Below are 144179 nucleotides of genomic sequence, written 5' to 3'. Positions count from 1 at the left end.
TCTCCTCTCTGCCTGATTCATTGAATGAATTTGAACCCATTCTCCTGATTCCCTGGGAAGTGGCCAAATGTCAAAGCCACTGGGTGTTCTGAAAAAAATCTTTCTCAATCTGTCCCACTATAGCTGCTCTACATTGTATAAACATTTGTACATTTCTTGGAACACACACATGAATCTGGGTCTCTCATATGACCACTTCAACCAGCAGGTTAGTCTCACAGGCTCTCAGTTCCAGTGAAACAGAACAGCTTCAACAGGAGATACTTGCCCCAAAACACATTAAGGCCTCAGATGTTTGAAACATGTGTTCAGATGTGGCACCAAACCAGACCAAATACAAACATGGTCCAAACACCAGCTTGCTATTTTTCACCCAATAAAATAAAATAAACATAAAAATAAATAAAATAAATAAATATTATGTATCCTAACATGTGACATACTGACTTTCACAGTATCACAGTATAACTAAGGTTGGAAGAGACCTCGAGGATCATCGAGTCCAACCTATCAACACAGACCCCATGCCTAGACCATGGCACCAAGTGCCACGTCCAATCTCCTCTTGAACACCTCCAGGGACGGTGACTCCACCACCTCCCTGGGCAGCCCGTTCCAATGACAAACAACTCGCTCGGTGAACAACTTTCTCCTCACCTCGAGTCTAAACCTCCCCTGGCGCAGCTTGAGACTGTGTCCCCTAAAGAGATTCAAGAGATTCCATATTGCTTCATGAGAAATTACATACTGGAGTACAGAAAGCACATCAGCCCAGCACCATGCAACTGAAGTCCAACCAACCCAACCAGGTGTTGAGCCAGGGTAGTGACTTCTTGGTCTGAGCACCAAAAAAACCAGGGAGACAGAAAGGATGAAGTATTGGTTACACCCAGAGAGACCTAAGCATTGGCAGCTGGCTCCTCACAAAATGATCCAGAAAACAGTCTGCATGAAAACAATGTAACAGCCAGTTTGGAAGCCAGCTCAGGTATGGACAAATATTACCGGAGCACACCATTTAGTGACAAAGGGATACATTCTGTGCTCTTATCCTTACCGAAGATAAAGGAATGAACACAGTTCTTCACACCTTGGGCCAACACAGCTATGCTTGCAAGTGTCTAGAAAAGCATACAGGGCCTTATACTGCACATCCCAGGCAGCAAGAGCAAAAGATGCTTGCTCATGTTAGTGATGCTCACTCTAGTGTTCACCAGGCTGGGCATTGTTGGCAATGGTGTGTGCGTGTGTACCTGGTAATGAAAAATTAAATCATTCTCAAATGTCTATTCACTCCCTGCCAAGAGCATTATTATCCAGATGGAAATGACAGGCAATTACTCATCTGTTCTAAGGTATTTCTTGTGCAGAGCACCATTCTGTGACCACCCTCACATTAAATTTGGGCTTGTCTACACGTGGAGTTGCTCCTGATTAATTGTTCTTGATTAATGTCATGTGTGGTCAGAGCATCCACATGTGGCATTAATCAGAAATAGCGTTATTTACTTATTATATAACACAGTATAAGATATTCCTTAATCAAAAGCTCCAGCTACAACACATCCTCAGAATATACACCTAATCACAGGTAAAGCACACTCCCAAGTAGACTTCTTAAAGCCAGCGCTCTACAACTACCTGAAGGGAGGTTGTAGATAGGCAGATGTTGGTCTCTTCTCCCAGGCAGCCAGTACCAGAACAAGAGGACACAGTCTGAGGCTGCACCAGGGGAGGTTTAGGTTGGATGTTAGGAAGAAGTTCTATACAGAAAGAGTGATTGCCCATTGGAATGGGCTGCCTGGGGAGGTGGTGGAGTCGCCATCATTGGAGGTGTTCAGGAGGAGACTTGATGGGGTGCTTGGTGCCATGGGTTAGTTGTTTAGGTGGGTTGGATTGCTTGATGGGTTGGACACAATGATCTTGAAGGTCTCTTCCAACCTGGTTTATTCTATGTATTCTATGTATGTATAGTGCTCAACTTGGTGACAAGTGTGCAAATGTTCTTTACTAGTTGCTCTCTCTTCTGACAGACATCTTTGCCTTCATGGAACTCGAAAACTTAGAGGAGTCAGCCCCCAAACTTGTTCTGGCTTTGCTGATTTTGGTCAACCAGCAGAGAAATGGAGTTTGAGCTCACTCAGCTGACCCTGCCTGATGCAGCCTAGGGTGCACTTTCCTCACTACCACACCCCAAACTCCTTTCTTCCTTGGTAGCCACTGAATCTTGCAGACTCCTTCCTTTCTTGCCCTGGTTTTAAACTCTCATTCTCCTTTGAGTTCTTTTCTATATACATATTTCAGATGCAAGGAGACATCCTTCTTTCTCAGCAAGTCTGATTATTTTTCTTTTTTCTCCTGAGCTGGTTCAATTATACATTGCATTATAGAGAGCCAAACTGTTATTACTCCAAGTGTCACAACTGAAAAGTACTTTCTTGAACAATTATTTACTGTTTTGGTTTTGTTTGATCTGCTGGGCACCTACACTCGGTTCTGTCAGTGAACAGAATTTAAAGAATAACTCTCAGCAGAAGTTATTAAACCAATGTCATCTACACACTCCAATTTTCTTATTTATACACACAAAACTAAAGCAGCACTTAACTGTACCCATTTTGAAAGAGACCCTAACTGGTGAACTTTTACTTTCCAGGTTTTATCTTAAAATGTTTTTATTTTTATATTGGTTCCAAACCCGAAAATGTATTTTTATAGCCACTAATAATAATGTAAAGAGAAAAAAACCCCACTCTTGTAAATACAAACTGGTGTGCTATTATCTACATTTTCTTCATGTTTAAAAGACGTATTTGTAAAGTTTTGAGTTTTCAGCTTTTCTTGTTTCTAAGGAGGGTTGGGTGCAGATGGGGCTTTAACTGCCTCTTTATTTCATAGGGAAAATGATACGTCTGTGTGTTAGATGTGGCTTTGGAATTTTCTTTTAACAGTATATCACTTGTTTTAGACCAGGTGTTGACTGGTCAAATTACAGGAACATGAAGTATAATTTGTACTTGTCACGCAGGCAGCCCTTTCTTAAAGGCATTAAGTACTATCTTTTTCACCTGATTCAGTGAAAAGAGATCTAAATGTGTGGTGAGCAGTTGCACCCTCCCAATGTGCCTCCACCCGCATCACCCTGTGGATGGTGCTTTGTTATCCAAGCACTGGACCCAGCTGGAAAAAAAGGCGAAGAAAGTGATGTGGGAGGAACAGAGCTCTTAGAAACCATTTCTGGTTTTGTAAATAGGAAAAAGTAATTTTAATTCAAGATGATGTAGTTTCCAAGTGATTAAGCCAGGGAGAAAGATGACTTATGCTTACAGTGGAATTGGAAGAGGCATGCAGAGAGTCTCTAATGCACACAAAGGGTCCAAATTGCTAGGCAGAGGGCCCCAAAATTATATTCCTAAAATCTCAGGCTAAGTTTATCATTAGACAGTAATTTGGTGTTACAGGCACAGATGAGTCAGTCAAAGTTGTCGGTACTGAGGTCCCTATATCTGCAGTTTAAGCTGTCTGGGGAGCTTAGTTCAAACTAGGCTTATTCCAGTGCCCTGAACTGAGTGTGTGTTCCCCCAGCTGATCCAAAGCTGTTCAAGGGACACATTTACAGGCTTAGATCATCATCAGCTGTCAAAGTGCTTTTGATGTTCAAGCAAAGCAAAGCTTCTGGTTTAGTTTCTCTGAAAGCAAACAAAATTTAGTGAGCACATACCAAAAATATTTTGCAAACTAAACCAGAGCTCGGTAAGTGGAGACAATTGGGGAATTAACTTCAATACTGCATTTCTGCTCCAGCCTGGAACATCATGCACAGCCTCAGGCACCTGAAAAAAGAATCTTGATTTCCAAAGCAGCCAAGTGCCAACTGTTTATCTTTGGAAACAAAAACATAACATTAAGCTCCATAACAAAGGCAAGTTAATTAGAAAGAAAAAAATAAAAAAGAAAGAAAAACCAAACCAAAAGAAATACTGAAGCTTCATCTATTCTAACACCTCATATGACAAATTACTGATGTCCCAAGCAGTGCTTAGAACAGGAAACTGTTGGCCAAATGCTCAGGCCAAAAACTACAAAAGTCTAAGGCCCGGAGCAGCTGTGTGGATGGCCAGCTCACGCTGAAATCACTCAAGCCTAGTGAGGTGCCTCCTGTCTGCTTCTCCACCAAATAAACTAAGGGAAATAGTTCTAAAAGTTCTGGGGTTAGATAGAATTTTGCACTTCCAACGTAAAACCAGCTGAGAGACATTTAAACTGTAGATAAACTACTAATACACCCAACTTTGTTCCAGTGGTTTGTTATTCAGTGGATGCTACATAAGGTGAAATTGATTTTGCAGCTATTGTACTTGAGCAGCTCCTATTTGGGGCAATGGGCTCTTGCGTGGGAAGAACTGCTGTGGAAGCAGTCCCCATAATGCACTTATTGACAAGATTAATCCTCAGTTTTCCTTCAAAGTGATTACAAGCTGCATCACCATTCTAGTGTTCTTCGAGGGTTTCTGTACATTTCCCCATACGGTGTTAGCAAGAAGTTTTTAAAACCTGTATGGCAAAAGCATGATTAAAAAAAAATAAAAAACCCTGAACTGGGACATATGTAGGACATTCCTCTTGGTGATCTCTCTGTATCCTGGAACAGCCTCCCAATTTAAATAGAAGCCAACCCAATTTACAAAATTGGATTGGACAAAACACTAGAGAACATGTTACAGCGTGGGGAGTCATCATGCGTACGCGGTGCAGATGGACATTTGAATGACCTAACTTGTCCATTTGCATCTCTAATTTCTATGATATAATCTCCATTCCACACTGCAATTATTAAAGAAAGAAATTAATTTCTTGGTTTCAAGGAAACTGGAAGAAGACTAGAAGGATGAAAAGAGGAAAAGGTTATGAAAGAGAACTGAATGTTCAGCATGATGTTAAAGGAAAAAATTTACATTGATGGAATAATGGCAGCAAAGTCCCTCCTTGTTTCTAATATACTCAGAGTGTTTTGCTCTCTTTCACTACTCTTTCCCATTTGTTTTTATATTTACTGCTCCATACACCAATTAACAATTCTTAGCAGGTCTTCCAAGCAGTTGAAATTTAAATTAGATTACAAAAAGAACCTCAAAAGCAGAGTGAGATTTTAAATGGATCATTGAAGCCAACAGCAAAATTCGTTTATCAGAAGGGGGGAAGGGTAATGCTTTTTAAGAGTGACTTAAAATTAATCCAAAATTAATCATAGAATCAATAAGGTTGGAAAAGACCTCACAGACCATCAAGCCCAACCTGTAACCCAATACCTCATGACTAACCAAACCATGGCTTCAAGTGCCACGTCCAACTGCTTTTTGAACACCTCTAGGGATGGTGACTCCACCACCTTCCTCAGCAGCCCATTCCAATGGCAAATCACTCTTTCTGCGAAGAACTTTCTCCTCACTTAGAGCCTAAACTTCCCCTGGTGCAGCTTGAGACTGTGTCTTTTTGTTCTGGTGCTGGTTGCCTGGGAGAAGAGACCAATCCCCACCTGGCTACAACCTCCCTTCAAGTACTTGTAGACAGCAACAAGGTTTCCTCTGAGCTTCCTCTTCTCCAGGCTAAACAACCCCAGCTCCCTCAGCCTCTCCTCATAGGGTTTGTGCTCTAGACCTCTCACTAGCCTCATTGCCCTTCTCCGGACATGTTCAAGTGTCTCAATGTCCTTCTTAAATTGAGGGGCCCAGAACTGGACACAGTACTCAAGGTGTTCCCTAACCAGTGCTGAGCACAGGGGCAGAATGACCTCCCTGCTCCTGCTGGCCATACTATTTCTGATGCAGGCCAGGATGCCATTGGCCTTCTTGGCCACCTAGGCACACTGCTGGCTCATGTTCAGCCAAATGTGAACCAGTACCTCCCTGTCCCTTTCTGCCTGGCTGCTCTCCAGCCACTCTGACCCCAGCCTGTAGCACTGCATGGAGTTGTTGTGAACAAAGTGCATCACCCGGCACTTGGACTTGTTGAATGGCATCCTGTTGGACTCTGCCCATCTGTCCAGCCTGTCAAGGTCCCTCTGCAGAGCCTTTCTACTCTCTAACAGATCGACTCCTGCTCCCAACTTGGTGTCACCTGCAAACTTACTAATGGTGGACTCAATCCCCTCATCCAGATCATCAATAAAGATATTGAATAGGATTGGGCCCAACATTGATCCCTGGGGGACACCACTAGTGACTGGCCTCCAGCTGGATGTGGCACCATTCACCACCACTCTCTGGGCATGGCCCTCCATCCAGTTCCTAACCCAGAGCAGAGTGCTGCTGTCCAAGCCACGGGCTGACAGATTGGCCAAGAGTTTGCTGTGGTGGACAGTGTCAAAGGCCTTGCTGAAGTCAGGTAGACTACTTATTCTCAGCCTGTCAGATCTGGCAGGTCTACTCTGAGGTTAATGTGAAAGTGAATGTAAAAACATTTTAAGCTTTTCATTGGCCAAACTGGAATACTATGAATTGAAAGCTTTGGGAAAGCAAGGTGGTATTACCAGTACCAGCCACAGATTATGTATAGTGCCCTAAGGTATGTTCTGCAGAGGGGATAGAATCAGGGTACAAGTTGCTGTTTCTCCTCCTGATATTTGTAATGATGAAAAAGGTACCTAGCTCCACATTACTTCAGGTGATCTGCAGACCTTACATGCAATTGCTTCACACTGTATAAACCAGCATACAGTCCAACTTTTCCCCCATGCCCCCCCATCTTTGCCTGCTGCCCCACGCTGACACAGGGGCCATGTTTTGACCAGAATCACAGCTCATCTTGCACATTTAAACCTATTCACTTTTCTGCTAGCAAAAGCCATCAAGTAGAAAAGAGGGCAACCTTGAAAAACTGCAGTGTCTGCCTTTTGGGGCATAGTGGCCTTGTCCATACCCGAGTTTTTGTGGAGTCTCTGAGGACTGACAAGGCCACTCTAACCCCATCAGTATCAGCAACGTTTGGTGGATAGCTGCAGGTGAAGCTCCCTAGTCGTGCATATTTCAAACACTGCCATTGAGACCATGGCCTGACACTACAGTGCTAAATTTGCCTGGGACTGTTTTTACCTCCATCAGCATTCCCAAAGTTTTAACAGGACCTGTGCCCCCATCCATTACCAATGCTTAACAGCCTCGAAAGGGGGGGGGGGGGGGGGGGGGGGGGAAGGCCACAAAAGAAAAAAACACCTTCCTCAATATCCCCTTAGGTAAAAAAAACTTGTCCTTAGAGAAGTGCAGTGCCACTTTCCATACACTGATCACAAGCCTCCAGCACTTTGTGCTATTATATTTTGGCACCAGGTGGTCTGAACGCCTCTTTTTATTTTTTTTTTTTTTTCCTCAAAGTAATTTTCCATTCTTTATACCTATGAAGAGAAGATTGAAAAGGTGACCCAGACAATGCCAGACCGCAAGCCAGGTATTTCCACACGCACTTTTGGGTGGCTCCCCCGGTCCACAACGGTCCGAGTCGCTAGGTCCCTGTTTACAGGGACAGAATGAAATCGCTGTGAAGCGAAGCCTGCCCCGAATCTCCAAAGCCAGAAGACAGCCCATCCAACCCCTTCCCCACCCCGAAGCAGACACCTGCTGACCCCCGACGTGCCCTACGTGTCCGCCCCCCTACCCCTCGCTGCCGCTGCAGGCGGGAGCAGCTGCGGCACTTAAACAAGGGCCGAAGAACAGGGCGGCTCAGGCGGCACCGTATGAGGCGGGACGACATGGCCCCTTTCCTCTGCCCGGCCGCAGGGCCTCCTCCGGGGGAAGGGCCCGGGGCCTCTGAGGGTCGAAAGGCGGCAGCCTCGCAGGCACCTTGCCGCAGCGAGTGCTAACGGCCGAGGCGGTGACCAGGGAAGGAAGGATGCTTCCCTTGAAGACCAAGGAGGGGCGGGAGCTCCGATGTGACGCCTGAGAAGAGGCGCCAGGGATGAGCGACGCCGGGGCCAGGAGGGCTGTAGGGTGGTAGAGAGAAAGGAGCCCCCGAGGGGTAGGACAGCACTGACTCACTCGGCTGGCAGGCTGCTGCCTGAGATGTGCTTTTCCTGCGGGCAAATGCAAAAACGTGAGAAAACTCATGATGAAGAAGGTGATAAGCTGCTGACCAGCCCGTATCAAATTCGGTCACACAAGAACGGAACCCCAAATACGGGATGTGGGTACTTGGATGCGGCCCTGATGAGAAAGTGTGATTTCTCAGCTTTATTTTATTTTATTTTAATTTTTAAGCCCCCAAGTGGCTGAGAGAATTGCTTCTGAAGAGATTGCTGCTTGTCCAAAGGCCATCAACCCACTGGATGGATTTAGTTTATGATGTAGCTCCCAGTCACAGCAGCACTTCAGGAAAACAGGACTGAAACTCACCTGCCTGGACAGGACGCCGAAATAACAGCATCATAGCAACAAAACCTTCTAGGTCAACAAACAAAAGTTTGTGAAAAGAAAGAAGGCTTTGAAGTCAGATATTTGGGTTTTGAGCAATTTTGTGAAGCAATAGCAAAATGCAGGGTAATGGGGAACCAGAGGAAGTTATTTAAACAGTCAAAAGGCTTTGAATAAAGACAGTTCACAAAGAGCTACTAAGGAAAGGCACTTGCCAGGAGGAGAAGAGGTGGTAACATCCTGCTAGTGGTGGATGCAAATCCTGTTAGAGGAGACCACGCACGGGCAGAGCAGGAATAATTGCTCAGTTCTCTTCACAGCATTTAAGTAGTGGGGTGCCTCAAGGATCAATACAAACAGTGGCATTGTTTAATGTCCTTATTGAGAACCCACTGGAAAGGCTGGATACATAACAGTGACATAAGCCTAGTGGATCATGAGGCACCTCAGTAAGCCTTGACAACATTAAGTGACTGAGCAATACTTAGTCAGAGGGAATGCAGTGTAGATGAGTGGAGAGTAATGTGCTTTGGAAAGCATGATTTAAACTACTCCTGTAAACAAATAAGTTCTCAATTAATTGTAAGCTTTCAACACAAAGATTGAGGCATCAGGGTGGACAGCTTAATGAAGATGTCTGCTCAGCGTGCTCCAGTGGTCAAATGCAGAAAATAAACTGATATAAAAAAAAATAAAAGGATAACTGAAAATATTGTAATAAGATTATATAAAATACTGATAAAAAGATTTAGTTAGCCAACCTTAAAGGGATGTGGAAGAGAAATTTGCCTACAGAATAAGCCAAATGACCTTGTAGAGGTCAAGTCCCACCCAGTGCCGAGTTACATCCCCTGTTACTGACTACAGCACATCCTACAGCACCTTAATTGAGCAGAATAATGGCTTTTAAAGAACGAATGCAAGAGTTTGAGCAATGAAGGATAGACCAGGCATGGCATGTGGCATGTGCATGTGCCTTGTTCAATAAAAAAAGGAACATGTAAAAGGACAGAGAGTATCAATGCAGTGATCTGTAGAAAACTATTCATAAACTAACAGTGTGGTAAATAGATTAATTTACCATCAAAGTGAAGGAGACTTCTACATGCAGCTGAAAAAAATAAAAAAAGGGAAAGAAAGAAAAAGAAAAAGAAAAAAAAAAAAAGAAGAAGAAACCTTTCAGCTTATGTAAATCAAGTCAATCCATTAACTGCTGTAATCAGTAGAACTGATTATACAAGCCATGGAGATACCATTTCATCAGTTGTACAGAAAATAAAAATGACAAGAGCCTTCAACTTTCAGTGTTCAAGACTCAGCAGGGTTAAGATAGAAATCCCTCAGATTTATGTCTTCATCAGTGATGATACAACTGACACGATGCTTTATATTAGAGACTTGTCTTCTCACTTGTACAGCCATGAGGGAATCCTTCCCCAGGTATAGTGTCTCTGAATGCCTGATGCATTATGAGTGTTGGCAGTGCCAGTAGGCAGATACTGAACTTGGTGTACCAGCAGCTTTTTCTGTGCTATGAATACCTATCTTCAGGCAAAATACGTGTGACTGAATTTCAGATGTCCTTTTAGCTATTTGTTCTTTCTGAAATCAAGTTCCCTTGTGCTGTGCTAACAAAAACTGAGCCAAGGATGGCTAGCCATAATACATGAGTAGCAATGAACCTTATATTACAGTTAAAAATAGCATTAATCAGAGCTATACACTGAATTTAAGCCAGTATTAGTCACAGAGCTGTTTATTTCACAAGCAACATAAATATTCTTGAGCAATCAACTAGCCTTGAGAATTCATACACGACAGACAATGAATGAAATGTTCACAAAACATTGCAAACTGGCAGGAGTTTTATCCTTAAACATGAAGACTTTTAGAAATTAAAATACAGAGTAGCATATATTTCTCAGTCTCTTGGAGGAGTAAAAGCTATATGTAAATGTTTATTAGTAGCAATAATCTTCCTACCCTGGCATGGGACTGGTATGGGTGGATCGGAAGAGCAGGCAACATCAGGAGGTAGAAGGGTAGGCCAGCCTCACACTTGGAGGAAATATTTTACCAAAGATCTTGAAGACAACTTCAGATGCACATAAAAACCCTAACACACATTCTTGTGATTGCTGAGCACCTTCCATATGAGAGCAAACTATAGGGTTGTTTTTCCCTTTTACCGTGCATGGACATTATAGTGAGAAAAGTTGTTGGACTTAGCATTTTCTGCATGAGTGGAAATTGGGTTATTGGGGTGTCAGAGTCTGGAGGGAAGAAAGAGACTGTGCAGTTATGCAAAGAAGTTGTGTCAACGAACATAACTTCACTGTGATGGATAATATGTTGCTGGACTGCTGCCATTCACCATGTGAGAGATTTGGTGGAGAGGGTGTTGCATGTAGCTGCAGGAAATGGGCTATTTGGAAAGAAAATTGCAGTGATCTTCCTGGACAAGAGCTATGAGGATTGAAAGTTTGCAGGGATGATTCATCCTGGAGCAGAAAGGAAGCAAAAGCCCCCAAAGCATCTTGCAGAGGTAATTGGTAAGAGGCACTGGGAGTGGAATATTTAGGACACAGAGAAGGCAGGGAATAGAGGGGAGTATTTTGTCCTTTTGCCTGGGTGGGAATGAGTGATGCAAGGAACCACTGCCAAGAGGTTATTGGAAGGGTTACCTTTTGTATGAGACAAAAAGTTCCAGAGTGGACCTTGACAACACTGAAGTCAGTGATGATAATGACGATTTTTCCTAACATTAAGGTGGCCAGGTTCTCACTTATGACCTGAAATAAAAACAGAAAACCAGGATAGCTTTAAAATCCTTTGGACACCAAACATCTATAGCAGCTGTAGCTACACTTATGTGTCCACCCAAAAAGATCTCTGCTAGGCATTTTCTTAGAAGAAGGGTATGTCTTTTTTAAAATTATTTGATAGAAACTGACATCTGTGTTCGACTTTCACAGGGAGAAAGGAATGTGGGTGCTTAAGTCTGATTTTAATTACACTGCTGGAATTGGGAGAGGGGGAGAACAAATAGCCTGGCTCCTGGCTTGTTGATGATACCACTACATGGGCTGTTAAAGGACTTGTTTTCCTCTCCAGTTACATATCCCCATTTAAATCCATCAGCTTCTCCTTTAAAAGGAAAAGAGTGTATGCTCAATTCTAGAGTAATGAAGTAATGTTGGTATTGTGCTCTGAAGCTGTAAAGTGCTAATTTATGTAAAAGTAGTAGTATTATTAGTGCTTGAGTATGATATCATCAGGCTGACGCATAAGAACAGCAAAGTGTGAAATATCATATACATCTGTTGTGCATTCCTAAAAACAACATAAACCAAAATTAATCAACTGAAAAAAAGATCAGTGTATCATCATTTTGCAGCATGCACAAAGACATGACTGATAAGAAAACCTTTAGGTTTCCAAATAAGGGGTTACAAAACCTGAGTTTTAACTAAGTTTAGGAAATATGAACTATTTTTGCACTATTTAAATTTACTTCCTTTGAGTTTCATTATTTTTCAGGCATCCACAGAACAGCTACTTACACAAATGGGAACAACACTTGCTGGTGCCAACCAAAATGAAAGTCTGAGGGAAAACAGGAAGCAATCCACACAGAAAGTGTGTAACTAATCTTGAGAGGGATAGCAGGAAGCCTCCTCTGCAGCAAGCATTCAGGAAGGCAGAAGTGAAGACAGGCATCTGACCTGTCTGAGCGAGGTTAACCCTTGCCACAGAAAACAAAAATCATGTATCAGTGTTCCAGAGATAGACAATGAGAAATACTGGATTGAGATGACTCAATGTGAATTATAAAGCCTCAAAATAGGATTTGCAGTAAACATGGTTATAGATTCCCACCTAAAGAAATCTAGTGAAAAAAACACTGAAAACACAGGTCAGACTGGAATGATTCCCAGATCCTTCATACTTCAAAGTGTCTGCAAATTAAGTTGCCTAAAATGCTGGAAGAGATGAATTTTATTGCTTACATATTCACCTGTACCAACACCATATTCATAAAGGCCTGGAATGAATGCTGCTGTCATTGCCACACAATGCACACACCACAATTATTTAATTTAGGGGAAAAACATAATCAACTCAAAGGAAAGCTGTAACTGAAACTGCAACTGTCTGCTGACAATGTGTCACGTGTGACCAACACCACAGCTGCTTGTAACCCATCATGAGGAGGATTAAACTAACTGTTTATTTAAATAAAATTCAAACTGGCAAGGATGCTGGAGAAGCTTTAATGACCTCAGTGGTTATACTGCAGAACTACTTTTCTACACATTACAGCACTGTTTCACCACACACTTGTTCAAACCACTGTAGAGTCCCACGGAAGTCAGAATTTCTCATATGATTTAGATTCTGCTCCATACGATCCCACTAGGTCCAATATCAGGAACAGTGTGCATCAGGAACAGTGTGGCCAGCAGGAGCAGGGAGGTCATTCTGCCCCTGTATACTGCACTGGTTAGGCCACACCTCGAGTACTGTGTCCAGTTCTGGGCTCCTCAGTTTAGGAAGGATGTTGACTTGCTGGAACGAGTCCAGAGAAGAGCAACAAAGTTGGTGAGGGGTTTGGAACATAAGCCCTATGAGGAAAGACTGAGGGAGTTGGGGTTGCTCAGCCTGGAGAAGAGGAGACTCAAGGGTGACCTTATCACTCTCTACAACTACCTGAAGGGAGGTTGTAGACAGGCGGATGATGGTCTCTTCTCCCAGGCAGCCAGTACCAGAACAAGAGGACACAGTCTCAGGCTGCACCAGGGGAGGTTCAGGTTGGATGTTAGGAAGAAGTTCTATACAGAAAGAGTGACTGCCCATTGGAATGGGCTGCCCAGGGAGGTGGTGGAGAATCGCCGTCATTGGAGGTGTTCAGGAGGAGACTTGATGGGGTGCTTGGTGCCATGGGTTAGCTGTTTGGGTGGGTTGGATTGGTTGATGGGTTGGACGCGATGACCTTGAAGGTCTCTTCCAACCTGGTTCGGTTTATTCTAAAATAAAGGTTTTATTCTAAAATAGGTATGTCCAAAATCTGTGCTAACCCAAATCTAAATTGTTGTTCAGTACAGCAACAAAACATCTCTACTTAACAGTAACTATTATGCTAATTCTACTAACATTTTCTTCATGTTAGAATGGGGAAATGTGGACTTTAATCAATGAGATAATGTAATTACATTTTAGATTGGGCCTTATTACATGCCAGGACAGACACACAGATCAGTATCTCAAGTGGACTGTTGTGCTATAAAGGTGCAACCACCTGGAAATCCAGTCCCAAGTACAGACCATTGCTGCATTTAAGATGTGTCAATTAGATCAGTCCTCGGTGTGAGAAGGCGAGATCTTGTCAACCTTACTGATGCAGAGAAGAATCTGATTTACTATGCAGCCTCACTGGTTTAAAATAGAATATTTGTATGCAGACAGGAGAAAATAGGGTACTGTGTGAAATGATTTGCCTAAAAAATGTGACTGTTAGTTGTGTGTGTAAATGTATGCTGGTGTGGGGCCTATATTTGTAATCATAAATCTTTCCCTTTTTTGGAATGTTCCAGTTCATTCTAATAATAAGCTTCAATTATTCGTTGGACTTCAAATAAATTACTTGTCAACTACCAGTGCAATTAATTACAGAATGTATGCAATGAACACTAGGTGTAATCATCCAAGTTTAATACATACTTAGAAGTTTGTACTTTGCTTTCTAATAATTTTAAATGGAATAAAACATTTCATTCTACCTGAAAAAAAATTATAAAAAATACTTTGTTGACCCAAAAGATTGGTATTAATACTTGGCTTGGTCTCCAAAGGGAACAACATTTTGTTCATGCAGCCTAGCTGTTAACTAGTTTCCATGGATGTTCTTTGTTTGAACCTGGTACCATCTGACTTATTACTGAAGCCATTACCACTTTCTCAAAGGCACCAGAACGTTTTTCTTTTACTTCTGATTCCCACTGACACCCACAACTAAAAGAGTAGCAAAACATTCCATGCTGGGGTCATGTGTGACAGATGCAAATGCAGTAATACTCAATTAATTATTTTCTTACATGTGTGTTTATTTTGGATATTTAAAAAAAATATCCTCGTAAGCACCCTCAAGAAATAATGTTCTTAATAACTTTTCCCCATATTTACAGAGTTAACTTTTTCCACAGAAAATATTTTGCAGTGAAATTACACTTAAGGAAGAACCTGGATTGTATCACATGTGCCTGATGGACTGTGCTGAGAGGGCGTTAACAGTAAAACAATGGAGTTTGTCACCCATTCCAAGCCATTCTCACCCAAAGATGATGCAGATGAAGGGTGCAAAGCTACATTCATTACTACCACAATAAAATATACCAGCATGTTACTATCTTGTGCCATCTAAACAAACAGGAAAAGACGGGTGGGGAGAGTAGCACAATTTGCATAGTCTGTGTTCCTTATTTTAGAACAGCACTTTGATGTGTATGTACATCTTTGGTTCCTGGCACACCAGCAAGGAATGCAAGCACATGAAACCCTGTAACTTACTCCCAAATGCTTCAGGAAGTGCTTTTCATAAAAGATTTGTTGGTAACAAATACACTGATAACGCCATTCTCAGCAGAGTAACCACTTTCAATCAGCACAGAGATGGATTACCTTTTGAAACCTGGCAAAGTGAAAACGAGGCCCATGCTGGAGACAGCACATGCTATGTCTATGTCGACATTTCCACCAACTCTCACACACCAGCCAGCTGTGAGGAACCTTGTACAGATTTGCTTTAACATCACTGCAGTAACTCCTTGTAAGCACAAATGAAAGAAATCCCCAGTGGGTCATCTCTTCCACGCTTGAGCTGCCTATCTGTATATCAGATGCACTACTGACTGAACAGTGCGGCCTTCCCCAGCAAAGCAGTCAGTTGAAACAGAAGAGTAGATGCTCAGGTCTGGGAAATGCTTGGCAGGTGTCTGGACTGGCAGAGGCGATCTCTGATGGATTTAGGAAGCTTATTATGCTTGGTATCAAATTAAGTGAACCGTGTCAATTCTATGTTTTCTGACATGGGTGCTGTTCTTTGGTGCTGTTCAAACAGCCAAATATGCCAAGGTGAGAATCTCATGCCCATCAAGTGAATCTTGGATCCACTCTTCCTTCCCAATCATGTAAGAGTAACAGGGCTCTCAGTAAAGCATGTCAGAAAATAAAACTCCCTTCTAGTCAAAGCCCTTGTGTTTTCAACTTAAAAGCTGGGGGAAAAAAAAAAAAAAACAACAACAAAACAAACAAAAAACCACACAAAACAAACAATCAAATACAAAGAAACAACAAACCCCAAACCACTGTTCTTCTCACAAAGGGGACTCCATGGGTAAATCAAAAAATTTGAGACACCAGAACAAATTTCTTTGCTTTCTTGGTGCTCATCTGGAACAAACTTGCCTAGACTGGTTGCTGATGTCCCCTTCCTGGAAGTGTTCAAGGCTACATTAGATGGGACTTTAAGCAACCTGCTTTAATGGAAGATGTCCCTACCCATTGAAAGGGTTTTGCATCAAGATAATCTTTAAGGTTTCTTCCAACTCAGACCATTCTATGATTGATTCTATGAAACTTGTCTTTTTTGTTGTTTTCCCTTAGGGTGTGCAGTGAAACCAGCAGCAGCCATCCAACTTGGCGCTGGTAAAGCAAAGTCCTGGAGACCTCCTGGGCCACAGTTCCATCTCCCCTCCCAAGTACCCTAGGGAAGGGTGGGATTGAAGGAAGCTGAGGAGGTCAAAAGCAGCCAGAAAATCATGACTTGTCTTCTAAATAGCACAATTTAATCAGTTCTACAGAAAAGGTATTTCTTCCAGGATATAATTCTAATACAAAATTTCCTATCAGATAACCCTATCAGATGTCCTGAACTAGGTTTTCCTGACTGCTTTGTGTCAGCGTGGGAGGGAACACATAGAAACACCTCCACCATGATCTGGAAGAGATAAGTCACAGAGACTTAGGATTCTATTTTCAGAGTTGCAAAAAAGGACTTAGAGATCCAAGTTCCCCTGAAACTCATTGCCCTGTGTATCTTGTTCCAGCAATATATCCCTGGAACTACAAGTATTTAAGCCTCCAAGCTTGAACATGCCCAGTAGGTATCTGGAAAAACACCATCTGGGATTCTCCTTTTTGATTTTCTTTCCTTTCACCATACTCAGCAGATGTTCCAGTTTGAAAGGTGTGAGCAGAGCCACATCCACAACCTAGCCTCAGTGCCTTCCTGACCTTCCATTCCTTCAAAATGTTAACACCCAACTGAGGATCCATCTTTCCTTTTCCATTGCCATGTTTGATTTTCTTAGTGACTCTTCCTAGATGGGCACAGGAGTTGCATTCTGTTTTCAACTCTGCTTGGATTCTTCACTGAGGAGCAACTCTGTGAACCAAACTACTTTCATTCCTGCCCCTGGCCACTTCTAGCATTCTCCTGATATGCAGTGTCCTGCTTTCTTGCTATTTGACTGAAGAACTAAGTCAGGTATGCAGAGGACTTTGAAGAAGATGACTGAAATGATTTCTTTAAATAACTGTGCCTTAGGTCGGGAGAAGCAAACAACTGAGGGACAGGGCTTCCTGATAGCTCCATGGTGATGGGCTCATGCTTTGTCCTGCATTCCCCTAGATGCCTGTCACCAGTCTACCAGCCATTTCCTGGAAAGCAACTAACTCTGTTCCCACTTTGCCATGGCCATAAACAATGACAAACTTGGCTCCTGTGGCACTGCTCTGCTGAGCCTTATATGGATCCCATTGCAACCCCCTGTTCAGAAAGCTCTGTCCTGCCTAATTCTTTGTGTGAGCTGTAAATACCTGAAGATAGGTTTTGTATGAGCAAGGTGCTATGGAGGCTGTGACTTCCCTACTAATGCTTTAGGCAATCTCATGGCAATTCTCCATAACTCACTTTGGCAAGCTGGCAGCTTCCAACATCTCAAAGCTGAAAATAGGAAAGGGCATTTACAGGGCGGTGATACGATGTGTGCTTGGCTTTAAAAAGGATCGCAAACTTAAGGCAGTAGAGAGCAAAAAGGCATACCAGTATCACCATGGATATGTGACATTAAACAAACCACTTGTCATGATACACAGCTGATTACTTGCCAAATGGAACAGGATCTTCTTATTATCCATTGTTTTACCCTGAAAAACCTGCACAACCACAAGAAGGAAAAATTTCCACAAAGGTACTATCACTTTTCTGACCATTCCTGGCCATGCTAGAGGTCCTGGTTCAATGGCAACTCCCAGACATCCACCTACTTAGATGCATTTGAGGACCTAAAAGTGAAATCATGGTGGGCACCCTATTTAACTGATGCAGGAAAGGGAGCTGTAAGATGAGGTCACCTCCTCAAGGTAAAACTGACACTTGTAAGGCTTCCTGTCTTCCCAGGGCTTTGATTCCATTCCTGCTGGCCCTCACTTGCACATCAGCCAGGTCTGCCTCCACTGAGGTAAATGAGGTAGAGCTAACCCTCCTTTTGGTTTCACCTTCATAGTTCACTGTGGCCAGGTAGGGGCTCCCAAAAGGGGGCAAGAGGGCTGCCACACAAACAGCATCTTGAAGCATGCCATTTGCCCTTACCCATGTCTCACCAGGGAAGACCTCCTGAACCACTGTGTTCTTGTGGATTGTGTGAAGGAGCAGAAAAAACATCTCAGCCTACATGATGGTCGCTTTGACACAACACTATTTCTCATGTCTGGGGACAACGATCTCCCAATTCCTGCTCCCTCAGCAAGCCTGTGGGCAGAAAAAAGCACAGAAGGGGAGCAGAAAATCATGCAAAGGCACTGCTGAAAATAAGCCACTATCCAGTGTGTCCCTGAAGCAGGCCTCTCCCGGCCCCGCCACACTTCCCTGCTACTTCAGCACTGCTGCCCTTCAGTGAGAGCTGGTGGATCTGGAGCAGGATCCAGGAGCGGCTGTCTCGAGGGGGTTGCACACATGTGGCCCCGTCAGGGCAAGTTCTTCAAGGCAGGGCACCACCAGATACAGGGCAGCAACAGGGGATGTACTCAGCCAGGGCAAACATCTGTGTAAAGCATGTGCCCACTCATGCTGTGCATGTTGTGTTTTTATTTGCCATTCTAAGAAAAACAATCATACATAACATTTAAAAACCTAGAAATCCGGACAAGGGCAAGAGTGGGTGGGCACTCGCCTTGTGCACCCTGGGTGGCTGTGGGGCAAACATGAGGGGATGGAAGAAAGGGGATGGGAGTGTATCAGCACCCACATCACATAAACACACCTCCCACGTGCAGAGCCCGTGTCTGTGGAAAAAGGTGGACCTTGGATCTCGCCGCTGGGAGAGGGCTTGGTTCCGGGGACGCCCACGCGTGTCAGTGGGACTCAAGTCGGCAAGGCCAGGCACCTGCAGCCCGGCTGCCCGGGAACTGTGGACCTGGCCCTGCCTGGGCAGCGCTGCCGGAGCGCCCGGCCCCACGGGTGCCCAGGGCCGCCGCTCTGCAGCGACACAGGCGGCCGGGGCCGTGGGTGGCAGCGTAGCCGCCCCGGAGGCGGGGGAGCGGCGGTGGCGGGGTACGCGGAGCGCTGCTGGCTGTAGCCCCGCCGAGCCCTGCTTTGTTCCCGGGGGAGCTGCGCTGGGAGCCACGGACACGCGCGTGGAGCAGCCCGGGGCCGCGGGTGCCCAAATGCCCTCCAGGGCCGCCGCGCTCCTTCCCGCGTGTGTCCGGGCACGCGTGTGCCCTACGCGTGTGCGCGCCTGTCTGCGTGTGCGCGCTGGGTGTCGGGTTTGGGTTTTTTTCCCTCCCCCCCCCCCACCCCCTCCCGCTTGCTCCAGGTTTTACTTCTGGTTGCCTGTAAGGGTTTTGCTCCTCCCTTCTGAAATCCTATATTAGCTGTGGCCAAAGCCGGGTAAGAAACACAGCTCATTGTTGGCAAGTGCCGATGAGCCTCGCTGAGGAGTGAAAAACAGCTCCGGGGCTGCTGCGGCGATCACAGCACCGTCACGTAAGCGCCGAGGAGAGGGCCGGGAAAGCCCTCTCTATGCTGGGTGACTTTTACTGACTGATTTCGCCGCCACCTTTGAAGCAAAAGAAGAAAGAAGCCGGGAGGTGAGTGCGGCGGTTCTCGTAGCTGGTGCCGGGTGTCCCTTTTGTGTGCAACAGGAAAAATGGGACTGTTTAAACACGCGAGGAAAGGTATTTCTCAGCTGCCTGGCTTTACCTCCTTATCTGAGCATTACAGTTTTTTTTACCAAAATAATTGGGGCTTAATTCTAAAAGTTGCTGACAGCGGTTAGGTGGGACTTCCCAATTCTTCGCTTGTTCCCCACAAGTTAGCGAGAGCGCCGTGGAAATCCGCTGCTTTCCCTGGCGAAGCCGGGGGGCTCGGGCGCCTTTTGAACGTGCGAGGAGGAGGCGGCTGCTGCCGTATGCTACACTTTCTGCTGATAGGTATGCACAAGTTGGAGTGGGAAGGCGTGTTGCTCGCTGGATTAGCGGAGGGGACTGGGATTTTCGTACCGCAGGCTCCCCTTTTATTTTTCCCTTTGTACTCCACGGTAGAGCCGCGGTAGGAGATTTTTTTTTTCCCCTCATCTTTTTTTCTTCTCCCGAGAAGGAGAGAACAGCGGGACCAGCGGAGGCGGTTCTCACAGGGCCAGGCAGATGCAGCCAGTCCGGGAGAGGGCGGCTGGATGTCCGAGGGTGTATTTTCCTAATGTATTCACACGCTAACTTTCCAGGTGGGCAATGGCAGACCACATGATGGCCATGAACCACGGGCGCTTTCCCGACGGATCTGGCGGGCTTCACCACCACCCTGCGCATCGGATGGGCATGGGGCAGTTTCCCACCCCCCATCACCACCACCAGCAGCAGCCACCGCAGCAGCACGCCTTCAGCGCCCTGATGGGAGACCATATACATTACGGAGCTGGGAATATGAACGCGAGCAGCGGGGTGAGGCACGCCATGGGGCCGGGGAGCGTCAGCGGAGGGCACCCGGCCGGCACCATGCCGCCCCCCGCCCGCTTCAGCGGCTCCCAGTTCATGGCCCCCCCCGTCGCCAGCCCGGGAGGGCAGCTGAGCGCCAGCATGCAGCTCCAGAAGCTGAACAACCAGTACTTCAACCACCACCCCTACCCCCACAGCCACTACATGCCGGACTTGCACCCCGGCAGCCACCAGCTGAACGGCAGCAGCCAGCAGCATTTCAGGGACTGCAACCCCAAGCACGGCGGCGGCAGCGGCTTGCCGCCTGCCGTCCCCCACGTCCCCGCGGCAATGCTGCCGCCCAATGTCATAGACACTGACTTCATCGACGAGGAGGTCCTCATGTCCTTAGTCATCGAAATGGGGCTGGATCGCATCAAGGAGCTTCCCGAGCTGTGGTTGGGACAGAACGAGTTTGACTTCATGACAGACTTCGTTTGCAAACAGCAGCCCAGCAGGGTGAGCTGCTGATTCATTTAAAACAAACAAAGGACTTTCTATCAGTGCGAATGAAAACATTCCCCTAGACACGGTGTCTCACTTTTCAGGGCTTGAAAAGGTGAGAATCTGGAAAGCAAGAGTCAACTATGCGCTTGTATAAATTCTTTTTTATTTCTTTTTTTTTTTCCTTTTTTTTTTTTTCCCCCTCAAATCGCTGCCACTTTTTTTGTAGATTTGACATTCACGCCCCCTCCCGTAGTAATCATTCCTAGCAAACTCTGCCTTTTTATGTTGGTCGTCTCCCTCCACTCCTTGCTCTCTTGATTTCTTTGCAGTAACGTGCCCATAATTCCCACAGTGCTCAACTGTTAGATATTAATCTTGGCAAATTGCTTAATCGTGTGGATTTTGTAAACGAAGATTTCCAGTGACTTGAACTGCATTCAAATTCTGAGTGAACAGGGAAAAAATATTGCATTAGTTGGTTGCATGAACTTTGAAGGGCAGATAATACTGCACAAATGCTGCCATCTTGCTTAATTTTTAACTATGCATTGCAGTGCAGACTAATAATTGGGGGATTTTGGTTTTATTTTGGTTTTATGGTTGTTGGTTTTTGCTTTTTGTTATGGGTTTGTGGTTTGTTTGGGGTTTTTTTTTGCTGGGTTTTGTTTTTTGGGGGATTTTGGTTTGGTGGGGGGTTGGGGATTTTTTTGATTGTTTGTTTGGGTTTTTTGAATAGGCTAAACTGGAAGCTTAACAGACGTGGGCCAAACCTTTCCAGATCAGGAAAAGTAAAACTGTTTCTTATAAAGTCTGCTACCCATTCCCCCTTCTCCATATGTATGTATAGACAATAATATGGTGTGGATGGAATGTTGACTAGTGGCAAACATTTCACAGATTTTTTTTTAAGTTGGTGGGGTATTTTTTTTTTCCTGTTTGGGTTTTCTTTTTGTTTGTTTGTTTGTTTGTTTGTTTTTTAAGAGATTTTTGTTTCTTCAGCATTTTGACACTGTGCTAATATAGTTTATTCAGTACATGAAAAGATACTACTGTGTTGAAAGCTTTTCAGGAAATTTTGACAGTATTTTTGTACAAAACATTTTTTTGAGAAAATATTGTTAATTTATTCTATTTTAATTTGCCAATGTCAATAAAAAGTTAAGAAATGCTTTAGTTTTTCTAGAAGTCATTTACCAGTATTTTTCTTCAAAAGTCTTCCCCACTGTCCCTGGTAAGTAGAACATCTATCTGTACAACCGTGTTGGTGTGCAAAAAGACATTCCAAAATAGAAAGTACACTACACCCATCTATTATGTCATGGTGAACTCAGTAGGTGAGCAGGATTTGAACATACTTGCAGCATAAAGCCTCATACGTAACATTGTAATATGCCTGTCAGTGTGGTTTTATGAAAAATAAAGTTGCTCTGAGGCGCAACTTTTTTTTGTGACTTGCCAACATACTTGCTTTAAATGTAGTTGTCCAGAGTTATGATGCATAAAGTATTTATTATATTTATCTATTAAACTTGTAATTTTATAAATCTGCTTTCATTTACACAGTAGACTTTGTTCTTTTGTATATTTGTTACCTCACCTGTGTGAAAAGACCCAAGTGCTTAATGTGGAAGTATCTGTAACTTGGGAAAGGAGGGTGGTGGGTGTTGCCCTGTCCCTCTCACCTCAGAGGGTTATCACAGGAGATTGCTGCATCAATCCAGAGCTGCATCACACCAGAACTGACTGCATGTAATTTCCAGTGACTTAGAAGAAGGGGCAGTTATCTGTAAAATACTCCACTGTGGGACATCTCTGACTCTTCTCTCCCAGGAGCTGTTACTAAAGCCACCGATACAAATCCATACCGGTCTACTTTAAATATTTGGGGAAAAAATGCCAATTATTATATGACAATTGACATCTTGCTCCTTTTAGTGCCAACTGTTGCAGCCTTCTGCCTCCACTCAGCCTTTAGGAAAGCTCTTGCATGAGTTATTACTTCCATAAGGACTGTGGGATCAGAACCCTAATAATACATGTAATCCCATTTAGCCATGCTGCCTAAGTTTGATAGAGGAACAGTATCACTGCTTTTCTTTTTGTCTACTTTTTTTCAGCCACATCTTCTGAATTTATTAGGAAGAAAAACAGCATGGTGGATGTAGTTAAATTTTAAACCTGGGCACGTAAACAAGGGAGAATATCACTGTACAATGGGAGTGTAAATTGCAGTGTTTTGGATCAAGCTGGGAAATTAAACTGATTACTATTGCTAAAATCGTCCCAGCTGGTGAGAAAAGTGATACTTGGCCTTCCTTGCCTTACAGACATGAAGCAGCTAATATGTTTTATGAATGTACAAGATAAAAAAAAAAGAGCTGTATTGGCAAAAGCAGAAGTATACACTTCTGGGAAAACCTGACACCAAAATGCTCTCTGCAAGTGTTGAACAGCCCCTTCTTAGACAATTCTCAGCACCCAAGAATTTTAATAAGCCAATCTTCTGGTTTCAGCCAGTGATCTCTAATGTTCTGTGACAGTAAATTTAACATCAAATGGCAGTGAATCATAACTTACCAACTCACCAATAACATAAAAGAGTGTTTAGAGGAATACAGCTGTAGTTTTGAAAGCCATTGCCCAACTTGCCACTATATAAACCGTTTTTTCCATTTTAAGGCTGTTGGCACACACTGTGTTGTCCTCCTCTGCTGCAGTTCTGCTGGGAGGGTGATTTTTCCGAATCTAATCAAGTTCTTATGAAACAGAGTACCAAATTATGTGCATACCAAATTGCATGGATGTTTAAAGCCTCCACAATCTCCTAAAACGAAAGGGAATACTCTCGCTTTAATGATAAGCACTTTTGCTTCATGCAGTTGGTTAAACAACAGATTCTTCACAGTTGAGACATCACTACTTAAGTCTGTCAACATTAAATCCTTCCATATAAGCTTTTCCAAGAATAGGCTGTTTAACAGGCACGCTGGTAGAGTCTTATTTGCATACAACTCCTTGCAAAACTCCTGAGAGCTGCTGCTTTTAAACAACAGCAGTTACTGAAAGCACTGGCTTAGGGCAAGGCATCATCAAGGAGTTTTATGATTTCTTAAAAGCAGACCCCGGGGAAATTTGCAAAACAATCATATTGTCTACCTCGTCCCTTAATTTCTAATGAAGAGTCAGGTCCCGGTGGATAGCACAACTACAGATTTTATTATTCATAATATCGTCCATCAAGCAATACTGGGGGTCTGACCCTCATCTTCCCAACATGAACCCCTTGGCAATGCTCCCACTGGCTCCCCTGGCTGAAGCAGTAAACAGGCCTTCAAGAAAGTCCTTGCTAGCCTGCACACTGTTTAGAAATACACTGAAGTAATTTGTTATTTGAACCCAGCGATTAGTGAAAAATGGAATGACCCAGTTTTCCAGCTACTGCCAGACCCTCACGAAGGACGTTGCAGTCTTGCATCCCATTAAGTTGCTTTCAGTACAGGAAACTTGACCTCTGTACTTTGGCTGTTTTTCAAGAACTTCCAACATGGTACATGAGATCTGCTCCTCTTTAAGCCACGGCCAGAAATAGACGCGCTGCTTTATTTGGAAAGGAGATCAGCCCTAAGCCACCCCGCCACGCAAGACACGCTCGGTGGAAAATTAGGTGCCGATTAATGCAATCCTCTGCCTTTTTCCCCTGGAATGAAGAACTGATGGGCGGGCGCCGTGGCTGGCGTCCGCAGGGGGGCAGCTGCCCCCACACTGACCGGGCTCCGCCGCTGCATGCCGGGGAAGGAGGCGGTGAGAGAGGCCCGGCCCGGCCCGGCCCGGCCCGGCTGCCGCAGCCACCTGCCAGGGGCGGCCGGTGGCGCCATGGCGCCCCCGTGTGGGCGTCCGCCATCTCTGCAGCCGCCCTCCGGCGGGCGCTGCTGAGCTACGCGCAGCCGCCGCCGGGCACAAGAACCGGGTGGCGGCGGCAGGGCTCCGCCCGAGCCGGGATGCTCCGTTCTAGCCGTGGCGTTTGGCTGTATGCGAGAAGAGCCGACCTTGTGCCCTTTGTGGCGCCGATGCCCATCACAGGCCTGCCCGAGGCGCCACTGGGCGAGCGGTGCCCGTGGCACTGCCCAGCACCTGGCAATGCAGCACGTCTGCGGGGCCTCCCGAAATTTCTCGTCGTGAGTTTAGAGAAGCAGCAAACAAACCTCCAGAAAACGTCGGGGGGGGGGGGGGGTGTTAAAAAAAATAAAATAAACGAGGATTATCCCCTGCTTATCTTGTCTTGCTAGGGGGGATTGGAAAATTCCAACATCTGGATTTGCAGAGTTCCTTTCATTTGTTTTTCACAGAATCACAGAATGTTAGGGATTGGAAGGGACCTTTACAGATCATCGAGCCTAACCACCCTGCCAAAGCAGGATCACCTAGGGTGAGCCACACAGGAACACATCCAGGCAGGTTTTGAAAGTCTCCAGAGAAGGAGACTCCACAACCTCCCTGGGCAGCCTGTTCCAGTGCTTTGTCACCCTCACTGTAAAGAAGTGTCTCCTCGTGTTAACGTGGAACTTCTTGTGTTCTAGCTTGTACCCATTGCTCCTTGTCCTATCACTGTCCACCGCCAAAGAGAGACTGTCACCTTCATCTTGACACCCACCCCTCAGATATTTATAGATGTTGATAAGATTCCCTCTCAGCCTTCTCAGGACTGAACAGCCCCAGTTCTTTGTCTTTCTTCGCAGGAGAGATATTCAAGTCTGGCAAACATCCTTGTGGCTTTCCACTGGACTCTCTCCAGCAGATCTCTGTCTCTTTGGGTTTGGGTTTTTATCTGTTTGGTGTTTTTATTATTGTTTTATTTGGGGTATTTTGGTGGTGGTGGTTGGGTATTGGTTTTTTTTTTCTCTGTGCCCCCCACCACCTTCTGAGATATTTTCCACACTCTCTAGAATCTGGCTACAATGCCCTCTGAGTCACTGGTGTTTGGCCAAACGTTATGGCTAGTGTCTGTAGGACCACACTATGTTACTTCTTCAGGGCATGGGTAGCTTCTGCATCAATATCTTACAATAGGAGCCTTCCCATTCCTATCCCATTCTCTCTTGCCCTCTGCCTTTGCTACTTGTGTGGCACAGCAGGGCTTAGCACGTGAGCTGGTACCCAAGGGACCAGTACCCTCTCATGCTAGAAACTTGAGCAAAATCAGAGTGGGTATGAGCATAGAGGGGCAGGAAACAAAGTCAGAAAAAGCAGATCTTGTCCCTGACCCTACAGTTACCCTTTTTGAAGCCTTCATTTCATGCAGCAAAATCACTGCGGGACTACCGCAGACAGGAATAAGAAATGTCAATGATACAGATCTGGGCTACACAGACTGACTTTAACCTGATCTATTTCTGTATCATCACTCATAGGGATAACAGTGTGAACAAGGACTAAGTAACATTGACAGGAGCTGTTTAAATGATAAGACAAAGTATATTTTAAGTAGGCAAATATATTTGTCAGGTACACTGCATGTGCAATAAAACCAAGATGATGAATCAGAGGAATTTGGAACCCAAGGCAGCAGCATCTTCTCAAGATTTCATGTGCATCATCTTGTCAGTAGAGGGAAGGTGTTTTACATAGCTTCTGAAAATATATTTACACATTTGAATATGGTGCCACTATTGTGCTCGCATGCAAGATAAAGCTGAGTCTCTGCAACAATAACAAGATACATCAAATGACTGAGCAGATGAACTGCTGTTACTGTAAGTTCTCTGTTATTCTCTTTGCCTCATTTTAGAAAAAATATTTGCAACACCAGCTTTTTAATAGAGATGGATCAGGTACTGCAGTCCCTCTCCATCTGCTATGCCCTTCCTCCTCTTAAAAAAAATTGCAGGGGGGGCGAGGCAATTTGATCAGAGGCCTGACACAGATTTTGAAAGATGCATATTTCTCTTATTAAAAACAAGGCAAGAGATTTTCTGGCTCATCAGGCTTTGTATAATGCTGAGCACTCTTCTCACCTTTCTCTTTCACCACGTCATTTTGTTATCTCTGCCTATTGGTGTGTTCATTTGGCAATACATTCCCTATTTTATCAGCAATAAAGCAAAATAAAATGAACTTTCATAATCTTCAAACTCCTAAAACTGTGGCTGGTTGAGTACACAGCATTTCTTAAGCTCGAAAGATAAACATTTAGCAGACACTTGCCCTCATACAATGCTGGAGGTGCACCTCCTTATGTGCAGTTTTGCCCAAGAGCCTCCTAACAACTGCACTGCTAGTGTTCTACTATAGTGTGCTTTGCTAGCACTGGTGCACTGCACAAGAGAGGATGAAGTTTCTGGAAGTCTATAAAATGCCTTATCTGCTGCTATTCAAACAGAAGTAACAGCAGTCTCAAGAAGGACTTGGGGTGTCAGTTGACGATAAACTCAACATGAGCTGGCAACATGCACTTGCAGCCACAAGGCCAACCATATCCTGGGCTGCATCAAAAGAAGTGTGGCCAGCAAGACAAGAAAGGTATATTTCCCATCTATTCTGCTCTTGTGAGAGCCCACCTGCAGTACTGCATCCAGTTCTGGTGCTCCAGCATAAGGACATTACCGTGCTGGAGGGCATCCAGAGGAGGGCCATGAAGATGACTGGAGGGCTGGAGCACCTTCCCTATGGGGAAAGGCTCAGTTGTTCAGCCTGGAGAAAAGAAGGCTCCAGGAAGACCTTGTAGCAGCCTTCCAGTACCTGAAGGGGGCCTACAAGAAAGCTGGGAAGGGACTTTTTACAAGGGCATGTGATAGGATGAGAAGGAATGGACTGAAGCTTGAGAAGGGTAGATTTAGACAAGATATTGGAAAGAAACTCTTTATAGTAAGGGTGGTGAGACACTGGAACTATCTGCCCAGGGAGGTTGAGAATGCCCCCTCCCTGGAGGTGTTGGAGGACAGGTTAGATGAGGCCTTGAGCAATCTGGTCTACTGGAAGGTGTTCCTGCCCATGGCAGCAGGGGTTGGAACTAGATGATCTTCAAGCTCCCTTTGCAACCCAAACCATTCTAGGACTCTAGGGTAAGTATTTAAAGGTGTGCTCCTCAAAATATTTTCTGTTCTTTCTTTCAGCTACATTGTTTGGTCTAATAATTCTTAGTATCTCTCTCTACAAGCCTTGTATAGCTACATGTCTTTCATCAACTTTATATGAAATATTTGAAGTCAGGAATTGATTTCTGGGATATTCCAGTGACAAGAAACAACACCAAAACCTCTGCAGACATCTTTGTACAGACAGTAAATAGTCACATTTTCAGTTGCTTATAGTATTATAAGAGCTGAATAGTTGGTTTTTTGGGTTGCTTCTAGGTTGTTTATCAGCAAGTTGCACTAAGGCTAGTGAATAGAATAGAATAGAATAGACCAGACCAGACCAGACCAGACCAGACCAGACCAGACCAGACCAGGTTGGAAGAGACCTTCAAGATCATCGTGTCCAACCTATCAACCAATCCAACCCACCTAATCAACTAAACCATGGCACCAAAACACCTGAACACCTCCAATGATCCACCAGGGAAATTATGAAAGGCAAGGTATGAACAGAGGTATAGAGATGAATATAAAGACTAAGTAATAGGAAAAAAAAAAAATCAGTAATGATTATAATTGAGAAGATTTTAGATAAGCCTGAAAAGCAGTCATCGCTAACCCAAAAGCTAGAAGTGCATGCCTGCCCATGGAGTTGTCTTCATTTAGCCCATGTCTGGAGCTAAACTACAGCAGCTATCCTATCACCTGATGACCCCTCTCCATCAGAGAAGGGAATCCAGGAAAAGTGGGAAAAATCCACAGGTTAAAATGAAAATTATTTAATGAAATGGACAAATTAAGACCATTGTCAATACAAGATATATAAAGCTATACTCAACCCAGCAAAAGCACAGAAGTCACCAAATCTAGAAGGGCAGTCCTCAAGGGCAGAAGGAAAAGGAACAATGTGAGAAGAGGCAGAAGAAGAGAAGAGGAAGAGAGTACCAACCAACAAATAAACCCAAGCAGGAAGTTCTAGCAGGAAACTGTTCTCAGCAAGCTCCCACCTTTATACAGAGAGTGATGCTCAAGTCAGCTGTCCTGGCTGACTCAAGAACTGCTGGTGGCCTGTAGCCCATGGCTGGTCTGTGAGTCTGTCCCAACACAACCAGGTTGGCATTGATGAGGCAGCTAAGTTTTGCTTGTCATGTCTGACAGGGTACCACATTGTGCAATGCAGAAGTGGAGAATTAAAGAAAATGTGACGTTAACCTTCTCCACAAACCATTATCAGCAACATAAATCTGTATTTGCTCTTGCAGACATAAAAGAGCAGAGCTGCCATCAGATGGAACTGAAGAAGCCTACAGTCCTGTGTACCTGCTGCTTTGCTCTTGAGGGTGGACATGAGATCTGTGTCCTTGCTCCTGGAAGATAAGTAGGGAGCAGTTCCACAGGGAACTGCAGCTACCACACTGGAAATAGGTGTAGCCAAAATATGGACTTCAAGCCTTTGCTCAGTCCTGCTTCTAAAAAAAACACTTTTTCAATCCCCTGTAACCCAGTATCTCAACCTCATCTGGTGGGTTTCTTTCTGGTAGCCAGGAAGTATCACCAGGCCCCAGACTTTTTTCTTGTCTGCATTTCCGTTTGATCAGGGTGAAAATAATCCATTGAAAGCACTTTGGGGTGGTGATTGTTTGCTGTGGGATGCAGGGTCAGCTGGTGCGGTGGCTTTTTGCAGCCATGCCCTAGGGTGGCAAACAACAGCTGCTCTGTCACAAGTCACCTTGAGTGTGACTTTGCCCTATAAGGGCAAGAGCAACCTCTGACTGGCGTCTGGCCCCATTTGCAGATGGAGACCTGCTACAGGGCAGCTTGCCCTCCCATTGTGTGGCTTCTTTTTATTTCTTTAGCTCTTGCCTTTTGAGACAGGGTCCTCTTGCCTCACCTTTTAATCAAGCGCTTCATGTGGAAGACAGCGATGCACAGATAATCACAGAGGTTTTTGAAAGGAGCTGTTTAAATTGATCACGCTTACTTGGAGGTGCTTAGCTTCAATTCACAACTGATATATTGGAACAGAGCAGGAGTAATTTATCATGACAGATAAAGCAATGTTGTCGGCGTGGCTGCAGTGCTCCGAGCTTGTCCACTAGGTGTAGCTGAAGCCCTGCACTTCTTATTGATTAAAGTCTTACAAAGAACAGCCTTCTAATTTGATTTGGTTTATATGTTTTAACCAAATGAAAGGTGGTCAAAGTCGATAGTGATGGATGCATATGGAGCAGAGCCTTTACCTCATGCAAGAATTAAATCTTGTCCCTTCCACAATGCCATCACAAAAATTAGTATAATATGCACAGGAATTCTTTACTCTGGTTCCTCTAGTCCACAACTTGAAAATGCCTTCTTTCTTAGTTTTGGGTTGGTGGGGTTTTGTGTTTTGTTTTGATTTTGGTGGGATTCTGGTTGTTGGTTTTGTTTTGGGGGGGGGTGGGGGTGTTTGTTTGGGGGGGGGGGTGTTTTGGTTTTGTATCTTTCTGGTAGCAGGTAGCCTTTAAGTACTGAAAAGGCAAGGAAAGCAGATGGAAAGCTGAGTTAGATGTTTTCTGCCAAATCTGAATGACTAACACTTTCCTAACTTTTTTTTCCACTCCCCCACAAAAATGAGCAGCACCAAACTGCTTTGGGTCAATGTCTTTTGCCAGCCTCTTTCATTGTGAGGAAACTGCATGCTACTTCGTAAGGGAGTTTAAGTATATATGTGCTTCATTTTCATGTATGTCACATCTTAGGGGTACAGAAACTTCTGTCATTCTGGTTGTTCTGCTAGAAGAAAAGTGAAGAAATAGATGTATGTAGTATTTAACATCCCAAACAAGTCAGGTTGCCAGTAAAGCATCCATTGTTATCATGAGGGTTTCATACTTTCCCTTAGAAAGGCAAGTTGCCAGCTTATACCTGCTTGTACTAGCAGTTACTGGGTTCATAATGCTTCTGTGTTTGCTGCCTGAGATGGATGATCATGCTGAAATGCTGCATATATTTCTATCTTCCTCTTTTTGATGAAGGCTACCTGGAAGATTGATGACCTGTGGGGGGAATCCTTGTTGCCTGACATCTAGAAAAGAATAGGATGACATTGATAATGAAATTGACAACACTTCTCAAGGACCCAGTTAGTCAAACATTAGTTGGTGACATAATATGAAAGAGACAACAGAGGAAGACAAGTTTAAAGGAACTGTGTCTTCTTGTCTGCTGTTGGTTGGCACACAGGAGGTGTCTGGGGGACTGTCTGGTGTACCCTCCAGTAGCTTTTTCATTCTTGTGATTGGCAGATGAACAAGAAAGAAGCACAGGACTCAAGACAGATTTTGGTTTCCCTATTTGTTGGTTGGTGAAACAGTCCACAGTCTTACAAACACGGACCTGTTTGTAAAGATTACAGCACAGAAACTATTATTAAAGAGCAGGTGCAACCTGCTGCTCCAGGAGAGTACAAGCATGCAGCATAACAGTGGCTCCGGGATGCTTACCAACTGGCTATCTTAAAAGACAGGGAAGGCAGGTAGGAGACCAAATAATGAATAAAAAACAAACAAAACCAAAACCAAAACAAAAAAGTCAACACCCCCAAACAAACAAACAAAAACCAACCCCAAAGAACAAACAACTGATAAAAGCTAATATTTATTAGCCATTAGAATAATATGACAGCCCTGGGATTTTATTTACATTGTCTTATGTGGGATACCATGATCACAATGCCTGAAATGGCTCAGAGGTCTCACAGATGTCTTATGACTTTAATGAAAAGCAGAATGTCAGTTTTCCATGCTCCTATGAAGTACAGTTCCTTTATACAGGGAAGATTACTTTAATTATTGGCTAACATTTAGACCCTCTGTTCCTGTAATTTATCTACTTTAGCCCTCCTTTGTGCAAAACAGTGCCATTTTTAGACCATCTTTATTCAAATTTACTAGACAGGTCCTGTGAATTTCACAACCAGTACTAACCCTCTGCAGAAAATGAAGGTGCATAGAGTGCGTTAAGACACTGAACACTCTTGTGATGTAGACCTCCCCTTCACTCTAAGCTTGCAACTCTGATCCTTGTGTACAAAGCAAACACACCACAATTAAATCACGAAAGTATATGAGCACGTCTTGTTCCCATCTGCATGACCTTTGGCAAGTCATTATATATTGTGTATTAGCTTGTAACATTTTACATCTCAGTTTATCCTTTCAAATAATGAGTACAGTGTACTTTTTGCAGTTCATTGCTGCTCAGTGTTGAACTTACTTAGCAGGTTATATTAGATCCTTGCATGCAATCTACTACACAACTGGGAATCACTGCCACAGAGGTTGGTCCCTGCATCTTTAATTCTAAAAGTTTGATACAAATATTTTAACCACAGATAACCCTGATTTGTAGTAAAATATATTTTGAGCTCAGAAAACACAACTAATAGCCAAAAGGAAAGCAAAAATAATAAGGTAAACAGTAACTAGTGGTGTGTCTTGTAATGCTATAGGAACACAGGCAATGTTACAGATTGGCTGATGATGGCTTCAGAATATCCAAGTGAACAAGAATTGTTCACTCTGATGCCAAGGGAGTGGCTAAATAGTTGGGTTTTGTCTGGTTCAGCAATTCCCCATACTACAACTGATTTGGGAGTCTCCAAATTACATAACTGCTCTGGGGTTATTGAGAAACATTGCAATCTAACACATCCTCTCTTTTAGAGAGGAAAAAACACTGAACATTTGTAGTAGTAGAAGTAATAGTCATAGATTTTTTGGAGACACATCTGAAGACACCCAAGCTTAAATATTAAGCATGTATCTGTCTGTATACTCCAGTTCAAGTCCAGGATCTAATTAGACACCAGTTTGCCTTTCACAATAAATACAACTTGCATAGGCTTTTTATATACACAAAATGAAGGTTTACTATAGTCTAAAAATTGTTGACACTGGTGCCACTTCTTATATTTGTCTTTCAGCCTAGTAAAATATGAAAGTCACTCCTATCTGATCTTTTCTTTATTCATCCTTTCATCTGAGTTTTATTTTCTTCTTTACTCATTTAATTCCCCAAACATTATGTTTAATAAGATGATCCTACCTTGACAGCTAGAAAGCCCTTGAAAAAAAATCCAATTAACACCATTTCACGCTTTTGATCCATTAATGCCACTATACCTTTTGCATCCTTTTCATTTTCCATCTTGTGATTCTCTTTCCACCCATGTCTTAAAATAGGTCATTAGGGTTTACATCAGCAGCAGTTTTAGACATCACACAGTAGTGCTGCCAGCTCTGCAGATCACCACATTTCCTTCTGAACTAATAGTTCATCGGCTACCTTGTCATTACCCTATAAAATATGATTCTCATTTCATCATCACTTTCTCTGTTATTTTCCCTCTTCTTTCTACAGGCATTTATATTTCACCACAAATATTCCCCAGATTTCCAGGTGTTGTTTAAGTGTTACCTCCATTTGTGTCATTCTCATTGTGTCAGTCTCTCTTCTTTCCTCCTGTACTCTCAGACATGTTAGTCATAACCCCAGTGTTGCTCAGCCTCCCACCCCTGTCAGCTTACTTAAGATTGTCAGCAGAGTTTGGACTTTGTCCTTTCCAGAGAAAGATGTTTGGCTCCTATTACGAGATGCTTTACCACCCCTGCACAGCCTGTACAGCTGAGAGAGCTAGCCTTCAATTTCTAATTTGCTTTATTCTCTGTGCTGCTCCCAAGCAGGTGCTGCTTGGGAAATCAATGGCAGCTCCACGCATGGAGCAGCTGGAGGACTCAGCCTTCAATAAATCTTTCCCATTTCTAATTTTTACAAGCCAGTTCTAGCAGTAATATTAAAAAAAAAAAAAAAAAAAATCAAAACAAAACCCACAACAAATGTTGCATATTGATAACGAAACTGGTGCAAGCGAACATTACTAGCAAATTGAAAGGGCTGGGAAAGGGATGGAGGGAAGGACAAAAAGCTACCTCACACAAAGCAAGTCAGTTTACATTGTCTTACTGGAATAGATAATTTCTTCTCTATAGTTCACTCCTGACCAATGGACCACTGGCATTTAAAAGACTTTCAGTTTACCCCTGATAGACAATTTACAGCATGATCACGTCTGAACTGGACCCAGAGGTTTCCCCTGGCAGATTCACAAAGTGTCCAGGTTGATGGTTGACTTGGCCCAACTCTGTTCCCACAGCCCATTGATCATTTCTAGCTAGAGTAGCGTCATTCTGAAATTAAATTAGATCTAAAATAGGCTATTTTAGGATTCAGTACCATTTTGGAGTTTCATGCTATATTTTATGCTAGCTTATAATGGTGTAAATCGACAGTAACTTCACAGCAGTATTGGAAACTGGAAACAGCTAATACTGCTCTTTTCTTTCCCAATAAATTACCTGTATATATTGGAAGAGTTGTTTCCAAACTGCAGAGATCTATTCATGTGTGACTGCATGCCTCACCTGAGGGATTCCTTTATCTTATGAGTGATTTTTCAAGTGAAGCTATTCTCCATTTTGCCAAATTCTTCGAATAGCACATAGCATAATGTATTTATGGAAAGTCTATCTCTTGGGCAAGTTGAAGCAGTGGAAATTGCCTGGAGAAAATTGAAACTCTGATAATTGATTTTGCTTGCTCTTAAGGTTTCAAAAGACTTGAATCTTTCCAAGAATATATCAAAAACTGTTCAGCAGCAAACCGTGGGGAATTCCTCCTCATTCTTAGAGTGGTTTTCTTGCTGAAGTTCAGAAATTATATTCTTACTGATGTAGATTAAGAATTAAATTATTTGCTTAAAATAGTTAAGTCTATTGCCTGTTGGGATTTTCTGTGTCAGCTAATTTGGCTGCTTTATTAACTGCCATTTGTAGCCAGGATCTTTCAGCCACAGAAGGAAAAAAAAACCTAGCAAACCTTGGGTATATGACAAACCCTTCAGGCCATAAAATCTTATTAGAAGGCAAATCATAACCTTCCAACCCTTTTGAGATTGATTTGGAGCTAGGAAATCTGTAGAAAATTGATGCAGAGTGGAGCACCTGCTTTGTGTATGCAAATAAGTGCAAATATGTTATTCTCCTTCCCCCCCTCCTTTTTTTTTTCTTTCTTTCTTTTTATTTTCTTTTCATTGACACAGGACTAAGCAGGAGAGAAATGATTCCCAAGAAGTCACCATACAAAATGTCTGACTGGTTCAGATGTTCACGACATTTCTAGGGAATTAAATTAAACCCAGTGGAGAGCAGTCCTGGCTGACTTTGCATTGGGACCACGTAGGACTCTCTCCACCATTGATTCAGTGCCAGATACAGCAAGCTTCTGACTTCTAGACCAAAGCTCACACATCACCATGCTTTTGTGCCTCAAGACCTTTATAAGAGATCTTTCTGAATTCTAATTCTGCATCTTGGTTGGACTCTTTATTTTAGAATGGACCAAACCAGGTTGGAAGAGACCTTCAAGATCATCATGTCCAACCCATCAACCAATCCAACCCACCCAAACAGCTAACCCATGGCACCAAGCACCCCATCAAGTCTCCTCCTGAACACCTCCAATGACGGCGACTCCACCACCTCCCTGGGCAGCCCATTCCAATGGGCAATCACTCTCTCTGTATAGAACTTCTCCCTAACAGAAGAATTCAATGATCTTAGAGATCTTTTCCAACTAAAAGAATTCTATGATTCTATCTTAACATTACAGGCATTTTTAAATTCTTCATGCATGCTATGCTTTCATTGTGTTTCTTACAGGCCTGCTTGTTACTATGTATTATCATGTTGCATTACATAAATATGTGACAGTATATTACAGCATGTGTTTAAACAGAATGGATCAATTTGATTTCAAATATAATTGGGTGAAATAGTGGTATTACAGGATGTGATTCTGCCCAAGCACAATATGATTGGAAAGACTTGTACCTTTCCAAAAAAATAAAAATGCTCATCAGGAAAGCCATGAAGAACTCTTCCAGGTTCTTAGAGGAGTTTTCATGCAGAATCCAAAAATGTTCACGTCACTGATACAGATATGGGACTGAAGCGGCAGACTGTGGCAGTACATTGAAGTCTGCATCCCCATGAATGAAGGGACTGAGACAGGTTGTCTACAGGTCTTTTTGTGCTGCTGGCAAGCAGGGTCTCATGGAGCAAAGCAGCTACAGTTTGCAGAGGACTGTGGATGGCTCTTTTATGGCCAATGCAGAAGGCAGGAGACCTTCCACAGCCTCTTCACAGGATCACAGGATGTTAAAGGTTGGAAGGAACCTCCGAAGATCACTGAGTCCAACCCCTCTGCCAGAGCAGGGCCATAGAATCTAGCACGGATTGCACAGGAACACATGCAGATGAGTCTTGAAAGTCTCCAGAGGAGACTCCACAACCTCTCTGGGCCTATTCCAGTGCTCCGTGACCCTCACAGTGAAGAAGTTCCTCTTCATGTTGAGGTAGAACATCCTGTGCAGTAGATTATATCCATTACCCCTTCTCCTATCACAGGGTGCAATTGAGAAGAGCCTATCCCTTGCCTCTTGACACCCAGCCCTCAGATATTTATAAACATTTATTAAATCCCCTGTCTTCTCTTCTCTAGACTGAAAAGCCCCTTCACTTTATGTCAAGAGGCTGTCCCGCAAACCAAATAGCCTGCATGGCTTCCAGGTGATATTAAGGGCTTCTGAAGAAATTAAGCTTTTGTTTAGGTGGAAAATAATTAACGCTTGTCATTGCTTGCTGTGAAAAAGTAACCCTTGAGACTTTTAGAAGTGTTTTTAACCACCAATACGGAGTTCCCTTTGGACAGTGTCTGCATATTTTAAAGCCCTTGAGCATTTGAGAGACAAACCGTAAACCTGAACCATCATTCTTTCATCTAAGCATTCACAGGGCACACAAAAAGAATACACAAAACCCCCAAAAGTATCTGTTTCAATGGAGAGCCTCAGCAGGTGAGAGCTGAATGCTGTAGTTGAAGTAAATGGCCTGGGGGAAAGAAGGAAAAAAGATATCAGAAAAAGATAGGAAGAACACCCAAAAGCTTCAATACCATTAGCTTAGTAATGAACTTGTCCTCCCATTTGGTAAGGCTGAATGCACTGAATAAAATATAGAGTAAATTATAACATAGGGTTACAGGAATTTTCTTACTAGGGTGTTTTTTGCCTGAGAAGTCTATGCCTTCAGTAGATTTATGCTGATGATGATTATGTTTAATCCAGAAATAGCCAATTTTTGTGTAACATTACCAATGACCTCAGTGGAAATGCCACTGCACACCAAAGGGTATAGGGTTACAGGCTATGCAGTCCAGCTTACAACTGAAAAATAAATTCAGGCTTGTTACAGCACATTCTTAAGGAGTGGTCTGGCTTTACTACAGAGAAGATAAATTCCTCCTCTTTCTCATGGATTAGAGAAAGCTTTTCTTTCTCTTCCCCTAAACAGGGACATGAAATGCCCAAAGTATTGAAGAAGCAGAAACTTCAGAAGGGTACAGGTTTCACAGAGAGCATTTCCAGCCAGATTCCTCCTCATGTCTCCAGAGGCAACCAGCATGCAGAGCCCAAATGCCAGTCTGTCCATCCTCCTTAGCATGTGTACTGCCTGCTTCACACTTTCAACACATTCTAAATTTCTCAGTCTGAGTTTCTCTTTCCATTCTTAAGGGGCTTGTTTCCACTCATAGGACACAATCCAACAGATCTCTTCTAAACTTTCTGAAACTACACAGACACATACTCTCCACATACTCAGGAACACTGTTTTTATCTACTCTGTTGAGTTCCCTGACTGTACAAGACAGCATTCTTTACTCGCTTATTTAGGAACAATTCAGAAATGTAGCTTTGGATTTCTTGTAGCTAATTTTTATAATGATGACCCCAACTCATTTCCTGTTCTCATGTCTCAAGACACAACCACGTTCCCACTGCCTAGTGAATCCTTGCACTTCGTTTGGACTGTGATAAGGGTCTGTGTGCATGCTGTCAGGCTGTTGCAAACATGAACTAGCACATAACAGCTTTAACTCAGGTGAAAGAGGGTGAAGCTGAAAATGTCTTGCCTTGTGTTTGCCAAGGAGTAAGGATATGCTGGAGAAACTTTCTGCAACTCAGATGTTGCTCAGTTCCTTGGTAGCTCAATTGTGCATTTTGGTTTCAGAATCTCTAGAGATGGATTTATTTCGAAAGAAAAATAAGAAGGGAACTGGAAGAGGAGAATTCTCCAGCTGAAATAGGAGGAGCACAAGTAACCCACATAAGTGCTCTTACCTTCACTGGTATTCTGCTGCTTTGCTCTGCCCTGTCTCAAACGACCCTAGAGCTTTATCTTATCTCAAAACATGACCAGCAGATTTCCAACTGCCTCCAAAAGACTCATAGAAGCCCCCCACCCTGCAAGCACACTTTAATTATCCTTAAATCTGTGACTTTCTTAGGAGCACTGTGCCTGAAGAAGATTCAAAGAACTTATTTTCCCTTCAGCCATGATGTCCACACATCCCCAGATAATAGAATAGAATAGAATAAACCAGGTTGGAAGAGACCTTCAAGATCATCGCGTCCAACCTATCATCCAACACCACCTAATCAACTAACCCATGTGACCAAGCACCCTGTCAAGTCCCCTCCTGAACACCTCCAGTGACGGCAAGCCCCTTACCAACTTCGTTGCCCTTCTCTGGACTCGTTCCAGCAAGTCAACCTCCTTCCTAAACTGAGGGGCCCAGAACTGGACATAGGACTTGAGGTGTGGCCTAACCAGTGCAGTGTACAGGGGCAGAATGACCTCCCTGCTCCTGCTGGCCACACTGTTCCTGATGCAGGCCAGGATGCCATTGGCCCTCCTGGCCGCCTGTGCACACTGCAGGCTCATGTTCATCCTACCATCAACCAGCACCCCCAGGTCCCTCTCTGCCTGGCTGCTCTCCAGCCACTCTGACCCCAGCCTGTAGCACTGCATGGGGTTGTTGTGGCCAATGTGCAGAACCCGGCACTTGGATGCATTAAATCTCATGCCGTTGGACTCTGCCCATCTGTCCAGCCTGTCGAGGTCTCTCTGCAGAGCCTCTCTACCCTCTAGCAGATCAACTCCTGAGCTGCCTTTTCCAAGCAGAAAAATAAGATTAATGAAAAACCATCCCAAGTATATGTTTTTCACCCTACAGGCACGTTCTTTACAAATATAGTGAGGCCCTTCAGTCCTCTCCAGTGAAAGTCTGGGATGCTGTTAACATATGGACTATTTCGGTGCCAGTACTTCACAGTACTGAGCTGCCCAGTACTGTTTTCTCATACATCCCTTATAAATCAAGTACCAAACATTTCTAGATCCTCTAGTGCCATGCAACAATGGAGTCATTTGAGGGCTTACTCCAAAATACTGTAACATACATGGTTTTCCTCCTTATGTTGTTGTGAGCTCTATTACTTATCACTGGAACCAAAGACCCATTTCTCTTCTCATAGCACTGGCTGCCACTTCTAGTACCAGTCTATTACTTTTCAGTTGTTTGCAGCTCTCTAGGGAGTGGGCAACAGAAGAATCTGAGGCCATGTGGCATCTCAAGATGTTGCCTGAATGACTTGTGGGTCACAGAAGTGGAAGATGCAGATCACTGGATAAACTGTATGCAGCTGAGCACCCTGGGGAGTGCTCTGCTTGTTTGTATAAACAACTTTGGACCAGGGTGTGCCAGGTTAGTAACATGCAGAAAGTAGATCTGACAGGTTATCTTGGCAGCAATGGGAACATTTTCTAGAATCTTAGAACATTTGAGGTTGTAAGAAACATTAAAGATCATCTAGTTTCAATCCCTCCTGCCATGGACGGGGATACTAGTCTAAATCTTCTACCCTCCTTAAGTCTGAATCCATTCCCTGTCTTGCTTTCACAACAAGCCCTTGTAAAAAGTCCCTCCCATCTTTCTTGTAGGCCCCCTTCAGGTTCTGAAAGGTTGCTGTAAGATTTCTTTGGAGCTATCTTTTCTCCAGGCTGAACAGCCCCACTCTCTCAGCCTGTACCCATACGGGAGGCACTCCAGCCTTCTGATCATTTTCATGGCCCTTCTTTGGGCCCCTTCCAGCAGTTCAAGAGCTCTTTCGTTTGAGAGCTGTTGGGATCAAGGGGACAGCTTACACTATCATTCTCCATTAGCATTCAGTGGGAGAAGCTCATCAGTTCACTGGAGGGACACCATGATGGCCGGAGCACTCGTCCCATGAGGAGAGATTAGGGGAAGTGGGATGTTCAGCCTGGAGAAGAAACAGCTTTGAGGGCCCTCGACTGCAGCTCCAGAGTACGTATGAGGAGATTATCAAGAAAGAGGAGCATAAGGTAGAAGGACGACAGGTAAGGGGCACAAGCTGAAAAAAAAAGGGGGGAGTTCAAGTTAATATAAGGAGAAACTTTTTTGCCATGCAGATGGTCAGGCAGAACAGGCTTCCTAGAGAGGTCATGCAATCTTCATCCTCAGATTTTTTAAGACTAATATAAAGCCCTGAGAGACTTGGTCTATGCTCACAGCTGAGCTTTCTTTGAGAAAAGGTTGAACTAAAGACCTCCCATGGTCCTGTCCAGCCAGTGAGTCTATGATTGGTAATCAGTCTGGTCTTTAACAAATCCTGCCAGAGTCCCAGGTCACAAAGGGCAGTCACAGCTGTGAGCTCAGATTAGAGAAAACCATCCCAGACTTTGTGGTGCAGTTAGAAAAATTAGACCAAGTTTGACCAATCCAACAGCATGTCAAGTCACTGAAGGATTAAGGCTTACTTTTTAAGGGTAGCAGCTGTGTGTGAATCCTTCCTTTATTTTCTCTTTTTGGGGACCTGAGACTCTAATCTCTCATGCTATGTCTGTTAGAGCAAGCAATAGCTGGTTGATGTTGCCAGCTAGCAGGCAGTCTGCCTGCTCGCCTATCAGAGCAGTCATCGTGCAAAGCGGTCTCTGCAGTCTTAGTTCCTGCTGTGTCATTCTGTCCTTCCCCCTTCACTTGGCCTTCCTGTCCCTCTTCCCTCGGTGGCAGCATTACAGTACCAGTGTCCTGCTGCTGGCGTGCCCTTGCCTGAGCTTTCTGTCCGACTCTCTTTTCTCCATTCAGCTCTTCTTTTGCTCTGGTAAGTCTGATGAACAGCTTCCTTGCTGTTACTGCTTGGTGGCATGGTGCAAGGGCTTTAATCTAAATACTCCCCTTTGGGACTGTCAGCCCACAATTTCTAGGAATAGCATGAAAAGCCTGGGCACTGTGTGAGTAAAACAGGCAAGTATCTAAGGCTGCTGGTGAAAGTAAGAAACGCTTCTCTAAAGAGTGATCAAAAACATTGAAGCTCACTTTGGAAGAGCTTGCCTTTAGCTGAGACTCGGGGCCATGGCTGGTTTGCTACAACAGTTAAGTGATCAAGACTCAGGTGCTGCATGAAACTTCAGAAGGTCTCTGACTCTGGTTCTTTTCATGCTTGTGTGGAATCCTGCCACAAAGCCTCCAGACTTTTGTTGTTTTGTGCTGGAAAATTACGTGTAAACCATAAGGTTATTCAAATGTCGCATGTAGTTAATAAAGCTGATTTTATCACCACCTTCTGAAGTAATGCATAGGACAGTTGTATTTTTCTGGAGGGTAATTGGAGATACAGTAGTGTGGGCCATTCCAGGGCTTGATATGTGCTGCTTTGAAGTGCTGTTATAGTTCAATCTGGTGTTTTGTTGAGGTAAAAATTCGGATTTTATCAGCATATGCTGGCTGGTGTGAATATATGGAACACTTTGGTTTAGAGAATAGTGTGTGTGTGTGTGTGTGTGTGTGAGTTTTGAGCATAAAGTGCCAGATAACATTACCCATTTTAGAAGTGCTTAAAATAACTGCTGGCAGCAGAGCAGGTGCCATGTGTCCTTCTGCTGGATACGTGGGGAGGCAAGAGCTAAATATAGACCAATTTGTAAACCCTCCAGAAGTTGAAGCTGCAAGGAGGGAAGGAGGAAGCAATTCCCATGAGAAGGAAGGGGAAGTTCTCTGTTATTAAAAATATAAGCAAAACTCTGCAACAGTATGCAAGACAGTCTGCCAGAGAGGCAGGCTGAGAAGAGGATGTTTGGTTTGTGCTTTGTACATGCCAGGACAGTGCCTCAACAGCACGGTCTGTTCCAGTGGTAAGAGAGAGAAGCTGACAAGGCACCCAGCACAGGGGACAGGTTTTCCAGCAGCAGCAGGATGGCTATTGCAGCTCTGCTAAATCAGGTGCTGGCTTTTACCAACTGACGGTTTACTTTGGAGGTACAGTCTGATTTCAAAGTACAGCAAAGGCAAATCATGCTGAATTATTAAGGGATATAGTCAGAGACAAACAGTCTCAGTGTGTTACCAGACTGAGCTTAGCAGCACACCTTCTTTGTTGCCTCTGAGTGCAGCTGTGGCTATGCTATGTGCTCAGCCCAGTTTTGTGCCTCTGTGGGACGGCAGGCCTGGCCAAAAGTCCTCCTACAGGAAGGCATCAGCCTGGGACCAGTGTCTGTCAATTCCCACCTGAAACTGGAGGTTGCCTATGCCACAAGGCACTACATTTCTCTCCTGGGTTATCTCATGTTTTAATGGAAGAAGGAGGAGAATGAAGAGCCTCTCTTTCAGTGGGAAGGCAGTAGCACCCTCAGGGCCGTTTGCCACCAGAGGAGAGGAGGACCAGAGTGGCTATCTGCAGATGGTGAGCACAAGTGTCTGGGGTCATGCTTTTAGCCAAAACACCAGGGCTGTGAAGGATACTGATCTCAGGGCTGTGGAACACATCCAGGATTGGGGGTGCAGAAGGAAAAGAGTAAACAAGATGCAATGCTCAGAGTCAGTCAAATGTCTGGTCACTCCTCCCACTTGCCATAAACCAGGATACAGCTGTGTTGGAAATTCAGGTGTCTAGACACAACAGTAAGGGTAGCAGGAGTCACAAAACTCAAGAATTGAATAGTCTAAAATTGAATGAGTCCTTGATTCCTTGAGGAGCCAAGGGATTCCTCTTCTGGGCTTAATCACCTGATTTTTAGAAATTACTGTGTCTAATAGTGTCTAATGTAAACAACTGTGGGTCTCGCTGAGATTCACACTGAAAGCCTTCTATGGCCTCATAAAGATTTCCTGATGTACATCAAGGTTAAACAGGCTGGAGCATGATGAGGACCAGGGCCAACTGCAGTAAAATCTCCTAGAATCAAAGGCTGTAAATGGGATGCTTTCTGCAGATGAGAGCTGCTCTGTCTCCCTAAATGTAAACTCTGTGATGCTGTGAGAGCTACTGCACAAAACAAGGTACAGACATCTTAACAGACATTTTTGTGTTTGAAAGTAGTTATCAGACCTCTGGTGTAGCCTGAAGAAGAGTGGAATAGAACAGTAAAATACTTATTTGTGTGTGCAATACAGTCCTTGGTATGACCCAGTAGGTGGGCACCCATGGGTTAAAGGCACATCACTGGCTAGTGCTGTGGTTCCTGCCTGCTCACTGTTGCAAGCTGGTGGCCTGAACCTTAACAAATGTGAATTGCCATAGTTTCAGAGACTGATTATAACTAATACCTTTCTAGCCAGGAATGTACATTAGGGAAGATTTCCTGCAAGGCCAGCTTCTAAACACCTTATGTTATGCCCTTGATTCTGAACATGCATTTTCTCTTTCATGTGCTCATGGTTTTCCCTTATTACTGAGAAACACTGGGCATAAATTGATTGCTGCTGTTGATTTAAAGCCTATTGTGTCTACAGGCATGTTCCATGATTCATGTAGGAAGAGACTTTTAGATGGAAGGTGCTGCTCCATGAGTGGAGCTGGGTTGGGAGCTGGGTTGGAACCTGGGAGGTAGCCAAGGAAGAGAGTTGGGGTGCAGTAAGAACTGCATTGACTTGTGTCTTCTTATAGAATAGAATAGGATAAAACCAGTTTGGAAGAGACCTTCAAGATCATCGTGTCCAACCTATCATCCAACACCACCTAATCAACTAAACCATGCAACCAAGCAGCCTATCAAGTCTCCTCCTGAACACCTCCAGTGATGGTGACTCCACCACCTCCCTGGGCAGCCCATTCCAATGGGCAATCACTCTCTCTGTGTAAAACTTCCTCCTAACCTCCAGCCTAAACCTCCCCTGGTGCAGCCTGAGACTGTGTCCTCTTGTTCTGGTGCTGGCTGCCTGGGAGACAAGACCAACCTCTGCCTGTCTACAACTCCCCTTCAGGTAGTTGTAGAGAGCAATAAGGTCACCCCTGATTCTCCTCCAGGCTAAGCAGCCCCAGCTCCCTCAGCCTCTCCTCATAGGGCTTGTGTTCCAAACCCCTCACCAACTTTGTTGCCCTTCTCTGGACACGCTCCAGCAAGTCAACATCCTTCCTAAACTGAGGGGCCCAGAACTGGACACAGTACTCGAGGTGTGGCCTAACCAGTGCAGTGTACAGGGGCATAATGACCTTCATATTCCTGCTGGCCATACTGTTCCTGATGAGGAACAGTAGAGAGGGGGAGATAGCTGGAAGATAAATTCATATTTGTAAATTAATCATTTAACAATCCTGTTGTCCTTATGTGATAAACAAAAATAGCTAAAGTCAGAAATGCAGTGTATGAGGCTTGTTCTGTCTAGAGAATCACAGAATCAACCAGGTTGAAAAAGACTTCAGAGGTCATCAAGTCCAACCTAATACCTAATACCTAATACCTCATGACAACTAAACCATGGCTCCAAGTGCCACATACAAACCTTTTTTCAACAGCTCCAGGGATGGTGACTCCACCACCTCCCTGGGCAGCCCATTCCACTGGCCAATTACTCTTTCTGTGAAGAACTTTCTCCTCACCTTGAGCCTAAACCCTGGCACAGCTTGAGACTGTGTCCTCATGTTCTGCCACTGGCTGCCTGGAAGAAGAGACCAACCCCCACCTGTCTACAACCTCCTTTCAGGAAGCTGTAGAGAGCAACAAGGTCTCCCCTGAGCTTCCTCCTCTCCAGGCTAAGCAACTCCAGCTCTCTCAGCCTCTCCTCATAGAAGAGATGGTGATCCTGGGTTTTCTAGCTGATAGATTAGCAAAGCCAGTTAGCTAAAATTAATTAATACAATTGTAAAAACTAGTGTGAACATGTCAGAGAAACACTTGTTTTGTGGAGCTTCTAGCTTGGTATTTACTACAATCTTCCTGATTAATTCCTTGAATTAATAGAATGAACTAGCTATAGTTAAAGTATGATCACAAACTGTGGAATTATTAACCTAAATTCCACATGTAGGGTCTAATCTTTCAATGCAAATTAAACTAAATATGACATCAAATCAGACAGATAGAATTTTACAATCCCTTTGGAGTGATATAATGACCATGCCACAAGCAGGATGGAGCAAATGAAATGCATTTGTCTGACAGGGTCTGTGAGACCAGGTCCAGCCATCTTCCCAAGCCATTCCTGCTGGGGAGTTGTAACTGTGGGAGGGCTTCAGGGGCATGGATTTACAGCTAGCAGTTCTCAAGCACATCCTGAGTCCTACTCAAGGCTTTCAATTATTTGCTTGAGAGATGATAAACCATAATATTTTAATATCTTACCTGTAAGCCCAGTCAAATAGCCAGACAATCAGCTCTTGAAAAATGTTGCCTTAGTGACGACTATCACTGCACTTCAAATCACTTTGACGACAGTTTAAAAATAAACATCGAGGCATGTATGTCAGTAAATTACATCTCCCTTAACATATACTGCCTTCAGCCAAGTAAGTTTATGATTTTGAAAGCTGTTTAAATGCAGACATCATAGAAAGCATACATTATGGCAAACTGAGCAGGGAACTAAATGCTTCCCAGTTGAGCTCTGTTTTCAAAGCAAGTTGTCTCTTAAAAAATAAGCAAGCAACCACCTCAGGTGCTGGAACAGAATGAGAAAGCAGACTTCCTCCTCTCTTCATTCCCCAGTGGCAACATGATAAATCATATCATTAAAGGGAGGAACAAAAATTGGCCTAAAAAAAAAAAAGAAAGAAAAGGGACTCATGGCTACAGAGCACAGAAGTGAAGCAGCAGTGGGGCTAGTTGCAGGGCAAGACCTAGCTGTGCACCCAGACACTTCATGAGGGCAGCACAGCAGTAACAGCAGCTCTGCCAGCACTCTGAGAAGGAAAAAGCCTTTTCCACACTGAGTTTTCCAGCTGCACCTAGTCAGAGGTGCTATTTTTGCTGGCCAACAGGAGCTGGGAGCAGTTGCCTGGGACGTTCTCACTGGCACTTTATTCACTAGGTCCTGGGTAAGCTGTCACAGGCTCCAGAGGAACACAGGCAAGTCAGGAGCTCTAGGTTCCCCTGGCTGAGTGCAGTCACTCAAGGACATTGGAAAATAAAAGCTTCCTCTTTGCAAATTGGGAACAAATGAACTCAAATTTGCCTCAGAAAACACCACAGACTATCAAGCCACGTTACGCCCGGTCAGTTTTGCTTTGCTCTGATTTATTCTGTATTTTGTACTTTGTCAAACAAGCTGTCAGCAGCATGCAGCAAGTACAAGAGTGGTTTTTAGCTGCTTATCTTATTCTTTGCTGTTATTGTGACAGCATGAAACCAGCTCTCTTATAGATCAAGAACCACGCTGGGCTTTCCAAAAGCAGAGCACAATTTTTGGTGCGCCAGTTTCATTTAAAATATTACTTTCTCATGATTATTGACTTAGGCTGTGCCAGCAGGGGAGAAATAGGAAATGAAACTGAGTCAGCTCTGAAATGAAGCTGCCCATATCAGTAGTCAGATTTTCAGGTAAACAGATCAAAAAGAATGAATGTTTTGTAAATGGTGTGTTCAGGGAGGGAAATGGTATAAATTTCTTGGGTGTTTTTCATGTGTTAGCACTGGCAATGGGAATAAGAGGTTTTGATATCTAAGTATTGGGTCTGGGCAGGCTTTTCCTTTTGGAAAATGTATAATTTGCTTTCCTCCCTGCAGCCAAATCACCTTGGTTGTTCATTTTAGTGTGACGTATTTATCAAGCCAGAGCCGACTGATGAGCTGCCATCTCAAATTCCACACAAAATCACTCACATGCTGGCCAAGTTTTTGGAACAGTTAGAAGACAAATTTTGTGTACTTTTAAATTAACCCTCCATTTGTTTGCTGTCAGGTACTGCACAAAGCATGGAGAATGACCAGTCTCCCACTTCAGCTGGACAGGATATCCAGGGGCAGAGTGGGGACAAACCTGCCCCCAGCTCCCAGCCCACTGTCACAGCCCCCACAGAGCAGCCAAATGCCCAGCCTGAAGCAGTTGTGTGTGACATCTCAGAAGAGCTGAGCCGGCAGCTGGAGGACATTATTAAAACCTATGGGTCTGCCACAAGCCTGGTGGAGAAGGAAAGTGCTGCTACAGAAATCGACAGACCTGAAAAGGGAGAGCCAGGCAGCATGGAGGATGCAGAGTATGAAGACGCAAATGAAGAGACTGAGAAAGAGAAGCTGGCTCCTGGGGATGCTTCCAGGGCAAAGGAGCCCAGCAGCAGCAAGGAGCAAAAGCTGGAGAAGAAAATCCTGAAAGGGCTAGGCAAGTACTTATGCACTTACACAGCTCTTCTACAATCATTAAGTAAAACTTCTGTTGCCCTTGCTCTTTCCCATGTTAAGCCTCTGACATGAGTGATAGGGACCTCTAGTTATTACTGAAAATCACAATATAACTTTTCTCTAAAATCTGTTTCAATAATTACCCATCAGATACATGTGAGCTGTATCAGATATTAGTCCTTTTAAAAAGGCAAAATCATAGGATGATATCACATCATTCTGATATCCTATTAGGCCACCCAAACTATTTAGCCAAAGCTGTTAGTCTGATGACACACTGCACAACATTGCTTCTTAGACCAAGGAAAACCTTGCCTCTCATTTGTGTCACAGTGCAACCAGCAACAGAGCAGGAGGACACAGTCTCAGGCTGTGCAAGAGAAGTTTAGGCTTGATCTTAGAAAGAAGTTCTTCACAGAAAGAGTGATTGCCTATTGGAATGGGCTGGGAGGTGGTGGGATCAATACCCCTGGAGGTGTTTAAGAGAATGGATGAGGCACTTAGTGCCATGGTCTAGTTGATTAGTTAGGGTTGAGTGACCAGTTGGACTTGATGATCTTGGAGGTCTCTTCCAAACTGGTTGATTCTGTGCTTTTTTTTCCTTGGCATGCATGCTTTGGTATGACTTCTCACTGGTCTTAACAATGCTGATGGTGCTATATGTGGCATGGCATTCTGTAGAATAAACTCACTGTCTTGTCCAGGTTATTTTTCACCTATCTAACCCCTGGACTCGTCACGGACTGTATGAAATAAACCAGTATGCTCACAGTCCCTACGCACAGCGCTTAGAGAGCGCCTTGGTCACGGGAGGGCTCGGTTAGCTGAGCTGGAAAGTCTCGGCGCGCTGCTGTGAAGTATGTCGCTTCTTCTGGGCAGCCACTAGAGAGCAATGTAGCTACATCCCAATCCAGCAAACGTCTAGTTTATTTCCCTTCCTACGTTTGACTCCCGCCACCCTTCACGCCTCTCCGTTGTATGAGAGCCGAAACCGAACCCTCGGCTAAGCCTGTACAAAAATTACTGCAGGACGTTCTTAAAGAAAAGGAACTAAGCACAGGACAGAGCAGGGTTTTTTCCCCAAAAAATTTCTTGAACATCCAGGAGAAAGAAAGTTCCTCAGTATCTATTGCCTTGGTTTTGATATAGCTATTGGTACCTCTCCAAGATCAAACACTACCAAAGCACAGTTCTCTAACTGTACTTGCCATAATTTTCGCTCCAGGGTTTGATTTTATCTCTCTTCAACTTATTTATACAGGTGCTGCACAGAGAACTTAGTATGAAATAGTGGATTTTCTCCATAGGCAGTACTGGGCTGCACTAGACTTGAAGCAGAAAAAGTACAGCCGAAAGTAGAAAGCAAATTTGCTCTCACAGCCATGGGAAAGGGAAGCATTTGGAACAGCACAGCTGAGCCCCTGGCACCACAGCCATCTTTATCTCCAGGGGCATTTTGTATTTGAAGAACAAGCAGTGTTCAAGCTCCAGCTCATACTCAGGGCTGGAATGAATACAAAGAAGTATCAGAAGAGAAGCAATTCATAAATGGCTATGCAGTGATTTAGCTATGTATGCCCAGATAGACTGTTTACTAGCCCCACTCTCTTCACCAAGTCAGGGAACTGATTTACACCACAATCAAGTAGCCCAGAAGAAGCTGGCAGTACCTGCTCCTCTCTGATTGTTTCCATCCACACCATAGTCTCCGTACTTAACGTAATCTTACTTATGTCTTGAGGGGGGTTGATCAGCACATGAGATGAGTACATCAGCTTTGATTGGTTTTCACCTGCAAAGAGATCTGGTTTCTGAGCCTTTAGGGTCTAGGCCCTTTCCATCCTGTTTCTTTACAATGTGCCATATATGTGACCCAGCCATGCTGCAAAACCACTAAACAAAAATCAGATTATAGAGGACAAAAGTATTTCAAAGCCAACGTTTCTGCTAGAAAACAGCACGTTGCTGAGGTCTGAAATGGAAGAGAATGCAGGCATTTTTCTTCTTATGGGGAGAAGAAAAACCCATGAATTAATAGTAAAAATTATTCCTTTCCTTCCAAAATGCTTCATTTCTCCCTGAAATTTTAGAGATCCATGCATCAAACAACCATCTGCTACAAACTATCACCACCATCAAATATCTGCTGCCTTTTTTTTCTTTTCTTTTTAAGGGAAGGAAGCCACCCTACTGATGCAAAGCTTGAACAAGCTGAGCACTCCAGAGGAGAAGCTAGACCTGCTATTTAAGAAGTATGCTGAGCTGGTTAGTAGAGCACTAGTTCTTTTCTGTGCACACTGTCTGTATAGGAATTTATGAAGACCATATGCCATGCAGCATGGTCAAACCTCATGAAGTAGTGTCTGTATATCCCAAAATGATTGTAAGGGTCAAATGATCAATTGTGCATGGGAAGGAGGGAAGAAAAAAAAAGGTAAAAACTGAGGGAGAAAAGCCAGACTCTGGGTTAAAAAGTTGATGAGGCCAAATATTTGTACTCAAAGGCAAATCTACCAAACTGATCCACACTGGGAACTAGTGTCTAGGCTGAACCCTTCACCTCCTAGGAGGAGTGTTGCATACTTCTCACAGGGCTTAGTTTAAAATGTGAGTGAGCAGAAAATGGAGCACTGAGGCTCATCAGGCTGAATGCTTTGGGGAACACTTTCCTGAAGTGCATTTTTGTCCATCATCAGCAATGCCCCTACACAGGTGACATCCCTGGTCTCCAGCATCTCTTTTGCTGTTGTTTTTTCCAGCAGGTTCCTGGGTATGTAGGAAGCTGCTTCTTTTTCAGGAAACTGCAAAACGGAATGAGCAACTATTGTGTTATCTCATGATCTGAAGAAATCTCACTGCAAAAAGCACTACCCACTGCTCCAGTTCCTAACACTGAAGCAAAAATGAAAACCTCACAGCTGCCCTGCAAAGAAATTCAAACCAAAGAAGGAAGAGCTGAAATAGTGTGACAAAAGTATTTAAACTTATGGTCACCCTCCCACACTGCAGCACACTGGGGACTGTTGCAGCAAGCAGGCTTGGGACTCTCTCCTCTCCCATTAGCACTGACATAGCAAACACTTCCTAAGAGGTGAACAGAGTGTGAAGACTTTCCTGATACTAAAATAGCTCATTCTCTTTGCTTTCCTGCCCCTCTTTGTTTCATTTTTATCCCCTGTTCCTCACCCAGCTTGAAGAACATCGTGCTGAGCAGAAAAAGCTCAAGTACCTGCAGAAAAGGCAGGCCCAGATCACCAAGGAGAAGGATCAGCTGCAGAGTGAGCACAGCCGAGCCATCCTTGCCCGCAGCAAGCTTGAGAGCCTGTGCCGAGAGCTCCAGAGGCACAACAAAAACCTGAAGGTGAGTGGTGGCCTTACCAAGGTACCTGGCAGTACCTTGCTGATGCCTTCCTATCTTGCTCTGGTGCCAAATCAAAGAGATGTTGCAATAGATCATATATGTGCTCTGATCTTGAGGCCCATTTACACTAAGACCTCTTTATTTCTCATTAGGAAAATTCCAACTTTGCACCATCAGGGAGCCCAGTGCAGAGGAGACCAATGGTGCTAACAGACCAGGTCCCTGAGACTGCAGGTGCTAACAGATGTGGGTGGAAAGAACTATAGGACTGCTAGCTTTGCTTCAGGTGCCTCTGGAAGGCTAGTGGCTGTTTTCATGTAATTTGAACACTTGGGCATTTTCAAGTGATCTGTGAGGGTTAGTGAATCAAGACACTTGCCTTAGGACATCAAACCTAAAAACAGGAAGAATACCAATGTGGAAGTCATTTGGATTATGAGAATCAATTCAAAAAGGACATTTTTAAGGAGTGTCAGGAGGTTGGTATCCATATACCATGTCTGCCTAGTGCTCAGAGCATCAGAGCTTTTAAATGTGACATTTATAATATGATTAGGCTTCTTGAAAAAAATTAGGTTCAAGAAGGATATTTCTGTTGTGATTTTCCTTTTCCTTTGGGTTCATCTTAGTGGTGATGATGTTGTTATACAAAAAGCCTCTGCTTTGATCTGTTCAAAATCCTTCTTTATGGAGATACAGTTATGTATAGAATTACACATGCGATTTGTCAGCAGCAAGAGTTTTACCTGATATAACCTCTATTAGCTGTATTGGATTTTCCTTCATTTCCATCAGCTCAGGAGTGGCCTTCAGGGTCTAGACTTGACTTCCATTGTACATTGGTAAGAATATAGCTGGGAGTGGAAACAGACATAGGTACATTCAAACTGTGTGCTAGAAAAAAGACACAAGCAGTTTGAAAGATCGTGGGGAAACTGGAAGGAAAGTTGTGTGTGCTCTGCTATAATACTGCAAAACAGGTAGTGCCAATAAAATAGGTGCCTATCATGTGTACCAGACTTTGAGCTACCCCACAGTATCGATCCACACTGATTTACCAGGCTGTCTTTGGGTGAAATCTTCAAACAGAAATATGAGACTATTTTGAAGTGATTTAAGATTTCAGTGTACATTGCTTTGCACAGACTTGCCTGAGATATCTAAACCACACAAATCATATCCATGGAACAAATCAGTGGAAACTGGGGTATAGAGAAAAACTAATTATGTTTGTAAAGCATATTTGGAACAGACTTTGTTGAATTCCTCACAGAATTTCCCGACTACCATATGCTTGTTAATCTCACTGCTGGAAAGCACGATTCTTCCTTTCCCTATGCATAGAAATACTTCATTACACATTTCATCTTTACATTTAGGAAAGTGTCTTTCCAGCATCTTTCCAATTGCTGAACTGTTTTATTTTGGGACTAGGTCCTCTAAGTAAACTTACCCATTTCTGAAGGAGTTCTGATTTTTAAATGAGAAAGAGGCAGGAAAGGTACCTGAGCTGATCTTAAAGTAGGAAGGAGTGTTCAAATTCTGGCCACTTCTTTCTATGGATTTGGAGACCCTTGGAAAAAAACAGAATGCTTGCTTTCCTCTGGTTCCTGTGCTTTCACTGTTAAAAAAAGCATAAACCAATCCCTGAAGATAAGACAGCAAGACAGCACACACTTGCAGAATGAATCAGGATTAAATTAATAAACAAAGGCATTTAATATCTTCATCCAGTTTTGTCTCTCTAAGAATTTTAACATAATTCTTGCAATATTTGCCTTTAAGCTTTAGCTCCTGGAGATGTGTGAATCTCCAGAGTCTTATCTTCTGTTTATTTAAATGAGTGCAATTTTGTTTCATTTATGACTGTTCGGAGAGAACCCAAAGCAGGAGAATCCATCAAATGTAATCTTTTAAATCTCCTGCTTAAGTAATCTTTATTTTGGTTTTGTCAGGACAGAAAAGCTGATTCATAGCTTTTCTAGCACTTGGGGTGAACATATCTGATTACATTCCAAAAGAGTGGAAAATAAAAACTGTAGGAGGTTGTGTCATTTCAGTAGCAAAGGAGAAACTTAGCCTGTCCAGATCATGAAGCAACTCTGACTTGCCACATGGTACTTTATATGCACATCATATCATGTAAATGTCGTCTTTGCTCATCTGGTATATAGAATTCCCATTAACTGGAGACTGGTGTAGCCAAGCAGTAATGAATATGCAATATGGAGCTGTGCTGAAAATCCACAGGGCAGATGAGAGAAGACAAATTTCTGACTACTATGAGATGCTGTCCTCAATATCTGACTTTCCTACAGTCCAGCAATTCTGATTATTTCCTTGCAGCTACACTTCACAGCAGAGAGGCATTTAATTCTGCTTCCAAGAAATGCATTCACACTGCAACAGAGAGTAGCTTTGCTAAGACAACTTATTTCTCTGCATGCTGTTCATGTTCTGCTAATTATTTGAGAGTTTAATGGCTACTTAGCGTCTTACAGTGATATGAACATCTTAGGTCCCTTGTGCTTCCTGCTACCAGGCATTAAGCAATGACTTTCATCAAATGTCACAAAAGTTACTGACTTTGAGTTTGGGCTCGTTATGGACCCATCTCCACAGCGGCTCATACAGCGGCGCTGAAGATGGAAGGAAGATGGTTTACTGAAAATGAGGACTGATGTCTCATCTGATATGACTTCATCAGACCAACAGTCTTCTTGAGTTGCCCTAGAGAGGCATGAGGGCCAGAGGTGATCCTGCCCTTCCATTTGCAAAGTATCTAACATTCTAATGATAAAGCCTAAACTGCAAAATACCCTTGTCTTAATTATAAGGCTTTATTCAATGTGTTTTATGATTTTTAACAGTAAAACACAAGAGTGACAAAGGTTTTGTCATAGGACACAAGAATATATCTTTGGTGGGGTAGATGCACTTTAGGGACATGGTTTAGTGGGGAATGTGGCAGTGTTAGGTTAACAGTGGGATTTGATAACCTTGGAGGCGTTTTCTAATGTTAATGATTCTATGAGGAGGACAGAGACTAAGAGTGAGCAGGGGAAATGAAATTTTAGTCTTCCACAACTGGAAATCTAAAAAGATTTTACAATTCTTTATTGTTCTTATTGAAAAGGAGCACTTAATTTAAACTTAGTAAAAAAATAAGCACAGAGGGAAGTGGCTGACAAGGCCAAGTGTGGTTTGCATGCTATGATGCTGAAAAGTCACCATCTCAAATACCCTCCACTCTACTTCCTACAACCAGGCAAGCCATGAACTCTGGACTCCACAGAACTACTGCAGCTGCAACAGCAGTAACACAAAGTAGTGGTCTTGAATTTTGGGGAACACTTAGGAATTTTACTATGCACTTGGGGTCTTAAAATGGGTAGGACTAAGGAACCACTTGGGGAAAAAAGTCTCCTCAAGTTACAAAGTCAGATATAAGAGAAGAGTTTGGGTTATAGCCTTTTGATAATAAAACATGGCTGATGCCAATGATTTGGCGATTGCCAGACTGCCTGCCCAGGTGAGGCAGGTGAAGGGGAGTTGACCCCACAGTAGAGCTGGCAGGGACGCAGGGATTTGGTGATGGCACCTAGAGTATCCAGCCCCATCCCTGGCTCCAGTGCAGTTCCAGCCTCAAGCATACAATTCCATTTACATATGCCAGCATATTTTTACCCAGACTTTGTTTTTTTTTTTAAAATGAATTTGAGACAATGATGTGTTTGAGAGCTTTACATTCCCACCTCTAAGGCTTGATCCATTAGAACAGTCAAGACAGAAAATTATTTCACATAAGCTTTATTAAGAGTCCCAAAAGTGAATTGCACTGGTTTATGAGTACAACTTTGTCCTGATACAAGTTTTAGCACAATATAAACATCAAGTTGTGCAATAAAATATACATGTCATGGTTACACAGCTAGTCAGAAGTATAATGTTACACAGACTTATGGAACCATTGCCCAGCAATACAAAATTAAACGCTTGAATACCTCTAATGCAGTCCAGCAAAAAGTGTTTGATCTGATATGTACTGAGGGTGGAGGTGGAAAGACAGACAAGTAGGTGTCTTTTATGACCATGAATAGCAGTTCTTTCACTTCCTTAAAATCATGTTCCAGATAAGGCAATATGATGGTTCACAATACAATGCATTGTGTTGTGTAGTTGTAGAGATTTGGGTCAGGAAATTATTTTTTAAGCACAGTTAGAGTTTTGGCCATTTCAAACTTTTCTAAAGGGTTTGTATTATTTAGAAAATATTTTTTGAATACTTCGGAAAAGTAAACTGTCAGCTAAGTCTTTATTAACTTTTATGCTCTGACTGCTGAGAAAAAAGTTGTTTCCTTTTCTTGTTTTTTATAAAGGCTGAAATGGCAGAAAGTTCTGCTAAGGAAAAGGCAGCAACAAAGAAAATAATGGCTGAAAAACAGAGAGAGTTTTCAACAATTGTGTTAAATGACAGCATTTTGGTTTTGTTCTCAAGAAGAGAGCAAAAAGCTGCTTTGGCATTCTGGAATTAGAATTACCTGAAGTGGAACATTCTCAGGTCTTTTCATATCAGAGGAATGAAAGCAGAAGGTGCAGAATTTTCCTGCAAAGTCTCTAACTTCATAGTCAGGGAAAAAAAATTTGAACTCTACCCCTTGAGGATGGGCAGAGGAACACTGCCTCATTTAATATCTTACTAGTGACTTTGAAAGACAGTCTAGCTGGAATGGGTAGGAGAGTTGTCATGTTTGGGTGTTTATTCTGGTACAGGAACATGGCAGATTATATGGGATCAGGTACAGGAATCTTAAGGGCCTGTCCTTGTTAACAGTATTTGTTCACGTAGCACATTCTACAATAGTTCTACAAGATTGCGTGATACACATCAGGACTTTAAGTGGTGTAGCATCCACAAAGGAATCTTAACGTAGTCTCACAGTCCATGCAAGATGAAGGACTGTAATTGGTTTACCACTACTTATACTGAATACCACTGCTGAAGCTCTGCCTTGCCCAGGAATACTTTTCCTACAAAGACATTTATCTTTTCAACCTGCTCTATAACAGCTCAGGAAGTTGATATTCAATACAGTCTATAAGAACGAGCTGATTGGAAATACAAAATCGATTAAGCTTGGTGGAAAAGGTAGCTTAAAGCTGAATGGATTACAATAGGCAGCTACAGTGATCCCATTCGTCTGTTTCTTTGTTTCAAGCTGTAACTAAATCAAGATAAGCAGCAGAAACAATTTCCCTTAATTATAAAAATCTTTTAATTACTCTAATAGACTCAGATGAGCATTGACTGCTGCCTTTCATTGTGAATTAGGAGGAAGCTTGGAAACACAAACCAAGTTTGTTTCAGCTCTGGAACATGGCTGACCTCAGCTTCTCTGTTCAATGTAAATGATCCCTCAGGAGAAATCATTCTTAAAGTAGAAAGAAAAGGAAGACAGGTTGCATGCACAATGCTGTTTCTTTTCCCCTCTATCTTCATTTTACTGATAATGGTGGAAATCAAGTACCCAATAGCTCAGACACATCACTTGGAAAGTACCAAACAAAAATTGCTTGTGGAGGCCTTTTCTAACATTATGTCTTTATAATTTATGACTGAGACAAATATACAGATAATGCATTGCTAAGTGGTTAAAAAGGCTCATGCCCATTATTCTTAGCTTAAAGTATCCAGTAATTTGGTGTATTATCAGCTAGATAATCTAACAATCCTTCCTATCACAAGTTTTACACAAGGTGTACACAAGAACCTAGTTTCACACAGATGATATTGGAGCAGCAACCAACCCTTTTCCTACCTAACCGGGGGGCCACCAGGCCCCCCGGCCTTTGTCCCCACCCCAGTCACCCAGTAAGCACTATGGGGACTCACCAGTGATGAGAGGAGGATCCTCAGCCCAGATGGGCTCAGCTTGGGGCTTCTGCCTTTCCTGGGGCGGATTAAAAAAGGGAGTGGGCAGGGAGGGCAAAGCAGCCACACCTGGGGTGGGAGGAGACTACAATCGAGCCCAGGTGCTCTGGTATTTGAGGGGAAAAGGGGGAAAATGGGGCAGGTGGGGTGGAAAAGGGACAGAATGTGGAATCAGTGCCATTGAGAAAGAACTGAGATTAAAATAATATTCAAATATGAATTATTGACTTGTAGTGATTGCTAGATGCTTACTCTGGCTATCTTCAGGCTGTTCCACTACTCTTGGATGTTAGACAATTTATTGACAAACCCAAATATGATTTTGATAGGCCAATATTAAGTTCAATAAACAAACAAATCCACACAGCTTCTGCTAAGGTAATTGTATAGCTATCAGCAAGCTCTTGATCTCAAGCTGGGGGGCAAGGGGGAGTGGAGGTGTTTGGGGGCTGTTTTCCTGCCCATCTGTGTGTGCAGGAAGAGGGTTGCTTCTGAGAGCAGGCTGTGTGAAGCCAGAACACTGTTGGGCTGAAGAGGAGCCAGTGGGTTTAGCTGGCAGAGTTGAATCTCCTGGATGTGGGGAAGGCTGTGGATGCAAACTACCTGGACTTCAGCAAGGCCATTGACACTGTCCCCCACAGCAAACTCCTGGACAAGCAGTCAGCTTGTGGCTTGGACAGCAGCACTCTGAGCTGGGTTAAGAACTGGCTGGAGGGATGAGCCCAGAGAGTGGTGGTGAATGGTGCCACATCCAGCTGGCAGCCAGTCACTAGTGGTGTCCCCCAGGGATCAGTGCTGGGCCCAATCCTGTTCAGTATCTTTATTGATGATCTGGACAAGGGGATTGAGTCCACCATTTTGTTTGCAGATGACACCAAGTTGGGAGCAGGTGTTGAACTTTTAGAGGGTAGAAGGGCTCTGCAGAGGGACCTTGACAGGCTGGACAGATGGGCAGAGTCCAACGGCATGAGATTTAACACATCCAAGTTCCGGATTCTACACATTGGCCACAACAACCCCATGCAGTGCTACAGGCTGGGGTCAGAGTGGCTGGAGAGAGGCCAGGCAGTAAGGGACCCAGGGGTAGTGATTGACAGCTGGCTGAACATGAGCCAGCAGTGTACCCAGGTGGCCAAGAAGGCCAATGGCATCCTGGCCAGTATCAGGAATAGTGTGGCCAGCAGGAGCAGGGAAATCATTGTGCCCCTGTACTCAGCACTGGCTACGGCACATCTTGAGTACTGTGTCCAGTTCTGGGTTGCTCAATTTAAGAAGGACATTGAGATACTTGAATGTGTCCAGAGAAGCAACAAAGCTGGTGAGGGGTTTGGAGCACAAGCCCTATGAGGAGCAGGTGAGGGAGCTGGGATTGCTTAGCCTGGAGAAGAGTAGGCTCAGAGGAGACCTTATTGCTGTCTACAACTACCTGAAAGGAGGCTGTAGCCAGGTGGGGGTTGGTCTCTTCTCCCAGGCAACCTTGACAGAATGAGAGGACACAGTCTCAAGCTGCACCAGGGGAGGTTTAGGCTGGATGTTAGGAAGAAATTCTTCACAGAAAGAGTGATTGGCCATTGGAATGTGCTGCCCAGAGAGGTGGTGGAGTCACCATCCCTGGAAGTGTTTAAAAAGAGACTGGAGGAGGTACTTAGTGCCATAGTTTAGTTGATTAGATGGTATTGGGTGATAGGTTGGACTTGATGATCTCAGAGGTCTTTTCCAACCTGGTTAATTCTGTATTCTGTGAAAACTAACTATGAGCAGAACACGGTTCAATTTCTGGACAGGCAAAATGCTGCAGGCTATCTCAAAAATCATTCTCACCAATTAGAAACAAAATCAAACAAATAAAAAATCCCAACATAATTAGAGACCTTCTCTTTCATCTTGATGCAAATTTTTCATGTGCCCAATTTCCAATCCAAATATTGCACCAGCATCCCTCCCATGTAATTTGCCCAGCTCCAACTGTAATTCTTGCTTCCCCTGAAGAGTTCTTATGGGCTTGTACTTTGGTTCACTCTGTGAGTACACACACATGTTCATGTGTAAATTGCAGAGCACACCAGTGCTGCATGGTGATTTCTGTGCACTACAGTACTGTTGGCACTAATGGCTTCCAATATCTTCCTCCCCTCAGTCAAGGCATTGTCATCTCTGTCACTCCCCACTGAGCAAAAGGACAGACCTTGAACAGTGGTTGTGCAAGATCAAGCTCACGTTGTGCATGCTAAGTAGAAATTGGGTCGTTTGGTATTCATCTTACTTTAAGAGTAGGACCTGTATCAACACCTTCTGTGTCACATTTCTGATATAAATTATACCTCATTAGAGTCAGCTAAGGCTTTATTCAAGTATATTAATAGAAAATATCCATATGCAAGGTTATCAGAAAATGTTATGTAAATTACTATGCTAGCTGAAAAAGGTTTCAGCTATTAGGCTATGACATTTGTATGCCATGGAGTGGGTTCTTAACATAGTTCTTGCGTGGTTTGTAACTAAAGCAGAGATGGTCCTAGCCTGTGTACGTCAGACTTACATGCCCCAGAATGGCAGACTGCCCTGGAAGCAAAGAAGCAGGGAATAAAAACAGTCCATATTTCTGGATCCAAAGCAATGACTCCAGATTATTTCTGCATGGTCTTTTATATAAACAAATCCGAAGCAGAATTTCAATAATTGTTTAAAGAAAAAAAAAGAAGGGAAAAAAAAAAAGCCTTAAATCCATTAATCTTTTTCCAGGAAAAAATGAGATTCTTTGCTTTGATTTTGTAAGAAACAGCCCACAAGCTTTCCTTGATTCCACTGCCTAATAAATGAGCTTGAATGTTGGTGTCAGTTAAAAAGGTAGGGAAGGAAAACTGAGGAATTAAGTAGGATTTTGTAGAGAGTGACGGGTTTGTCTTAAAAATGAGAATCCCAAACCCCATAAATTCAATATGAGGTTTCCTAGTTAAAAGGAGACATTTTAAAGGCTGATTTTTAAAATTCAATCACAAATCATTTAATAAAAGAGTTTTTTACCAGTTCCACTAAATATCTTCTTCCAAAGCAAAAGCTGTGCTGCAGTATCATGAATCAAGACACGCATGTATGTTGCTTTTTCCAGGCTTGCTTTGATCTGAACCTCTGCTCTACATCCATCTTTATAAATGCAAATTCCTAGTTTCCTAATTTTTTTCAAGGCCACTGTGTAATTTGCTCTGTAAATTTAGACTCATGTCTAATGCTCAAGCAGATGAAAGCAAGAACCAAAGAGGAATGCAAACATGTATAGTCCTTCAAAGGAAAGCCTTATGCTACTCTGAAACAGTATCTTTCGGGAACTTCTTGTTACGCATCTTACTTACATGCCTGCGTTCTCTCCCATTTAACAACAGGAGGAAACAATTCAGCGGGCACGGGAGGAAGATGAGAAGAGGAAAGAAATAACTAATCATTTCCAGGGCACACTGAGTGAAATCCAGGCTCAGATCGAGCAGCAAAGTGAGAGGAACATGAAGCTTTGCCAGGAGAACACAGAGCTGGCAGAGAAGCTGAAAAGCATCATTGACCAGTATGAACTGCGAGAAGAGGTGAGAGCAGCACCCTGGCTGCCCATGGGGACAGGCAGCAAACCCATTGCCAACCTGCCCTCCCTGCTGGCTATCCTACCAGCGTCACATGGCAGAAGTGAAGGAGAGCCCCTACCATGCTTAGCTGTCTGAACAGGAAGGCAAACTCCACAGGCAAGGAGCTGTGTGGGCCAGCACCCTGCTTGTGGTGTCCACACAGCCTTGCTGCTGTGGGAAGAGGGGCAAAAGCACTCAAGCAGCAAGGTGTATGAGCTGCCTCCTAAGCTATACCCCAGCCCCTTTACAGCTCCCCCCAAATCCATGGGGACCTCCCCCAGCACCTCTTCCCTAATTTCTATCAAGTTCCCACTGAGCACCAACCAAGTCTCATAATTTTGGATACCCTGCTCTGCTGGTGATGTCAAATACACTTTTGTTCCCTCCAGACACAGGTTGCTGAGAAAGGCTCTAGTGTAAATGCTTTGACCCTTCCCCAGAAGCAAAAAATTAAAAAGACAGATAAAGGAGGCCCTGTCCAATAAAACAGATTCTTCCTTGCAGGCACAATGCTCACCATAAGCTCTAGATAATAGACAGATGGGAAATTATTTGTTCTGCAAGCATTACAGTTGGTCAGAGAATTTTGATACAAAAAGACTCCTCCAATGGAATACCAAACTACCTTTTAATTTTATTTTATGGCAAATGCTAACAAATAACCATGAGTCTTTTCATTGTTTCTAAATGCATTTATGGTAAGCCTCAGTGCAGCCAGACAGTATCACACTGAATAAAACATAAGTAATCTGTCCTTACAATCTGGAATGCCCGACACAATACATGCATTTCTGAATCTGTTGCATCATGTATGAAGTCTTGTGATGAATGAAGGAAATGTTCATTCCTGTCTTGTGATTTCAATGAGAAGAAAATGTAAAGCAGGGGGATGCACTCAGAATATTTGCTCCTGTGAATTTTATCTAAATGAAGTAAGAGTGAAGAGATCTATCAGCAACATTTACCTCCTGAAGGTCACTGTGGATCCAGATGTTTTACAGGCCAGGGGAGGCCTCTGGTTTGTCTGATCTGATCTTCTCCACATCCCACTCGTGTACGAGGCCCAGGCCCCACAAGCCCATGCTGTGCATGTGCAGCCAGAACACAAGAGATGTGCAGGGCTTGTGTTTACAGAGAATAGAATAGAACAATAAAATAGAATAAACCAGGTTGGAAGAGACCTTCAAGATCATCGCGTCCAACCTATCATCCAACACCACCCAACCAACTAAACCATGCAAGAGAGAACAGCATAAGCTGTATGCATGCTCTCAAGTACTGCAGGTGCAATGTGTCTTTATGCATTTACTCACAGAGTGGCTTAGATCAGCTGGCCACTTAGTAGCTCAAAAACCACGTCCCTTGCATATGTACCATTGATGAGTGTGGTAGTTTTAGGCTGCGCCTAGAAAATTTTCCACAGATCTTGAACAGAAAGTGATAGAATGTAAATAAATCACCATTGGATGCAAAAGGGAAAATAATGATAAGGATAGGATAGGATAGGATAGGATAGGATAGGATAGGATAGGATAGGATAGGATAGGATAGAATAGACCAGACCAGCTTGGAAGAGACCTTCAAGATCATTGCGTCCAACCTATCATCCAACACCACCTAATCAACTAAACCATGCAACCAAGCACCCTATTAAGTCTCCAGCTAAACACCTCCAATGATGGTGACTCCACCACCTCCTCGGCCAGCCCATTCCAATGGGCAATCACTCTCTCTGTGTAGAATTTCTTCCTAACCGCCAGCCTAAACCTCCCCTGGTGCAGCTTGAGACTGTGCCCTCTTGTTCTGGTGCTGATTGCCTGGGAGAAGAGACCAGCCCCCATCTGTCTACAACCTCCCTTCAGGAAGTTGTAGAGACCAATAAGGTCTTCCCTGAGTCTCCTCCAGGCTAAGCAACCCCAGCTCACTCAGCCTTTCTTCATAGGGCTTGTGTTCCAAACCCCTCACCAACTTTGTTGCCCTTCTCTGGACACGTTCCAGCAAGTCAGATAATCCCTGTGGAAATATATCTAACATAAAGTTATATGTGTACATTAACTCTCTCTCTTTTCACTTCCTTCACTCTGACAGATACTAGCTGGCTCTTGCTTAGCTGCTGCTGACCTTGAATGCATTTTTCTTGTGGTTAAGTACTAACAGCAACTCTCTGCTTTTCTCTTTTCTTCTCTTGTCCCTTGTACAGGGAGGAAGGCAGCAGGGAGGGGGAAGCTATTGATAAACCCCTGCATCTTTTGTATATATTCATTGCATGCCATATTTCTAGATTGTAGTCATGCTTGTAAACACAGCTTCATTTGGTTTCAGCTGAGCTGGTCTGGCAATTTTATGTTGGGAGGAATTTTCAACCCACCACAATGAGAAATTATTTGATCTTTAGCTCTATTGGATTATACTGATGACTTCACATAGTCATGGAATTATTGAGGCTGGATAGACCTCTGAGATCATCAAGTCCAGCCAATGACCTAAACCCATCACATCGACAAGACCATGTCTCTATGTCGATCCTCAAACTGGCAAAGATGCTAAGGCTTTTTGACTTTTTTTTTCTACAACAGATCAAAATAGATAATGTAAACAGGTTTCCCTTCCACTGAAAACTCTGGCACAGTTTGTTCTTATCAGTGCTGTAGTTTTTCTAGCAATGGCAATAGGTTGAGAGCCTTCCTGTTTTGCAATGTTTGTGTCTTAACGAGGGCTCCTGTAGGTAGCTGTACATGCATGAGCATGAAGGTCTGTGTACATAATTGTCCTGCACATTCAGCAGATTTTTTTTTTCCTTACAGCACCTTGATAAAATATTCAAGCACAGAGAACTTCAACAGAAGCTGGTGGATGCCAAGTTGGAGCAGTCTCGGGAGCTGATGAAGGAAGCTGAGGAGCGACATCAGAAAGAAAAGGAATACGTACATATCCTTCTGATCTGTCTTTTGTCTAACTCTAGGCCAAAATGAGCTCTGTATGTTATTTCACTAATATGTAGGGCTCTGAGCCCTGTGTATAGGCAGAGCACAAGGGAAACACAACAAACACCTCTTGCCAAAAGTCGCCCTTAATTGCATTTATCCCGTCTCTGCATTGATCTTGCATCTAGGACAGCCACTTCTGCTCAGCTTTAAACCCAGCCAAAGACTGAGGGGGAAGAGGAGCTGGAGCTTCTCTAAATATATATCTGCATGACAGTTTGTAGTCCAGCTGAGTCCTCCCTTTCATTGTAGGGACTGTGGGAAGTGAGACCTCAAAATTTCATGCATAGCAGTTGATTCTTGGCATATTGAAACCACAGGTAACGCTTATAATGACAAAGCAAATTTGGACTCACTTTATTGCAGGCACTGGGAGTTTTGCTACCATGTACCAGACTTCAGATGCTAGAGTTAAAACCTAAACATTAAAGAGAGGACTTTGGCTCTGTGGAGGAAAGTGATATACACAACCTTGTATCAATGACCTTTCTTGCTGTGCCTCACAGAACATGAGTTTTGGGGCTGCCTGTTACCTGTGACTGGCCTTGTTTCTAGCCAAACCCTGTTTGTGCATTTTGTCCAGAACTCATATGCATAGTTTTGTTATTTGCATTTCTTTTAAAACAGTGAAAGTCATCACCACCTATGTTTTGGAGTGGGAGATTTTCTTTCTGGCTTTGCTATAAGCATGGTTTAGTACCTATGAAATAACAGGTTCAAAGATGAGCTACAAAGCCTTAAGTAATGGGTGCATACTGACATGCAGTATGTAAAAAGAATATTCTTCACACTGTCCAAACTAATGCAAAAAAACCTTGCCTTTGAGGTAGGGTGGTGATTTATGGCTAGCACTACCTCAGAGCAAGGTAGATTTAGGGTGACTGGCCAAAATTCATGAAAGGAGACATAATTAGCACGTCATGATCCATCACACCCAGAGAGCTAGCCTACACTCGTCTCCCACATCAGTCACATTATCGAGTGCTTAGTGCTACCCACCTAGCTATTGTGCTAGTGTCTGTGGGAGCAATGTGTATATATGTATGTATGAAATCAAGGTGAGTTTGATGGAATCCTCTTCTTTAGCTGTATCTCTCTCCAGCTCAATAATGTGCCAAGTCAGAGGCTTCCTGCATTTCAGCATCCTGTCATTTGAAGGAAAGGCTTTCAGAGCTACATATGAACTCTCTCCATACCGTTTGTTTACATCCCTGTGTATGGCTTTCGCTGCAGGATTTTGAAAATGTCTTTAAATGAATTTTTTAACATTTCTTCTTCTTCTTCTTCAATTTGATTACTCCTTGAAGGCTCACTTTGATGTCTTCCTATGCAACTCTTCCACGTAGAAATCTTTACCGCCACGCAAAACTTCTTTACCTCAGACAAAGAGAGATGTCCCCTCCTGCAATCTCTGTACATCACATCTCAATAGGCAGGCCACCACATTGCTTGCACAATTCCCTTAACATGTGCAGCTAAGAATTCTGATTCTCTATATAGGGAGCAATGGTGCATACTGTGTGGCTTTTCCAAAGAGTCAACTTTACTTAAAGATGCAATTTTACTATCTTTGCATAACTGGTCAGGGTTACTTGGATTTCCTGCCTATATCAGACCTTTCTAGCACTTGTAGTACAAACTTTGATGTGCAGTTAATTGCAATTTAAACTCTTTGTGGTTTTCAAGTGTATGACTGGAAGGTATTGATCATTTTTCTACATCATTGGAATTTGCAGTTTCTGGTAGAAAAAAAGGGAAGCTTAATTTTTATTAAGCCAGTCCATGTTTGGGGACTGTTGTTTTGTTTTGTTTTCAGTCCTGAGCATGATGTGACTGTCTGGGCCTCCAGCAGCTATCACAGCTCTAATAATACAGCATAACATCACCACACTTCACTGAAGTGATGCTTTGTAAACACTACATGCAATATTTATTCATTTCTTTATACTTCAGCCTCCTTGTTACCACTTCATAGCCTATTAATAAATGTGTCAGTTCTCCTGATTCATTTCTCCCAGCTCAGTGTTTGCAGATGACCTCAGGCAGCATATGAGTGCATGCCAATTTAAGCAAGCCTCTCTGTGGCTTGCTTCCATTACAGAAGAGTTTATTAACTCTTGGATTTTTACTAGCTGCAGAAGCTATGTGGGTGAACAGGAGAGAAGGACTTCATTAGCAGGCAAAGGAATCAACATTTGTCTTCTCTGTGCATCTCTTGAGCTGTGGAGAAGTATGGCACAAGAGGGGGGACATTTACATTATCCCAGACACACTGAGTATGAAGGTAACCCTAGCTGAGATTTAAGCAATACAAGATAAAAGTCCAGTTCTCAGAAGTAATGACTGGCCTAGAGACTAGCTAGCTCTGAAGTTTTTCAAAACACTTTTCATTAAATCATTCAAAGCAGACACCCTATAATTCCTTAGGAAAAAATAAGAATCCCAAATACAAACAAGTAGATATTAAAAATCCAGATTTCATTCAGACTGGAGGGGAAAAAAAAAGGAATTGTTTTTGTGTATGTAAAACATACCCCTTCCCAAGGAAAGAAATGAATGAAGTGAGGCTTCATTCATGAAATGCATTTAGGTTAGGCTTACTCATAGCATAGCTTTTTACTTGCTATGCTATTTGAAATTTTAGCCAACAACATCTAAATTCAAGAATTTGACTTATTGAACTAAATTAATTCTCAAAAGAAATGTTAAGAGTCAGATAGAAATGTGGTATCACAGTATCGTGGCATCACAGTATCACCGTATCACAGTATAACTTAGATTGGAAAGGACCTCGAGGATCATCGAGTCCAACCTATCAACACAGACCCCATGACTAGACCGTAGCACCAAGTGCCACGTCCAATCACCTCTTGAATGCCTCCAGGGATGGCGACTCAACCACCTCCCTGGGCAGCCCGTTCCAATCACGAACAACTCACTCGGTGAAGAACTTCCTCCTCACCTCGAGTCTAAACCTCCCCTGGTGCAGCTTGAGACTGTGTCCCCTTGTTCTGGTGCTGGTTGCCTGGGAGAAGAGACCAACCCCTCCCTGGCTACAACCACCTTTCAGGTAGTTGTAGAGGGCAATGAGGTCACCCCTGAATGTGGTATTTCTTCATGCCATACCTACTTGAGCTACAAAACATTCCTATCTACAAAGTAGTAAACAGAGGGTCACAATCAAAAGGCCAGAATGATGGAAGAAATATTTCTCTAGAGCTAGTGTGTATTTATGTATAATAAGCAAGGAGCCTAATTCAGATAGTCTTTGTGCCACAGATATCTAAACACAGGGAGAGAATTCATTATGTTGTTAAGTCAGCATTTGCAAGGTACATCCTCAGATCTTTTGACAGGTGGCATTCTCGTGGTTTACATCTGTTATTTCCAACAAAATTATTAGAATAAAAGTTTTTAATAGGGATCAAACACATTTTTTGCACATGGTTCTACTCACTTTTCACTTCCAATGTGAGAGTAGCATCTATTGACTTACATGGTACTTCTATTTTTAGTGTATTTCAGAGCCCAGCTGCACCATTTTAGACAGAAGAAAGTCTTGTGGTAAACTAACTTGTTTAAATCTTATTTCTCAAGGTATTATTAGCATTCTTTTTCTAAAATGCATGTGGCCTAATCAGCAAAATGCTTTATAAATGTTTGGGAGGCAATAGGCACATCTCTTTAATGCTTCAACAGATGTTCCCCACTTTCAGATTCAACAATTGCTAGACTATGACTATATACTTTGGAAATGCCGACGTAGAAGTGCAGCCTAGTAAGGTCTATATACACCTCATCCCCAGAATTCATTCAGCCTCAACCAACCCTATCATCTGCAGCCTGCACATTAGAGTTTCCTTTTGTCAAGTACCTTGAAGTAGGGCATGATATCTTCCCAGAAGCAGCCAGAGATGAAGCTGCAGTCAAGCTCTTCCTGGACTGGTTCCTTGATCTAAGTGAAGCATTTATCACCCTGAGCTGGGACTCTCCACTGATGGCAGAGCAATGCAAATAGAGCCCCAAGATAAGAGACACTAGTAAATGCATGACATTTACTATGCTTTCCCTTTCTGAAGGCTTGCAGTGTTTTTGAGGCATATCTGATGGTGACCATACCTGTATGCTAAGTCCAGATCTTGTGGCCAAGAAAGCCAGTGGTATCCTGGGATGCATCAAGAAAAGTGTGTCCAGCAGGTCTAGGGAAGTTCTTCTACCCCTCTACTCTGCCCTGCTGAGACCACACCTGGAATATTGCATCCAGTTTTGGGCTCCCCAGTTCAAGAAAGACAGAGAACTGCTGGAAAGAATCCAACGGAGAGCCACAAGGATGATTGGGGGACTTGAGCATCTCCCCTATGAAGGGAGACTGAGATCCCTGGGGCTGTGTATGAATATCTGAGGAGTGGGTGTCAAGGGGATGGGACCAAGCACTTTTCAGTGGTGCACAGTAATAAGACAAGGAACAATGGGTTCAAACTTGAACACAGAAGATTTCACCTCAACATGAGGAGAAACTTCTTTGCAGTGAGGGTGCACTGGAACAGGCTGCCCAGAATGGTTGTGGAGTCTCCTTCCCTGGAGACTTTCAAAACATGTCTGGATGCATTCCCATGCAGACTACCCTAAGTGATCCTGCTTTGGTAGGGGGGTTGGACTCAATGATCACCTGAGATCCCTTCCAACCTCTAATGTACTGTGATAATGTGAAAGTGAGCTTGCCATTCACTGGAGTTTTTAGGGTGTCAGGTGATGATAGGACTAGGGGAAATGGAGCAAAAATAAAAATGGGTAGATTCAGATTGGATGTTAGGAAGAAATTCTTCACCATGAGGGTTGTGAGCCACTGTAACAGGTTGTCCAGGGAGGTGGTAGGAGCTTCATCCCTGGAGGTTTCTAAGGCCAGGCTGGATGTGGCTCTGGGCAACCTGATGTAGTGTGAGGTGTCCCTGCCCATGGAGGTGGGGTTGGGACTAGATGATCCTTGAGGTCCCCTCCAACCCTAACAATTCTATGATTCTATGAAGAGCAGGAATGCAGCTAGAGTTGTGCTGAAATGACTGTGCTAAAAAGTACCTACTGTCTAGAAGTCTGGTGAAGATACGGATAAATACCACACCCTTTAGGGCCCACTGTACTGCAGGCTTTATTCCAAGTAGATGTTGAACTCATATTCAAATGTGTCCTTGGAAACCAAATGCTCTGTCCCATGTCTCAGGGTAGCACTAAATACTCTGTCTTGCCTAATTCCTCTAACTACACTCATCTGAAAGCCACATCACTCCTTATCTAGGTAGCACTGGCTTAAGCATAGTTAGCTGGAGGACAAGGATTTCCAGCTGATAAGCTAGGGACCTAACAATTTTCTCTCTGTTGCTCAAAACACAGCTCCTGAACCAAGCTGCTGAATGGAAGCTCCAGGCCAAAATGTTAAAGGAGCAAGAGACTGTCCTACAGGCACAGGTGACGTAGGAGAGGTGATTGCATGGTGTGCCTTTGTTTCCCAGTTTTTAACCGTGCGGCATGTTCCAGGTAAAGTATCCAAACTACTTTCTATGTATTCCTTCCAACCCCATCTAACATCTCATAGACTGTTGCAATGAAAACAGGTTATTTTCAAGCCAGCCATAAGGTAATGTCCATACTACAAATCATACTGTGGCACAAGGGTTTAGTCTGGAAAAGAGAAGGCTCTGGGGAGATCTTACTGCAGCCTTTCAATATTTAAAGGGGGCTTATAATAAAGATGGAGAGAGACTTTTTACCAGGGCCTGTAGTGATAAGAGAAGGGGTAATGTTTTTTAACTAAAAGAGGGTAGATTTATATTAGATATAGGGAAGATACTATTTACTATGAGGTGGTGAGACACAGGAACAGGTTGTCCAGGGAAGTTGTGGATGCCCTATCCCTGCAAGTATTCAAGGTCAGGATGGACAGAGCTTTGAGTGACCTGATCTAGTGAAAATTGTCCTTTCCTAAGGTAAGGGACTAAATGATCTTTAAAGGACCCTTCCACCCATACCATTTTATGGTGCTATGAGTATTTGCAGTACTTACCCACACAACAGTGTGTGTGCCTTGGCTGGTTGTTCACTTTAACTACATTCAGGCAGCTTCCTAATCCAGCAAGGTACTGGAGTACCTATGTATCATTAAGTGTGTCTTCCTAACTGGAGCTGATGTGCTTATGTGCTTTTTCTGGTGTAGGGGGAGAAGGCAGCATTTTCATTCATTTTAGCAGGAATTCTGCCTGATAAGGGCTTATACAAAGGATTTCAATGAATTGTTCAGTAAAATAAAGATACCTGCTAAAATTACCCTAAGAGTAAGGCTGGAGTGAAAGGCACTAAACCCAAGAAAGAAGCAGTATATTCTACACTTCTAGAGCAATGCTATAATTGACCTTGAATATGAATAACATGCTGGACTTTCACATCAAAAAAAGGCTACATCAGTAGATTTCCCCAGACTTATACAATCAGTCATGTAGATTTATCTTTGATCTGTCTGTGAGAAAGATTCCCCTCAGCAGAGCTTTGGGGAGGGTGGGGTAGGGTAGTGGTGTCAGTCCTTAAGCCCCTCTGCAGCTGCCCATCTCCTCACCTGTCAGGAAGCCCCCTTTGCTCACAATTAATCATACTGGTTAAGTTGCTCCAGCTCTGCTCTTGCAGGTTGTCTAATTCCTACTTCTTGAGCAGCCAAGAAAGGTTAGCATTAAACTGATAACCTGGAAACATGTTAAGAGGGGCACTGGTCCTCTACACGTTTTTCAAAGGCTAAGATAAACTGGTAACAGACTGAAGGTTATCACATAAACTGCTGTTGTCACCACTTTGACAGATTCTGCAATCAAACCTCAAAGGCCTCTAGCTGACTCTCTCCCAACTGCAAGCCTGCTCCAAATATTCTCAGAGTGCTTTTAATTAAACTTTTATGTTTAACTAGAAAGAGTTTTGTATGCTGCCAGAGCTCTGTAGCCAGTTTAATGAGACTGAAGGTATTGATAAAAGCCAGAATACATTAAGCACACATTTGAAACTGTAAAACTATTTTTAGAAGAATCCAGTCAAACAAGTCTGCAAAGGCATTGACAATATGCACGCCCCTTGCAGACTTGCATGGAAAGACACCTAAGCAATTCACCTCCTGAAATGAAAGGTGCAGTTAGGTGTTCTGCTCAAGTGTGAGAGCTCTGTCACTTACACAGAGGTCTCCATTTGGAATTACTGCTAACAAGAATGTTATTATCAACATTATAATAATTTCCAGCATGGTAGTACTGATGGGCCTCCCTCATGGACCAATGTGGAAGGCGTTGTGCAAGCACAGAACAGAAAGAGAGTAAAACATTCCTTGATGCAAACAGTACAAAACAGCAAATAGATAGTAAGAGAGGAACAGCTGTATGGTAATGATGAGAAGATACTGGTCAATGAGATAAGACAAAGCTGCAATATAGCCCTTAGTACCTGCTAATAGTGAGGAAGTGACTAACAGATGCTGCTTCCTTAAGAGGGAAGGAAGCAGGAGACATCAGCTTCATGCCAGCATGTCTCTGGGCAGTACAGTGTGCCTGAGAGATCCAAACTCAGCCCTCCAAATGGTGACAGGGACTTGTCACCAGCTGAGGGAATATAGGAAAATTTAGGTGATGCTCCCCAGGCATGTTGCTTAGGCAGAGTTTTTAGCTTTGTGCTTTGAAACAAAGAGAGAAGATAAAAGTCAGCCAGGACCTTTAATTTTTGGTAACCAGTGTAGTGCAGCCACTGGGCTGTGACAACTAAAAACATAAGGTCTGAAGAGATGTCTGCACTGTAGCACTGTTATGGCATGGTAATGATGAGATGTCCTGAACTTCCCAAAGCCTTGCACTTACAAGTTCTTTCCTGGCAGCTGCATTCTCCCTGCTTTGTCTTCAGTGGGCAGCAGTGAGGGGGTCCTCATGTTCCTGAGGAGCATAAGCGCATCCTCCTGGTGAGAGACAGTTTTCAGAACCTGTTCCCAGGCACTATGAAAACATTCATTATTCAAATTTAAACTGCAGAAGCTATTCTTGGTTCTATGATACTGTTTAGAGTTCAGAGCTCACTGCATTCAAACCTGAATAGTTTTTAATCTAATTAAACAATGAGCAAAAGTTGGAAGGGACAAGTAAAGACAGAGAATCAAGGTGAATTTTTTTAAGACAACAGCTCTGGGCTAGGAGCCTTGGTTTGCTGGTTCCCACCCCTGCTTCCTCACCTGGCTTTGAGATGCTCAGGCCACAATGTCTATTCCAAAAATTTCACTTGTTATCAGTGTCCCATTTACACTGTGGCACTCAGGCTGCTAAAAACTTCTTCTGAGTTTCTGTTTCTGCAGAAGTCACAGGTCTGGCTACAGCCTCATATAAATACATACATACACGCTTCACAGAATCTTAGAATTGTTCTGGTTGGAAAAGACCTTTAAAATTGTCAAGTCCAGCCATTAACCCAGCACTGCCAAGTTGCCACTAAATCATGTCCCTCAGCACCTACATGTCTCCAGGGATAGTGACTCAACCACTTCCCTGGGCAGCCGGGTCCACTGACAACCCTTTCAGTGAAAAAATCTTCTATGAAGTCCAATATAAACTTCCTCATGAAATTTGAGGCCATTTCCTCTTGTCCCATCACTTGTTACTTGGGATAAGAAACTGACAGTCACCTCACTACAACTTCCTTTCAGATAGAGAGCAGTGAGCTCTCCCTTGAGCCTTCTTTGCTCCAGGGTTACCAACTTCAATTCCTTCTGCTGCTCCTCATAAGGCTTGTGCTCTAGTCTTGTACCTGTAGCTCAGATATTGGCACCACAAAGCTCTGCATGGATTAACCTCCCATGCCTTCACCCAGCTTGGCATGGAAGGGCTGCAGCCAATGCCATATTTAGAGCTACTGAGACCCTAGCTACCTAGGTTAAACTTAGCTTGGGCACATCCACACTACACTGCCAGTTATGGCCATGACGAGGGGCATCATAACAACTAGCCAGAATGAACATGAAACACAACAAAGTGATATCTGATTTCCAAATCAGAACTAAACCCGTCCCATTATTATCAACATCTGCTAAATCTTCTTTTCATCAGTAACTGAAGAGCTGTATCAGGGCAGCTCCCAGCTAATCATTTAGTCATCTCTGCACTGGTGTGGAGAGGGCAGCTCACCTCCAGCCAGATGCCTGGATACTGTAAACTATGCTTTAACCTCCCATTGCTCTGCACCTACCATGCCTCAGCCATTGTATGTTACACCAATCACTCTTTTTCTAACAAGTGCTGTCAGTCTGGACATATAAAATGTTCAATCATCCAAACACTGCTAGGGGTGCTTTGGCACCAGAAGGAAGTGGATGAGTTGGAGCTGGCTGCCTTAGATAATTGTGCTTTATCTCTATAGCATCCTGCATGATTCTGGAGCTTTGAAAGTGCTGGATCTATTAAGACAAACAAAAAAATCAACAAACAAACAAACAAAAAGAAAATAACAACAAACCAAAACAAAACACATGAAAGAAAACTCCTGCAACCCCACAACAAAACCAGAAAAAGCAGAAACATTCAAATCTTACAGAAAAACTAAGCCCAGATATTTAGAACTTTTTTTTTCCCCAAAACATCCACAGATTTTAGAAAGACAAATATGATTTACTGACAAAATACAGGTGAACTTTCACATGGGTACATGGAGCCCTAATAGTCTTAAATGCTGCCACATTGCATCAGATCTTTCTGTCACTTTGCTTCATGAAGTGAAGTGAAACTGGCAGAAGAGGCTGGCAGGGGATTATTTTATCTTCCTTTGCTGGCCTTGTCCATATCTGCAGTCCCAAACAGGCTACAAAACAAAACTGACAATGCCCTTTCAGCTTGTTCAAGCCGTGGTGCTGGGATGCAGCTTGAAGATATCCAGTGCAGAACCACAGTGATTTGAAGTGAAAGGTGGGGCTACCCCATATGCCAGGTTATATAGGAAGGGAGCAGCGACACTCCTCTTCAATGGTGGAGTCCAGTGAAGCACATCGAGTGCTGTCTGGTGCAACTCCTGGCCACAGCCTAAGCCAGTGCTTGAGGACTGGAAAGGTGGAACAGGGGAAACTGTGACTGCAGCATGACGCAGCCCCTTCCCAGCTTGCTTGGACATCAGAAGCAGCATAGTCAGGATAGCATGCAGCTCCAAACACATCTTGTTGTTTAATCATGAATGAATGTAAAAAGATGGGCAGGCAGGCTGTACTGGGTGACTCTCCTAAAGCCTGCCAGGTGAAAGTTAGAGTTTGGTGATATCTACATGGTAAAGCAGGGCTTATTGCTCCAGCAGAGCTTTGAGCCACACAGGCTCTTACCTCTTTGAGTTAATCTGACTGTCTAGCCCATCAGTAGTCAGACCAGCTCAGGTTATTCCCTGCCCATGGAGATGGTCCAGGGATCACACTATCATTTTCCACTCTGTAGGTCATCCTAGATGTTTTTTCCTGTAGAAGTCAGCCACAGTTGTACACAGAAAAGTATACAGGGCTTGTAAGGAAAGGCAGAGAAGGAAATCTTACAGACTTCAATGCTGTCCTCTTGAAGTCTCCACACAGTTACCCAGGTAAATGTTTTCAGAAGTCTCTACTTCTAGGGAATTCTTTTACTCATGGACACTTTGTGTAGAGACACTATAGCTGCAACATTCAGGTGGATAGGGGATCCATAATTCACAGGTCTTTTTAAAATCACCCGCCTGGGTCTTTCTATATTTTGGGTTTTAATTTGCCTTTCTGCAAGAGAGGAATCACAACATTTTGCAGCCTTAAAAAGATGCAGAATTTCAGTTCCCTGATGTTTGTGCTTCCTGGTCTCCAAACAGGAGCTAATTTCCATGTCCAAACACAATACTTATTATCTTCAACCAAAGTAAAAGTTCACTCGCCTGGAGAATCTGGAATCACTGTGGGGTTTTTTTTCTCTTAATGCAGATCACTCTCTACTCAGAAAGGTTTGAAGAATTTCAGAAGACTTTAACCAAAAGCAATGAAGTGTTTGCCACTTTCAAACAGGAGATGGAGAAAGTGAGTTGCAGCTCATACCTGAACTCTGTATTTGAAACTTTCCTTTTATATTTTGATGTGTCTCACTACAAGCATTTTTTTGGGATGGGACCATTTCTGTACATTTTGGGGAACAATCTCATCAACATCCAAATAAGATCTGGGACATACTCAGCCATGGCTGACACCAGCATAGACTTTAGCACTGCAAGCTGAACATTTTGTTTTGCCTTTAAGCTAAAACCAAAACTGACTGGAAGAATAATTAATATACCTAAAACCAATGCAGTGGTTGCATGCAGGCCCCTCAGAGACACCAAAGGGGTAGTCTAGAGCTGCATTTTCCAGTCCATGTCTCCAGCAGTGCCCACAGCCTCCTGGGTGGCTGAAAATGACACAGAAAGGTTGACTCAGGCTACATGGTCTTTCCACTGAGTGTGTAGGCAGAGAGGAAACCCACCACCACCTACCCAGCATTGAGCCCAAGTGATTGTTTCTTTGCAGCTGGGGTACTGAATGGGAATCCAAACCAAATGCATTCAGATATTGTACCTACTTTCTTAATAAATAATGTTCTGCTCTGTCACCCAGGCCCAAAACCCTGATTCAGGCATCCTCTAATGATATTCACAGAGAATTCAGTTTGAAAAAAACCGAAGGGAAAGATGCTGTTAATTGGGCTAGTGGTGTGGTTTGGAGGTAGTACAGAGGTGGCTAATCCAGAGGGAACTTCCTTGCCATTGCTGGCTCAGAAGATGCAAGCCCTTCTTTAACTCCCCAGCAATCTAACACTGTTAAAGAGTCAAACAGAATAATGCTGCCCCTTTTTTTGCCTTTTGGTTGTGTGATCATTTGTGCTCTGGGAACCAGCTATGCTTTTAACCACATAGTCAGCTGGTTCTACTTTAGGACTAGAGACTGAAGGCTGAAACTTACATGGCAGCTACTTAAAATTAAATCCATCCCATAACATTAAGTTATTACTTAGCACAACCACTACAGCTACTGGCAGCCGAGTTACGAGCACAAAGACCTGAATAAAAGGGCTGCCCTAATTTCATCTGCAGTATGGAATTCCTGTTGTGATTCAGCTTTTCCTCCTGCTTATACAGATGACAAAGAAAATGAAGAAATTGGAGAAGGATACTGCTACATGGAAATCCAGATTTGAGAACTGTAACAGAGCGTTACTGGACATGATTGAAGAGGTGAGCAGTGTTTTTCTTCTCAGGATGCGCCTATTTCTCCACATAAAGCTTCAACCAGGAGGTGAGAAGACCCAAACCCACCAGAATTCAGTGAAAGACTTGTTCTTTTTTCCAAGCTACCTTGATAATTACGTGCCTTAATAAAAATAAAAAGGGGGGGAAAGGGGGAGGGAAAAGAAAATAAAGAATATCTCAAGTGCTGGGGCTTTTAGATTGTGCAGAGACATTGGCCACAAGAAACTGAATTATGTAACTGAATTTTAAGTGCTCTAAAAATGTGTGATTGCTAATGCTGTCACATAGAAGCAAATTGGCATTAGTTCACTTCACACTACTCTCTTTCTGCATTAGAGCATTCACCCAGGGAATTAATGTGCTCTAGCTAATGAACTTTAAATTCACATCTTTTGTTAACTTCCTGTGTAGGCAAACTCTTAAGAGCCAAAAGCAAGTACTGTGGCTCACCATAGTTTTAGGCACAGTCACAGGGGCATTGCAGAGGAAAATCATGAGCATGTTGGAATGCGTTCAAATAAGGTAAGAGACTGCCTGAAGTTTCACCCCAGACTTACACTGAACTTTGAGCAGGTCTTTTTGGTTAGCTTTGTAGCTCTGTGCTATTGCTATTTCTACAGGTTTCTGTATCACTAGGTGTAGAAGCAAGAAAATGTTCTGCCCACCAGAAGTCCATGGTTATCTACATGGGCATTCACTATGTTTTTCCATCTCTACAGATTATCAGCAGGTATTCCTCCAAATATTTTTGAGTGACATTGGTCTGAATCTGTCTGGATAATGCTAACATGCTGCAGTAACAGAGGTGAATTTCCTCTTGGAGCTTCAGTACAGAAGACCATAGTTATTGTAGAGTAGTTGGTTAAAGCCAGCTACCTAGAAGAGGCCTGTGAGAGCTGCCTAGATCTCAAATTGTTTCCTAATTGACAGTTCCACTAATGAATACTGCATGCATCAAAACTCAGTCTGAACCTTTATCTGATATCTTTTACCACAGAAAGCCATGAGGACCAAGGAATATGAGTGCTTTGTGCTGAAAATCCAGAGGCTTGAGAACCTTTGCCGGGCTTTGCAGGAAGAGAGGAATGAATTGTACCAAAAGATAAAGCAAGCACAGTTCCCTGAGGAGGTGAATGGAAATGGCATCTTAGAAGAAGACGATGCTGATGCAAGCCCTTCCTCTTCAGAGCAGGAAAGCATTGAGCTGCGCACTAATGATGAGACCATGCTGAAGGAGCTGGCTGAAGCTTTCAGAGTGTCCCACAAGGCAGAGGAGTCCCTCCCAAGCAACAGAAGTAATCCAGAGACCTGTGATGCTCAAACATATAATGCTGCCCTGGAGTCAGAGCTTCCCTCTCCTCTTACCCCACAGTCAGAGGCCGGGAATCACTGTGAGCAGCCCAGCACAAGCACACCAACACTCACTGAACACGTGCCAGGACCCACTGAGAGCATGCCAGTCCCCACTGAAAATATGACAACACCCACTGAGAATGTGCCAAAGCCCACCCAAAGCATGCTTGAGCTCCCAGAAAGGGTGCCAACACCCATAGAAAGTGTGCCAATACCTCCCAAGAGCATACCAATGCCAAAACCTATTGAAACCATGCCAGCACCTCCTGAAAATGTGCCAGTACCCACACAAAACATGTCCACTTTCCTTGGGAATATGCCAATACCCACGAAAAACCCACCAAAAGCTGCAGAATATGTGGATGACCCAGCAGAGCAGTCTGTACAAGGTCAATCCACAGAGCAAAGAGGGGACACAGATATGGAAGCAGTGGATTGAAGACACTGGTGTGTCCAGGATTGTCTTCTGTCTTCTACAAACCACAGCTGTACTTTTTCCTCTAAATAGATACCTTTGCCATGGTTTAGTTGATGAGATGGTGTTGGATGATAGCTTGGACTGGGTTATCTCAAAGGTCTCTTCCAAGCTGGTTAGTTCTATTCTATTCTATTCTTTTTGGGTTTTGGTTGGTTTTGGTTTTTTTAAGAAACAAAAAGTGGGTGCTAAAACATACTCACACATCTCTAGGCAATTGTGATGCACCTCCCTTTGCTACCACTGTCCACTAATGATGGATTTGCAAATTTTGCTGTCCTTCACCTGCTTGAAGCTTGAACAAAATTACAGGATTATTTCCCCCCCTCCCCCCAAGCACAATGAGTCATCTCACTCAGCAAAACAATATTCAAGTGTTGAAGTTCCAATGCTTTAAAAAAATTCATCAGAATTCACATACATATATTTAAAGATTCATAATTGTATCTAGTTGTTATGGTGCTGCACACAAGATGGTCTCCCTGGACACATGGTGATTTTAATAAATGAGGTAAAAGGAATCTGTAAGCACAAAGTAAAATAGTGAGACCATCAATGTGGTCAAACATCTCTGAAGGAGAGGTGCAATAACAAAAGGTGAATTTTTGTAGGAGTAAACTACCACTCAGCATTGTGGCCTGGACACCCATGAACTCTTAGCCTTACCTTGAATTGGTCTTTTCTGCTTAGTGTTCTACGAACTCTTAGCCTTACCTTGAATTGGTCTTTTCTGCTTAGTGTTCTAAAAGAGGTTTAGTTTTCAACAGAACTACAGTGGAGAGGAGAAAATCTTTTCTAAATTCCTCATAAAATTACTGAAAACAACAGCAATTTCCAAACTGATAGCAAGCCCTAAACACAGGAGTCACAACTCTTTCTGCATCCAACAAAAACCTGCTATTTTGTCCTCCTTTTTGGAACTATGAGCCAAGCAATGGGGTTCGAAGCTGTTTACAGCTCACTAATGAGTCGTCCAGAAGTTCAGAAGTTGGTTGCAGGTCCCAGCTTCTAGGCCAGGAGCAGAAAGCAAATTGGAGCAGTAGAAGATACCAAAATGCTTTCCAGAAAATCCCCCCATAAATCATGCTTCTAGATAGTGCCATCTCTCCCAGTCACAGCCACACAAACCTCTTTACCCCGGCTTGTGGTACACGCTGATGCTCCCAGAAGCAGGCTGAGCACATTGACCTGTCACTGTTCATAGGAGTGGAGCACAAGTAAATAGCCCAGAAGGAAATAGGTACTAGGACAACAGGAATTCCTCTCACAGATATCTTCAGGAACTGGTTACATTCACATTCCTTCTCTTGCCTGACTGGCTCTTTCCATCTGCCTGCCAACACACCATTGTTTAATAATGTATCCACCTTGCCACAAACTGGTTGATTCTGGTGCCAAGAACAAAGATGATGAAGGAAGAATGATAGAGAGAGTACTTACCCAGGCAGATGAATGGTCTCAAGCAAGGAGAGTAAGAAGCCTTTTGGAACATTTCTTGTTTCTCATCGCCTTCCACTGAATTCAGTCTAGGCCCTTAGGAGTTTGAGCTGGATAACTTAAGAACTTGGAAAGGGCAACTAAACAAGATGTCCAAAGGCTGGAAAGGGAAATACTGAAATCAAACAAACCCATGTGTATAGACAAATCCCAAGAAGCCCCTGAAGACAAAGCAACTCATTCAAGCTGGAGTTGGAATACAGGTGAACCAAGAGAAAAGATGCTATCTTTGTGAGATTGTGGGAGACTGTGATCACAGAGTCCTTCAAAAGTGGAGTCTGAATCTTTGCTCGCTGCCAACATGATCTGCACCCTGGTTAAGTATGTCTGTGTCTGCACAGCCTGGTCTAGGCTCTTCAAGAGCTAACTGTTGGAGTATACAGAGTATAATTTGCAAGTTTGCTTTGGTATAGCCTTACAAGTAGCTATTATGGCTACAGTTTTCAAATGTGGATGCCTTCTGTTAGATACCAATTCTTACAGGATTTATTTCATGTCTTTAGATCACCCACAAATAGATCATTCAAGCCTTAGTTACCTTAAGTTCCTTTTATAAGTAGTGAAGAGGACAGGCATATTTTCACCCCTCTGGAGACTTTCAAGACCTGCCTGGATGTGTTCCTGTGCAGCCTGCCCTAGATGATCCTGCTTTGGCAGGGGGGTTGGACTCAATGAATTCTGGAAGTCCCTTCCAACCCAGACCATTCTATGATTCTGTGATTTTGAGGACCAGTCATCTCATGATAAGACTTGCATCCAAGACAGAAGAAATTGCTTTTCCTCTGAAGATGCCATTTCTCTTTGTCAATTCTAGATCCAATCTAGGACAACTAGTTTAAATTTAAATTGCCTGTTATTAGGAGTCTAAACTAGGCAGGTAAACTAGGCAAGATGAATCCTAAAAAATGTTCAGATTCAAAGCCCTAAACAAATGGCCATCTCTGAAAACCAAGATAGTTGTGTGCATGGGAAAAGTTAACTTATAACAAATTCATATCCTAAGATAAAAAGTTATACTCACATGATTTACTTTTTTTTAGTTTCTATTGACTTAAGCTTGTAGAAATGCAGTTTCCATTACAAGTTTTTGTTGTTGTTAGGGTGACTTTTAATGTAGTTCATATAGTTGTTAATGGGTTTTATCCTTTCTTGGTCTTGTTTGATTCTGTTGCCATTTCAGTAGTCACCTGCATAAAACCAACTTCTTTTTCTTTTAATTGTTGAAGTTTCCTTTTACATTCTGTCATTCTCATACTCACTTGGAGTACTGTGTCCAGGTCTGGAGCCCTCAATATAGGAAGGACATGGACCTGATGGAGCAGGTCCAGAGGGGGTTGGAGCACCTCTGCTATAAGGACAGGCTAAGGGAGCTAGGGTTGTTCAGCCTGGAGAAGAGGAGGCTCCAGGAAGACCTGATAGCAGCTTTCCAGTACCTGAAGGGGGCCCACAAGAAGGATGGAGAGACACTGTTTACAAAGGCCTGCAGTGATAGCACAAGGGGCAATGGCTTCAAACTAGAGAAGAGCAGATTTAGATTGGATGTTAGGAAAAGGTTCTTTACAGAGGGTGGTGGAACACTAGAACAGGTTGCCCAGGGAGGTGGTTGAGGCCCCTTCCCTGGAGATATTTGAAGTGGGGCTCAACAGGGCTGTGGCCAGCCTGGTCTAATGGAAAATGCCCCTGCTGACTGCAGGGGGGGCTGGACTAGGTGACCTTCGGAGGTCCCTTCCAACCTGGACCACTCTATGTTTCTATGATTCAAATAGTCAGTTACATAATAATAATGATCAACATGGCCTTGCAATTTTAACTTGGTTCCATTTGGCATAATCACTACAGTTCCATCTTTAATTATATAATTGTTTTCTCATGTCTTCCAACTTCAGCAATCAGGAAGACAAGAACCCTACAGATAAAAACTTCCAACATAGTCATGATTGATTCTTACAGCATCATCCCTCATGAATAATTACCCAATCTTCTGGGAAAATCACTCCCACTCTATTTCGCCTTCCCCATTTTTGCCCTTTTAATTCTTGCATCTAAAACTGCACTCACATACTTGCAATTCCACTTACTGTGTGAGTTTCCACCCACATGCTTGTTGATTCTTTTCTTCCGTATCATCTACCAACTGCATTTTATCCCAGCAGTTTCGTCCTTCAGTGCATACAAACAACTCTGAAAGGACAGGAGAGTGACCTTCCGGGCTTTTAGTTTCAGGATTTGACCTCACGTGTTTGCAAGAGACAAGAAAAAAGTTGTAGCTGATCCCAGGCTGGACAGAGCTTTTAGAGTAAAACTGTGGGGGTGGTTTATGTGTAATCTCATGGCCTGTAGAGCTGTGAGAGGATGGAGTACCCTCAGTAGAGGTGTAAAATCTATAAAACACCGCCATGCACTTACTTGTCATCCATTGCATCAGAGCAACAGTTTAAACTACCATCACAGATATCTGTGTGTTAATCGATTTTCTTTCATTCTTCTTCAAAATAAACTACTGGCCTCTGCAAAACTGCCTCTGCCTGGTAGCATGTTCTTGTGAAAAGCCTTTGGGATTGCAGTTCGGGCATCAGTTCTGCTGCATTTCCCTCTGGTACCTCCATACTCAAGACAGAGAAACCTACCACATTTCTGTCATCATTTGGAGGCAACAAGTGGCAGTGAGACATGTGTTTTCCCTGCTGTTCATCCTTATCATCATTCTCCTACTGACGCTGCCAGTCCTGATGTGTGCTGTGGATACCTACCTCAATCTTGCTTTTATTTCACATAGTTATTCCCATACAGCAGGTATAGATTTGGAAGTGAGGAAAGGTGGTGATGGTAACTATATTTTCCATACTAAAACTATCCATTGCTGCTCTGCTTCCAAACTTGCCACAGCATTTATTTGCAGAAGTTGCAAGTTGAGAAAAAAATTTTCCCTTCCTCATGTCTGACCTTTGCCACCTGAAAAATTCAACAGCATCCCTGATGAACCTGTAAAGCACAACATATTTCAAAAACCCAAACTTTCACCATAGTGAAAATAGCTAAAATCACATCCAGGATGCCAACATGAACTTCTCACCTAATTTCTGATCCCTGTAGAAGACCACAGTAATGATAAATCTTGTTGATGAGAGATTAGTAAGAAACAGCTGATCTGCTTCAGCTTAACTTTTCCAACAAAACTGAACAGAAGTAGATGCAGACACAGAACATACAATCCAGACGGCAGAACTGCAGTAAATGCAAGTAACCCAGAAGAGGGACATAAGGTAAAATAAAAAGTGAAAGTGAAACTTTAATCCTAAACATCACTACTTATGTCATCTTTAAATTCCCTTTGCCAATCAGATTGCAATCAACCACATATGCAGTTGTCTCCAAATTCACACCGTCACTCTCTCTTTGCAATGAACATCACTGTGCTCATCACTACTGAATTTAGACTTTTCATCTAAAGGAAATGTCAGCACTCCTCTCCTGGGCTCACACACTGCCCCTGCACTGCTAATTGTGCTGACATTCACCCATGACTGGGTATGCACTAAGCTGGGGTTGCTTAGCCTGGAGAAGAGGAGGCTCAGGGAAGACCTTATTGCTCTCTACAACTACCTTAAGGGAGGTTGTAGACAGATGGGGGCTGGTCTCCTCTCCCAGGCAACCAGCACCAGAACAAGAGGACACAGTCTCAAGCTGCACCAGGGGAGGTTTAGGCTGGAGGTTAGGAAGAAATTCTACACAGAGTGATTGCCCATTGGAATGGGCTGGCCGAGGAGGTGGTGGAGTCACCATCATTGGAGGTGTTCAGGATGAGACTTGATAGGGTACTTGGTTGCATGGTTTAGTTGATTAGGTGGTGTTGGATGATAGGTTGGACACGATGATCTCAAAGGTCTCTTCCAACCTGATCTATTCTATTCTATTCTATTCTATTCTATTCTATTCTATTCTATTCTATTCTCTGGCCAGCCTGATCTAGTGTGAGGTGTCCCTGCCCATGGCATGGGGGGGTGGAACTAGATGATCCTTGTGGTCCCTTCCAACCCTGACTGATACTATGATGATACTATGATACTATTCTATTCTATACTATTCTATTCTATTCTGTGACCTTTGCTGAGACAAGGGGCAAGCATAAGGAATGAAGACAACTCTGCCCTCGAGTCAGCCTGCCCAGCAATGCAGCACTGTAATAAAATGTATATTTTTATGTATTTTTTATGTAATATTTCCTGGCAGTGTTATCTTCAAACACCGCTGCAGCCTATTTACAAAGTATATTCACAGGATCTGTTACTCGGTTGTGAGTGATACCTTGAGTACTGTGTCCAGTTCTGGGGCCCCCAATTTAAGAAGGACATTGAGACTCTTAAATGTGTCCAGAGAGGGGCAACGAGGCTGGTGAGAGGCCTCAAGCCCTACGAGGAGAGGCTGAGGGAGCTGGGGTTGCTTAGCCTGGCGAAGAGGCAGCTCAGGGGAGGTCTTATTGCTCTCTACAACTGCCTGAAGGGAGGTTGTAGCCAGGAGGGAGTTGGTCTCTTCTCCCAGGCAACCAGCACTAGAACAAGACAACAGTCTCAAGTTGCACCAGGGGAAGTTTAGGCTCGAGGTGAGGAGAAAGTTCTTCACAGAGAGAGTTGTTAGCCATTGGAATGGGCTGCACGGGGAGGTGGTGGAGTCACCATCCCTGAAGGTGTTCAAGAGGGGATTGGACGTGGCACTTGGTGCCATGCTTGAGTAGTCATGAGGTCTGTGGTGACAGGTTGGACTTGATGATCTCTGAGGTCTCTTCCAACCTTATTGATTCTATGATTTCCCATATGAAGACAGTTAAACAATTCAAGCACAGATCTAAGAATTTCCAGTACAGTGATTCAAATGGGAAATAAAGGTTCTGTGATCTGTGGTTTTCCCAAAAATGGGATCCTGTGGCAGCTTAGCCAGGTACCCACAGCTTGCTCCTCTGTCTGGTATCTTCCCAGATGCTGTGACTATAATTCAAGTGGCTCTTGGCTCAGAGAGTGCTAAGAGGCCTCTCCTCTTGTGCCTAGTTCTCAGTCTGGAGTTTTCCCTTGGCTCAGAGACAGCTAGGGGCCCTCTCTCTCTATTGTGTGCTCTGTCACCAGGCTGTAGCTTTTCTGTGGCTCTTCTGGGATTCAGTTCTCATGGAGCTTTTCCTCCTTCTGTCTTGGTCTGGGTGCAAGCCCTGGGTGTAGCTGGCCTGTTAAGGCAAGCTCTTCAGCTGCTACTCCAGCAGCATTTGGCTCTTGTTGCTTGCTTGGTGAGAACAAGGCAAATTGCCTGCCTTCTCGGCTGGTTTAAATACTGTCCCAAGACAATTAATGCCCTTTGGGATCTGTCCTGGTTTGAGGCCAGAGAGATCCTCTATTGCCCCTGAAACGGGCAAAAGAATGGCACTCACACAAATGGATTGCAAAGTGATGGAAGGTTTAAATGGAAGAGCAATTAGTGTTTTACAGAAACTACAAAGCATAGTGGCAAAGAATCCCAAAGCATACAGAGTCCTTTACAGTACACCCAAAGGCCTCCCAACACTTCCTTCCTCCCCACCAAAGGCTGTACCCAAAATCTCCAGGGCTCTTTCTTCCCCCCCTGTCAGAAACCTGATAACTGGACCTATAGGATGGGGCATATCTAAACATGGCCAGGGGCACACACAGTTCACAGGTGTGTTACATGTTTATCTGGACCATCTGGACCCCGGGAAGTGTCCAGATTTGCACATTCACAGGTGCTTAGCCCATTGTCTGGGCTAAGGCATGTTTTGGAGTTTGACCTTTCAGGACAAACACATGCCAGCAGGACAAGGAAGCTGGGAGAACAGAGAAAGGCAGACAAGGAGAAAGGGAATTTGCTGTCCTGGCAGGGTCCCCTTGCCATGATTTTTTTTGCACTAACATGGTTAGCTACAGAGCAACTCTGTTTTTTCTACTTAGAAAAGACTTACTAGATCCCTTTAAAAAATGCAGGGGCACACAATGGTTGTAGCTGTGGCAGGATAGTGTTGGGCCAGTGCTCAAATGCCAGGGAAACCCAGATATGTCAATATCCACAGTCCCCATTGTCTCATGGCTTCACATGGCTGACAGCTCAGTTCATGCTGTAGCCCCAGCCACTCATCACACTTAACCTAACGCAGCAACTTGGATGGTCATTGCTCATGGGCCACAGATGGCTGAGCAAACCATGGTTCATCTCCCTCTCTGCAGGCATGGCAAGCAGTGATGGAGGTTCTTATATTTCAGTCCTGACCTTGTGAGATAGATGGCAAGGAAAGATGACAGATCATATGTAATTTGTGAACAATCTTCTACATCGGCAAAGTGACTTCCACATTCTTTCTTATATATGGTGGTGGTCTGAAGGAAAGAGCACATGAAAAGCTGAAAGAGGTAATGGTTCAGAAATAAGCCTGAATAGTGTATTTTACAATACCTACATCACACATGTATGGACAAGGGTCTAAATGGAACACATAATGTAGGCATGTCCAGAGAGAGTCCTGGATTTACCCTGAGGGTGCAAGGAAGGTGTGCACATACACCCATTCACGTTGATGAGGTATGTGTTCTATGCCACATAGGGATGCCCCATAAGGAGGGACCACCCACATCATCCTCCCTTCCTGTCACAACTGCCTGGAAGACTGGGAAAAGTTTTACATTTCTCTGTATTTGCATCCTGGTTTTATTGTTGTTATTATTATGTTATTCATCTCTTATTTGAAGTTACTTTCTTAAGAGACAAGAAGGGAGAAGCTTAAGTGCAAGTCCATCTCTGACAAAGTTAGCATCTTTCAGCTTTGAGGCATAGATGACATACTCACAATCCAGGCTATGAGAAAAGCATCTTTAGCAAAACACTCTACACTCAAGACAAAAAATAAATAAATAAAGGATTCTAAAGTTGGACTAAGATGCTGCACCTTGTGGCCATGAGCCATGAGCCAAAGAGGAGATGAGGAAAATATCTCATGCTCCCTGATCAGGAAAATAAATTCTATATTAGTAGATTTTTTGTTGTTGTTGTTCATGAAGCCCTTTTATTTGCATGAATAAATTTATACACTAATTATAAAAATACACCACCAAAAGGGCCTTCAGAGGATCCAAAAATGCTCTTCAAATTGTAAGTGTTAAAGAACAACTTATGACTTCACATTAGGCTGAGGGCCACGTAGCTCTGGATTGTAACACACTAGCAGTACACTGCAGAAATACAGAATTAGGGCAGAGGCTTTCACTAGAGATAAACCTTCAGAGCAGAATCCAACCACTGTTAATAGAAACCTTTATTATTCCCTAATTTCTTACTTCTTTGGACCTCACCCTGATAATTCTGGTGCTGCCATCAGCAGAAGACAAAGGTCCAGCTCTGCAGGTGTAAATCAGAGTAGCTCCTTTGGAGCCACCTAAGATCCAAATGTTGATGTCCAATGAGAATCCTGTTCAAGGGGGTGAATTACGAGGCCATTAGCAAGTCCTCTGTTCCTACCAAGTGAAGCCAATACTTCAGGGCCCCTGAGAGAGGCATAATGGATTTACTCATTTAGAATTTGGCCAACACATCTTATTCAATGAAGCTACTTTTAGGAAAAGTGCCAAAAACCCAATCTTTATTGACTACAATCAGCCACAGCCTCCACTTTGCAGCTCATCCAAACACCAAGTGCTGCAGTGCTCCAGCTCACATCCTGAAAGACAGAGCACCTTTTCTTCAACCACTTCACCCACTTCCTGAAGCACTCTGCTCTTTCTCACGCTTCTCCCCACAATGACTGGTCTAAACTTATTCTGCTTGCTGGAGCTTGCTGGATAGTCCTTGTTAAAAACAGAACAAAATATGATTACATTCAGGTTTCATTTCACACGAGATCTGGGTCAGGGCTGACAATACTGTTTGAGCTGCTGCAACAGCTCTCTGTCTCCCCGATGAGGAAGGGTCTGCTCCTCTCACCAGCACACGGTCAGGCTCTCTGATGAGCTGATCTAACTCACTAGACTAACAGAAAAGTAATACAACTAAGGGAAAAAAGGATTATTTTCAAGCATGTCAAAGTGCTGATGGGTAGAGTGGGAATAGTCCTTCTGGCAGCAGCAAGCTCAGAGCAGCTTCAAGCAGCTCAACCTTTAGGCAGCTCAAAAAAGGTCAGCTCAAGCATACCAAAATCCTTCTCACTTAACTGCTTAATTGCAGCACTACCTGTTGCCACAGCTGGAGGCAGAATACAGGACTAGATGGATGACTGTTGGTAGCAGCACAGTATTTGTTGTCTCTTAAAGACTAGTTACCACCAAAGGAGTCCTCCTTCCCCTGCTTCTGCCAGGTATCATAGCCTCCTCTCCTATTTGGGGGGTCACACACTCCTGACCCAGTTGTGGGCTGGTTTGGGATTTAAGTCAGCAGAAAATCAATGTTGCCAAAGAAAAAAACAAACCAATTTGCTGGTGTGTCTCCCAAAACTGGCTTACTACAGGGCTGGTGTGCTAGTGCTTCACTCAGTGTGGAAGTTGAGAAGATCTGAGGGCTTTTGAGTATGTGTGCCCCACACATCAGTAACACTGAGATCATGAAGAACTCCTCTGGCAGATTGCTTATTTCACATCACTTCCAGTTTGCTAAACTGGCAGTTTTCTAGACCCAAAAAGTTACTTTGAATAGCAGGTTATGCCAGCATCTGCATTTGCAACCCTGAGGGATAAAGTGAACTATACGACACCATGAACCCCTTAAAGAAAGGGTTGTGGTCTAGGCACCAAGAGACTGGAGAGATCTCTGAGGTCCCATCACCATGTGCCAGATCAGTGAGGCATGATGTGGACTCAGGGCTAGACACCTTATCAAAATGATGACAGGGTTGGGAGACATGGTGTGTGCAACTCAAGCACACAAATCATGCCAGACTTCACCCTGAGAGGGAACTTTTCAAGGTCCTTCCTAATTTTATTGTTGTATGATTTGCAAGGTGTCAGGAACACTGAAGTTGAGCACTGTGATGCTCAGTCTCCATTTCAATCCATCCCTTTGGAGGGTATTAATAAAACCAAAAATGACAACATCAAAAGCAATAGCTTTTTTAAAATCAGTATTTGCTGAGATTCATGGATGTTCTGGAATTTCTGTTTTCTAGGTCTAGGTGGTCCTGGTCCTCTATGCCTAACAGCAGACAGCTTCAGACTACAAACTGCCAGCTGAAAAGCAAAGTTGCAAGCTGAACACCTCCAGTGTCACAGCAATTGTACACAGGAAAAACCTTAAGCAAGTCCCAAGGAGGGAGAGAAGTTGTGCTAGTCATCATGTTACTCATTTATCTCTGCCCACATGTTTCCAGCAATTTCCACAGAATTACAAACAAAATGCTGGCTCTAGCAGTAACAGGACTCATAGCCTCTTGCCCCATTCCCCTGTCCAAGGCATCGTTTCCACCCACATGCTGTCCACACTGCCCTCACCAACATGCTGCTGTGTGGCTGCACTTGAACTGGGTCACTTAAATTATTCAAGTTAAAAATACCTCACTACCGCCAAGAAGAGCTACTTTTAATTCAGACCATTGCAGTGATCCAGCTGGGGCTTTCTGTGACAGAATCTCATGAAACTATGGCCTGAATTCTGGTCACAATAACTGCCAGCTGAACTTTACCCATCCTTTGCTCATAAAGGAATCCACACATTTGGCTGTTTACTCTGGAGCATAATGCTGTTCCCAGACTTAATGGCAGCCTTTCCATTGACTGTTTTAGCATGTGTTTCCATATGGACACCTTGAGTTCTCACACATGAGAACAGGCCATGTGCCAGCAGCATTGATGATGGTGATTGATCAAACTACAAGGATCATTTCTCTGCTCCCAGTCATTCTGGTAGATCCTAATTGGCCAATTCCCTCAGCAATATGAATGTACAGAGTTTCTTTCTTTCTTTACTTATTGTACTACAAGATGTTATTAAATCAATGTTTATAGAAAACAGCATCCCAAAACACAAAAGATTCATCTTACTCTTACAGTGGAGGCTGAATATAGCATAAAGAAAATGAGGCATTTGTTTCAAAGAAAGAAAGAAAGAACGAAAGAAGAAGAAAGAGTATGGTCTGTGGCATTTTTACCTGAGGCAGCCTTTTTGTGGGGGTTGATATTCACAGGATTACAGGATGTTAGGGGCTGGAAGGGACCTCTGGAGATCTTCAAGTCCAAACCTCCCTGCCAGAACAGGACCATAGAATCTAGCACAGGTCACACAGCAACACATCCAGACAGGTCTTGAAAGTCTCCAGAGAAGGAGACTCACAGCCTTTCTGGGGAGCTGGTTCCAGAGCTCTGTGATCCTTACAGTAAAGAAGTTCTTCCTCAGGATGAGATGGAACTTCCTGTGCTGTAGTTTACATCCATTGTACCTTGTCCCATCACAGGGAACAAGGATGAACACCCGGCCCTCATATATGTGCATACATTTATTAGATCCCCTTTCAGTCATCAGACTAAAGATGACATAGGACACCCTCATTTCATGACAAGAGAATCCACACGTTTAACATACAGAAGTAAGTTCTCTGTGTGCTCAAACTGCTGCTATCCAAGTGAGATTAATTAGTGACCCACCACTCCCCATTCATCCCTGGTCTTCCCAGTACCTCATCATCAACTCCACCACAGTTTAATCCCTCAACTATTTTGCCAGTGCACCAGATTGTGTGAGCATTTCCTAATCCAGCCTGGTGAAAATGCATCAGGCAGCTTTGGAGTTAGTTAAGAAAATGTTCAAGGAAACCAGATCAGTTTGACCTGGCTTTGTTCAGTGGATGACTATGTGGGCAGCTGTGCCAGCTGAGTAGAGGAGCAACCACTGGAAAGCAGGTGAGTTCATTCAGGTCTGCTGGGAATGCAAAATCCCTACCCCCATGCAGCTCTACCTCCAATGGGATGTGTGATGCAGCATCAGCTGCTTGGGCCCTTCCTCCCATAAGCTCAGGTTACTATGCTTGATCAAGTTCTTCTCTTGAGGCTTTGGTAAACCTTTCCAAGTGCTCAGCAGAGTAGTAATTGTTAACAATAATATTTGCATGGGTGTATGAACTTCCTACATGCACTGTTCTGACATGCCAGGCAAAATGTTACAAGGATTAGGAAGAAAAATGCAGCACTACAAGAACTTGGTTAAAGCACAGCCATCTGTGTAACATCCAGCCAGAGAAAACAAAGCAGACAAAAGGCTTTCCTAATCCTTAAAAATTAAGAAGCTTAAGTCAGTCATGTAAAGATATTTTGTCTCATCACACCAGCCTACTGCTGAGAAGCGATAGGATAGGATAGGATAGGATAGGATAGGATAGGATAGGATAGGATAGGATAGGATAGGATAGGATAGGATAGGATAGGATAAGACCAACTACAGTATTTCAGTTGGAAGCAACCCACAACTTCATCTGGTCTGACTGCCTGATCACTTCAGGGCTGATCAGAAGTTAAAGTATGCTATGAAGGGCATTGTCTAAATGCATCTTTAACACCCACAGGCCTGGGGCACTGACCATCTCTCAAGGAAACATGTTGCAGTGTTTGACCATCCTCTCAGTTCTAATGTCCAGTCTAATCCTCATCTAATGCAGCTTTGAACCATTCCCATGCATCCCATCACTAGATATTAGGGAGCAGAAATCAGCTCCTCCCTCTCCACATCCCCTCCTCAGGAAGCTATAGAGGGCAATGAAGTTACCCCTTAGCTTCCTTTTCTCCAAACTAGAAAAGCCCAAAGTCCTTAGCCACTCTGCATGGGACATCCCTCCCAGCCCTTTCACTAGCGTTGTTACCCTCCAGATGCATTCGAGGATCTTCACATCCTTGTTTAATTGTGGGACCCAGAACTGCACACAGCACTCCAGGTGAGGTCACACCAAGGCCAAATACAGTAGGATAATCACCTCTTTGATGGGCTGTGTTTGATGCACCCCAGGATGCAGTTTGCCCTCTTGGATGCCAGGCTACTCTGCTGACTTGGATTGAGCCTATTGCTGACCAGCACCCCCACATCCCTTCTGCAGGGCTGCTCTCCAGCCACTCCTCTCCCAGTTTATACTTGTGCCCAGTGTTACTCCATCTTAGGCACACGGTCTGGTGTTTGGACTCATTAAATTTCATCCCATTAATCATTACCCAATGGTCCAGTCTACCTACATTTCTCTGCATGACCCTCAAGAGAGCAAACTTGTTAATGGTACATTCAACTCCTGCATCTAGATAATAGAATCGTAGAATTGTTAGGGTTGGAAGGGACCTCAAGAATCATCTAGTTCCAACTGCCCTGCCATAGGCTTAAATTAGATCAGATTGCTCAGAGCCACATCCAGCCTGGCCTTAAAAACCAGCTGGTGGCCAGTCACCAGTGGCATCCCCCAGGGATCAGTGCTGGGCCCCATCCTCTTTAATATCTTCATTGATGATCTGGATGAGGGGATCAAGTCAGTCATCAGCAAATTTGCATATGACACCAAGTTAGGAGCAGATGTTAGTCAGTTAGAGGGTAGAAAGGCTCTGCAGAGGGACCTCGACAGACTGGACAGAAGGGCAGAGTCCAACGGGATGGCATTCAACAAGTCCAAGTGCCGGGTGCTGCACTTTGGCTACAACAGCCCCATGCAGAGCTACAGGCTGGGGTCGGAGTGGCTGGAGAGCTCCCAAACAGAGAGGGACCTGGGGGTGCTGATCAACAGCTGCTTAAACGTGAGCCAGCAGTGTGCCCAGGTGGCCAAGAAGGCCAATGGCATCCTGGCCTGCATTAGGAATAGTGTGGCCAGCAGGAGCAGGGAAGTCATTGTGCCCCTGTACTCTGCATTGGTTAGACTGCACCTTGAGTACTGTGTCCAGTTCTGGGCCCCTCAGTTTAAGAAGGACATTGAAACACTTGAACGTGTCCAGAGAAGGGCAACAAGGCTGGTGAGAGGCCTTGAGCACAAGCCCTATGAGGAGAGGCTGAGGGAGCTGGGATTGTTTAGACTGGAGAAGAGTAGGCTCAGGGATGACCTCATTGCCCTCTACAACTACCTGAAGGGTGGTTGTAGCCAGGAAGGGGTTGGTCTCTTCTCCCAGGCAACCATCACCAGAACAAGAGGACACAGTCTCAAGCTGCGCCAGGGGAGGTTTAGGCTCGAGGTGAGGAGGAAGTTCTTCACCGAGAGGGTAATTTGTCATTGGAACGGGCTGCCCAGGGAGGTGGTGGAGTCACCGTCCCTGGAGGTGTTAAAGAGGGGATTGGACGTGGCACTTAGTGCCATGGTCTGGTCATGAGGTCTGTGGTGACAGGTTGGACTCAATGATCCTTGAGGTCTCTTCCAACCTTAGTGATACTGTGATGCTGTAAAAACTTCCAGGGATGAGGCTTCTACCACATCCCTGTTTCAATGTCTCACTACCCTCACGGTGAACAACTTCTTCCTAACAGATCATTGATAAATATGTTGCTCAGAAACATATCCTACAGGCTATATCCCAGGGGTATCCCAACCAGCAAATTCTGAACAATAAATGCATGACAACCATTTTCAAGTCCATTGGATATACATTTTTGTTTTAAAAACTTCAGTCACAGCTAATGATTAACTACTTAGCTGCTAAAACTTCTGAAGCATCTACTACATGGTTCCAAAACCCAGGGGTAAGGTTAAGACACTCTGAAGAAGTTCACATGGTTTGTGCCCTTGCACTATCGACTCCAGGTCTCAAAGAGCCTGTGTGAAATGCCTATTACAGTGACAGTGCAGTGTGCACCTATGGCAGTCAGGGGGAGCAACAGCACAATGGAGGAATGTCAGGCTCGGGTTTGGGTCCTCATCACCACACCACAAGTTTTCAAAAGTGCAATACAGATGTCTCTGAGTCTTGTTCCTGCATGTCCATCTTCTAATTGATGCAGTTAAACCAGTACAAGCTCTCACATGCATGTTTATCATGCCCTGATCCCTGTCAAAGCAATCAGAGGAAAACGAGAGTTCACAAGTTATTCTGTGGTTTTTTCTGAAGATTATACACTCTCACTTTAAAATCTGGACCACTCTTTCTGGCTTGACTCATAAAACTACACTTCCATGGATCAGTAGCTGAGTGGAGGGAAGAGAGATGATTCAGTATTAATCTGGCCTGGGAAGCCCAGCTGCTTTAGGTGTAGGTGTGTGTTTGCACAGATGCGGTAGCTGAACTTTGAAGTGACAAGAAGTCAGTCATGCTCTCACCCCAGGGACAGAACAAGGCTGGACTCTCCAGCATTCCTCTCCTCCCAGCACTTTTTCACCAGAGAAGGTCAGGCATGGAGCATGCCAAAACCCACACAAACAACAAACTTCCACTGCCATCCCTGAGGAGCAGAATTCAGCACTCAGGCACTCAGCAAAAGCTGAGTGCAGCTCACAGGTGTTTTTGTGTTGGGCTTTGCCCAGTGCTACAGCTATTAACTCCTACAGGTTCTAGTGATGGTAATGACAACGAGAGACCAAAAGAAGCCATTTATACTTAAAAATAGATTCTCCCAAGCCAAATTTTGTATTGCAAGTAAACTAAACTAGTCATCAATGACTTTGATTGAAGCTTTCCCCATCTTCACCAAAATGCTAATTCTACCTTTCCACCACTCTGTTGCATCAGGACATTCTTCTCCTCAAACGTGCTCTGCAGAGGTGAAGTGAGATGTTAATTCTCCCATCACTTCTTTCATGTCTTCAGCCTTCAGCCAAATCTCCATACCTTACTGTATGAGTCAGATTTCAAATTCTTTTCTTCCTGTGAAAGAGATTTAGAGGGTAATTCCTCATTAATAAGAATATCATAATCCTCATTAAGAATTCCTTGCTAGTGAGAGCTCTGTCAAATGCAACTAGATGAATTTATACAGTATTTGTTCTCAACAACACATGTACTCTGAAATTCTGATGTCCAGCAATTACCTGACGTACTAGTACAAATCCTCTTCTGGCAAAAGCGGGCAGAGCAACATTTCCACAAACTTCAGGAGCCAGAGGACAGCTACAATGCCAAGCTCCTGGCTTGGCTTCCTGGCTCTGCTGCAAGCTACTTCCTTCTCATTTGTTCCAGCCACAGATGCAATGTCAGCTCCTGAAAGCTTACTCTATTAGATTCTTCCCAAAGAGCAAAAAGGTGGCTGTGTGATCCCACTTCACCTGCTCCACCTCTAGGGACACGATGCTTCCTTGCACTAAGCAGCCTCATCCTAGCACTAACAGTATGCCCCCAATGACCTTCTTCCAGCACACTAGTAATGAAGCAAGGACCATCAGGAGATGTTCCCCCAGGTAACAGCCACTATGCCATTGACATCTAGCAGCAGAGGCAGTTAAGTGTAATTCCTTTTGTCCTTTCTTTTCCACGCAAATCATGTAGAAAAGCAGTCATCAGAAGGAGGACATAAGCATGTTACAGATGAGGCAGACAGAGTCCAGAGGCAAAATAACACAGCTCATACATACCCATGCTGGCCATCTCCAGGACTGGCTGCAGCCTCGCTGCATTGCAACACGCACCTGCAAGCACTGAGGGGCAGCCCCAGCTTGGCAGGTCTGGAAGGAGCAAGGTTCATGCCTCCCCAGCTACGAGTATCCCATTAGCCTCAGCACAAGCAGGAGGGAAAAGGTAAAGAAGTGGAACTGGGACACTTTTAGGCAGAGCCACAGGAAGTTAAATCCAACAAGGCACAAGTACTGCCAATTTTTAAGTGAAGACTGCTTACAAAAACATCGGGAAAACCTGCCATAAAACTTTGGAAAGGAAATGCCTCTTACTCTGCACTTGATTTGTACTCCAACCAGCCTGGCTGCTGCGCTGCCTTCAGGAATGAATTGCAGCTTACATGGTACTTTGCTACTGACCATTCAGTTCCCATGTCTTCCCCAGCATTATGCCAAGGTCTGCAGCCCACTCCCTTACAACCACTGGCCCAACCAGTCAGCCTAGTCCTGACTGAACCAATTGGAAGACTCCCATGTAGTTCAATATATTCTTTGGCAGAAAAATGAGATTAAAACGCAGGCTAAACTTAAATACTATTTGTGTAACTGGAGTATCCTGGTTACAGAGTTTGTAACCATAGCAATCATTTAAACAAAGCTTTAAAGAAAATATTCTCTCATTATAAAAACGTCAATCCTTGATTCTGATTCAGTTTCTTATCTTCCTCTTGTCTCCAATCTCAGAGGTGCTGCCTGCTTCAAGGTCTTATAGAAGAAGCATGAAAGGAAAAGCTCGCCTCAGAGCTGCTGAGCATCCTCAACTACTACTTGTGTCTTGTGCAAATGGATTGATGCTTCCTAAGCATTCAAATACGAAAGGATCAGTTTGTCACGTGGGGACAGGGAGGTTTGAGAACATTACACAAGTAATCAGCTAGCAGGGACCTTCCTCAGAAAAAGTCCCAGGCAATTAAACTGAGCCTACTACTAATCACATTCCAAACACAAGGTATTACTTAGGTTGGAGCCCAAATCATTAAAAAGCTCAGGCTCAAAAAAAAACCAAAAAAAAAGGGGTGGGAGGGGGTGGGGAGCAAAGGCAGAAATATTTGGCAATTGGTAACTTACATTAGTATTTAAGTCTCCTTGACTTTATGGCCAGATTACCTTCTGTCTCCAAAGACTCCATTCCGCAGTTTCAACTCCTGTATTACTAAGAGTCACGCAGGCATCACACAGTGGCAGCACTGATTTGTTATTCTCTGTCTGGATAATCAGGGAGATTTTTATTTTGAAAAGATCCTTTCAGGAGCCTTTTTATTTGTCTTTTTTCTGTTTTTCCCCAAATGCTTGTTAAATGAGTATGTAGCCAGGAAAATGGGACACGGAAGCAGTAAGATGGATGTGATCTGCACACGTTTTTCTCACAAGAAAACAAGTGCAGTGCATGTTCAACAAAAGGGAGTAGCTTCAGGGTCACATTATATAATGGAGACAGATGTAAACTCTTGAATATACAGCACTCCAGGCAAGCACATTACAAAGAGGAAACATTTTTCTTCATGGGAGGAAAGAGCAATTTTTTTCTTGGATCGTGGCTTGAGAGCTACTCCTGGATGCCACCACAGCTGATTCAGCCCCACAAGCTTTGCTCACATGAGCACTGCATCAGGCAGTTTGTGGGTTAAGGAGCTATACAAGCCACTGTAGTTTCTCTGCACGACCCATTGAGGTTGATTGGACATCACTGAATGAAAAGTGAGTGTGCAGGAAACCCAGTGACTAATATAAGCATCTGAGGCCAAAAAATACTAATGTACCGAGTCAATGACAAAGCACAACAGCCGCAGCCTTAACAGGAAAGCAGGTTTTGGTTTGTGTGGCCAAGTTTTACTAGCATCAAAATGAACAGAATTTGTTTCACAGAAGACTGTCAGAGTAGAAATAAAATACAAATATAGCTGTGTGAAACCTGGACACGTATTTTTAGGTGCACACACCTACACACATATGCAGCCTGAATATTTCATTCCTCTCTTCTGATACAATCAGGGATGCCTCCAGCAGGAATATGAGCCCAGGCATGCTCCTAACCCAATTTGCCTGTGACACTCCTATGTTAACTACATACTCTATCATGTAACAGCTTGAAAAGCTTTATTTCAGTGACTTTTTCTTTCCTCTGTGTTCTCACAACGCTATTCATCCTCTTTCAGCAACAGTAATTACTGCAGCAGATCAAACCTGAAGTTCTGCAATTCAGTACCAAAACTGGGAAAGACTGCAGTAATTAAGCTAAGGCAACAGCCTCCCTGAAATACTAATTCTCATTTAGTGCTCTCTCATAGGCTTAAACCATGACCCAAGATCCTTTTGGCAAAATATCAATATGGAATCACTGAATTCACTTGTAATTACTCGATGGCAGCTTATTTATGTTTCCACCTCATAAACAGTTCCTACTTTATTAAGAGGCAGCTATCCACAGTACTTATAATTAACACAACATACAGCTTTTCAGCTTTAAGTTATCCAAGCCAGTCAGAGTTATCTGCTTCCAAAATTAAACCTGGCTGGCTCTTTAGAGAGTGTTTCCAATCTCCCAATCACACCACAGCTCCCTTGAGCCATGGCAGATTGCTTTACTTTTTTTACATTTGGATTGCCTTGATCGTTCATATCCTTCCTGAACTTCTCTGTGGCAACACACAAAGGCTGTGAAAATCATGCTGTAAGCACAAGGACAATGGTTTGCTACAATGCATCATTAGATCATTGGTCTGCTGAAAACATGACACAAGAAGCAAGGATTTCAGATGCCCTCCTCTGCAACAGGTTTCAGAAATAAAGTGTTCAGCTGTAACATGGGAGACTCTTGCCTAGTGCTACTGTATTGTGTCATCCTTTACAGAAGCCCTTCTGATACTACTCAGGCACCAGAGGGCATACTTTGATTAAAAGATTCAAGCAGAAGTGAAGGATTGTCCACACTGGCCCCAGGCAGTGCAGCATTGAGGCACTGTCTGGGTGAAGGCTAACCTCAGGAACTTCAGTAAGGACAAATGGGTCCCACACCCAGGGAGGAATAACAGCATGCTCCAGTACAGGTTAGGGGCTGCTCTGCTGGACAGCAGCTCCATGGAGAAAGACCTTGGAGTCCTAGTGGACAGACAGTTCTCCAATGGGACAGCAATGTGCCCTTGTGGCCAAGAGGGTCAATGGGATCCCGGGATGCATCAAGAAAAGTGAGTCCAGCAGTTTTAGAGAGGTTCTTCTCCCCCTCTACTCCGCCCTGATGAGACCATACCTGAAGTATTGTGTCCAGCTTTGATCTCCCCAGTTCAAGAGAGACAGAACTGCTGGAGAGAGTCCAACACAGAGCCACAAGGATGATTTAGGGGACTTGAGCACCTCCCCTATGAATAGAGACTGAGAAACCCGGGGCTGTTTAGTCTTGAGAAGACTGAGGGGGGATCTGATCAATGGCTATGAGTATCTGAGGGGTGGGTGTCAAGTGGATGGGGCCAATCTCTTTTCAGTGATGCACAGCAGAGACAAGGAACAATGCACACAAACTTTCACCTCAACAAGAGGAGCAACCTCTTTACAGTGAGGGTGATGGAACACTGGAACAGGCTGCCAAGGGAGGTTGTGGGGTCTCCTTCTCTGGAGACTGTCAAAACCTGCCTGAATGTATTCCTGTGTGGCCTACCCTAAGTGATCATGCTTTTGGCGGGGTGGTCGGACTCCATGATCTCTAGAGGTCCCTTCCAACCTCTAACATTCTGTGATTCTGGGAAACTGCTCCCACAGGACACGCTTTGCTGCAGCAGGGGCATCTCCAATGTCAACAAAGTGAACAGGACTCCTGGTTTGCAAGGGGACACGTCACACCCCCTTTCAGTACAGCAGTCTTCAAAATGACTACATCAAAGTCTCATTTTAATTGACACTGAAAACTTGCTTTCACTGTCCCCTTTAATACTTATGGCAACTGAAGTCTCTCTCCAAAGACCAGGCAGGAGAAGGAGGGAGAAAGAATCTACACTGTCAGCTGTCAGGTATTTTATTTATTTATTTATTTTTTAATACAGAGAAGTCACAACAAAATATTCTCTAACAACACACGCAAATGATATCATAACCAAGTATTTTAATTTCATCAACATTCATTTGTTATGTACATATTCTTCCATCTGCAAAAGTGCAATCCAAGAATGTCTCAACAAGAAATCTTTATGGACAAGTGTATTTCTGAGGGGCTTCCTCACCAGTGGCCTTACAACATGTTTGTCCTCAGTTATCTGGTACAGCAAAATGAAGAGTACATGGGGGGAAAAAAAATATAAACTGGGTTAGATCTTCCCCTTGTAGGAGTATTCCCTATTTCCCCAATTAATTTCATTATGAATACACTGCTCACTACCAGACATGTTAATGCAAACAGACTACAGGATAGTCTATGGGCTGGCTAGAGAACACTGTAGTTTTAATGCCTCTGCAACATTAGATAGAACAAGAATTTCACCTTGGAAGCTGTCAAATTAAACAGCAGCGCATAAAAGATGTTCATTGTGTTATCAAAATTTACTTCTAAACATCCTACCAATAGCTGAATTCTTTTGGTACACATTCAAAATATGAAGTCTATCTTAATGCAAGCCTCTCCTATGGAAAACAAGAGTTAACTCCTGGAAAGAAAAGCATTTGCACATGCAACTCCTATTACTATCGTAAGGAGTATCATGCACTTAAGAACTTGAGTAGAATGGACCTCCGAATCCAGAGGATTGTATTCTCAGTTACAAAATATATTTCAGGCACAATTTAATCTGACCACAGGCCAGATCAAAAGGAACAAAGAGCATAAGAAAAAAAAAAAGAAGGGTAATGAAGAATAAACTTCAGCCAAACAAGCAAAGCAACTTGTTGCTAGTCCCACTGCAGCTGGGCTTGGTGTAGCTTGGTTTGTGGTAAACACACCAGGACAGTGTTAGAAGTCTCTCAGAGCCTTTCCTGTAAATCTCCTTAAAAAGGAAACAGGTTTTCCCCAAATTGTCACTAATACAGGAACCCCAGGGATGTGCTTCAGACCCAAAACCAAGCTCAGGAGCCAGGACAGAAGGAAGGGAATGCCAGTAATGAAGGCTACTACAGCTTGCTAACACAGTTCAGACCAGCAGCAACTCCCCAGTGTAACTGTACAAGACAGATAGTCCAGATGAGAAAACCATTGATGTGAGCTGGCTTGCGTCTAAGGACCTCACTATTTGAGTTAGCAGTAAGTCATCTGTGCCAATGCAAGCCCCCTGTGTAGCTTCAGTATTACTCAAAGAATGGCTAATGTTAAAAGGAGCTAATTCTGCAGTGACAACAGCCAGGAAATGGAACTGTGAACTTGGCATTTTTAAGCACACAAAAACTACGGGCATTCAGTTTGAGTTTTATGTGCACATTAATTTCTTAACTTAGGAGAAAGAATCATTCTCAGGCCAGAATATAAAACACTTTTTTTTGGCTTCTTTTTTTTGCTTTCTTTCCCAGGGTGGCAGAGTATCAGGGCCATTTTCAAGATCATGACTAATTCTTTTGAAAAGACTCTAATTTGGAAAACCAAAAAAAACAACCAAACAACAACCTTGAGAAGAAACAAAAAATAATCCCACCTTGTAAACAGAAACAAGCCCCACACCTCCTGAAAGGACAAACACTCCATAAATACGCTATGGAGAAAAGCAAAAGTAACAAACCTTCCCTAAATCTCAACCAGCTTCAGAAATCAAACAAAAGATTGATGACCTATTTTAAAAATTTGGGCTATGTGAAGGAGAAATGGGAACAATGAAACAAGAACTGCAGAGTCTACAGGACCAAGCCCTGATATAAATTCACTGCCTGATGCATAGTCTAATTATGTACAGCACAGAGGCATGTAGAAAGTAAATACACAAAGTTTGCTTTCTTTAGAAGTCTCCCAAGTTTTTAGATCTTGGACTTAATGCAATTTTCAAAGCAACTCTTTTAAAAAGCAATGCCGTGTTTCCTACTCAGTATCTCTCAGCTCTTACAGGTCTGACGGCCCAGATCCCACTTCATGGTCCCCCTTCCACTTCAGTCACACTAGTCCACACCAGGCAGCAAAGCCTCAGCCTCAGCATACAAACACAACCCCATTCAGCTCAACCTCTCCCTTCCTTAAAATGCTTGTGAAGAAACACCTTTAAACAAAGCATGTTAAGATCTCTGCATTGTTTAGGTATGAACAGATGATGTGGCTGGGCACATTACAGCCCCAGTGGAAGCAGCACTATTGCCACACGGTCCATCAGTGAGGACAACACACACCAAATACATACAGCAGGAAGACATTATCCCTCCCCCCCCCCCCCAAAAGAAAAATAAATTTAAAGACTGCATTTTCTGGCATACATTTACATTCACTTGTCACAACATCTTAGTTTACCCCATCTTGGGAAATCTGAAAGCAAGCCTCCTGAGGCAACTGGCAGCACAGGGCCAGCTCCTGTGCCCATGGGAACCGATACAAAGGGCTGAATGAATTCAACAGGGTGGTTTCTTTCCAAGGATTTCCCATTTCCCCCAAGCTAAAGGGAGAAGAGCTCTACACAATTATCCACTTCTTAAGTGGATGTATTTCTTTGCGCTGTGTGACTCCCCACACCCTTTCTATAAAGTGAATTAGAATTGTACAAAAAAATAAAATGAAGTCATTTTTAGCTGAACTCTTTACCCCACACTGGGGATATATTCAAAGGCCATTAAATTGGCTTGCCTCCAACCTTCGCAGAGATCTTGTCAGGACGATTCTGGTTTTAACAACATGTGTGTATATATACATATTAATATGTACACAGACAAAGAAGCTGCTCTTTCAGTTAGAAAAGAAATTAAATTTCATCACAGAATGAATCCTATAAAAAGATATGTAATAAAGTCGAAATACCCATAAAATAGCTATTACTAAAGCAAAGCTTTCGTCAATAAGCCTCCAAAACTTTAAATGAAGAAAATGGCTTCACGAAGTGGTAGTCTAAATTTCCACAGTGAGGACACTGCTGGACGTTGCTGTATTCGGAGAAATACTGCATGCCAATCCGTACATCTATTACTGGCTTCCCACAGTGCTTACAGTTCAGTCGAGCCTGCAAAAAAAAAACACACAAAGAAAGAAACAAACAAACCCTTTTGACATAACAAAATTCACCTCCACTCCTCACCCCCAACAAAGGCAGCCTCCCATGCAGCCCCGGGCCCTGCGCACCCTACCAGGAGAAAGGGTATGGCGGGAAACTGGCAGTAATGGCATCTGCTGGTAAGGATATTCCCTATCTGGACCAGCAGCTCATAGACATACACGATGTTTTTCCACATGAAACACCACCACCAAATTCTGGAGAGCAGGCTACCTCCCACTCTGATGAGGGGTAGAGAACCAACAAAGTTTATATATGCACATCATTGTTTTGTGTGGCTCAATCTCTGAATTAGCTCCTCACCCCCCAACACAAGAAGTGCTGTGTCAATGAATCATTAATGAAGCCACAAAGTGAAGCAAGAATTTCACACTTGTGCCATGCAATTCAACCATTTAGGCTGATATTGGAACATGATCTGTCTGAAATCTACCAGCATTTTAATCTTTTGGCTTAAATGTATAAATTCATCTGCTTTATCAGTATGGCAGGCTATTGTATCACTTTAAGTATCCATTTACACATTTATAATACATATCAGTTTATACAAACTAGATAGCACTTCAAGCACACAAACTATTCTACAAAATCCAACTGAGAAAGGACCTACATTAACTGGGTGGATATGAGAAATAATTAAAGGTCAAGGGTGAGGACAGATTGAGCCCTTAATGTTCAGCAGTAAACGAAGGAAGTCTTCAGAAGATATCTAGCTGACAAACCCAGCCCATCTGATATAAAGAAATCAACAGGCAGTGTGAAAGCTCAGCAGACTCTTTGAAATACTCAAGAGAAATAATTTGAAACTGTAAAGGAGTTCAAGAGTAAAGGTGGAAAATGAGTGTCGTGGGCTTGTGCTGCACCATAGCTTAACCTCACAGCAGCTCCTTGCCAAAAAGAGTGAAACAATATTTTCTATGGCAATCTTGATTTAAGTAACTTTCCTGGGGAAGAAATTATTAAATTACTATTATTTTTGAGACCACACTTAAAAAGAAACAAAGCATCAACTCCACAGCCAACTGCTCTGCTTGGACAGCAGAAATTCTAAGAAATACAGTTATAGTAGAGTACAGGTTTGTATGATTTTAACTGAAGTGTTTTCCCCCTTGCTTCATGTCCAGCACATCAGCCAGGTGGTAGCAGCCTGTCAATGGCTGCAGTTCATTGTCCTCCATCCACATCTGTGATGTGTAATTAAGTATTTTGAAATCATGTGTGAAATTACTCAAAATAAAATTAGCAAGGCAATTTGGAGTTAAATTATATACCATATTTAAATGTCATTCCTCTGTATGCAGGGAACCATCTGTAACAACCATGGTGAAACAATAATGTGTGCTATCTGGCAGTCCCAGTCACTGCAGCTAATGATTTCATCGTCATTTCTATTAGTTACCATGTACTGTCACACTGTCCATTAATCATATAATTAAGGCTTTTCTATAATGAGACCTTAATTCTTGCCTTGTACCTTCAACAGAAGCAATTCAGATTTAAATTTGATGGATTTTGCAGATGTAGCTAGTCAGCATCAATGTTTTATCTTTAGAAGTTCCTATTAAAATGAAATAGTTACGAGCTCAAGAGGCAAACTAAATTTGGAAGCAATATCTGTCTTTAGTTATAATTTTTATCAATGTAATTTTAACCAGTAGTAGCAACATCACTTGTCTTGTAAGCAATAGGTTTGGGTAAACATGTTACATTTAAAACAAAATAGCATTTTGCATATTGACACAGCTGTGGTTTAGATTGCTTCTAAGCACACTCATTACCACAACCTGATCACACTTTGAATGTGTTCATCTCTGCGAGGCTCCTGTCCTAACCCAGTAATGACATCTGGGTGCCTGATGGTAATGACCCAGTCCAAAGCATCCCAGGTAGAAGATTGAGCCATTCCTGAGCCATTCCTAGACAAATGCTTTTTCCATGGCTGTCTACCCCTACCTGCACAAAAAAGTATTCTGCCCATCACATGGACAATTCTTTTGGATACTGATTATCCTGCTGCCTCAGGCACATGTCTATGATGGAGTAATCCCCAGACCTTCAGTCTTTCTCACCCAAAATACAGATTAGGTGAATGTTTAATGAAAATTAAGCTGCTTCAGGCTGTGGTGGATTACCATCACCACAGTCACAGCAAAGACTAAGGAGAGCTGGGTAATCCCCAAGCACATGGACACTTTAGACCATTCCATTCCCTTGGAGTTTTTGATGCAATTAAGATAAAACGTAATTCAAGCAACTAAAAGACATCTGAACATATGAAACATCTGCTCAAAACATGCAACTGTTATTAAACTCCTACTTGAATTATATATGATGATGTCAAATATACTTGCTAGTGACCATCCTAAGCATCAGATTTGTGAATGTATTAAAAGGGGCTTTATTAAAAAAAGGTAACATTAACCACTGACCACTGCACTGCTTTTGCCTAGCTAAATGCTGTTGTGCCTCCTAAGTTAAGAGAAAGGGAGAGGGAATATCTTGTATTGCACTCAGAGGTACAGGCTAAAAAAGGAGGATAGAACAAGGGAAGCAGAAGAGACACACAAAGCTCAGCTTTATTTATCACCAGTTGCAATTTCACCTTCTGAGCCTTATTTATGTGTGGTACTAACCTGACAACAGGGAGATGCTGCCAGAATATCGTAGGTATACATAGTTCCCAGCTGATGCCAGCTTCCATCCCATCGGGACTTGCACTTAATGCAGATAATTTTGTGAACCCCTTCTAAGCAGTCTACACAAACAGCATAGAGGTGCATAAGCCTTCCTGTGGACAGGAAAGACACTTCTTAAGCAGACTAGAACAGAAGATTAAAACGCATTTCCAGCAATGTGTGATCTGACCTTTAGGGATATAAATATTTTTTTTATTTAAAAAACAAAATAATAAAATAATGATGAAGTAAAAAATGTCTCTCTATGGGAAATATATAGGGCTTGGCTGAGGCTATTTTCCATGGATACAAAACTCAGGAATCAGTTATCACCCTGCCCACGCTCACTTCCTCCATTTGCTGGTAGATCTTAGCAAAATATTTTATAAAAGGAGTTACTGAAGCTCCATGAACAGACATCAGGTTAAGCCATATGATCAGCTGCACTATTTCCAAAACCAAGACTGTGCTCTAGCTCCATCCCCATTTGCCAGAAGAAGTGGAAAAGTGTTGAGGCTGATTAGCAAGCTGGGTGCAGATTCATTTAACAACTTGACAAAATCTTCCAGCAAAGAGGAAACTAAGGACCTTACATTCCTCATGGAAAAAAGCAGCAGTCAGAAGGGTGATTTTCTTGCGTGTACTTTTTCCTGACTGTTGATTAACAGTAAGTATACTTTAAACCATTATATATTACACATAGCCAGACTTTGACATGCCATTCAGATCTGTGAATCCATCAAGCCCTACCGTGACCTTACGATTTGTATGCACAATGATTCTCCAAACCTGGGTCGTACTGACTTCCATAAAAATCAAGCGGTTCAGACTTGAAAATTAAATACCTCCTCTACATAAATGTGACTAAACTCACCAATGCATCATTCAAGATGCAAATTTCACACAAAACAAGAAGACCCACACAAATGACAAAAATATGGCATCTAGATTAAGCCCAATTTGTAGCCACTGCATTTATTTGTAGTTTAATAGTTGGTTATCAGAACTGGGCTGATAATAGTACCAATTCTGTACTAGATTATATTTTGCACTGCTGCCTAAGACAAAGCTAAGGTGTACTGCAGTCACAGATCAGCTACAAAACAGGACTGCATGTAATATGTGTTTATGTTGGACTGCAATTTCTGCTCTTCAGCACTGAACACATCACAACCTGTAATTTAAAGAACACGCACACGCTGTATATCTTCCAGATAAAAGAGAGTAAAATATCAACAGTTTAGGATTAGTCCATACCAGCCACTTTCAAAATTCATGATTTGGTTTTAAATTTTTTTTAGTTTTAAAGCCAACTATTGTAGAAAAATCAGAAGAAAAACATGATTCTTCTTAAAAGAAATAAATATATATAACTATATATAGATATATATACACACACACACATATATATGCAACATAAACTTGCTAGCATGAGCTGGTAAAATTAGAGTTATTCCACCTTGGCATGTTCAGCTCTACAAAATGTGATGTGTTGAGACTAAAGAGCAAATATAATAAACAGTGTTCCTAAACTGAACACCTGAGATTGGAGAAGTTCAAATAATTCCATGCACAGAAGTTTTGTGTCATGCAGGAAGATAAAATAACTTTTCCCTGTCTGAAGTTCTGCACTGTTCCTGCATGTTAAAATCATAGAATCAATAAGGTTGGAAAAGACCTCAGAGATCATGAGGTCTTGGGTGACAGGTTGGACTCGACTACTAATCCATGGCACCAAGTGCCACGTCCAATTCCCCTCTTGAACACCTCCAGGAACGGTGACTCCAGCACCTGCTTCTCCCACCGCTTAATTTTCAGGATCCATAAGATACAGAAAAATGAGGCACCTGATATCTCAAATATGCCTGAAATAAAATAAATTGTTTTCTGTACTTAAGAGAAAGTAACAACCTGGAACAGCACCTGGCAAGCTCAGTTTCATTTCAAAGAGTACTCATGGTGGTAAAACATTTTACCCAGGACAGGGAGGTAAAAATGTTAACAATTAATTATTGACAGCGTCTTGCTGGAGCAAATGTTTCAACTGTACTTTGCGATAGGTAAGAAGCAGTTAATTAAAAACAAATATATGAAAATTTCAGAGAGTTTCATTCTTAGCAGCAAATGTTAACAACTGATGAGTCTCATTATTGCTAAAGCAGGTATTAGTACCGATAACATCACAGAAGCACATTGTGCAGGCCTCCCCACGAAACCGAGTCAGCATTCTTATCTCACATACGTGTATTCTGTTTATCCTGGAGCTTATGCTGGAGCTTTTTCAGCTCGCATATCTGCCTATTACTTTTTCTCCTTAAAGTACATTAGGCAAGATGGAAACAATAATGTTAGCATGAATACAGTTTAGCAACTTAGTGCACAGTGATCTAAGAGAAGAAAAAAAATAACAACATACAGAGTCTGTTGAGCAAAGCAATGTTACGTGACACACATTAAGGCCTTGCATGAGATATAGCAAATTTTATTTACAGGAGAGAAACTAAAATGTTAAAATACCTCCTGTTAACGCCTCTCCAAAATACCTTTCAACGTATTTCTGGAAAACTAAACTACTCAGACTTGTTTTAGCCATGCTGGCTGACAGCAGGCTGCAGGACAGGCACATTTTACTGTGTACCACCCTGACGGTGTAGTTTGGGGCACAGCTTTCAGGAGGAGCTGAAGCTCATCCTAACCCACATCAATCTGCTTCTCTAGACGGACAAAATTAACACATGCCTTGGTCTCAACACAGCTCAGAGCTGGAACGTAATAAGGATGCAGTCCAAACAGGTGAGAGTTTGGAATTAAGCCTAAAATCTTCACTAAACCACTGCTGATTCAACCTACTACATTAAAAGCCTGCTTTTACTATGCTGAACTCCTCCAGGCTGGTGCTAACATAGGCCAGATTACAGACTTCTTTTATATTTAAAAAAAAGGCAAATAAATGTATTTTGCTCTAAACCAAAATGCATCTTCTCTAATCCAAAAGCAGATGAGAGGCATACTATCTCACCGGTGGTACAAATGTAACTTTCAGCCATGCTGCAGCACAGCATGCTTGAATTTAAAAGTTTAAAAGGTTGATGCATGTATCTTGGAGTGAAGCTCACAACAGCATGCACAAGCTGCCGAACGGATTGGCTGGAAAATCTTCCCATGGCCTACCTAGAAACCAGAGGAGAAATTTCTTAGTTGCAAACCCAAACACAAGGCATGAATCTTTCTACGTGGCATTTGCTTTTTGTAATTCCTTCTAAGTGTTTCAATCTGATTCACATGATTTGGATGCGACTCCAAGCTTTACAGAACTGCTTAAAAATGCAGAATCGGGATGAAAAATCTATAATGAGGGGGACAGGGCACAGAAGGCAGATCCATCATTTATGAGACCTAGCATGACTGACAGACAACCTGTACCTTGAAGGTGACAGGGAACATCATATTCAATCTCATCGTGTCTCGATGGGCTAAGGAACAGGGTCCCATCCACCAGCGGAAACTGTTCAAACACTGGCAGCGCCCTGTGGCATAGCGCACAGTTTACAACGTTCCTGTGGCTGGCACTAAGAGCAGCAAGGATGAACTTCCGAAGGTCCTCCCCTTGGCCCACCTGGGCATCGTCTTCCATCCGCACATGGAAAGTATTCAATTTATGCCTGGGGATGTGGGTAAGCAGCTCTGACAGGTCAAGCCTCCTCAAAAACTGCACAGGGGCATCAAAGTGTCCTGATCTATGTGCCTGCAAGCCAGCTGCTCCGTAATCAAAGTGCGCATTCCTGAACATGCCTCCACCAGCCATGTTCTTCTTTTGGGGCTCCAGGTGAATGGCGTTCTTCAAAAACTCTCCCAAGTACCTCGAGGAACGAGGGCCGCTGAAATGCGTGGGGGCGAGAATAGAGTAGCCAGTGGGTGGGGACTGGCCTGGAGAGACACAAGGCGAACGAACCGCATAGCTGCCACCCATGACACCCTTCTCCTGGGAGTTCTGCCTGTCCATCGAGTGTCTTCGCTGGAGGTCATTACTCAAGCTTTTCTGTGGCTTGTTGGCTGGCCTGCCCTTTTTGGCCTCTTCTGCTGACTCTGCCATCGACCTTCCTGTACTTTTCTCCAACACTGATTTTTTCTTCTTATCATCCTGCATTCGCTTCACCTGGTACCAGTCTGTGTCCTTCTTCAAATGACCCTGCCCACACCGACAGGAGCAAAAGCGAAAAGCCAGGTCATAGCCTTTCTTTGTCCACATATTCTGACGACACTGCTTTTCGTTCCAGCTCCTGGCTCTGCCAATGCAATTGAACTGGACAAGAATGCTGCTTTCCCATTCATAGAAGCACTGAAGGTGCATCCAAGTGCTGTACGGGCAATGCTCATTGTTGCATATAACTTTCTGATAGTCATCCTTTTCCAGGTCCACCGGCCTTCCAAAGCTACAGATCAGTGGAGTAGCACAAGGGGCTTCTGTGGAAGGTAAAACAGATGCATTAATAACTTCATGGCCCACTTACTGCAATACTTCTTTAAACACCATGCCAAGTATGCATGTGAGCTCTTACTCATGATCTGTATTATCGCAGGGCCCACAAGGACTAGCACTTGATCAGGACAAAAAACAATCTTTGCAAAAAAAAAAAGTTAAGTATGTGAAAGGAGATACAGAAATGAAGGAACAAAGAAACAAAATGACACTGCACTTTATTTAGTACTCCAAATCAAAGCACCTCAGAAACATTAGACCTCCTCAAGGGTTTGCGGATACCGTTGCAATGCAAGGCCTTAAGAAGTAAGGGGAAAGCTCTGTGGATGTTTCTGGAGGGTTGCTTTGAAGCCTGAGAGGCAACATGGGGAGAACACAAAAAGGTGTTTGTTTGAAAAACAAGTAGGCAATACAGCCTGGCTTAGCAATCACAGGGAGAAGCAGGAATTGATCTGTTCTTTGGGACTGAGCAAGAGACAACAGCTAGGGAGGGAAGGAGGAAGTAAAGACTTTGAAAAGCAAGACAAACAGCTTATGTTCCTAGTACAGAAAGGAGGGCCTTTGTTACAGTGCTCAGGCAAATACAGACTACACCACCATCACTGACCTCCTGATAACTCAATTTCACAAACCAAATAGTTCTGCAAAACAGTCAGTCAAAAAAAAACTAGAAACGCCGCATGGTCTTTTATCAGCAAAGTAGCAGCCTTTGCTAGATCCTTGAGCAAAGAACAGTTTACTTCAATTCTCTCCCTGCAACTCTATCAGCTTCTACACAAAAATGCTCTAGCAAAAAAATGTTCTGCATTTATGGACCAACAATATTTTCCCTTCCCTCACTGAAGTACCTTGGACTACACACAACTCCCATTTCTGGCCACTCAACTGCCGCCAGGAGAAACAGAAAGGACAGGAAATTTTCAGTTGGAGTTTCTATTGGTTCTTAAGAGTTTCTAATTATAAGGTTTTAAATGCTTACTCAAGTACTACAAATATTTCTCCTCTGTATTTCTGACTTCCTACTTCCTCCACTTCACTAAAAATTACTGATCCAACAGGACTGGCAGACTGCCTTTTAACCTCTCTATTGCTGTATTCCAATACTAGCAGGCTTCTTCAGGGTCTTCAGTGTTCAAGTCCTACCTCATCCTGTGCAAAACAGTGCAAATGGTTCCCTGCAGTTTCCTGGTCTCTACCGCAGCTTCAGGACTGGCAAAAGAAGTACATCGAGGCTTGTGGGGACAGGCTGCCATGATCTAGGTTTTCTTCCTTAGGACTCCAACTTTCTACCTGACAAGTAGGGAAAAAAACACCACTCTGCTGGCATTGCTTTCAGTCCTACCCTGGTCACTGCTAGCACAAATACTACTAAACAATTTGTAGTGAGATGATAGGTTTTACATCGTTACACTTACTTTTACTCAGACTCTCAGTAATAAACACACAACCCTATTATCATTTGTCCTGTTGCAGCAATACACAAACCAGAAGCATTTAAAAAAGAGATTTACCTTCAGTCAATTCAAAATTATGGTAGCTCTGGAGACTTATTTACCCAGAAGAGACAGGCACCGACATTATGAGAAAATTTTCCTGTGCCAATGCCTGGAAGATGCCACAGCCTTCACCTCACTTTTCTGCCTTTGTTTCTAATGCCAGAAGCTGCACAGTTGCAGAGAGTTTTCTGCAGTACTTTTCCTTCAGGGACTACCCTATAAACTGCAAGCAAAGCACATTCCCCAAAACATTCTCTTAAAGCAGAAAAAGCCTATTTAATTTCAAAATATGGACTTGTTCAGTCATTAAAACAAATTACCAGAACAGAGATGAGAAGCTTTCCCTAGGGCCTCTTTGAAAATTCCTTCTATACATGTGACCTATAGTCTTACTAGTTGTCTCAGGTCTCTCAAAATCCCCCTAAGAACATGCAGGTTTTGAGAAGTCTTTCAGAAGCATATATTTTATTAGCTACTAATGACTAATTTTCCTCCTTTTTTTTGGCTGTGTATAATTGAGTCAAGGGCAAAAATGAATGGTAATTCACCTGCTCTGAAACAAAACCTGTTGTTTCACCAGTTCAGAGAGTTCCCCCCACCCAGTCTCCCAGACTTCAAGTCACAGTATGCCACACCAAGCACCTCTGCAAAGTTTTTCTTTGTTGTCATTCTTTCATCATACTTAAGGTCTGAAAGTATAGTTTGCAATTATAGTATCATTATGCAATTCATCTCAGAGAAGCCAGTTAAACCGAAACCTTTACAGGCAAATTATCAGAAGTCAGATGTGCAGCAAGATACAAGAAGTACCAACATGAACAGTTCTCACTTACACATTTCCTGTATTCACCCATTTTGGTACATATTCCTTTCCACCACTACCAGGAGGCAGGAAGAAAGAACATGCCAAAAATCCACTTATGCTCCCCTTGTGTTTTGGAGTGTAAATGTTCTAACAGTAGCAGGTGTAATTATAGCTGACAACTGAGAAAATTGCTATACAGAGTCTAGAGAGCTCCACTTTAGAATAAAGACTTAACACTTGTTCATGCATATTGGCATAGTTAACTGACTGAAAAAGAGAAGTGTTTCCTTGGAAAACATATCATCTCTACCCCTCTGAGAAACTTTATGTGGACAAAAAATTAAATTAATAAAGTAAGTGGTTGAAATACAGAAAAAAACACCCCACCACAGCCTGTGTATTCCATCAAACACATCCACAATTATTTGATTGTGTTCATGTCTTGGAGGCTCATGTCTGGAGGCTACTGTGAAAATTACTTCCAGCAGATTTTTTCCCCCTTTTCTTTTCCTGGTCGGTCAGGGCTGTGGAATGAGTCCTTTTCCAGCTTCTCACTGAGAACACACAGATGCCAGATTACCTGAGGAACTTCCCACATTGTCTGACCATGAGCAAGAAAAAGATTCAAGTTATGACCCCGACAAAAATAGTGCAGTATTTCCACAACAGAAACTGAAGAGCCTAACATGGCTAACGAAAGTTACTTCAGTAGAAAGTTCTACTACTTCTGCAGTATCCTCATATTTAAGAAAGTAGAAAACTCTACTACCCAAAAAACATATGGAAAAACCTCATGCCAACATTTTGTTCTGCCTAATACTTCAAATTCCAGTGGGTCTATCTGTACAAAACAGACTGTTCAGGACTGAATATCCCTCGCAGACTTCTCTCCGTCCATGTCTCCTGCCAAATACAATGCCACATGTTCCTACATAAAGAATAAATGAGAAATAGAAAACAAGGCAATTTGTTGGTGCAGTGTTCCCAGTTCACAGCAACAGGTATGCCTCAGAAGCAAAAGAGCCAACATTCTCATCACTTAGTATGGGAGCCACATCAGCAAACATGAAGAGTTCTTCCCAACCCTTGAAAGTTATAAATGAGACTAAGCACTTACAAAGAACTACAAAACTTTTTAAATTCTTCTTATCAAGCCCTTCTACTTTGCATTAACTGGAAATACATTTTGAGATTATTCTTCAAAAAGTCAGAGCCAGAATCATTGTCTTAATCTTTTCTGGTAACAGGATGATTACTGTCACGAGAGACAATAAAGGGGATTAAATAGAAATTCACATGGCCGAATTGCCCATCCACACCTGCAGCCCCAAGCTTGTTTGTTACCTAAATACAATTTACTTCAAGTGACTAATAGCTCAACAGATTTCTGGTTTCCAAAGTTATGAAACAGAACTTCAAGAAAAGTGAAAGCTTACCAGGTTTTAGAGCAGTATCCATTCTCCCAGAAGACTGTTCTGAAAGAATGCCTAAACTGTCATAAAAATACCTCCTTTTTACCTCCCTGTTTCTAGATGGTTTCTCACAGCCTGAGAGAACTAAACAAGAGAGCATGCAGTTCTGGGCATCAGAACAGCTTCAGCAGACAGAGATGCGCGGCTGTAATGGACAGACTGCCAAGTTGCAACTACAACTGCGTGCTGCTTCTTTCGTGAATTTATGTCTCCACAAGAAAAATAAAGGCTTTATCATACTCCATGGCAGTGAGCTTGGTCCGTAATTGTGAAAACAGTTGCCAAGGGGTGGCCTGCAAATGTCTTCTAAACCAGAAATAACACACAATATCCCAAAGAAACATAAATGTGGGCAAAGACAGCTCACTGGTTGTAACAAGGTTATGGTTTTTGTTTGACAGAAGGACCATAACACTAACTTTTCTTTCAGAACTGAGAACATCACAGATGACTGCAAGCAAGCTGGTTTGGATGTTTTGTTTTTTCTCAGTTTTTCTGTTCAGGTTTATAAACATGAGTAAGAGCCAGGAACAGAAACAGGCAGTTGAGATAAATTTCCTCCAACAAGCCTCCCCAACACATTCATCAGTTTCTACCTTTAATTAAAAAGAAAGAGGGTATGTGAAGACCACCCTTCCCGTTTTATAACCCAAACTAAGGCAGGAGAACAACAGATGCCTGAGGAACTTTCCTCTGGTGAAGTAAATGGAGGAGAATGTTGTTTACTTCTGTTTACACACCCATCATAAAACCAAAGATGCACCCAGCAAGCCAAATGCAGTGACTCCATGGCTTCAATTTCGTGACTGTTCTCATTTGTTCCAAGTACTCAAAGTGGATGCCTAAAGCAATATTTGCTCTTCCCCTACCACATTCCCACATTATCCATTGTGTTGAGCACCAGAGTTTTTCAGTCACTGGACAGAAAGAGATAATTATTTCCTGTACTTGTCAGCGTAGGTTTCAGCTCACCGCATAGATGTGTGATCACTGGTCTAGCTTAAGGGGGTGTTAAACATGTGAGGCTGGGGGCAGGGGAGGAAGAAGTGTAAGGCTGTGAGAAGAGACAGCCGCTGCTGTCATCTTCAAACAACTGTCAGGCAACGGTAGGCTGTTATGGATCTGGAAAAAGAAGTTATCAAAAAAAATAAAGAAAAAGGTAAGGTCTTGGCACTGGACCAGCTGCAAGACATTTATTATGGCTTCCTTTCAGACTACCATTACTCTAGCATCTCATCAACTATGCCAAGGACATTAGCAAAGCCAGAAGGGTACCTGTGGGACACATGCTTTGCAAATCAAGTACTTTAACCTCTACTACCACTTTCACATGAACAGTGCTCTCTTCACAACCCTGCACAGCTAGGAATTGTTCACTCTGGCAGCTCAAAGCAGAGCTGAGTCATCTCTGTGGAAGGCTACTCTACTCACCATCTGCATGAATCTTCTGGATTTCCTTTGCCATTGGCACAGCTTCATTTTAACTGAAGTTGTACAGTATTATTGTGCTAATACTGTAATGCAGCTGTAGAAAATAAGCCACCAAACAACAAAAAATGAGACTGAACAAAATAAACGTGTCCAGTGTTGGTGAACCCAGAATATAACCTAATATTCAAAAGATTGCCAGTTCAAGAAAGACAGTGAGCTACTTGAAAGAGTCCAGTGCAGAGCCACAGGGATGATTAGGGGAATGGAACACCTTCCGTACAAGGAGAGACTGAGGAACTGGGGCTTTTGAGCTTAGAGAAGAGGAGACTGAGAGGTGACCTCATCAGTGGTTATAAATGTGTGAAGGGTGAGTCCCAAGAGGATGGAGCCAGGCTCTTCTCAGTGATGCCCAATGACAGGACAAGGGGCAATGGGTGGAAGCTGAGGCATAGGAAGTTTCATGTAAATATGAGGAGAATTTTTTTCACAGAGAGGGTGACAGAACACTGGAACAGGCTACCCAGGGAGGTTGTGGTGTCTCTGTCTCTGGAGATATTCAAAACTTGCCTGGATGCATTCCTGTGTAATCTGGTCTAGGTGATCCTGCTCTGGCAAGGGGTTGGACTAGATGATCTTTCAAGGTCCCTTCCAGCCCCTGAAATTCTGTGATTCTGTGATGAGACAAATACTGCTGTACACAAAACTGGTTAACCAACACAAATATTATAGTAATACAGAAATGATGAGTCACCTTCCTAAAAGCCTGAATGCAGCAGGAAGACTACAATGGGAAAAAATACTTCACAAGTGGATCCAAAAGGCAAGTTTGGATCTTCAGTGCAGCAACAACACAACTGCCAACAATGTCAAAACAGCTCAGCTCATGGCTTATAGTGATCACATCAATGATGACTGATGTCTCTCCAAAACTTCTTAGGCAATCTTTGCAGATTGATCAAGATGAAAGTTTCCAGTCATTCTGCAGGAAGGGAGGGAAAATAACAAGACAGCAGTACCTAGTAAGCTGCCTAAAACACAGGCTTTCTTATGTGTCATGAGACTCTTCCTTAGCTCTTGGAAAGGGAAGCCAGCATTGGCATTTCATCTCCAGTGAGAAATAGACCGAGCTCAGGCTGGTGTGACACCCAAGACAGACCCACCTGAAGCATCCTCTGAGGGTCACTGATTCCAGTCAATGCCCCATTGCAATGGGAGTCTGGCTGATAGCTTTCCATGTGTTAAGCTCTACACACTCACACGTGTCTATCCGGAGCTCCATCCTATGCCCAAGAGCTAAGCAGCTTCAGTCAGTATTTATGCTCAGAATGGACTTAAAGAGAACAAAGCCACAAGCAGCCCCATGTACAAGACACTACTAGTTCCATTAGGCAGCTAGTCACATGAAGTGATCACCTTTCCGTAGGAAAGATTTCAGTAATTTGGAGCAGCTAAACCCTAATTCACCTCAGAATTCAGGCAACAGGACTCCTGAAGGGCTCAGATGCTAGAACTGTGTCTGTGCGCTTCAGTTATGCTGACTCCATGCTTGGCCTCAAAGGGAGTCTCTTCCTAAAAGACAAACAAAACCAAGAAAAGCCCAGCAACTACACAGCAGTGGGAAGACACCATGGAAATCATGAAGGCTCAACTCATACCTACTATGTTAATACCTTCTAACTTGCAGCATAGCCAGAGCTATTGCCCATTTACGAAATCAGCAATTAGCATAAGGTACAAAGTCAACTATCTGCGTCTCTTATTCAACTACCCACTCCCAAGCTCAGCCATAACCCAACCAAAGTCAGTCAGAACATCAAGAGCAAAACTGTAAGGAGGACACACACTTACATGTGCATGGTTCTGCAGTTCACTTACACAGCCATCTGTACACCAAGCTGGACCAGCTGCTTATACTGCTGAAGCCCATCATAAGAATTCACATGGTCTTGTAGAAGTCACCATAGTCTGGACAGTTATCATCCAGCCAACTTAAGTCAACTTTCCATTTAACACCTGCCATCCAAACACAGAGAACAATTCAACCACCAGCTCTGGCTTTTGCTTAGGATGTACAGACCTCCTTTGCATACAGTCTTGCCCTAGCTTGTGCTGCAATACCCTCAATCCAACTGCAAACATCACCAGTTCACAGTACAAAAGAGAACAGGTCTGAGCCTCTATCTGTATCTGCACCAGGACAGCTAATGCCAATGCACTCCTGATACTCTCATGTGAATTCTGAGTTGGCTTAACCAGGTCAGGCAACAATTGGTCTGCTGTGGCACAAGCAGTTGTGCCCAGGCCAGAAAGACACACTCCTTGGCATAAGGTGGGTTTTTCTGGTGATCTCTATCATGGTGAATGAAGAAATTAGTGACCGTTTCAAGCCTGGTGGGGATTAATGTTATTTTGAACACTGGCTGTTGCTCTGTCCACACAAGAATCATCCTCACAGAAAAGCATTTCAACTGTAGCCTTCCAATAGCTTTTAAAAACTTGAAATTCTACAGAAAGCTAACCCTGAAGCCTCATGAAATAAACATCCTATTAACTCAAGCAAACACTAATACACCTGCTCTAGCCAGTTTTCAGTGGCAGATTCTAACTCATGGTGGGAATAAAGAGCTAACTGTGACAAGCAGCAGATGCCCTAATATCTAGCACAGACATAAACACTGTAGGCTGCACATTCAACATCTTTGTCAGTGACATGGACAGTGGCATTGAGTGCACCCTCAGCAAGTTTGCTGATGACACCAAGCTGTGTGGTGCAGCAGACACGCTGGAGGGAAGGGAGGCCATCCAGAGGGACCTTGACAGGCTGGAGAGGTGGGCACAGGCCAACCTCATGAAGTTCAATAAGAGCAAGTGCAGGGTCCTGCATCTGGGTCGAGGCAATCCCAGGCACAAATACAGGCTGGGCAGTGACTGGCTGGAGGGTAGCCCTGAGGAGAGAGACTTGGGGGTGCTGGTGGACAAAAAGCTCAACATGAGCTCTCAATGTGCACTTGCAGCCCGCAAAGCCAATCAGATCCTGGGCTGCATCAGGAGAAGTGTGGCTAGCAGGTCGAGGGAGGTGATCCTCCCCCTCTACTCAGCCCTGGTGAGACCCCACCTGGAGTACTGTGTCCAGTTCTGGAGCCCCTATTACAGGAGGGATGTGGAGGTGCTGGAGCGTGTCCAGAGAAGGGCCACGAGGATGATCAGAGGGCTGGAGCACCTCTCCTATGAGGACAGACTGAAGGAGTTGGGGCTGTTCAGTCTGCAGAAGAGAAGGCTCCGAGGAGACCTAATTGTGGCCTTCCAGTATCTGAAGGGGACCTACAGGAAGGCTGGGGAAGGACTTCTCAGGATCTCAGGTAGTGATAGGACTAGGGGGAATGGAATGAAGCTGGAGGTGGGGAGATTCAGGCTGGATGTGAGGAGGAGGTTCTTCACCATGAGAGTGGTGAAACCCTGGAATGTGTTGTCCAGGGAGGTGGTCGAGGCCCCGTCCCTGGGGGTGTTTAAGAGCAGGCTGGATGAGGCTCTGTCCAGCCTGATCTAGTGTGGGGTGTCCCTGCCCATGGCAGGGGGGTTGGAACTAGATGATCCTTGTGGTCCCTTCCAACCCTGAATGAAACTATGAAACTATGAAAACTATGAAATTGTGGCCTTCCAGTATCTGAAGGGGGCCTACAGGAAGGCTGGGGAAGGACTTCTCAGGATCTCAGGTGGTGACAGGACTAGGGGGAATGGAATGAAGCTGGAGGTGGGGAGATTCAGGCTGGATGTGAGGAGGAGGTTCTTCACCATGAGAGTGGTGAAACCCTGGAATGTGTTGTCCAGGGAGGTGGTTGAAGCCCCGTCCCTGGAGGTGTTTAAGCCCAGGCTGGATGAGGCTCTGGCCAGCCTGATCTAGTGTGGGGTGTCCCTGCCCATGGCAGGGGGGTTGGAACTAGATGATCCCTGTGGTCCCTTCCAACCCTGAATGAAACTATGAAACTATATTCAGAGCCAGGTAGCCACCAGAGAGCAGAGGTGAAGGGAGGAGAAAAAAGCTAAAAGGTTGAATCAGGTGGCATCACCACCTCTTTTAGTTTCAAGGCTAGGGATGTTCATGTCATTACTCTGTCCTTCCCAAGTTTCAGCATGATAGTATTTTACTTCCTATGCTACAGGCTAAAGCAGCTGGTAGAAACTCAGTGAGAAACAGGAGATGCAGTCACCCTAGCTGCAGTACCTAGAGATGCAGTCACCCTAACTGCAGTACCTAGCATCACTGCAACAAAGCAGTTCCCAAGTGTGGAACTGTCAGTTCCAATAGACATCTCTCTCAAGACACTGTGCTGGCTCCCAGCCGTGCCCATGTGCCATCTCTGGCATCTGTGCAGAGACCTTGACTCATACATTGCTCCCAAAATGGGTATCAGTAGCACAGAAGTGTTGATAGGGACTGTGAGGTACACTCAATAGCTGCTTGAAGCTACCTCCTATCCCAACAGGCATTCAAGACAGCACCCTCAAGTGCTGGAAGTAGCTGATAGATTCTACCACTGTAGGAGAGAAAAAGAGAAAGGTAAAGGCTGAAGTGAATACTCCCAAGGTAAACATCACCAAAGGCTACCCAGAAATGCCAGTGCTCCACTCAAAATCCCACAAGCTTTCAAAACAGAATTAGCTACTCCAGTAACCAGATTACTCCTTCAAAAACCCTCTTTAAAATTATTTTAATTTCTACCAAAACTGTTTAAAGAAAGCCCATGCCCTACTAATTCTGCTGTAATTCTGACACCTTGCAGATTAAATGGAGGATTTTACTCTGAGCCGGATGCAAACTTTACCTCTATTTTCTTCTCCTTACATGCACTGCAGGAAGAAAAGCAGAGAAGGACAGATGTCTGCCAGTCATCACAGTACTTTAATATCAAAGGATGCCTCAATATGCAAGGCTGTAAGTGAGGCTGAGGAAAGCTTACAAACATCTCCAAGGACTAGAAATCGTTTTGTCATAGCTTGTTAGATCACAGGGAGGAAGATACGAGATGAGTACAGACAAAGTGGAGCAACCAGTTCAAAAATCCTATTTCCTCATATGAAATCTAACAAACATCAAGCCTAATCTTTACTCATGCAAGCACTACACTTGAGCAAATGACTAATAATGTGAACACAGAATGCTGTCAGGGCACCAATGACCATTCTGATAGCAAATAGTTGTTAAAAAAAAATAGATGGGTGTGCACTTCCTTGCATGAAAAGATCATATTTATTTTATTCAGTAATACTGTAGACATGATTCCATTTGCAAAGATCTGCAGAGCATGAATTGCACTTGCTACAAAAGCAAGTAACTGCATAGTTTTAAAAATCCTAAAACTAACATTAAAGTCCTTTTGAACTTGATTTGCATTGATAAAGACAGTGAAATGTGCATTTGATTCCTGCAGTCAGAAGAACTCAATGGAATCACAAAGCAAAATGGTTTTAATTCAGAAAACTAATAGGTATAGAATAGAGATTTAATTTACCAGGTGGTCTCACTGATCTCAGTGGGAATCCCTTAAACTAAGTAATAAGAAGGTGCCAATACTGAACATCACTAGAGTGCCAAACTGGAGCTGTATGCTATATGCAGCAGGGAACATTTGATAGCAAATATTCATCTATACATGCAAATCATGCTCTAAAACCACATTTTTAAATTACATACTGCACTGCCAATGTGTTTGGGCCTCTTTAACTCTCCCACCTCAAGAATACAGCATCTCTTTATTTAATCTTAGTTGTTGGCCAGTCACAGCTTTCAATATGTTAGTCACTGCTGTGATGACTGCTTTTCTTCCACATACATTTGTCCTACATTAGCATTTTTATTTGAAAGTCAATCAGTCCTACAAATTTGTGAAACTCAAGTGAAGAAAGTGCAAAAGCACAGCTGGCCTTTTTAAACTACATACAAGATCAGAGCCTGGCCAGCTGCTCATACAACCCCTCAGCTGCTGTGGCAGGAACTCTCACCCTGGAAAGCCACGCTCCAGTGAGACCTTAAACAACCACTTCCACCAGCTCCCCCACAGCCTTTTTTCCCCTGAACAACTCCAGTGCCTGGGGATCCTGTACAAGTCTGACCTCTGACACCTTCACCTGACAACCCACCAACTCACTAGCTGCATTACTTCTGCGGTTTAAGGGCTCACCTGTGCCAGAGGGCAAAAGGTATGGTCTTAAAACAGCTGGCCAACACACTGTAAAACAATGATTTAGACACAGTTAAGCCATATATTCTTAACATTAATTTAGTTGACTATAATGAATTCCAGGTTAAAGAAGAAAAGGACAGATATAAAGAGCGATCTTCTTCATCTTCTCGTAGCACCAATGCTGAGAGACTATAGTGATAAGGACATGGGCATGAAACAGTGAGGTGCTACGATAGTGAACATCAAGAGCAGGAAGAAGACTTGGGTCTACTGGACAATGAGACCAAAAATTTTAATCAGGCAAGGAAAATAGATGGAAGAAAGAATTTCAGAGTCAGAAACAACTGTATGTGGAGACCAGAGCAAGAAGTTTATATGATTCCAACCTAAGTTATACTGTGATACTGTGATAAAGGGATAAGTCAGCTGGAGCTGAGAATGTAAAAGTGCCCAGGCTCAGCAAGGCTGAAACAGAGAAGGAGTTTGACACTCAGAGCCTTCAGATCTGAAGTAAACCCTGTGGACTTTACTCTTCTGCTGCTCAGTGCAAGTTATCCACAGTATGTCTTGTCCCCTCACACTTGTTTATATCCGCAACAAAGGTAACCAATTATCGCCACTGTGAACAGCGGTAATAGCCAAGGCTGGAGTCAGTGCGGTAAGTGCAGAATCTCACAGAGCTGATGGTATAATTTTGCATGGTGATTTTCCAGTTTGATTAAGAAAAAGTAACCAAGAAAAGTAGCTAGAAAAATTTAAAAATATCAGGAAATTCATTCAACCACTCTGAAGGCACAGAATCTAAGAAACGAGTCTTTCTGTGACAGTGCATTTCAGTCTCCCTGTGCACTGCAATACTGCTAAATTAATCTGTCTGCACAGACATACAACCTGCCCCTCATTCAGTGCACGGATGTACTTTGGTCAAGAAAACTTTATCTATCATACACAGAATTCCTGCTTGGTCTGATAGAAGAGATATGGAAGGAGAGCACAGCTATAGAATGTGAATTATCCTCATAGGCATCATCCCAACACCTGCTGAAAAGTTACAGTACAAGATGGACAAAAGCCATCCAGTATCTGAAGAGGCGGCTGGGGAGGGACTTCTCAGGATATCAGGTAGTGACAGGACTAGGGGGAATGGGATGAAGCTGGAGGTGGGGAGATTCAGGCTGGATGTGAGGAGGAAGTTCTTCACCATGAGAGTGGTGAAGCCCTGGAATGGGTTGTTCAGGAAGGTGGTTGAGGCCCCGTCCCTGGAGGTGTTTACGACCAGGCTGGACGAGGCTCTGGCCAGCCTGACGTAGTGTGGCGTGTCCCTGCTCATGGCAGGGGGGTTGGAACTGGATGATCCTTGTGGTCCCTTCCAACCCTGACTGATTCTATGATACTATAAGAGATATGAAAGGAGAGCACAGCTATAGAACGTGAATTATCCTCATAGGCATCATCCCAACACCTGCTGAAAAGTTACAGTACAAGATGGACAAAAGCCATCATATCTGGTCAGCAGTTATGCTCTCCACCTCCCTGATCCTCACATGGAAGTCTAGGACCCTTTGATCACAGCTCAAGCTCTAAACATATAAAATTTAAAATATTACCCCAAAAAAAGTATAAGCAGATGCCCTTTTGGGGCAGGGGAAAAAAATTCAGTCTATGATCCTTGATCTTCATGCCAAAAGCTGACTGACACTTTGCGCGAAAAATGGGCAGGGACTGAAGCTAAATTTGTCGAAATGTAAAAGGGAACAACTTTCCACCCTAAAGGGGATGCTCTAAGAGCAGTTCCGTGTTACGTGACACCGGTAGACAGAGCTGCACAGAGAGGCCGAGGAAATTAAAAGTTCTGTTTCATTATGACACACGGATAGGGGGCACAAGTAATATGAGGACCACATAATGAACTGTGATGACTTAAAAAAAATAATATCTGAATCATGAAGCCTTCCCTGAAGAGGGTCCTGATAGGACTGTATAATTACACTGTCATACTGACACGATGCAAAACCAAGGTTTGCACAGACAATCTTAACTTTGCAATTGTTACATCTGCTGCTTTCAGCTCTGCACACTTCTCTCTTGTCACGTTAATGACAGAAAACAGGTTACGTTCTAATGATCATCTACTGCTTTTCCAGCACAGAGTAGGAGAGTGGCAATACTAAACACATGCAAATTACTCTAGAACAATACAGAATCACAGAATGCTTTGGGTTGAACGGGACCTTTAAAGGCCCTCTAGTCCAGCATATGGTGATGATGCAGGAGAGAAGAGCAAGCCCAGGGATGACGGACCCACAGGACCAGTGAGGTTGTGAAGCCCAAGTCACAGCATGCAGCTGCACAGTCCAAAAGCAGTACAGTGAAGAGCTTCCCTGAACCCAGCACATTTAATCCACAACTCAGATTGTCTCCCATGAATAATCAAGAGTTGACTCTGTACAGCAGAACTCTATTAACCTCATAACACCCTGCAGCAGCTGTGTCCTCCATAAACTGCTCAGTGATCAAGTAACTGTGTGCACAGCCTTTTACAAACATCTTGAGCCCAGCAATAAGGTACTCGCCTCCAAGGCCCAGGTTATACTGCATAGCTTCATTTCAGACTCATCAGTTTGGAAGACTTGGGGGAACCCGTTATCATCATCTAATCTTTTCCGTGCACATGAGAACCGGATTCCCAGCTCTGTAGCATAACAGGAGCAGTTTGCCCTTTCATCTCCTGAACCAAAACTGTTGAAAGCTTTCGACTTATCAGTGACAATACAATTCATGAAACTTCCAGCACAGGATTATCTGATGGGCAGTAGCTAGCAACCACATCTACTCCTCCAACCTTTAGGATTATCTGAAATGAAAGTTATGACTAGATGTAATGATCCCGTCAAGCCAAAGATCAGGTGCGCTGACCAGGCCCTTACAGCAAATTCCAAAGCCAGTCTTGTACCTCTTTTGTGAGGGGAAAGAAAAAGGGGAGGGAGGGGAATTCAACAAAAGTGTCAAGGATACTTCTGACCAGTGAAGTCATACAGAAGCAGAGAGAAAGAGATTAAAGGAACATATAAGGTTAGCTCTCAGAAAAGCAGCCTCAACTTATGAGGAAGCTGTCAAGCACAGAGGAAGGATATGTAATGTACCTGGGACACACAGTCTTACAGATGAAGAAGAGTGACAACCCATCCATCTAGCAAGCTGTACCACTACCAGGGTTCACTGACATCACCCTCAGGGGCATTTGCACAAGAAGCAACACTTCGATATCTTAATGCTAAATAATTACACTAGAAATGCATCTGTGCTTTCACTTCTGCTTCAGTGTAGAGTTCAGAAATACTGTCTCCCCGCCTCAAAAATCAAATAAAAGCCAACAGTGGCATGTATGAAACACCACCTTCAAAGCAGATGTTGCACATGTTAAAACACCAGACTGAAGTCATTAAAAAAAAAAAGCTCTAGAAAGTCTCTAAACCCTGCTAACCTTTCTAGATATTTTGCTGTTGTTTTTCTGTTGTTGGTTTGGTTTGGTTTTGTTCCCCCTTGTATGCTCACTTAGAACAATAGTATGAAAATCCAAAACCAAACAAACTCAAAAAAAGGAAATTCTAAACATTCCCTATGATTCTCTGGACTAAATAGTATCCTTACAATTGCAGTCTAGCAAAAACCTTGTAAGTTAAAGCCATTTGTAATTAACTGCTAATATTTCTAAGGAAAAGTTTCCAGGAATGGAGGCATCTTGAAAACTGAAACAGGATGCTTGGCTAACAGTAGCCAGGCAAAACTACCACTACAAAGTATGAAACCAGTTGTAGCTACATGCCCACTTTTCCAAAGCATTTAAGACAAAAAGCTTAAGCCCAGCTTGGGAAAGGAAAAAAGTAGAGAGCAGTTTAAAAATCCACTGTAGTTCGCAAATCCAATAAAGCACAACTAATGTGGGGAGTGTGAGGGGGTAGGGGGTGTTAGCTTACCCAAAAGTGATTAAAATCCTAGCCTACCTTGAGTTTTAACCTGAAATACCGTTCTGCAGCAGGACTATCTCCAAAGGTGGACAGCAATGTAAGTTTCTGCAAGAAAACACCTCACCAAAATTGCTCCAACCAAAAAAGAAAACAACCCAACCAACCATCCAATGACAGCATAAAATGGTTGATGAAAACTGAATATATTACCCTGACAAACCAAACTGCTGTAAACCGACAAATAAACAGGACCTAAAAGTAGGACTCCATTTTTAATTGTGATGAAATAAAGTCGGATTTTAAAAAATAAGCACTGAATAAGCCGCGACGCGGCCGGAGCTGGCAGGGGCTGCACCTCCCGCCTGCCGCCGGGGATGCTCAGTCCCGCTGACCAAGCTCCCGGCCGGTGGACACCCCCACGCCTGCCTGCAGCTACGGCGGCTGGGTGCTGCGGAGCAAGCAGGCTCGGGCAGCCCGCGCCGCTTTCAGCACTGCCGCCGCGGAGGCCCCCGCCCTCCGGCGGGTCACCGGGCGGGGACACCCTGGCGATCAGCCCTGCCGCGCGTTTCAGAGAGATCCCAGCGGCAGGAGCAGCCGCGCAGGGCCTCGGACGGCGCCCGCCACCCTCTACTCCCAGCCCCGCCGTCGCCCCCATCCTCACGCCCGCACATCCCCTCTCCTCGGGAGCTCCCTCGCCCCACCAGGCTCCCCCCACGCCGCCCACACGGCCCTCAGCCGCTGCCTGCGCCACGGCGGGCAGCCGGAGGCCGCGGGGCTCGGCCCGCCGCTCACCGTTCTTGATGTCTCCGGGCGCCGCGCCGCCCGCAGCCGCCGCGCCGCCCGCTCCGCCGCCCGCCCCGCCGCCACCAGCCGCCGCCGCTCCAGCTCCGCCGCCAGCCGCAGTGCCGCCGCCCGCGGCCGCCCCGGCTCCGGTGCCCGACGCCGCCCCGTTCTCCTGCTCGTCGCCGCTGCTGTTGGCGCGCTTGTTCTTCTTGCCCTTGCCGCCCTTCTGGTTCGGCATCGCGGGCCCAGCCGCCGCCGCAGCAGGGCGGGCGGCGGCGGCTGCGAAAGGCGCCGCCGCCGCTACCTCCGGCTCATGGCAGGGCCACAGCGACCGCTCTGCGCTGCGCTGCGCTGCGCCGCGCCCGCGGTGGGCGGTGGGACCCGGGGGGCCGGGACGGGGAGGGCGAGAGGCGTGTCGCGCTCCGCCGGCCGCCGCCGCCCCGCTTCCTCCCGGAGCAGGCGCGGGCACTAGCGGCAACGGGAAGCGGAGTGCGTTGGCGGGGGGGGCTGGGGCTGAGCCAGGAAGGAGGAGCGGAAGGGGCTTATCGGGAGGGGTAATGCTCCGCTCCCGACAGCGCAGGGTGAGGGGCTGTTGCCGGTAGTATGAGAACGGGAAGGCGACGGCACCTCCCGGGAGGGGGCAGAGCGCGCCCCGCCGCCAAGAGCTGGCGCAGGAGCCAGAGCTAGCCCCTGCCGCAGCAGAGGCGGAGGGTTGTACCGAGATAGGGCGGCGAGCGGTGGGGTGTAGGGACGAGCAAGGGCAGCTCGGGGCTCAGGGGGTGCCGAGGGTTCCCGTACGCACTTCTTTCCGGAGCCCGAGTAGCCGCTGTCCCGTCTTGGCAGCCCGAGCGTCAAGAGAGCAGGAAAGGGGGAATCAAAATAATGCGGTCTCGTGTTTAGAGGGAGCGGGTTAGGGAGCAAAAAGCCTCACAACATCAGAGCCCTGACTGGAAGTTTTTCATCTCGGGTATTTCCTGGTGTGGGTAGCTCTGTGGGTGCTGCATAGTTAGGGTGAGCCTTTAGGCTGTGAGTTAGATGAAGACTCTCAAACTTTTCCCAGAAAGAAGCCACGGCACCTCAACGGAAGCATTGTCCAGGGGCAGCAGCCTTAGCTTCTGCAGGAGTCTCGTCTCGGTGAGAGCCATTGCAGAAAACTGATAACAAATATTCACGGGATTCCTGCACCCGGGCAGAAGAGGTGCTTCCAGTCAGCTGCGAAACAATAGCACTTGTAATGTGCGTTTGCCTGGCTGACGAGCAGTGGCTCCCTGCCCCTGAGTGGCATTTGCTGGTGTGCTTATCTTGTTACCTGCCAGATTATCCAACCAGAGAGTAAATTATAAAGCCAGTTGTAAGAATGGCATGCCAGCTCCCAGGCTGAGAATTTATTCAGGGAACCTTTCCCTGCACATAAACGAACTTTTTTGCCTTCTCACCCAGATTCTGCAGATTAGGTTTCCTTGATTTCCTTTTGGAAGAAGTACACAGGCCTTCAAGAATGCACCCTCATAGAGCAGTTATGGTTACTGGTCTGTGGCTGGAAGGACAAGAGCTTGCGTGAGCTATGTGGGCCCTAGAGGTCAAAACCTGTACTGAGGTCTGTCTCATGGGGAGGTGTGGGATAACTGCCTAGTTTACCATGGGATAGGAATGCAGGTTATTTAGTGCATTTCAGGAACAAGGCTGAGATGCTTACAACCAAGAGATGTTTATGTTCTCTGAGAATGAAGATCCACAAAACTGGCCTGCCAAGCAGCTGAAGGAGAGAGTCTTGTGAAGGTAAGACGGCCCTGTTTCAGTTAAAACTGATGTAGCAAGGCTACAGCCTTGCAAACACTCAGCTTCAAAATAGATTTTGAGGGCTTTAGTGCCCAGGGGAAGACCTTTGCCTAATTAACTGCAATTTTAATACCAGAGTTGACATCTCTCAATATGATAGTGAGCCAAAAGGAGTACATACTAAACATGCATCACTGTTACTCCACCCAGATCATGCTAAACATTACCTGGAAGGCAGAGTCAGCTAGGGTTAGGGCATTTTCAAATACTGCTGTATTTTCAAATACTCTTGAGGCAACTATGACAAGAAATTTTGAGTCCCATGGCTTAGTTTCTTCACCTGCAGACTATATTTTAGAGGGGGTTTTAAAGCAGTTTCTTGTGCTGGTGGAAACTTTTTGAAATTGTACTCCTCAGTATCTTGCATCCCCATAGCTAAATGTCCTGCCTACCATAGTTCACAGCTTTGAAACTTCTAAATTGCATTTCTGTCTAGAAACCAAAGGAACAGAGAAAGTACAGCAAATTTCTAAGGCCACGTGTTTGGACAAATCCTAGTCCCAACCCTCTCAGCTGCAGAATTTTCCATGTATTTTGGCAAGAGCAGATTTTGCCCCCTAGTTCTTTAGGCTTCCATGACCAAGGCTTTTCTTGTTCAGATTTGCTAAACGAAGCAGTGACAAGCTCTCTGTGGATACAAGACATCATTACTAAATACATACCAAAATGAAAGGCCTCTTGTTACCATTGCTGAGGGCAAAACTTGCTGAACCAAAGACCTGTGTAGGTTACCAAAGAACATAAGGGATCTGAGTAGCAGCATGAGGACTGAAGGAGGGTCCTACATAATCAGAGCAAGGTGAAATTTCCTTTCAGAAGTTGTATGATGTCTCCAAGCTGACTTGGTAAAGACAGACTGAAAATCATTAACGGTATGCCTGTGGTCAGCACCAAAAATCCCACATGGCAACAGAAAGAGGGTAATGCGAATGGCCTTCACTGAGGCAGTTCAAGAACTCCCACCACTCTGAGACAGCTATGAGTCAATTTGTGACCTAGGACAGGCTTTTGGCAGAGCACTGAGTAGAAGCAGGCATGCCAGGCAGGAAAAGGCTCAAGGTACATACTAGTTTTGGACTGGGAAAGTCAACTGTCTTTATGCTATCATATATAATGCCTAATTTCATTTGACTGGTCTGGCAGGTAAACTAGACTGCCACAGTCCCCTAGTACAGGTCCTTTCCTACTTAGACCTCTTTTTTTTTCTAGGATTATGAAGGTGAGGTGTCTGCACCAGCCTCTCTGCAAAGACCTTCCCACTCCCTGGCCCTTGGAAGCAAGTGTGGCCAGCAGGAACAGGGAGGTCATTCTGCCCCTGTACACTGCACTGGTTAGGCCACACCTCGAGTACTGTGTCCAGTTCTGGGCCCCTCAGTTTAGGAAGGATGTTGACTTGCTGGAGCGTGTCCAGAGAAGGGCAACAAAGTTGGTGAGGGGCTTGGAACACAAGCCCTATGAGGGGAGGCTGAGGGAGCTGGGGCTGCTTAGCCTGGAGAAGAGGAGACTCAGGGGTGACCTTATTGCTGTCTACAACTACCTGAAGGGGGGTTGTAGACAGGCAGAGGTTGGTCTCTTCTCCCAGGCAACCAGCACTAGAACAAGAGGACACAGTCTCAGGCTGCACCAGGGGAGGTTGAGGCTGTAGGTTAGGAGGAAGTTTTGCATAGAGAGAGTGATTGCCCATTGGAATGGGCTGTCTGAGGAGGTGGTGGAGTCACCATCGCTGGAGGTGTTCAGGAGGAGACTTGACAGGGTGCTTGGTGCCATGGTTTAGTTGGTTGGGTGGTGTTGGATGATAGGTTGGACGCGATGATCTTGAAGGTATCTTCCAACCTGGTCTATTCTATTCTATTCTATTCAAAATGGCTCTGTGTGGATCCTTGCTGCACATCATCAGCCAAGGCTTGTCCTGGAGATGCATCTTTGTGACAAGTGCAGTTTGTCTACATCACCTGGCACCACAAATTCTTTCTCTACAGTCCAGTCCTTTGCCTTGTTTTTCATACATCAAAAATAAGCATCTGTTTTTCTTTCTATATATGATGCACAGAGTAGTTGTGACCATTTCTCTCTGAAGGGAGTTATTTTAAAACCATATAAGTAATTACATTATTCACACACATTTTGAAAAACTTTACAGGATTTCTGTCTTCCTTGGATCTTTTCCGTTTATAATACTTTCACAGAAGTTCCTTTATCAACATATATATGATCTCATCCTTTAATAAATAAATAAGTTGTTAGCCAAACAAGTCACCTTTCCCAGCATTTTACTCCTGCTTGTTTGTATTTTGTGCTATTTTCTTTCTTTCCCTATACAAAGGGCTAGCAACAGTTCCAGAAAGCTGAAGACATTCACAAATTCATTAAATCTCACTGCATTTTGATTTAGAACATAAAAGACAACACCCAGTTGTATCAGCATCACCTTTGTATCCTTCAAAAGAGGTCACAGTATCACAGTATAACTAAGGTTGGAAGAGACCTCAAGGATCATCGAGTCCAACCTATCAACACAGACCCCATGATTAAACCATGGCACCAAGTGCCACGTCCAATCCCCTCTTGAACGCCTCCAGGGACGGTGATTCCACCACCTCCCTGGGCAGCGCATTCCAATGACGAATGACTCGCTCGGTGAAGAACTTTCTCCTCACCTCCAGTCTAAACCTCCCCTGGTGCAGCTTGAGACTGTGTCCCCTTGTTCTGGTGCTGGTTGCCTGGGAGAACAATCAAAAGGCTTTGAGAAAATGTAGTAAACAGAGAAGAAAAATTCCCATAAGTAATATATTTTGGATTTAGAGATACTGACCAGAATTTCACTCCTGATGTCTATTCTCCTTTGAGGCTAAAAATGAGCTTGAAAACATCAATAACATAAATAGCTGTACCTAATCAGTACAATGACATAGGAATAAACAAGACTTTCTCAGTAGATGCATACTTGAAATCAAGGTCATACTCTGAAAAGAGACTTAGTTAGCAAGAAATGGGAGTAGATAAAATACTGCCATTTTACATAAATTGTTCTCAGACAGAATGAGCGCCATATTCCATTCCATGGCTGTCAAAAAGCGTGAGCAAGAGCTAATGGGAAGATGTTGTGAATAATTTTTAATGCTAGTGTCCTGTATTGAAAACCTTCTATCTAGGTACTTCTGTAGATGCATGGAGTTAAAACGAAAGAATTAGTTTAAACCAGGAAAAAACACAAACTCGGACCTCTGCAGTTCTTGTGCACAGCTTTAAAATGTTCATTCAAGTCCAATTTCAAGCTGGTTAAATGGAACTACCCATAAATAAGAAATGAAAATAAAACATCCTTTCTGGGAAAACAAATAGACTACTTCAGTTGGTTTATCTTTTTGCTACTTGTTACTATCACCTCTCCAGAAAGAGGCTGCTGCTCACTCAGCTACTTAAGATGACGGAAAACTCACCTCGAGAGATGAGTGCCTTATCCTCTCCCTCTCCAGTCCCCATCTGTGGTTTCCATGGTCTTTTTTTGCTTACTATCTCCTGTTACTAGAGACACTGGTTGAGTACCCAGAAACATCTGTGCTGCAGCTTCTTTCTCCTCAAATGTGTTTGGCCAAAACTCATAAAGCAAGAAATTAAGTGACTTGGGTTCTTCAGCCCACTCTCTCTTAAGTAGTTTTGGTCCTACAGGTCACTCATTTTTCCTAAGTAGTGTTAAATGAGTTCTTCCAAGTTTTAAGACAATAAAAGCTGGGTTTCCCAAAGCATCACTCTCTCCTTAGTGTGGAATAATGGCAAACAGGTTGTTCTCATCGCAGTTGGTCAATTAATTTTGCTAGGGAAAAGAGGTTAAATCGGTAACTGTAAGCATCTCAGCTCAGAAATTACTTGCAGTAACTGGCTGAATGCAGACTCTTGTGAAGCCCCAAGTATTTTTCACGTCCTGGGACTTTGGTTGCATTTGAAGCTTTTGCAAGGGAAAATCTGTGACATTTGTTGCCTTCTGCTGCTATTCAGAAGTGGGTAGGTAATGAAGTTAACAGAAGTTACATCGATTTCATATAATTATTGATGAGATGACAGGCACCACACAGATTTTCTAAGGGAAAATCATGCCTCTGTAAAAAATACCTGTTTTGTGGGAAGCTGCAAAATACAAAATTATCCACAACCTGGAAGTGTTTCCAGTTCTCTGTGAGCAGTTATTGCAAAGGAACTGTTTTTTCTGTGCTTTTCTTAACATAAAAAAGAAACACGTGTAGCTGTGAGCTGTTACTCATTCTTTGAATAATGGATGCTATTTTTTGCAAAGGCCCCAAGTGATGCACAGCCAAGTTTTCACTGTCTGTAGGAAGGTGGTATAGGAGCAATTATTGAAGGAGAAGGGATGAAGTGTTTACTTTTGAAAAATTGGATTAAGTTTCCAAGTGTCCAGTGGGGAAGCATTTGCCATCCCTGGGACCTGTGGCCTGTGCTGATGGGAGTGATGGGCAGGGGACTGGTCTTTTACTATCACTAACTGTATGTAAACACCTGGGTTTGGGGATTTATAATGAGATCTCAGGAGATGGGTTCTGCTATTACTAATTGCTATTAGTCATTTGAACAGGAAGATTAGTTTAGACATCTGTGGCAGGGAAACTGCAATGCACTGCAGAACTGTATGTGAAATTGAGCAGAGTAATATGTACAGTCACAGAATCATAGAATTGTTTTGGTTGAAAAAGACTTCTAAGATCATTAGTCCAACCATCAACCTAAGACCATCATGGACATTAAACAATGTCCCAAAGTGCTGTGTATACATGGTTTTTTAATACCTCCAGGGATGGTGACCCCACTACCTCTCTGGGCAACCTATTCCAATGCTTGACCACTCTTTCAGTAATTAGATTCTTCCTAATATCCAATCTAAACCTCCCCTGGCACAATTTCATGCCATTTCCTCTCATTCTGTCACCTGATACTAGGGGGAAGAGACTGACCCCCACCTCACTACAGCCTCCTTTTGTATTGTTCTAGAAAGCAGTGAAGTTTCCCCTCAGTCTCCACTTGTCCAGACTAAACAATTGCAGTTCCTTCAGCCACTCCTCATAAGACTTGTTCTCTAGACCATTTTGCCAGCTTTGTGGCCCTTCCCTGAACACGCTCCAGCTACTCAATGTCTTTCTTGTAGTGAGGGGCCCAAAACTGAACACAGTGTTCAAGGTGCTCAAGTGAGTTTGTGCACTAACTATCAAAACTGCAGGCTCCGACTCCAGCAAACCATGAGCATGATGTTCACCTTGTGCTGAAACCTGTTCCTGCCACCCCAGGCCTTGTTTCTCAATATTGGGAGAAGGGTAGCTGTGACCATGCCAAAGGCAATAGGGTTTCTCCAGCCTCCTGAGCGCAGACAGTGGAGCTGGCTTACCTGTCCCTTCTCAGTCACAAAGTAAAGCCCTGCATGGTGATAATGGGCAGTTATTCCATATTCCATGTCTGAAGACATCACCAATGTTTGCTACAATTTCATATGCCCTCCAGTGCAAGCAGCAGAACAGTCTGTGTTCAGCGCTTGCTGTTCTCCCACCCTCCTCACTCTCACAAACAGATGGGCCTCGTGTACAAGTCCTGTCACGGTTGAATTTAGCTAACAAAAGCAACAGTCAAAATCACCACTGCATCCACAAAGAATAATGAGGATTAGAGTCTGGTCCAGTGTTCTGGGAGGCTCATTTGCATTCCCTGATCTGGCTATTCCCCATTTTTCCATTTTATGAAAAGACCCCCCAATGTCATTCTGTCTCTAAGACAAGAGAGCTAAAAAGCTTTGCTTGATGGGGGAGAGTGGAAGATCATGTTCATCACATCTCTTTTATACATAATTCTTACACATCATACACTTCTGCCACAATTATCATTTAATTTATGCCTCTCAGAAAAATGCACCACTTGTCTCCGTGGTAGCCCCGTTTGTCATCTCTGGCTGTGAGAGCCGGTACCGGCCAGGTGCAAGGACAATGGCTGGCTATTCATTTCTCTGCACCAGCTGTTCCCCTCAGCATGCACCAAGTCTGGGTCCTGCTGATGACAGCCCTGTTACGGCTGCTGCTACTGCGAGCTTAATTTTATTTTAAGAGCTAATCTAGACTCATCATTCTGAGAGCATGTGTAAGTATACCAAAGGGTAAATATATTTTCCAGAAGGACATATCCCAGGCTTTAAATCTGGTGTAGGATAGCTTATATGTCTGTGTGAGCTTTTGGGATTTTTATTTTCCCCAGACTGACAGGAGAAGTGGACTGGTATGATTAGGTAACACCAGGTAGTGGATCGCTACCCTGCTATCAGCATCCCAGCATATGGGTCAAATATGCCTGACAAAAATGGTGGATTCCATCCCATGCACTACATCTCAACCCTACAAGGACTATAGAGCCAGCAGAACCTTTCTCATGTATTCGCTCATGACCACAGGAGTCAGTGTGCACTGGGCAGCTTTAGGATAATGCCTTTGGCTTTCTGCTACATGGACCTGCTAAAAAGGGAGGAGAGATTTGAGGCCAGGCAAGGGAAAGAAAGGAGAGGGAGAAGAGAGGGAGAGAAAAGGTGAGGAGAGGCAGGCTGAGAAGAGGGGAGGAGAAGATGTGGAGGAGCCTTCCGGTATTTGGAGGGGGCCTACAGGACAGCGGGAGAGCAAGTTTTGACAAAGAATTGTAGTGACAGGACTAGGGGTAATGACTTAAAACTGGAAGAAGGTAGATTTAGATTAGGCATTAGGAAGAAATTCTTCACTGTGAGGGTGGTGAGGCACTAGAACAGGTTGCCCAGAGAAGTCATTGAGTCTCTAAACCTGGAAGTGTTCAAAGACAAGTTGGGTGGGGTCTTGAGCAACTGGTCTAATAAGTGTCCCTGCCTATGGCAAAAGGGTTGAAACTAGATGATCTGTAAGGTCCCTTCCAACCCAGATCACTCTATGATTTTCTTTCAGTCTAATACATTATCAGTCAAAATTCCCCACCAAAGAATGTACTTCTGCCTCTGAGATTTCTGTTCACTTCCCTCTAGCTGAGAGAAGGAATTTGCCAGTACTTTGACCTTTCTATCTCTGCTAATCTAATTCAAGTCGGTAGATGACAAAGGTAGCTTAGTTATTCCATATTTTTCCAGTTTGATCTGCCATAGCTTAGTTATTTCATATTTTTCCAGTTTTATCTGCCAACAGTCCGTCATTTTTTACATAGACTCAGGTGTCTGCCGAATAGTACACTCTGTTCTTCCACAGGCCAACAAAACAAGTCAATTGGCATGTTGTAAATACAGAAATAAAACTCAAAAATAAATGAAACTGAGAGAGGACTTGCTCAGAAATACTTTCAATTCCAATAGATATTATATTAATGCCTCAAAATCATCCACATAGCCAATTAAACTGGTAGCTCATGCTGAGATACAGAGATGGGGACTACTGACTATTTTTTGTGAGCATTGGCTTTCCTTCCAGGAGATCTGCCTTCCCTTTCCAGCTATTCCATATGTTTGTGGTGTGATGTTGAGCAAACAATCACCCTCTTTAGTTAAAAAGATTCCATTCATTAGAATAAGGACCATGATATGGCTGTCCTTTGTAAAATGCCTTGAAATCCATGGATGAAGTCAAGCCTTACACTCAAAATTCACCAGCAGTATGCATTCAGAGGGCAACATCTAAGAGCTTCAGAATGCTATCCTAGAATGATACAAAAATGTGTGCATGGATTCAGGAGTATTCTAATTAAATAAAGTTGCCTTAAAATGTCATATTCAAAGTTCATAGACAATTAACTTTTTTTTTCCTTTTAATTCAGTTATGGCTTAAAGCTTATTAATTATTACCATATCCTGAAATGGGAAGTGACAAGGGAAAAAAAGAAAACAATCAGAAATACCAAAGAAGGATGGGTCCAAAAAAACCCCTACATTCATGAGTGAATCCTGCATTATACACAACAGGTGCCTTGGGAGGGAGATGAAGAGGAAAGAAATCTGCAGGATGCCTGAAGAGAACCAAACATGCCTTGTGATTTTAAATTATTGTTCCTCTTCTTTTTTGTGTTTGAACCTTGATGCTTAGCCAAAAATCAAGGTTCTGTAGTCATTTATGTGATAAAAGGGAAATAAATGATGAGAAGTGTCTTTGACAGCCGCACTTGTTTACAAATAATGTACAAAATCTTGCTTCCTTGAACAAGGCAGAAACCAGCAAGCTGCAAACAGCTTCTCAGAAGGGAGGCAAGTATGGCCAGCCACCAGCACCTGGCTCAGCAAGATCCCAGGAGATTTTCCCAGTACCATTTTCCTTGAGCTTATTCACAGAATAACTTATGCTTGGCTTTACCTTCTTCCTCTCAGGTATGCAGGTCCTCCTGGGCTGCTTGCACAGAGGCACTGTCCAGGCAATGAATGTTGCACCTTGAGGCCTCTCTCAAAGGCTCCAGTGCTGGGCATAGCATCAACTCCACCTCTGATAATTTCAGGGAAAAGCTTAAAAAATACCTCATTGCAGTCTGAAAGCACAAAAAGGAGAAGAAAATAGAACACCCACATCTACACTAAACCCTCAAGTAAAAGACAATCAACCACCTTTGTGTAGGACTGAAGAAGGGGAAATCCATGTACCACCCTCCCTGGTTGAGGAAGAGTTGAAAGGAGCTGCTTCTGCTGTGGTTCATGCTCATGCCACAGAGAGCAGCCTGAAGACAGCCTGCCTGGGGGCATGTGTGCATGTATGGCAACGAATCACGCTCTGCACATCAGATTGCAAAAATCAAGGCCAGTTAATCATCACTTCACCTTGCCAGGTAGGTACATACTACTACTTTCATCTTGCAGGAAAAACGAGTCATCAAGCTGTCAAAGAAAGGGCTGGGGCTAGCGCCTGGACCAGGAAACAGGTATCCAAACTCTTCAATAAGGGGGACAGATTTTTGGCTTGCAACCAGTTAGGGAAGGCAATAAACTCTCCCATTTTCTTTCCAGAGAGTAAACATATAGCCTGTTCTGCAATAAACAAAAAATAGAAAGAAAAAAAAAACCAAGGAGACTTTCCACACTGGACTGTTCTTACTCCACGTGGTAGTTTTAGGCTATGCCTTTAAAATTTTTCACAGATCTTGAACAGGAAGTAGTAAAATGTAAATAAATCATATAAATCACTATTGGGGGTAAAAAGGAAAATAATGATAGTTCTAAACAGTCCTACTGGAGAGTTATCTACCATAAGATTTTAGTTTGCAAAACAATTTCTCTCTCTTCTTGCTTTCTCAGGCTGGGAGATACTAACTGGCTTCTGCTTGACCTTGGCTGCATTGTTTTGGCTAAATTCTAATATCTCTCTGCTCCTTTCTCTTGTCCCTTTTATGTACAGTAGGGTAAGGGGCAGCAGGGAGGGAAAAGCCATTTGTTTCCCCTGGTCTTTGACTGGAAGGGTACTTGTGCTGTTCATTAATTGAAAATACCTGTAAATACTGTGTATTTTGTACATATGCATTGCACTCCATTGTAGATTATAGTTTTGCTTGTAAATACAGCTGTCATTTACTTCCAACTGTGCTGGTCTGGTAAATTTAATCCTGGGGGGGAATGTCCAACCTGTACACTCCACCTGTACAAATACCTTTGTATCCATTAGCAACAAATCTAGAAGGTCCATCTGCTTCCAGCCAGCACAACACTGATCCAACCTCACATGCACTTACTTTATGTCCCCTTGCTTTACCAGATCATGAAAAGGGAGAAGAAGGGAGAAATACAGCAGACTTACTCTAATCCTTGCATGCAGCTTTGGTCTCAGAGCCACCTCTTTGTTTATATAAAGACTACCCTATGGTGAACATTGAATATGTACAGCCTATGGAGAGGAAAAAGGAGAGAAGAAAGGATAGTGAGAAACAGAGCCAGTATATGGTTTAGAGAAGCATAATATAATAGTGGCAGAGCTTGCATTTTATGCCAAAAGAATCCCAATAGTTTTCCTGTTTGTTTGGGTTTTTTTTTACTAGAACATGCTGAAGTTAAGAGCCAGAAAATAATTTTACAGACTCTGATAAGTGTAGCTGAACGATAGAGCAAAAAGCTTCAGAAATACCTTTCACACTGAAATGTGCAAATTAATGCATCTTATGGTTTGTACCAGCCTGACTTTCTACATGTCTAGGATTTAAATGTAAAACTTTGCAAACATAAGGAATTTTTAAGGGTGTTAATAACATAGCCCATTTTATAGTGTGGGAAGTGATGTGAAATCACTGGGGAGAGTTCCAGGTTAGAAGGCTTTCAGGGAGAGTTCCAGGTTAGAAGGCTGCAGTTTGCAGCACTGCTAAGACACATAAATCACTTCAGCTATGGTGGAATGTGGTGATTTGAAACCATTGGGTCAGAAATGGAAAAAAAGACATGATCTTGAAAGATTCAAACTGCTTTAGATACACTGAGCCAAATCCTACCTCTCTGATTGAGACATATTGAATAAACATCAAAGCACAAGCTGCAAGATCAAATACGTTCTGCTGGAAACCTTCCAGTGAAACTTGAAACTTACCCTTTCTAGCTCTGCAAATATAGAGAAACACCAGGCCTAATTGTACAGCAGTTTGCACTTGGCAACCTGCTGTTGTGCAAACTGAGCACAAACACCTTTTCAGATCTAGTAATAATTGTACATCGTTTTGCCATATTTGTGAGTTGCAAAGTCACAGTGAATGAATGGAAGGAGAAGGAAGTTGGAGAGACAATTTTCTTGCTTCCATGAGATTTCCAGGCTATAATAGGCATTATATTTCAGAAGTTGTGGCAGTCCAGTGAAGTTCCTGGTAACTGGCAAAGAGGAAACACAACTCCCATTTTTAAAAGGAGAAAAAAAGAAGATCTGGGCAAATACAGGCCACTCAGTCTCACCTCTAAGCCTGGCAAGATCATGGAGTAGATACTCCTGGAAAGTACACAAAGATATAATAAAAATAAGGAGGTGATTGCTGGCAGCCAACTTGGTTTCACTAAGGGCAAATTGTGCCTGATCAATTTAGTACCCTTCTGTAACAGGGTTATGGCACCAGTGGATAAGGAATGAGCAACTGATGTCATATCTTCATGGACTTGTGCAGAGCACTTGACACTATCCTGCACAACATCCTTGTCTCTAAATTGGAGAGACATTAATTTGGTGGATAGACCACTTAGTGAATAAGAAATTGTCTAAATGGTTGTACTCAGAGTGTTGTGGTCAACAGCTTGATGCCGAGGTGAAGATCAGTGAAAAGTGGCCTTCCTCAGAAGTCAGTGTTGGGACCATTGATGTTTGACACTTTTGTTGGTAATAAAGAGGGTGGAATTGAGTGCACCCTTGGCATGTTTGCTGACAAGGTCATGTTGTCTGATGTGGTCAACACACTGGAGGGAAGGATTTCCATTCAGAGGTATCTTGACAGGCTTGAGAGGTAGGCCTGTACAAACCTCATGAGGTTCAAGAAGACCAAGTATGAGGGCCTCCACCTGGCTCAGGGTAATCCCAAGCCCAAATACAGTCTGAGCAAAGAATGGATAGAAAGCAGCCCTGAGGAGAAGGACTTGGGGGTGTTGGTTGAGAAGAAGCTCAATGTGAACCAGCTATGTTCACTCTACATTCAGTTCTGAGGCTCACAATGTAAGAAGGACATGAACTTGTTGAAGTGAGTCTAGAGGAGTGCTACAAAAATAATCAGCGCACTGGAAAACCCTCTCCTGTGTGAACAGGTTGAGAAAGCTGGAGTTATTCAGCCTGGAGAACAGAAGGCCTTTGGGAGACCTTTTAACAGCTTTTCAGTATTTAAATGGGGCCTGTAAGAAAGATGAGGACAATCTTTTTAGCAGGGCTTGTCATGACAGGACAAGGGGCAAAGGTATTAAACTAAATAGGGTAGATTTAGACTGGATGTGCAGAATAATCTCCTCACTGTGAGGGTGGCGAGACACTGGAATGGGTTCCTCAGAGTGGCAAGTTTTGGATGCCCAATCCCTCAAATTGTCAAAGGACAGGTTGGATGGAGCTTTGATGTTTGGTCTAAGTGAGAGGTGTTTGTGCTGACTGCAGGGGCATTAGAACTATATGATATTTAAGGTCTGTTCCAACTCAAACCATACTATGATTCTATAGTAAGAAGTAGAAAGATGGAAAGATAAAGAACACACAATTCCAGAAGTTGCATAACATGGAAGCAGAAGAAGAATGGAAGCACAACAGCTTCATTTCTATGATCAAGATAATCTGGAGAGTAGGAAAATGTTATCATCTTTACCATCTGGTCTTCTAACCTTGCTTGCAGGCAGTATGAGCACTGGAGGGAAAACACAGCTTGCATCCAATTTATGTATTATTTATGCTGGACATGCACTGTCTGAGATCTATTATTGTGTTCATAGGAAACGTTAAGAAAGGAAAGCTCTAAAAAGGCTTTAGGAACAAACAGCTGCCAACAGGTGATGCTCAGTAAGATGTAATTAGTGACAGTGAATTAGATGGGATGTATTCAAACACTATGCTTGCTTCTAAAAGCCATTGTGTATCCACACAGAAAGAGTAAAACATATCTCCAAATTTGCCAAAGTTCTAAGCATACCAAAATCATTCTTCTGAAGTTTCCTGGTCTTTTGCTGTGACTTAGTTCATGAGTGAGGATGATATTAAAGAGCAAACTGGACTTGTATGTGTAAGTTGTGAAGAGTTATATATTTAGCTTGACTAATATTTGCTATTGCAACAGATATCTGACCTTTTTTGGAGGATCTCAGTGGTTAACTCTGCCTTGTAACAAGACTTTGCAAGTCTGGAGGGGAATGAAGCTCCTTGCATGGAGCTTCATTGTAGCTTGGATGACAAACTGTTTTTCAGGTTGCTTTGATCCTTCTGCCATCTGCATTTGCAGTGCCAAGAGCCTGCCAAAAAAAAACTGAGCATGAGCCCTTTCAAAGGAGGAGGACAGAGTGTGCTACTAGGAACAACTCATACATGGATCCAGAGTGAAACCCTATTTACTCATCTTCCTCATGGAGGACTTATATGTATAAATGCTTATCAATATGGAAGTAATGCTTATCAATATGTATACATGCTTGTACATGCAGCACATACACAATATGCTCTAGACTGAGGTTAAACACTCTAGACACCTTCCATGCAGCCTTAATTCAATTCCTTGTATATCTGCAAGGGAAGATAACCTTTAATTAAATGTTCTTTTTTTACAGTAATCTTGTAAATGTTCTTTTTTTACAGTACTCTTGTCACATGGTGAGAACAGTGATAAGAAAAAGAAGCAAGACTAGGAATTAATGAGGCTCCTTGCTTCATGTGCTCTACCATGGAGGAAATTTCTGCAAAGAGTAAAGGCAGGAGACTGCAGGAGAGAACATGTCATTTGGAATACTACAAAACAAAACTCCACTGTGTCCCTGTCACTGCTACAGACTTCCTCTGTGACCATAACCACAATTCCCTCAGTCTGCTTCACAGACAGTGAATCAGCAGTTTAAACACAACAGGGTGGAAAAGAAGTGTGGGGGTCAGTATAACATGGGCCAACATTAGAGTGCCTGGCAGCTTTGAAAATCAGAAAAGACTGAAGTCTTTATAAGAATGAGAAGGTGCAGAAACAGGGCATGACACCCACTAGGATTAGCTATGTATTAATATCCTAACTCTATGCAATAGTTCTTCCATAATAGAAAATGTACATGGAAAATTCCCCTTGGGACAGTGTTTATGCTCCACTCTAGCACATGAAACACCAAAGTTTTGTGAAAGTAAAATCACTGAACATAATTAGTTCTGATCTAACTCAAACCAGGACAAGTGATTTTACTTTTCAGCTCGGTCTCTTCTAAGTAACTGCACTTTTTAAAGTTAAAGGTATATTTTTGCAGGCAAGTGTCTGCTTCTAGAAGTGATAACACTTGATGCTTATAGCTGATATGCAGAAAGGCTCTTGCTTATACTTGCTCATGTGGAGCTGCACTTGAGGTACAGTAAGTAGAAAACTGCACTTGCAGAGAGGCGTGAACAGGACAGGTGATCCTAAACTGACCAGCAAGGTATTCTGTTCCATTCCATTCCATTCCATTCCATTCCATTCCATTCCATTCCATTCCATTCCATATATGCCATATTCAGTGAAAAGCTGAGGGATCGCCAGGGTCAAGATCTCGTCTTTAACAGCCAGTGTGCAAAGAGGACTCTCTCTGTTCTGCCTCTCACAGAATCACAGAATCAGCCATGTTGGAAGAGACCTCTAAGATCCAACTGATCACCCAACATTATCTAGTCAACTAAACTATGGCACTAAGTGCCTCATCCAGTCTTTTCTTAAATACCTCCAGGGACATTGACCCCACCACCTCCCTGGGCAGCCCATTCCAATGGGCAATCACTCTGTCTGTGAAGAACTTCTAAGATGAAGCCTAAACTTCCCCCTGCACAGCTTGAGACTGTGTCCTCTTGTCCTGTTGGTGGTTGCCTGGGGGAAGAGACCAATCCCCACTTGGCTACAACCTCCCTTCAGGTAGTTGTAGATGGCAATAAGGTCTCCCTTGAGCCTCCTTTTCTCCAGGCTAAACAACCCCAACTCCCTCAGCTGCTCCTCACAGGGCTTACACTCCAAACCACTCACCAGCTTTGTTGTCCTTCTCTGGACACGTTTGAGCATCTCAACATCTTTTCTAAATTGAGGGGCCCAGAACTGGACACAGTACTCAAGATGTGGCCTAACCAGTGCTGAGTACAGGGGGAGAATGACCTCCCTGCTCCTGCTGGCCACACTATGTAGAAAAATAGAGACATGTAAAAAGGACTGCTGCTGTTATAGACATACCAACTCACATTTTCCCCAACAAGGGCAGACAGTCACCCTTTTGGACAGTAACCCAAATACTGTATCTCAGAGCAGTGGGAGGTGGAGACACTGTGAATGGCTTAGTGAGAAGGATCTATGTGGGTGTTTCCCAGGTAGAGACAGCAGTGTCCCCAGAGTAGAGCCCCACCTCACAGCCATGGGCAGAACTGGACTAAGCACCCAGCTGTACATCAGGCTCCCTCAAGAGTTTCAGCATGGGCTTCTCCCCAAGGTCGACTCACAGCGTTCATACTTGTCCTAGCCCAGTAAACCTTTAAACTTGAAACACATTTCATGCCACACGTGCTCTATTAAACAATAATGTTAATGTGTTAAAATGGTAATAAAAACCTCTCTTATAAGACAAACGTATACAGGATATTATCATATATCCAGGCTGTGTTCTTGTTGCCGTCTGGCCAGTGATACTGTGGTCCTGAAGTCACAAGATTGTAACATTATGCCTGAACATAGCTCACAAGCTACCTGTGCTGGGGATGGGAACATGAATAAATAGCATGTGCAGCGATGACACCTGTGATTTTCACACTGACTGTCCCCTGGCTTCTATAGCCACAGCCATAGACATGGATGGATCATAGTTTCATAGTTTCATAGTTTCATTCAGGGTTGGAAGGGACCACAAGGATCATCTAGTTCCAACCCCCCTGCCATGGGCAGGGACACCCCACACTAGATCAGGCTGGACAGAGCCTCATCCAGCCTGCTCTTAAACACCCCCAGGGATGGGGCCTCGACCACCTCCCTGGACAACCCATTCCAGGGTCTCACCACTCTCATGGTGAAGAACCTCCTCCTCACATCTAGCCTGAATCTCCCCACCTCCAGCTTCATTCCATTCCCCCTAGTCCTGTCACTACCTGAGATCCTGAGAAGTCCTTCCCCAGCCTTCCTGTAGGCCCCCTTCAGATACTGGAAGGCCACAATGAGGTCACCTCGGAGCCTTCTCTTCTGCAGACTGAACAGCCCCAACTCCTTCAGTCTGTCCTCATAGGAGAGGTGCTCCAGCCCTCTGATCATCCTTGTGGCCCTTCCCTGGACACGCTCCAGCACCTCCAGATCCCTCTTGTAATAGGGGCTCCAGAACTGGACACAGTACTCCAGGTGGGGTCTCACCAGGGCTGAGTAGAGGGGGAGGATCACCTCCCTCGACCTGCTAGCCACACTTCTCCTGATGCAGCCCAGGATCTGATTGGCTTTGCGGGCTGCAAGTGCACACTGAGAGCTCATGTTGAGCTTTTTGTCCACCAGCACCCCCAAGTCTCTCTCCTCAGGGCTACTTTCCAGCCAGTCACTGCCCAGCCTGTATTTGTGCCTGGGATTGCCTCGACCCAGATGCAGGACCCTGCACTTGCTCTTATTGAACTTCATGAGGTTGGCTTGTGCCCACCTCTCCAGCCTGTCAAGGTCCCTCTGGATGGCCTCCCTTCCCTCCAGCGTGTCTGCAGCACCACACAGCTTGGTGTCATCAGCAAACTTGCTGAGGGTGCACTCAATGCCACTGTCCATGTCCCCCACAAAGATCCCATGTGAACAGCCCCATTGATTCCTAAACACTTGCGAAATTCCTATGCAATGCAAAAATATTCTTAGAAATTTGATGCAAAAAAAAATTGTATTTCTCTTGTGGGCTTACCTTAACAACAGAATAACCTCAGGTTTTAGATTTAATAAAAACCTTGTCCTTGTACTGCAGGCAGTGGCTCAGAAATATGACCCATTCACAGCCAGAATTTTTTTTTTTTTTAAAGGGAAGTGGGAAAAAAAAATCATCTCAAACATTCTTCACAAAAGAACTTTCCAAAACCTTATCTTTACATCAGCCTCTCGATATTTTCACAGCCTGACTCATAAAGTGCTGAGTGCGTGTGGGAGATGTAGAGTGGGAGTGAAGGGATGGCACTGCCATTTAAAAAATGGTTATAAATAGATAAAGTGCCAACTGTCTGCATTTTACCCTCAAGACATCATTAGCTGGCCAAAATTCTTGCTGTTGCCTATAACTAATAATGCAAAGATGATTAGCTTTGTTTCTTAAATTTAAAGGAGAGTGTTACAAGACTTCACAGCAATACATATGTCTTAAAAGGTACAGCTCAAGCCAGGTTTTTTTCTAGACCATTTCAGTGCTGTTTCTTTTGTTGTTTAAAATGGAGATTATAACCATAGCCATTTAAAATAGGTACTGCCGTGTTCAGTAGCAGTCTGGATTGCAGTGTAACAAAAATTCACATTCTCATTTCTTTTGTGCTGTTTATACTATTCACTTCCTCTTGCTTCTGCTGAAGGGAATGGGTTTTGTTTTCTCTTCTGCAGAAGACCAAGGGTGTGTTTCACCCCTGACTGTCACCCCTTGCCACATCCTGCTAGTGCTCTGGCTGCAGACCACAGAGGGGAAAGTCTGGCTCTGACATCCAAATGCAACTCTTGCTGTCTTTGGCTGCTTTAAAAATATAAGGGAGACATCTTGGGTACAAGC

The 144179-nt window shown here is 43.6% G+C and overlaps 3 protein-coding genes and 1 long non-coding RNA gene across 8 annotated transcripts; 3 read left to right on the top strand and 1 right to left on the bottom strand.

Annotated features, from left to right (window-relative positions):
- Window positions 1–19307: 19307 nt before the first annotated feature.
- Window positions 19308–22444, top strand: CITED2 (Cbp/p300 interacting transactivator with Glu/Asp rich carboxy-terminal domain 2). Of its 2 annotated transcripts, none has more exons than XM_068150758.1 (2): window positions 19308–19550; window positions 20183–22444. In XM_068150758.1, exon 2 carries the CDS (start codon window positions 20190–20192, stop codon window positions 20901–20903), a length of 714 nt encoding a protein of 237 aa, XP_068006859.1. In that variant the 5' UTR covers window positions 19308–19550; window positions 20183–20189; the 3' UTR covers window positions 20904–22444. The 2 variants fall into 2 exon arrangements, with proteins under 2 accessions (XP_068006859.1, XP_068006866.1); XM_068150765.1 differs by lacking the exon at window positions 19308–19550 and adding an exon at window positions 19581–19637.
- Window positions 22445–40969: 18525 nt separating this feature from the next.
- Window positions 40970–81524, top strand: TXLNB (taxilin beta). The gene is made up of 10 exons (XM_068150746.1): window positions 40970–41072; window positions 47084–47500; window positions 49694–49785; window positions 50711–50881; window positions 60194–60388; window positions 63229–63348; window positions 68797–68871; window positions 74390–74482; window positions 75574–75669; window positions 76682–81524. The coding sequence occupies exons 2-10, from the start codon at window positions 47098–47100 to the stop codon at window positions 77474–77476; spliced, it is 2040 nt and encodes a 679-aa protein (XP_068006847.1). The 5' UTR covers window positions 40970–41072; window positions 47084–47097; the 3' UTR covers window positions 77477–81524.
- Window positions 81525–98527: 17003 nt separating this feature from the next.
- On the bottom strand, window positions 98528–125346 carry HECA (hdc homolog, cell cycle regulator). 2 transcript variants are annotated; one of them, XM_068150728.1, is made up of 4 exons: window positions 124988–125336; window positions 107785–108825; window positions 104320–104474; window positions 98528–101635 (listed from the first exon to the last, which is right to left on the bottom strand). In XM_068150728.1, exons 1-4 carry the CDS (start codon window positions 125214–125216, stop codon window positions 101471–101473), a joined length of 1590 nt encoding a protein of 529 aa, XP_068006829.1. In that variant the 5' UTR covers window positions 125217–125336; the 3' UTR covers window positions 98528–101470. The 2 variants fall into 2 exon arrangements, 1 of the variants encoding a protein (XP_068006829.1); XR_010988846.1 differs by lacking the exon at window positions 98528–101635 and adding an exon at window positions 107381–107532 and having other exon boundaries at window positions 104393–104474; window positions 124988–125346.
- A 218-nt stretch (window positions 125347–125564) lies between these two features.
- LOC137445534 (uncharacterized) lies at window positions 125565–140189 on the top strand. Of its 3 annotated transcripts, XR_010988425.1 has the most exons (4): window positions 125565–126112; window positions 126654–126757; window positions 135171–135619; window positions 139684–140038. It is a non-coding gene; the product is annotated as an uncharacterized lncRNA (long non-coding RNA). The 3 variants fall into 3 exon arrangements; XR_010988424.1 differs by lacking the exons at window positions 125565–126112; window positions 139684–140038 and adding an exon at window positions 140068–140189 and having other exon boundaries at window positions 126119–126757; XR_010988418.1 differs by lacking the exon at window positions 125565–126112 and having other exon boundaries at window positions 126119–126757.
- The last annotated feature ends 3990 nt before the right edge of the window (window positions 140190–144179 follow it).

This window comes from Melanerpes formicivorus, unplaced genomic scaffold, assembly GCF_026170545.1.
Source record: "Melanerpes formicivorus ecotype bairdi unplaced genomic scaffold, bMelFor1.0.p_v2 SCAF_2, whole genome shotgun sequence".
Classification (NCBI taxonomy): Eukaryota; Metazoa; Chordata; class Aves; order Piciformes; family Picidae; genus Melanerpes; species Melanerpes formicivorus.
This window is presented reverse-complemented; position numbering and strand designations above follow the sequence as displayed.

Excerpts from the sequence above, each read along its gene's own strand:
- CITED2 (XM_068150758.1), top strand. The coding sequence starts at position 20,190 with ATGGCAGACCACATGATGGCCATGAACCACGGGCGCTTTCCCGACGGA.
- TXLNB (XM_068150746.1), top strand. The coding sequence starts at position 47,098 with ATGGAGAATGACCAGTCTCCCACTTCAGCTGGACAGGATATCCAGGGG. Across the intron at positions 50,882-60,193 it reads GGCACAACAAAAACCTGAAG|GAGGAAACAATTCAGCGGGC; the intron begins GTGAGTGGTGGC and ends ATTTAACAACAG. Across the intron at positions 74,483-75,573 it reads TCAAACAGGAGATGGAGAAA|ATGACAAAGAAAATGAAGAA; the intron begins GTGAGTTGCAGC and ends CTGCTTATACAG.
- HECA (XM_068150728.1), bottom strand. The coding sequence starts at position 125,216 with ATGCCGAACCAGAAGGGCGGCAAGGGCAAGAAGAACAAGCGCGCCAAC. Across the intron at positions 104,475-107,784 it reads TGTTCCCTGTCACCTTCAAG|GAAGGCTTATGCACCTCTAT; the intron begins GTACAGGTTGTC and ends TCCTGTCCACAG. Across the intron at positions 101,636-104,319 it reads CAGCATCTCCCTGTTGTCAG|GCTCGACTGAACTGTAAGCA; the intron begins GTTAGTACCACA and ends TTTTTTTTGCAG.